Source organism: Monodelphis domestica, chromosome 3 (assembly GCF_027887165.1).
Source record: "Monodelphis domestica isolate mMonDom1 chromosome 3, mMonDom1.pri, whole genome shotgun sequence".
Classification (NCBI taxonomy): Eukaryota; Metazoa; Chordata; class Mammalia; order Didelphimorphia; family Didelphidae; genus Monodelphis; species Monodelphis domestica.
Genome location: NC_077229.1, coordinates 199,800,299 through 199,944,477, shown reverse-complemented (window position 1 = coordinate 199,944,477; position 144,179 = coordinate 199,800,299). Strand labels below are relative to the sequence as shown.

Genomic DNA, 144,179 nt, shown 5'->3' with positions numbered 1-144,179 from the left:
AAAGGTAATGATGAACCCAGAGCTTGAGTAACAGGAAGGGGCTAATGCTTTGCACTGGATGCAAAAAGATGTTTCCAGGAAGGGGATAGACTATAGGGGACAGTTCTCTTGATTACAATGGGAGAAACTCCTAAGATTTGATTGCTTACTAATCTTATCTAAATTGGGATCATTAACCTTAAAGTCTATTGCTCAGTTTAGAGATAAAATCAGTCTGGGACTTCTCCCAAGGCAAGTTCCTAAGGGACAGGGGCAAACTTGAGGGTTTCAAAAACACAGTTGACAAAAGAGTCAATGTTCCCCAGGTTAAGAACCCCTAATCTGAAGTATATTTAATTTTCTAAAAGGATATTTAAACCAGAAACTTTAAAGTCTTATTAGTATTATGGACATATAAAATATTGGTATCCAGTCTTTGACTTATGTTCCTTACCCAGTTGTGAGATAAAAAGGAATTCCTTTCCTAAATAGCTTCTGTTCCCCATACTTACCTTTTCACTCTTCCAATCAGCTATACTTCAAATAAGGAAGTGATGTTATCTTGGATAAGTCTCTCCTACTGCCAAGGCTAAAACCAGCTGACTTCAATTGTTTCATTCATCCCAAATTGTAATGCATTTTCCCTAGAAACATTGTTATAAACTGTTTAGATTTTATGCTACTCTTGATGAGATGTATATTTAGTCCACTGTTACAAACTGGCTATCTTTTCTCTCTATTTGTTCATTTCACTTCTGCAATTATATTTGCATTTATCCACTCTTTTCTGTCTTTAGTTCTAAGTCAGTGATGGCAAATCTATGGCATGGGTGCCAAAGATGCCATGGAGAGTGCTCTCCATGAGCACAGGGCCACCCTCCCCTCCCCCCAACAGTTCATTACTAGAAAAACAGGAACTCAGTGAAGCTGCTCCCCTCCCCCTCTCCACTGAGCCTGACAACATTTTTTATATCCCCCACCCTCTGCCCAGCAGCCCAATGGGAATGTTTCTTCTCCTGTGTCAGATAATGGGAAGCAGCATGCACCCGGCAATTGGGGGTGGGTGGGCACAGCACTCCATCTCTAAAAGGTTTGCCATCACTGATCTAAGTAAAAATCCTTATCACCAACGAGCATCTACCTAATTAGTCTCTTCCTTATCAGATTTCCTTCTCCAAATCATCCTTCACCATGATTACCAGCCCTAAGGTCTATCTTCAATACCTCCATGAAATCAACAAATTCTTTAATTCTCTAGACATCCCATAACACTTAGTATTTCTCTTATCTTTGTCATGGAGTTGTACAGATCTAGATGTCATCTCTCCCTCCACTTTTCTATTATCCCATAAGTTGTGGGCTCCCTAAGAACAAGGGGCCATGTTTGAATTTCTTTTTCTCCATTAGTTGAAACTTCTATATTTTATAATATTGGCACTCCCTCAATTTCATATTCTTCTAATCCTAAATTTTTAGGTTTGGTTTTTAAAAACTTTTATAAAGTAACGCTGTGAGAGAAATAGTATTTGAATTACTTTCAAATTTTTGTAACTTTGAAATAAACTTCTGATTTAGTTTTACTGTGGAGTTATATAACACCACTCTCTGTATCTAGTAGAACTTAATAAATGGATTTAAACATGCCTGTGGGCTTGTGGTACCTAACCACTATTTAACATTTCTTTGAGGAATGGTACGTCTAATTTTGAAACAGAGGACTCCCTGTATGGATTTTCAAAGGCTTAGGGGTCCAACAACAAACTACACTGGCTATAATTAAATCTAAAATGATTTAAAAGGATTTCCCCGTCCTGCTGTTCATCCTGGGCATCTATTTTACAAGTACCAGTAAAGTGTTTTATAGGTGATTCAACTTTTACTAGCCATGATAAAAAGTTTGGTTTTAGATAAAATAGGTATATCCTCTGTTAAACAAAATTATATATTTTAAGCCATGTTCTCGGAAAGTTGTCATTAGTATATAGAATCATCATAACCTATTGATATCTTCTGATTTAATGAATAGGATAAATGATTTGGAATTCCCTAATTTAATATTTAGGATGAAAATGTTACACTCAAATTATTTTCTTGATATATGAGACTTTAAGGAACTATCCCCTCTTTTCTCTTTAATTTCAGTCTTGATCCCATTACATTTAAATGAGATATTTATTGACTGCTGTCAGATTTTTGTCTTTCTCTGATGTTTTCCATGTTTCAAATAATTCATATTATCAAACTTGAAACTACCCACTCCTGAAGTTAATCAAGGGTAGAAGTTCTAAGACACCTGGGATCCACAAACTTGTTTTTTTTTTAATATTTTGATAACTATTTCAACAAAATTAGTTTCTTTGGTAATCCTGTGTGTTTCTTTTTATGAATCTTAAATCATTTTTTCTGAGAAAAGATCTGTTCACTTCATCAGATTGCCCAAAGTCCATGACACACACAAAAAAGGTTAAAAACTCAATATCCACAGTTATTTTTAAATAATGGTTTCTGGATAGAAAGCTGAAGAGTGTCTATTTTAGTAACATTACATACATGAAAAAATAATACATCTGGCCCTTAGAAAAGGACATTTTCAAAGCTGATAAAGATATATGAGCTTAAAAAGTACCAAAAGGCACGAGGAGGTTTGTGTCTCCCAGTTTGTCATTACTACCTTCTCTTAATGTAAATCAAATTAGCCTCATTTGGTTTAACTTAGATCTTGATACTGGTTCAGTGTTTATGCTCACTTATCAATGATTTAGTATGAAAATGAATCAAGTTTATATGGAAATATTCAGATTAATGACAATAAAAAGCTAGCAAAAGAAAGTTGAATAATATGCCTCGATGTCTCTTTCTACTTAGCTATATTCATCAATAATCAGCAAATACTAGATACCTGATATGTACAGAATATTATACTGGTTAGATAAATTGGGTAAAACAGCTCTTGCTTTCATGAAGCTTATAACCTGGTGGAGAAAGACTATATACAAGTCTAAAGTACTTGGTGACACATACCAACAAAGTAATACTTAAGATCTAAGGAGGGAAAAAATCTTTATATACTGAGGGTCATATGAGATCAGGGGAGTTAAATAAAAGGAGGTATTGAGCTAATCCATCATTTGATAGGTAAAATTTCAATAAGTGGAAAGCATACCATCACTAAAGAGAAGAATATTTAATCCAGTTCTCTAATTTTATGGAGCACAGAGATAGAAACTGCTTGGGGTACACATAGGAGTCCTTGAGTAGTCCATTTTGACTTAGTGAGTAATGTGAAAAATATTGCTAGAAAGAGAAATCACTAGTTTGAGGAACTTTAAATGCCACACTAAGATATTAGAACTCTTTGCACCAATATAGTAGAGGGAACCATTGAAAGACATGTTAGGCACTGAAGTTACAGGAGTTGATCTATGCTTAAGGAAGATTAACCTTTTTCCTATAAAAAAAAATTCTTACTGATAACTTGTTTTTCTATCACCTTCATTTCCCAATGTATTCTGCTCTCTTCCCCTACCCAAAGAGCCATCCCTTATAGCAAAGGGGAAGGGGAGGAATGTGGGACAAAATGGGACAAGCAACCAAGTGCAAGGTATACAAGTGGTACAAGGGCAGATTTTAAAGGACTTTAAATTTCAAAAAGAAAATTTTATATTTGATCTTGGAGGTAATAGGGAGCCACTGGTGTTTATTGAATAAGGAAAGGGAAACTGATATGATCAGAACCATACTTCAAGAAGACCACTTTGGCAATTGAGTGAAAAATGGACTGAAATAGGGAAAAAATAGCCAGCATGCTATTACAATAGTCAAAGACAGGTGATAAGAGCTGCATTAGGGTGGTAGCAATGTTGAAGGAGAAAAAGGAACATATTCAAGAAATGATGTAAAGGTTTATATCTCCCAGTTCATCACTTGCCTTCTCCTATGGTAAATCAAGTTAGCCTCATTTGATTTAACTTAGATCTTGACAATGGTTTCGTGTTTATGCTCACTTATCAATGATAGGAGCATATTCAAGAGATGGTAAAATTGGCAGGTCATGGCAGAGAGGGGAATCAAAATTGGCATCTGTATTTTGAGCATTGGTGAGTGAGGAAATGGTGGTATCCTTAGCAATAATAAGATAGAAAAAAGGGAAAGTTTGAGAGGAAAATTAATTGGTTTGGGCATGTTGAGTTTAAGATGTCTATTTGGCGTACAATTCAAACTAACAGGCAATTAGCAGAGAGGAAATAGAAGTCATCAGAAAAATCAAGACTAAATAAGTGGAGCTGAATTTCATCAGCTTAGAAATAACTGAATTTATGGCAGCTGATGAGATCATTAATTAAAATAGCATAGAATGAGAAGAGAAAAGGGTCCAGGATAGAATTGAAAGATCCCTGTGGCTAGTGAGCAGGACTTGGATAAAAATCCAGCAAAGGAGATGAGAAGACAGGAGAACTAGGAGAGAATAATGTCATAACACCTAGAAAGAAGAGTATCAAGGAAAAGAAACTGATTAATAGTGTCAAAAGCTGTAGAATCAGGGAAGGTTATGATTGAGAAAAGGCCTATTAGATCCTGTCCTCCAGGAGCTCTGATTCCCATTCTCCAAACCCCTATACATTAAATCTATTAAAAGTGACTGTTCCTTCATAGATTACTATTTCCCCATGGTTATGTTCATGAGTCATGCCCCTTGCCACCACTAAAACAACATTTCCCCCTTTCTTTCTCCTTCTATCAATCCCTCTCTTTGCTTTCTTACTTATTCTTTTAAAGGCTTTCTTCTTGAGAGAATACAGAAATTAACTTCCCACCATTTTCACCTCTTACCTTGGTTATGTGGTCACATATTCTTTTCTATCTTTTCTCCTCTTTCCCCTTTCATGCATCTTCCCATTCTCTTATTTGGGCCCATAAAAACATTAATTCATCTGTAGGCTGTGAAATTTAGATTACTCCACCCTACTTAGATCTTACTTAATGGAGAAGATGAAATTGTAATCTGATTGAACAATGAAGGTACTTACTCCTACTTTATAGTGAAGCTAGAACTTTAAACTAAGTCTATTTTTAGATCTTACTACAAAAAGGTGTTACGTAACTATAAAAGGTAAATTAATCACAAAAAGGTTAAGTAACTAACAAAAGGTGAACTTAACAAAGAAGTGTTAAATAATTCAAAAAGATATAACCTAATCAAAGAAGATGAGAACTAAAGAATGGGCAGTCCTAGAGAAAAGCCTCTGATGTGATTGGTAGATGTGAAAATTTAAAGGAGGGGACACAAGAGTAAAAGGTCTATATATTTCATGTCATTTCCTCTCTCCAGTAACTTTGGTGGCAGAGAGGTGTCTGGTGGCAGCATGCTAGGTCTTTCAGCATCTTGGCACAGCTACAGCTATTGTCCAGTTCAGTGGTGAGTTTCTGGTTGAAACTTTCCAAACTTTATCCTCTTAGAAGCCTCTAATCTCCTTCAGAGACCTAGCAGCAGAGATCTTGAACTCCCCTTGGCACAGGCCAGGCGGGGGAAATCCTATATCCTCTTCCCTCTTTCTCCTTAAATCCTTCCCTTTATATTAATTAAAATTAACATAAATTTCCAGACTGTCTTGGGTATTTTATCTGGGATTTTTCCCTGGTGACCAGTTAATTTAGATTTTAAGTCACAACCCTAAAATTATCTTTACAAGGCACTGTGATTTTCAAATCTGCTACTTTGTCATCACCTCTAATTACCTTCTACTTTCACCCTGTTCCCTGTTGTTATTTTGTTATTATCCTTAGTTGCTACATTTGTTTACTTTTCTTATATTTTTATAATCAAAGGTGTTTGCAAAACAGATAACGAGTTCAGGCTCATTTTTACAGTACTGCTTTAAATTCCTCTTTTTATTGAACTTTTATCTTTTTTTCATTGTTTGGCATTAATTTGTAGAACATATCACCTTGGTTTGCATGCTGAGATATTGCTCTTTGGAACACATTTTTTTCCCATTTCTTCCTGTATTTTCTTGTGGGTACAAAATGGTATTATGTTATACAAGTTTCCTTTTTTTTAGGATTCAAAGTCTCCTGATCACTTGAAGAATTTGTTGTATGTCATTGGAGTTGTTGGTGAATTTGTTGTATGTCATTGGAGTTGTTGGTGAAGAATTACATGTCTTAGAGTTTGCAGCATAGTTCTTGTTTAAAAGTTCTAGGCATTTTTCTTGTATTATTTTTTGATAGGGACAAAAAGGAATACACCTTCTTTTCAGCAGCACATGGTACATTCACAAAGATTGACCATGTACTAGAGCATAAAAACATAGCAAACAAGGGCAGAAAAGCAGAAACAATAAGTGCAGCCTTTTCATATCATAATGCAATGAAAATAATAATTAGTAAGGGTATGTGGAGAGCCAAATAAAAATTAATTGGAAATTAAATAATATGATTCTACAACATCTGTTAAAGAACAAATCATAGAAACAATTAATAATTTCATTGAAGAAAATGACAATGATGAGACATCCTTTCAAAATCTATGGAATACAGCCAAAGCAGTACTCAGGGGGGAATTTATATCCTTGAGTTCATATATTAACAAATTAGGGAGGGCAGAGGTTAATGAATTGGACATGCAAATCAAAAAACTTGAAAGTGAACAAATTAAAAAACCCCAGATGAAAACCAAATCAGAGATCCTAAAAATTAAGGGAGAAATTAATAAAAATCAAAAGTGAAAGAAGTATTGAATTAATAAATAAGACTAGAAGCTGGTATTTTGAAAAAAACAAACAAAATAGACAAAGTACTGGTCAATCTAATTTTAAAAAAGGAAAGAAGAAAACCAAATTAACAGTATCATAGATGAAAAGGGAGGCCTCATCTCTAATGAAGAGGAAATTAAGGTAATCATTAAAAACTATTCAAAAACTATTTTGCCCAATTATATGGCAACAAATATGGCAATCTAGGTGATATGGATGAATATTTACAAAAATATAAATTGCCTAGATTAACAGAAGAAGAAATAGAATTCTTAAATAATCCCATATCAGAAAAAGAAATTGAATAATCCATCAAAGAACTCCCTAAGAAAAAATCCACAGGGCCTGATGGATTCACAAGTGAATTCTATCAAACATTCAAAGAACAACTAATCCCAATACTATCCAAACTATTTGACATAATAAGCAAAGAAGGAGTTCTACCAAATGTGCTAGCAAATGACAAATCAGAAACAACTGACAGACCCCCTGGGCTGTCCTAAACCAAGATTAAGCTACCATTGAAACATGTGAGATGCAGGAAGTGATGTAAAGAACTGCCTATATATTTTGCGCCTCTCTCTCTCTCTCTCTCTCTCTCTCTCTCTCTCTCTCTCTCTCTCTCTCTCTCTCTCTCTCTCTCTCTCTCTCAGAAACATTGGGCTCTCTTGGCAAAGTGGAGCTCTCCCTGTGACATTGGGGGCTCTGGGTGGCATTTTAGCATGTTTGCGGGTTTTTGCTCTGTAGTGGGATTTAGATGAGGCATCTTCCCTGAACAAGTCTGTTGAGTGGTTAGGCTGATTCCTCCTTTCCTTTACCTCTTGAAAGTACTGTCCTCCGAGGAGAACCCTCATCTTGGAGGAGGCCTTGTGGCTGAGGTCTCTGAACTTCCCTTAGCTTAGGCTAGGCTGGAGAAATCTTATACCTTTTCCTCTCTCTCTTCTTCTTAATTTCTTCCTACTATTGTAATTAAACCACCATAAAAATCCCAAACTGACTTGAATATTTTACTGAGATTGAATTTAAATCCCTGGGTACCATTAAATATATTCAGTCAACAACCCTAAATTTTACCCTTAACAATATGTTGATACAATTTTTTAAAAATTTTATTTAGTCAATTTAGAACATTATTTCTTGGTTACAAGAATCATATTCTTTCCCTCCCTCCCCTCTCCTCACCCTTCCCATAACCAATGCACAATTCCATTGGGTATTACATGTGTCCTTGATCAGAACCTATTTCCATGTTATTGATGTTTGCACTAGAATGTTCATTTAGAGTCTACCTCCCCAATCATATCCCTTTGACCCACATAATCAAGCAGTTGTTTTTCCTCAGTGTTTCTACTCCCAAGTTTTTCCTCTGAATGTGGATATCATAAATCACTCGGAGTTGTTCAGGATCACTACATTGCCACTAATGGAGAAGTCCATTACATTCGATTGTACCACAGTGTATCAGTCTCTGTGTACAATGTTCTCCTGGTTCTGCTCCTTTTGCTCTGCATCAATTCCTGGAGGTCATTCCAGTTCCCATGGAATTCCTCCACTTTATTATTCCTTTGAGCACAATAGAATTCCATCAATAACAGATACTACAATTTGTTCAGCCATTCCCCAATTGAAGGGCATCCCCTCATTTTCCAATTTTTGGCCACCACAAAGAGAACAGCTATGAATATGATTCTACAAGTCTTTTTCCTTATAATCTCTTTGGGGTACAAACGCAGCAGTGCTATGGCTGGATCAAAGGACAGACAGTTTTTTAGCGCCCTTTGGGCATAATTCCAAATTGCCCTCCAGAATGGTTGGATCAGTTCACAACTCCACCAGCAGTGTATTAATGTCCCAACTTTGCCACACCCCCTCCAGCATTCATTACTTTCCTTTGCTGTCATGTTAGCCAATCTGCTAGGTATGAGGTGATACTGTTGATATAACTTTTAATAATTGTTTTCTGACATTTTGTGATCCATGTTCTCTCCCTCCATTTCAGCCCTCCCCTCTCCAAGATGGCAGGCAACATGTATTTTACATGTATTTTCATATAATACATATTTCCATGTTCATCATTATGAAAGAAGGCTCATACACTGAAGAAAAATTCATGGAGGAAATAAAGTAAACAATCATCTGCTTCAATTCACATTCATACTCTGTCAGTTCCTTCTATGATTGTGGATGAGTTCCTTGCAGCTTTCCTTGATCCTTACATTCCAAATAATAATTCATTCATTCACAGCAGATCATTGTACATTGTACAATATTGCACAAACTTACATGTCTTCTAGTCCAAGTCCCTCATTTTTATGGATAAGAATATTAAAGTCCAAAGAGCTGATGTAACTTGACCAAGGTAGCATAGGTAATGTCAGAAATGAAAATGAACAGAGGTCCTCTGATTCAAGAACTCATTAAATTTTGCTAGGGAATCATAGACTCATTTACCAAATAGCTGGGGGGGGGGGGGATTACAGTACATGAATGTGATAGAATATTATTGTCCATTAATAAATATGCTAAGACTATTTAAATATTATTGCCATTTTCTCTAGACAACTAGTTACATCTATAAAAGGGAATTCTTTGTTCTCTCTGAGTTTACACTTGTGAAAGGGAATCCTTTATTTCCTTTGCCTATTTTCAAACACTTTAGTTAACAATAACTTAAGTACCCTACTTAGTACCTCACCAGATTGTGAAGACAGGATTAATTCTCCTTTGTCTACTTTTAAATTGAATCAACAAAAGTTTGAACACCATACTTAGTATTAGGTGAGAAGCTAGCAAGGTACTTAGAGAATTCACACCCTTAGAAATTCAATCAATCAGGAAAATGTAAATCTTTTTGATTCAATGAGCCAGGAATCTGTGAAGGTGAGATGTGGTTCCCATAAACACTGCCTCCTGGGCAGTGCTGGGCAATTTGGAAGCTGTGATTGGCCCTTGTGAAAAGGAGAAGAGACAAGAAGCCAATATAAAAGACCCTGAATTTCTGAGGCTGGGGAAGTTGACTCCAAGAAGGAAGTTGGCTTCAAGAAGAAGGTTGACTCAATGAAGAAAGTTGGCCTCAGGAGTCACCTTCAACTCCAGTCATCATCTTGACTCTTGCCTCTTGGAAGGAACTTGGGTGAGTGGATAGCTGGCTTTCCCTTCATGTCTCCTAGAGAGAGTTAAATTCTGGTTGAAGATCAACAAGTCCTGGATGAGTCAAATCTTGGAGTAATATTTAGTTAGATAGGCTAAATATTTTCTCTATCTTTTGTATTTCTCTACTTTCACTCTTTCCACCTCTTTTGTAAATAAAAACTATTAAAATCATTTTGACTTTGAGCAATAATACTTTAGAACAGTAACCACCATCATTATTTATAATTTTATATATTTTAATTAAACCATTAATATTTAACCCTTACTCATCACACTCTAGAGCAGTGATGGGTAACCTATGGCATGGGTGCCAAAGATGGCAAGCAGAGCACTTTTTGTGGGCACATGGCCACCTTCCCCTGACCAGAGTTTGTTACTAGAAAGGCAGAGGACTCAGGTGGAGCTGCTCCCTTCCCCCTCTCCACTGTGCTTGATGACATTTTTTCATATCCCCTACCCCTCTGTCCAGCAGCCCAATGAGAGTGCTTTCTCCCTCCCCTGTGTGTGTGTGTGGGGAGGGGGGGCAGGGCACACCTGGCACTTGTGAGAGGTGGGCATGGCACATAATCTCTAGGGGTGGAGCATGGCACACAGTCTCCAAAAGGTTTGCTATCACTGCTTTAGAGCTTTCAGAATTTACCTGAAGCAGTTTTTACTTGACTCTAAATTCAGCAGCACATATTAGAACAGAATTCTACATGCATTGTAAGACAATATTTTTGTGTTTTTGTTGCTCACAATGTGAGGGCTTATCATGGTGTAGAGGGGGAAATAATTGTGCTGTAAAGGCAATATGCAATAATTGATGCATATAGGGCATACACACACACACACACACACACACACACACACACAAATATACACAGTGTTCCCAAAGTTTTAGTGTAGTTCTAAGCTATTAAAATTTTTTTAAATTATATTCAATTAAAATATTGAGTAAATGTGTTAGCTAATATACTATTTATTATATTACCAATAAATAATACTTATTAAATCTGTTCATATTTTTAATAGCCAAAAGCTATTAAAGCTTTTGGGGATACCCTATATTTATACATTTATGCACACATTAAAAAAAAAAATTAAGCCTGCCTTTCCTGCCAAGCACCCAAAACTTATAAAATCTAGTGTTCCTTTTGTTGAAATATATTGAAAATTTTTCTTGAAAATAAAATAAAGAACCTTCACATGATATGTAGCTAAATGTCCTATGGAATTGGCCATCAGCGTCATCATTTTAACAAAAAGTCTTTTTCTGGAAGAAAATCATTCCCTGCTCACTTTCCCCTCTACTATAAAGTGCACTTAAGTTCAATGAATACTTATTTACTCTGAATTTTATAACTAGATCTTTTTTATCTTCTTAAATTTATGTTTGCTTAAGGGCATAATAGATATGGATGATTTGCTGCTTTTCGTTTCTTCACGGAAACTGATGACAACTGTCTAGAGTTGCTGAACATAATTCACAACCTCATAAGTGTTGTTTCCAACAACCATCCCATTAGTTTGAGGATGAAAGAAATTTTTCCCATCAAGAAAAAGACCCAAAATGTAAATGTTTGCCAAATTTACTAAATTTACAAATTTATTAAAACTCAAAAATGCAAAAGTTGACTATTGGCTAACCAGTCAACAAGTGATTAAATTCTGAATGATAAAATTGTTTTCCTCAGTTGATGGGGGAAAGGTAACAGAATGGAAAGATTGGGCATCCTGAAGTAGAAAAATGATCACTCCTTAAGTGATTTAAAAGCCTTAGAATTAGATAAGATAATAAATAAATAAAAATCATAGCCTTACAAGTTTCTTGCTTTGCTGGGGTGAAAGGATTAGAAATCCAGGATCAGAGGCAGCTAGGTGGCTCAGTATAGTCAGCCCTGGAATTTGGAGTTGGGAAGACCTGGGTTCAAATGTGGCCCCAGATATTTCCTAGCTGTGTGACTCTGGGTAAGGCACTTAACCCCAGGAGTTTAGTCCTAACCACTCCTGTGCCTGAGAACAGATACATAGTATTGATTCTAAGACAGAAAGTAAGGGTTTAAAGAAATGAAATGAAGGGAGAATAGCGGATGTCTCCAATTTGAAATAAGAGGAATAAAATTACTGTTATGGATGAATAGTGTGAAGAAAGAGAAAACTTCAGTTTTGTTCATTTTACAATTTAGTTGAAACACAGAGATAATATACTCATGATGAAGAATGAGACAGATTTTTGGACTGCTGATATAAGAACTTCTTTAGCTTGACTGCATATTTGTTAAAAGTTTGTTTTTGTTTTTCCTAATTGGCATTTAATTTTTCTTTTTTTTTCCATAGTGGGGTAGGGAACAAAGTGAGCTGGAAGGAAAAAGAGGTAATGAGAGACTGGTTAAGAAGAAAAAGAAACAAAGGAGAGTCATCGAAGTGTTTTGTTTTAATGTACAGAAGAGAACAGATGGAAGACCAGAAGGAAATACAAATAAGCAGGATAACTTTGAAAGTTCCATATTAAGAATTTAAATATATTAAAAAGGAAGCAAGTTTTACATAAAAGAGATTTGCAGTTTCATATACAATCTTTTTTCTGACCTACTTTGTATACATACCTATTTGATTTGGTATTGTGATTTTGGTTCAGAATTTTAAAAAATTTATAATATTATTGAGAGAGCAGATCTCTTTTCTTAAAACCATGAATAGACATTTGCGCAAAGAGGTGTTTTCATCTATTGCATCTGTGCCTGTTTGGAAAAACTGATGCTTAACATATAAATATTGTTTTTAAGGGTTTAAGAAGTTTGGTGCTGAGAAGATTCATGCTTTCATGATTAAAGAGAAATATTTTATTGTAGACAGAATTATTAACAGATAAGCTGTTTCCTACAAACATTATTAAGAATGTACCTACTCAAGCATGCCATTTAATTTCAAAAGTACAAAATTGCCATCACTGAAGTAAGGTACAAAATGATAACTTAGTATTAAGAAGCAGTGAATACAGATAAAATTCCTTTTAAAAAGAATGATTCTGTATAGTGGAGCTATTTCTATATGCTAATAGATGGTCAAGAGAAATAGTACTGTGTTGATCAGGTTACAGTTAATTTGATATGGCAAAGAATTGTTTACATTGTTCTTATCCAGATGATAATATAATAATGATAATTTGATTGTATGCTATTTGTGTTGTAAGCAGGGAGAAGAAAAAAGAAAAATGGAGGAGCTACATCTAAATTTAAATTCTTTTTTATCTTGATATCAAATGGGACCTTTCAGCTTCTTTTCTTTTCACACCAAACATACTAGTTATCTCTTTTCCTACTCCTAAAAAATATTCTCAGAACTTCCAAACCAATAACTAGTCATAGCACACAAAATTATTAAAAATGTAGTAGGAGGAAAGTTTTTCATGGTGGTATGTACATGACACCTCTTTTTCCTACTGAGTTCAAAGGACTTTGAACTTTCTAATTCACTGTCAGAAAACTCGCTGTACTCAGTCTAGCTTCAATTTCTATAACCTGGAAATGGGCATTGTATTCATTATAATTAAATTGCTATTCTAATTAACAAAGGTGTACTACTTTTGCCAGTTAATATGTGAGCTTGAGCAAATCACTAACCTTTTCTGAGTCTAACTACAATTCAGATCTTGATTCATTGAGGTCTACTGCTCTTTCCATTAAATCACTCCTCTATCTTAGAAGTAAAATAAAGTCTCTAAGTCATTCATAGGTAGGATGTTTTTTATGTTCCCTTAGATGATCCCAATAAGCACATCTAACAAATTGTTAAAATGTTTCAGGATACTTTCCTGTCATCAAAGTTAAGTATGTTTTTGATTAAGTTAGGATCTTTGATTAGAGTTATTTCCTCTATGTATGAGGTTAGCCTGACTCACTGGTCTAAAATTCAAGATTCTGAAATGTAAAAAACACTTTGATTGACAAATGATTTTAATCATATTGTAATATTTTGCTTTAGCAACTTTCCATGGGATTATTAGCATTTGCAAAGACCAAATTTATTGAGTTGTCAATTGTTAGTCTCTTTGGGTATATGAAAATGGGATTAACTCTCTCCTGCCCATTTTTATTTTATTTATTTATTTTTTAAGTTTTTAAAACATTATTTTATTTGGCCATTTTCATACATTATTCATTGGAAACAGAGATCATTTTCTTTTCCTTCCCCCTCCCCCCCCTCACCACCATGTGGGTATCACATGTGTCTTTGCTCCAAACCCATTTCCTTGTTGTTGGTATTTGCATTAGGGTGCTCATATTTAGCATCTCTCCTTGATCATGTCCCCTCAACCTCTGTAGTCAAGCAGTTGCTTTTCCTCGGTGTTTTTACTCCCTCAGTTTGTCCTCTGCTTGAGGATAGTTTTTTTTCCTCATAGATCCCTGCAGATTGTTCACGGACAATGTAAAGCCATCATTTGATTGTACCACAGTGTATCAGTCTCAGTGTTCAATGTTCTCCTGGTTCTGCTCCTCTCACTCTCCATCACTTCCTGGAGGTTGTTCCAGTCTCCATGGAATTCCTCCACTTTATTATTCCTTTGAGCACAATAGTATTCCATCACCAACATATACCACAATTTGTTCAACCATTCCCCAATTGAAGGGCATCCCCTCATTTTCCAATTTTTGGCCACCACAAAGAGAACAGCTATGAATATGATTCTACAAGTCTTTTTCCTTATAATCTCTTTGGGGTACAAACGCAGCAGTGCTATGGCTGGATCAAAGGACAGACAGTTTTTTAGCGCCCTTTGGGCATAATTCCAAATTGCCCTCCAGAATGGTTGGATCAGTTCACAACTCCACCAGCAATGAATTGATGTTTGCCACATCCCCTCCAGCATTGATTACTTCCCTTTGCTGTCATGTTGACCAATCTGCTAGGTGTGAGGGGATACCTCAGAGTTGTTTTGATTAGCCCTCTGATTATAAGAGATTTAGAGCACTTTTTCATGTGCTTATTAATAGTTTTGATTTTGTTAACTGAAAATTGCCTATTCATGTCCCTTGCCCATTTTTCAATTGGAGAATGTCTTGATTTTTTTGTACAACTGGTTTAGCTCTTTATAAATTTGAGTAATTAGACCTTTGTCAGAGGTTTTTATTATGAAGATTGTTTCCCAATTTGTTGCTTCCCTTCTAATTTTAGTTACATTGGTTTTGTTTCTACAAAAACTTTTTAATTTGATGTAGTCAAAATTATTTATTTTACATTTTGTGACTCTTTCTAAGTCTTGCTTGGTTTTAAAAATCTTTCCCTTCCCAAAGGTCTGACATGTATACTATTTTGTGTTCAGCTAATTTACTTATAGTTTCCTTCTTTATATTCAAGTCATTCACCCATTCTGAGTTTATCTTGGTGTGGGGTGTGAGGTGTTGATCCAAACCTAATCTCTCCCACTGTGGCATTTAAAAGAGTGGGAGCCACAAACTGTAATAGTTAAAATAGTTGAGGTTGTAAACTATAGTGAGTAAAATAGTGGAAGATATAAATTGTGATAGATATAAGAGTGGGTGAGTAAATTTGACCGCAGAAAATATGTTTTCACTACAGTGTCTTGGTTTTAAATCAAATATAACGTGGTCACCAGGGAAATATTCCCAATTATGAATATACCCAAGTCAACTGGGTTTTATAGAGAATTTAATTAAAAATACAATGAGGAATCAAAGAAAGAGAGAGAGAGAGAGAGAGAGAGAGAGAGAGAGAGAGAGAGAGAGAGATAGAGAGAGAGAGAGAGAGAGAGAAAGGAAATAAATGAGAAAAGAATAGGCCAGCCCAGGTGGCCCTGGCCAACCCAGGCCTAAGTCCTAAAAGAAAAGATCAGTCAGTCCTTATATCTTAATCACTCACCACAAGATGTGTCCGAGCAAGAATATAGACACCAGTTCAGCCAGCCATCCTTCTCCAGAGAGAGATTCTTCTGACTTCCCTCAAGAGACTTTTTCTTTTCCTTATATAGGGAATTTTTTCCTCTGTCACCTCCCTTAAATTCTTACATCTACCAATCACAGTAGATGTTTTTCAAAGGACAGTCCATTCTGAATTTACAGCTGAGTAGATTAGAATCTCTGAGTAAGTTTCTCACATTTTTTGTCCTGGCAAGTTTACAAGTTGCCTGACCTTTATTAGGTACTTTGCACCCCATTGTATTAATTCTAAACATAGGCATGGCTTAAGTATGGGTGTAAGTATTTTTCATTGTTCAGCAAGGAGTTTTCTCCCCTAAAGCAGTCTTAAGTACGGGTGGAGTAGAGGTTTTCCCATTTCTGATCTAAGTAGAGTTCTCACATTTTAAATCTAAGTAGCTTCACTGTTTAAAATGGGGAATGGTCTTAACCAAATGTTCTAAGGTAGAGTCTGAGAATCTTTTAACATTCACAAGTCTGAGAAATTTCAAGATTCACATATCAAACATTCAAAGAACAGCTAATCCCAATATTATACATACTATTTGACAGAATAAGCCAAGAAGGGGTTCTACCAAATTCTTTTTACAACACAAACATGGTACTGATCCCAAAGCCAGGCAGGTTAAAAACAGAGAAAGAAAACTATAGGCCAATCTCCCTAATTAATATAGATGCAAAAATCTTAAATAGGATACTAGCAAAAAGACTCCAGCAAGTCATCACAAGGCTTATCCACTATGATCAGATAGGATTCATACCAGGAATGCAAGGATGGTTCAATATTAGGAAAACCATCCACATAATTGACCATATAAACAAGCAAACTGACAAAAATCACAGGATTATATCAATAGATGCAGAAAAAGCCTTTGACAAAATACAACACCAATTCCTATTGAAAACACTAGAAAGTATAGGAATAGAAGGGCCTTTCCTAAAAATAATAAACAGTATATATCTAAACCATCAGCAAACATCATCTGCAATGGGGATAAACTTGAAGCCTTCCCAATAAGATCAGGAGTCAAACAAGGATGCCCATTATCACCTTTATTATTTAATATTGTACTAGAAACACTAGTAGTACCAATTAGAGAAGAAAAAGAAATTGAAGGTATTAAAATTGGCAATGAGGAGACAAAGCTGTCACTCTTTGCAGATGATATGATGATATACTTAAAGAATCCTAGGGAATCAACCAAAAAGCTAATTGAAATAATCAACAACTTTAGCAAAGTTGCAGGATACAAAATAAACCCACATAAGTCATCAGCATTTCTATATATCTCCAACCCAATTCAGCAGCAAGAATTAGAAAGAGAAATTCCATTTAAAGTCAACCGAGACAATATAAAATACTTAGGAATCTATCTGCCGAGACAAACATAGGAACTATATGAACACAACTACAAAACACTCTCCACACAATTGAAACTAGATCTAAACAATTGGGAAAACATTGATTGCTCATTGGTGGGACGAGCTAACATAATAAAAATGACCATCCTACCCAAACTTATCTATATATTTAGTGCCATACCCATTGAACTACCAAAAAACTTTTTTACTGAATTAGAGAAAACCATAACAAAGTTCATTTGGAAGAACAAAGGATCAAGGATATCCAGGGAAATAATGAAAAAAATACAAAGGAAGGGGGCCTTTCAGTCCCAGATCTCAAACTATACTACAAAGCACTGGTCATCAAAACAATTTGGTACTGTCTAAGAGACAGAAAGGAAGATCAATGGAATAGAGTTGGGGTAAATTACCTCAGCAAGACAGTCTATGACAAACCCAAAGACTCCAGCTTTTGGGACAAAAATCCACTATTTGATAAAAACTGCTGGGAAAATTGGAAGACAGTGTGGTGTGAATCTTGAAATTTCTCAGACTTGTGAATGTTAAAAGATTCCCAGACTCTACTTTAGAACATTTGGTTAAGACCATTCCCCATTTTAAACAGTGAAGCTACTTAGATTTAAAATGTGAGAACTCTACTTAGATCAGAAATGGGAAGACCTCTACTCCACCTGTACTTAAGACTGCTTTAGGGGAGAAAACACCTTGCTGAACAATGAAAAATACTTACACCCATACTTAAGCCATGCCTATGTTTAGAATTAATACAATGGGGTGCTAAGTACCTATTAAAGGTCAGGCAACTTGTAGACTTGCCAGGACAAAAAGGTGAGAAACTTACTCAGAGATTCTAATCTACTCAGCTGTGAATTCAGAATGGGCTGTCCTTTAAAAAACATCTACTGTGATTGGTAGATGGAAGAATTTAGGGGAAGTAACATAGGAGAAAACCCGCTATATAAGGAAAAGGACAGACTGTTGAAAAAAGCTCTTGAGATATACAGGCTCTTGAGAGACAATCTCTAAGGAGGTCTCTCAAGGGAGGCTGACTCTGACTGGAACTCCCTCTGGGGAGACTCTGTTCCCCTGAATCCTCTCTTGAACAAATCTTATGGTGAGTGATAAAAGACTGACTGATCTCTTTCTCTCTTAAGACTCAGATGTTATACTTATTCCTTTCTTACTCTTTCTCTCTTTAATTCCTCAATGTATTATTAATTAAAATCTCTATAAAACTCAGTTGACTTGGGTATATTCATAATTGGGAATATTTCCCTGGCGACCACCTTAAATATTTGATTTAAAACAAGACACTGTGGTGAAAACATATTTCCTGCGGTCACAATTTACTCACCCACTCTTATATCAATCACAATTTATATCTTCCACTATCTTAATCACTACAGTTTACGACCCTCAATCATTTTAACTCTTACAGTTTATGGCATCCACTCTTTTAAATGCCACAGATAGAATTCATTTGTGAATCCATCTGGACCTGGGGATTTTTTCTTAGGGAGTCCTTAGATGGCTTGTTCAATTTCTTTTTCTAATATGGGGTTGTTTAGGTAATTTATTTCTTCTTTTAGTCTAAGCAATTTATATTTTTGTAAGTATTCACCCATATCACTTAGATTGCCATATTTGTTACCATATAATTTTAATGATTGCATTGATTTCCTCTTCATTAGAGGTGACATCTCCCTTTTCATCTTGGATACTATCAATTTGGTTTTTTTCTTTCCTTTTTTTAATTAGACTGACTAGTAGTTTGTCTATTTTATTTGTTTTTTTCAAAGTACCAGCTCTAGTCTTATTTATTAAATCAATAGTTCTTTGACTTTCAATTTTATTAATTTCTCCTTTGATTTTTAGGATTTCTAATTTAGTCTTCAGCTGAGGATTTTTAATTTGTTCACTTTCTGGTTTTTTAATTTGCATGCCCAATTCATTGACCTCTGCCCTTCTTAATTTGTTTATATATGAACTCAAAGATATAAATTTCCCCCTGACTACAGCTTTGGCTGCATTCCATAGGTTTTGAAAGGATGTCTCACCATTGTCATTTTCTTCAATGAAGTTATTAAGTGTTTCTACAATTTGTTCTTTAACTAGCCAGTTTTGAAGAATCATATTGTTCAATTTCCAATTAATTTTTTATTTATCTCTTCATGTACCCTTACTCATTATTATTTTTATTGCATTGTGGACTGAAAAGGTTGCATTTATTATTTCTGCCCTTTTGCACTTGTTTGCAATGATTTTGTGCCCTAATACATGGTCAATTTTTGTGAATGTACCATGTGCTACTGAAAAGATGTATTCCTTTTTGTCCCTATTTATTTTTCTCCATATGTCTACTAACTCTAATTTTTCTAAGATTTCATTTGCTTCTCTCACCTCTTTCTTATTTATTTTTTGGTTTGATTTATCTAGTTCGGATAGAGGAAGATTCAGATCTCCCACTAGAATAGCTTTTCTATCTATTTCATCATTGAGCTCCTCTAGTGTCTCCTTTAGAAATTTGGATGCTATGCCATTTGGTGCATATATATTGAGTACAGATATTTCCTCGTTGTCTATACTGCCTTTTATCAGGATGTAATTACCTTCCTTATCTCTTTTAACTAGATTTATTTTTACTTTGGCTTTGTCAGATATCATGATTGCTACTCCTGCCTTCTTTTTATCAGTTGATGCCCAATAGATTTGGCTCCATCCTCTTACTTTCACCCTATGTGTATCTACCTTCCTCATGTCTGTTTCTTGCAGACAGCATATGGTAGGGTTTTGGATTCTAATCCACTCTGCTATTCGCTTGTGTTTTATGGGTGAGTTCATTCCATTCACATTCAGAGTTATGCTTACTAGTTGTGTATTTCCCAGCATTTTGATTTCTACTCCTGGTCCTGACTTTTCTTCTTTCGCTATTTCCTTCTACACCAATGTTTGTTTATAGTCAGTCCCCCTTGTTCCCCCCTCATTTTACTTCCCTTTCTACCCCCCTCCATTCTTATTCCCTCCCTTATTTTCCCCTGTAGTCTTTTTAAAATTTCCCCCCAACCCTCTCCCTCCCTTGTACTGCTTCCCTCCCTACCAGTCCGTTTTATACCCTTCTACTCCCCTATAGGGCACAAATCTATTCTCTTCCCCAATGGATTGTATTGTTCTTCCCTCTTTGGGTCAGTTTCAAAGCAAGTAAGAGTTGAATATTTCCTATCTCCAACCACTTTACCCTTCCAGTGTATCAATGTTCTCCCCCCTCCCACCATGAGCTTCTTTGTGACATATAAATTTACCCCCATTTGTTTCTTTTCCCATTTCTTTTAGTATTAACCTCTTTTTTTTTTAGCTCTGGTTGTATATATATATATATGTGTGTGTGTATGTGTGTGTGTGTGTGTGTGTGTGTGTATGGGATGCTCAGGGAGGAGTAGTATCTCTGGTATGGAGTGCTTGTCATGCCCTCCTAGGGCAGCTCTCCAACCTCTGAACCTCACCTGACACCCAGCTCTCACTTGTGGCTCCTAGTAGCTGCTAGCATGTGGCAGCGGCCACACCCCAGGCAAAGGCTTCGACAGGCCTGTTAAACCTTGTGAGGGTAGCCATCAGGTCGTAGACCCCTGGTGAACTAAGGCTCTATTCATCCAGCATGTGAAGACTGCTTCGGCTGAACAGATGGAAGAAACCAATAAGAAGGTTCAATGGCTGAGAGGGAGACGCAGCAAAGCACTGTGGAGTGCTTAGGGCATGTTGGAGCACAAAAGAAAACACAGCCATCCAATGCAGCTGAGGACGTCTCCAGGTGTAACGATTTTTCGTGCCAATGGACCCAGGCTTCCAACGCCAAGAGAGTGGGACTGTCTCTATGCATCAACTTTTCCACTTAAATCTCCTTCACACACAAGTGTTTTTGTGCACACTCATCTACATCACAGATGAAAGCGCACAAAGACAATCATCATCCTGGGTTACCGAGAGACTACTACTACTATATCTATATACCTATTTATGTCTTGTCCTTTTATCCTATACAGTTTGTCACTGTTCCCTCTAAGTGTAATTCTTCTAGCTGTCCAGGTGATAGCAACAGTTTTTAAGAGTTATCAATGACCTCTTTTCTTATAGGGATACATATCATTTTAACTTATTGGGTCTCTTAAAAAATTTTTTTGTTGTTGTTTTGTTTTGTTTTTTCCCCTCTTTTTTTAATTACCTTTTGATTATTCTCTTGAGTTCTGTGCTTGGACATCAAATTTTCTGTTCAGGTCTGGTCTTTTCTTTACGAATGCTTGGAATTCTTCTATTGTGTTGAATGACCATACTTTCCCCTTTAAGAATATAGTAAGTTTTGATGGGTATTTTATTCTTGGTTGTAGACCTAGTTCCCTTGCTTTCTGGAATATCATATTCCATGCCTTTCGGTCCTTCAGTGTGGATGCAGCCAGATCCTGTGTTATCCTCACCGTGTTTCCGTGGTGTCTGAATGGCTTCTTCTTGGCAGCTTGTAATATCTTTTCTTTGGTCTGATAGTTTTTTAATTTGGCTATAACGTTTCTTGGTGTTGTCAGTTGAGGATTAAATACAGGGGGTGATCTGTGTATTCTTTCAATCTCCACTTTCCCCTCTTGTTCTAGGATATCGGGACAGTTTTCCTGAATAATTTCCTCTAGTATTATGTCCAGGCTTTTTCTTTTGCCGTGGTCTTCTGGTAGTCCAATTATTCTTAAATTGTTTCTTCTTGAACAATTTTCTAAATCGTCTGTTTTGTGAATGAGATGCTTCACATTTTCCTCAATTTTTTCATTCTTTTTGTTTTGTTTTATAGTGTCCTGCTGCCTTGTGAGGTCACTTAATTCCAGTTGTTGTATTCTGGTTCTTAAAGATTAGATTTCATCTCTGGCTTTTTGGTCATCCTTTTCCTTCTGGTCTGATTTTCTTTGAAGATCGTCTTTCATCCTCTTTACCTCGTCTTTCATCTCCTTTGCCTCATTTTCCAGCTGGTTGATTTTGGCTTTCAAGACACTATTTTCTCGTTTTAGTTCAAGTACCTCTGTTTCCAGATGACTTATCTTAATTTTTAAGTTCTTTTCCCAATTGTCTTCAGCCTCTCTTAGTTGTGTTTTGAGTTCTTCCACAGCCTGTATCCGATTCACTGAGATTTCTTTTTTCCCTTTTCCTTTTTTTAGTTTTTAAAACATTATTTTATTTGGTCATTTTCATACATTATTCATTGGAAACAGATCATTTACTTTTCCTCCCCCCCCCCCCCCCGCCACCCCTTCCCTAGCCAATGCGCGATACGTCTGGGTATCACATGTGTCCTTGCTCTGAACCCATTTCCTTGTTGTTGGTATTTGCATTAGGGTGCTCATTTAGCATCTCTCCTTGATCTTGTCCCCTCAACCTCTGTAGTCAAGCAGTTCCTTTTCCTTGGTGTTTTTACTCCCTCAGTTTGTCCTCTGCTTGAGGATAGTTTTTTTTTTTTCTTGTTGATCGCTGCAGATTGTTCAGGGACGTTGTAAAGCCATTACTGGAGAAGTCTATTACAGAGTTCTGAACTTCTGCTCCTTCTAGGCCTCCATCTTGACTCCGCCTCCTGCCCTACTGATCTCCTGCCCATTTTAAAATGTAATCACCAGAAGCATATACACCCCACTTACACTTGAGTGGGGGAGGTCTGTGACCCATGTGTGGGAAAGTGGGTGACAAATCAGAAGCCACTGACTGCCCTCTGGGCAGTCCTAAGCAAAACTATAGATTATAATTTGTCCACATAAAAAGTAGAGGAAGGCACAGGAAGTGATGCAAAGAAGAGTTTTTAAAAGGAGTTACAACTTCCTGTGGGGGAGTTCTTTGTTCTTTGGAGTTCTGAGTTTGAGTTGGAGGCTAGTGAAGAATGTGCTTACTGGACCTGAGCCCTTGGACTTGGTGAGACTGTTCTTAAATCTCTCCCTTTGAACTATCATATGGGTGAGTGAAAAAGACTGACTCATTTCCTGGATTTTCTGAAGGAACTAGCCTCAGGAGAGGCCTCCCCTCTTGAGAGAGGCTTCCTGACTGAAGTTCTTGCTTTATTCATCCTCGGTCCCTCAGCTCAAGACTGAGGCCCCTGTGACTGAGGACTAATTAGCCCTGCCTGGGTTGAGCCAGGGGCCAGAAAAAAATACTTAATGTGTTAGGTTAAATATCTTACCCTATCCTCTCTCTGATTTTCTTACTTTCACTCTTTCTTTATTTTATAAGTAAATTGCTAAAAAATAATTTGTAATTGATTAAATTCCTGGTGACCATGCTTTTAAATAATCTAGTCCAGCCCCTTATATTCTGCCCCTTACAGGTATATCTTCTGCTATGGACATCTATTCAGTCTTTATTTACACACACATGTTATCAATTGGAGCATGCTCAGATTTGACCTTCCTGAATGTACAGAGGATATGTCCCAATTCAATATGTAGATCTTTGGAAACCTGTTTCCTCAAATTGGTAGCTATTATCCATGCTATTAAATTATAACAAAGTACATAGTTGACCATAAACTGTCATCAGCTTTCCTGTAAGTAGGCATTCTAAGTAGGTAAGTAAATAAGAATTGAAAGAACATCAATAATTCTTGACTAACTCTCCACTAATCCTCTCCAGAATGGCCTCTAGATATCCCCTAAATCATCTGAGAACCTTGCCTCATTTTGCAGGGAGGGAAAAATGGAGGCAATTCATCATGAATTCCTTTCATTTCTTCCTCTCCTTCTGTCATTTTCCTCCTTCACTCATGTGGCCCTACTCCTTAAGAAAGCTAACCCCTCTACTTGTTTGACCAATCCCATTCCATCCCATTTCCTCTAACAGATTGTCTCCATTGTCATCTCCACTCTTTCACACATCTTCAATCTCTCCTTGTCTACTCTCATTCTCTACTGTATAATCATACCTATGTCTTTCATCCTAAAAAATTCATTACTTGATCCTTCCATCTCTGACAACTATCATCCTATATCTCTTCTGCCCTTTGTGACTAAATTCCTTGAGAAGGATATCTACAGTAGGTGCCTCCATTTTCTCTCCTCTCATTCCTTTAATTCTTTACACTTTGGTTTCTGACTCTTTTTCTAATGAAACCTCTCCAAAGTTACTAATGATCTCTTAGTTGATAAATCCAGAGGTCTTTACTCAGTCTTCATTCTACTTGACCTCTTTAGCCTCTGACACAATTGGTCACACCTTCTTCCTTGGTATTCTCTTCCTCCTAGGTTTTCAAGACACTATTCCTTCTTGGTTCATTTCCTACTTATCTAACTGCTCCTTGTTTGTCTCTTTTGCTGTATCTACCTCCAGATTATGCCCTCTAACCACAAATATATCTAAGGGTGTTGACTTAAACTCTTCTCTCTTACACTTTACTTGATGATCTCATCATCTCCCATGGATTTAATTACCATTTATATGCTAATTATTCTGAAATCTAACTCCATCTTTTCCACTGATCTCAAATCTCACATCTCCAACTATCTTTCAGAGATCTCAAATGGATATCTAGGATATATTTTAACTTCAATATGTCCCAAATAGAATATAGTCTTTCCTACTAGTGCCTCCCATCCTTCCTATCTTCCTTATTAATCATCATCTTCCTGGACCCTTAGATTCACAACCTAAGACTCATAGTCTAGATTCCGTACAATATCTCATCCTCTAATGTGTTGCCAAAGACTGTCAATCTTGCCTTTGCAATGTCTCTCCCTTCTCATTTCTGATACTATCACTAGGGCAGATCCTCATTACCACACACCTGGACTACTATAATAACCTCCTGGTGGGTCTGCCTGCCTCAGGTTTCTCCCCACTCCAATCCATTCTCCATTCAGTCACTAAAATGACTTCCTAAAGTGCAGGTCTAATCCTGTCACCCCCTCCCATCCCCTACTCTATTAATTCCAGTGGCTTCCTATTGGCTTCAGAATATTTGGCATTCAAAGCCCCTCCTACCTTTCTAGTCCTTTTATATTTTACTCCCCACCACATATTCTTTGATCCAATGACACTGGTTCTTGGCTATTCCACACTCTGTCTCTTGACTGAGCATTTTCTCTGGCTGTCTCACATACCTGAAATGTTCTTCCTCCTTACCTCTGCCTATTGACCTCTCTGGCTTCCTTTAAGTCCTAACTAAAATCCTACCTTCTACAGAAAACCTACCCCAACCTTTCTTAATTCCAGTGCCTTCCCTCTATTATTTCTCATTTACCCTCTTTATAGCTTGCTTTGTACATATTTGTTTACATGTTGTTCCTTCCTTTAGAATGTAAACTCCCTCAGGACAGGCACTGTCTTTTGTCTCTTTTATATGCCAACATTTAGTACGGTGCCTGGCACAGAGTAGGTATTTAATAAATGTTAATTGAGTGGTTGAATGATTACCATGACCCAGCTCTTCATCCTGAAGCTTCACTCCAGGCATCAAATTGACACATTAGAAGTACTCTCTACTTTAGCATTATCCTCTGATTGGATAGCTTCTCTTACAACCTCCCTTTAAGGAAGGCATCCAGGCCTTCTATGTCTCATTCTTCTTCAGGAGTATTTTGGACTTCCTCTATTACAGTGATGGTGAACCTTTTGGAGATGGAGTGCCAGCCCCACCCCCACCCCCAAACCAAGTGGTGTACCCTTCCCCCACTGAATACTGGGCAAGCCATTCACCCCTCTTATCCCACATAGGGAAGGGAGAAAGTGTTGGACTGCTGGGTAAAGGGGCGAGTAAAGTGAAGAATGTCTTCAGTGAGTGTAGAGAGGGGGAGAGGAGTGGCCTGAGTGCTCTGCTCCCCTCCAGCTCTGCTGCCTGTGAGCCACCCACCTTACCCCCTGTGTGCTCCCATTGGCTGCTGGGCAGAGGGGTGGGAGATGTGAAGAAATGCCTGCATGGTGGAGAGGGAAAGGGGAGCCGCTCTGCCTGAGTCCCTCTGCCTTTCTAGTAACAAATTTGGGTGGGGGGAGGCAGTCACATGCCCACAGAGAGTGCTCTGTATGCCATCTTTCACACCTGTGCCATAGGTTTGCCATCACTGTGCTACCATCTCCATACACCAACCTACTTGAAGGTAGCTCCCCTAGCTTTTTAGCTTCTTATTATATGTTATCTCCTTCCATTAAAATATAAACCTTGAGGATAGGAACTGTCTTTCTTCTTGTATTTGTATTCCCAGGCTTAGCAAGTTGCCACATAGTAAATGCTTCATAAATGTTAGTTGACTGACTACTAACAATACATGATCATCCAGTAAACATTACCATCTGTTAATATGTGATTTGAGTAGTGAAATAATATTCTGAAATAATAGTTTATTTTAAAATAAAGGAAGGAAGGGAAGGGAATTGGGATGATCAATCTAAATAAACCTCCTACCAAATTTTGTTGGTAATTGTAGAGAGATAGTATCTACACTATCAGTTATTTCTCTACCTAAAATTCCCAGTTCCTACAGTAAACTACACTTCTCTAACCCAAATTCCCCACTTCAGATGGTGATGGAGGTAGTAGATGGTTTGTGTCGTCAACAGCTCTGTAGAAATATCTCTCAGCATCAACAGGATCCACAGAAACAGGCAGGGGGTAAATGGATCACAAGGAAGTCACAGGGGAGAGACTATCTAGTTCACTAGGTCTACCCTAGAAGACTAGACAAAACCCAATCTTCTCCTTCCCTGACTGTTAGAAGAAGCAACAGCCCTGTCACCTCTCCAGAATTCTGAAACCTTCCTACTTCTGCCTTGCAGCCTCTCCTGCTTCTGCCTTTGCATTTTCTTATAACAATAGTGAGCAGTACTACTAGGATAGAAACTTCAAAGGGCAGCTAGGTGGCTCAGAAAATAGATCTGGAGATAGGTGATCCTGTGTTCAAATCTGACCCCAGAAACTTCCTCTCTATGTGACCCTGGGCAAGTCACTTGACCCCGATTGCCTAGCCTGTTCCTCTGCTCTGTAACTGATATTTGGTATCATTTCTAAGATAGAAGATGAGGATTTTAATTTTATAAAAGAAAAGAAAAAAGAAACATCTACTAAGTTAGATCACCACTATCTATAGTTTAGTACATAATTCCTAAGAAGTAGTCAGGAACATATAAACTGACTTTCCCACAGTCACATAACTAATAAGTATCAGAGGTAGGATTTCATTTCTTTAATTCAATCTCATTATTCTCTCCACCATTTACATTGCCTCCATGTATACTTTGAAATAATTAATATGAAATAATAAGGAGGAATACCTAATCTCTGACACTTAATACCAGTGTGACACCTCCTTGGCCCCAAGTTTTCTTATCTGGAAAATAAGGTATTTGGAGCAGATAGTCTCTCAGTTCCCTTCCAACTCTAAATCAATGATCCTAATCTGCTGAAAGATCATCTTGAATCCTTTCAAAATACATTGGGGAAAATGAAAGAGCTGGTCCACTGAAAGAGGTTGAAAAGATAAAACTATTTTATCAGAGAGACCCCTTCAACACTGAAAGATCAAATCTAAAATTACTTTATAAGTACAATGTTAAAAATATCATTAACTGAAATTTTCATTTACATATCCTTTCCAGTGTTCTACTTCATTCTCTCTTTTTTAAAAAATCTACTATGTGGGCCTTACTTCATGCTAATATAGCCATTGCAAAGATATGGAGGTTTAATGGATTCAAGCATTTAACTTCTTACCCCAGAAGTAATATTTCTTCTTTGCCTCTGTAATTAGATAATCTACTCTCTAAGTCTTGAAATTTCCCCATTGGACTGGGAACATTCCTCATTTTGATGTGAGAACTCACCAGGATCAGAAATGGGAGGACCTCTACTCCACCCGTACTTAAGACTGCTTTAGGGGAGAAAACTCCTTGCTAAACAATGAAAGTACTTGGACCCATGCTTATGATAAGGCAAGGAGTTCTTTGAGCCATGCCTGTTTTTAGAATTGATACAATGGGATGCTAGGTACCTAAAAAGGTCGGGCAAGTTTTCTCTTAATGAGATTAGTCGACTCAGCTGTGTTTTCTCTGGTTCAGATTTACTGAGGAGATTAGTCAACACAGCAGCATTTTCTCTGGTTCAGACTTACTGAGGAGATTAGTCGACTTAGCAGGAATTCAGATGGGCAGTCCTTTGGAAAACGTCTACAGTGATTGGTAGATGTAAGGACTTAGGGGAGATGACATGGGAGAAAAACCCCTATATAAGAAAAAGCAGAATCTCTTTAGGAGAAAATCCTTTTAGAGAAAGCTCTTATGAGGATCGCTTGGGAAGAATCTCTTGAGAGAGGCTCTAGAGAAGGGAAGCTTTTGGAGGACAATCTCTAAGAAGGTCTTGCTGGAGCTCCTCTGAGGGGACTCTGTCCCTCTGGAGGCTCTGGAGAGAGGCCCTTTAAAACAGTCTCTGGCTGGAAGGCTTTTTAAAGAGGACTCTGGCTGGAACTCTCTCTGGTGAAATCAGCTGAGATGCTGGCCTGGTGTCCCTAGAATCCTTGTTTAGACAGACCTTGTGGTGACTGATAAAAGACTAACTGACTGATCTCTCTCTTAAGACTCAGGTCTAGGCCATGTTGGCTTAAGGCCCTTCATACTTATTTCCTTTTTCTCTCTCTTTCTCTTTCTTTGATTACTCATTGTATTATTAATTAAATTCTCTATAAAACCCAGTTGACTTGGGTATATTGAATAATTGGGAATATTTCCCTGGCAACCACCTTATATTTGATTTAAAAACCAAAACACTGAGGTGAAACATATTTTCTGCAGTCACAATTTACTCACCCTCTCTTATATCTAGCATAATTTGTATCTTCCACCATTTTAACTCACTACAGTTTACAACATCAACTATTTTAAATATTACAACTCCTAATCATTACCAGAGCACTAAATTTCATATTCTCCATACACCTGAACATATTGCTACATATCTGGCCATCTTAATTTGAGTCTTGATTTATTGAAACTGCATGATACTCCTAATTCTTCTTGAAGCTCAGGATGAATTTTATTGCAAAAGCAATGGGGGGAAAGTTGCCATCATATATCTCTTGGTGTGTCAAGCCCTTAAATACAACCAGGACTCCATAGTCTACTGTCCCACGTCTTGTGCATAGAATTTATAGTATTGTGTGCACTGTCTCTAGGGTGACATATAGGTATAACAGAGATAGCATGGAGAATTTGATTTTGCAATAATGATTACTTGTTGCTGGGACTCATTCCTGCAGGCTTGCTGTTATTTCCCATACTGGTGGTGAGTAAAAATTATTCCAACTGCTATCTAGCCTGGCTAAACCCATTTTTCATTTGCTAGGGAGAGGCCAAAAGGGGGATGGGGAGAAAAGAAGGAGAAAATTGAGATGCTGGTCATTTTTGTTCTTAAGGGTTTCTGCTCTTGATCACAATATTGTCATGGCCCCTTTAGTAAAGTTCTAATATCATTCTCCTCTGTTGGAAGAATGAAATCTTTTCATTCTTTCCACCCTGGTGAACTAATTTGACAGCTCATTGGTGATGTCTCTCCAACTTTAAAGAAGCAATTTCCCTAGGGCTAGCCAATTGTATTGTGGATACTGCAGACTTGACTTGCCATTCCTGCTGGGTGTCATCTGTCTTCTCAGTCTTGTACTGGATAATTTTTGTCTTTCCTAGCATCATCTGCTTGAGCAGCCTATGCCTGGCAGGCCTGTCTGTACAGGTTGAACTCAAAATACAGTAGCCATGTAGTTAATTTGACAAGGCACATCTCCAGACAGTGAAGCCTCAGGCTGGCTCTGACCAAGATCAGCATCATGGTCCCCAAACTTCCAACTGTCTTGATTTCACTCTCAAACATCCTCCCTGTTGCAGCCCATGAACTATGTTGCTCATGCATTGTAAGTTCCCATATCTCCAACTTCTAATATCTTCTCCCACACAGAGAAGTAGCATCTTCTCTTAAGAGTTGTTTTTATTGCTTTATTCTCAGGAGGTATGCTTCAAGAGGTTTGAGTTTCCCTACACTTCCCCCCACCCCCAACATTTGACATGATCTTTGGCATTCCTTTAACAAATTATCATTGCAAGAAAAAAATAAAGATTTTGCATCAATACACATATATGTGTGTGTGTGTGCATATAGTGTATATATATATATATATATATACCTACGACATATATATATATATATATATATATAATAATTTGGTCCTGAAAATAACTCTATGAGGTAGGTACTATTATTATCCTCATTTTACAGATAGAAAACTGAGTTAGATAGCATTTAAGTGGATTATCCACATAGTAAGTACCTGAGGTCAGATTCGGTCTCTGATGCCAGATCAAGCATCTTATTCACTGCATCACCAGCTGCCTCTCCAAATCTTCTGGGACATGGTCTCTGGTTTACATGGCAAGGTAGATGGCCAGAAAAGTAAAGTGATAGGAAAGTTATCAGTGATAATGGAGGACTTGGGGACAACGAACGTATGCAACATTAGTTATATTGATTATGATCATTATATCCTACTTTTGTAGATAAACATTTTTCTTTTTCTAATACAAGTATCTTTACAATAATCAGTACACTAAGTGGTAATGAACAGTTTTGATACTGTTCAAAATGAGAAGATTAAATATAAAATTTAGTGATAAAATCTGAGTGTAAAATGGGTAAAACTTCCCTTTTAGATTTTTGGAAGGTTCAAATTAAGTAGAATTTGAGAACAGAGACTATTTTGTTTTTGTTATTGCATTCTCTATGCCTAGCATAAAATAAATACCTTACAAATGCTTATTGAATAAAAACACTCTATTATCTAGAAAAACACCATTCTTTCTCTCTTTAACTACTTTGTTCCATCCCCCAAAATTAAAAAGGTAGATGTGAAAACCATGGAAATGGGGATAAAGAGTATCAAGCCCAGATGCCATAAATATACAAATCTAAAACTAACAACCTTTTTAAAAAATAATTTATTTTTATATAAATCTTTTACCAGTGTCTAGTTTTAGCCCTATTTAACTCAAGATGATGTGTCATCATGAGCTAGAAGTTATTTGAGAGGCTGTCTTATCTAACCTCCTCATTTTAGAGATAAAGAACCTGAAACCCATACACAAGAATTATCTTTCCCAAACCTTTTAATACAAATCACCACATCCAGGTATAAGAGACTGTTTGATTCTAATGTCACAGGGCTTTCTGGTGAACAACTGTGCCCTTGCCTTGTATTTGGGGCAATTGAGTCATAGGGGAGAACTACAATTAAGAGCAACATGATGTGCCCCTATTACACATACACTTCCTATTTCTATTTTGTTTCATATTACTTCATCATTTAAAATGCATCTAAAATGATTGAATAAGTGTTCAGTGTTACTAAGAGTATATTATCTCAGCTGCACTGCTCTGGTTCATATTTCTATATAGGAAGCATGTCAACTATTAAAAATGTTCATGCTTATTTAAGTGAGCATTCACTTAGCATTCTAAAAATAATAATTTTGTTCCCCTAAAGCATTTTCTTTGAAATGAAGGCAGGGAGGGATAGGTAATTTGGATAATAAAGCATTCCCAACCTTTAACAGCACTATTAGTTCTGCATGTGTTTATGCTTTTTCTAGCAATGAAATATGAAGTCCCAAGAAGAATAGAATAATTGACTTGGAGGGACATGAAGTTTGAATGAAAAAATTTGCTCTCATCTTCAATAGTAGGCACTAGAAATTTTTTTTTTTTGTGGTGGGATGGTATCCCTTGATTATATTAATGATCTAAGATGCTTTGCCTAAAATCAATGTGGTTTATACTTCAGAATAGGTCTTCATTATATTTAAGACAGAAAGCCCAAGCTAAACTGGGAAAACAGAAATCTCCATTCCATGAGTCTAAATGACCAATAAACTGAAGCAATGGCCCTAGACTAACAGACCGCTGGTAATTCTCTATAACTGATAATACTACCGGGTTTTCCTCCTCTTCACATCATTTTCCAGAGCTCCTTCAGAGCACCATTTTACCTGTAATCCACATGCCATATCTTTTATTCTCCTTATAAGGAAGGTAAAGTATTGAATCATGCCATTGCTGCACCTGATTTCATTGCTCTACTGAATTCCCTCTAACAAAAATCACCACCTGTTCTACAACTTAAGGTTTTAGAGAGTTATGTGGAGGCAACAAGAATTTAAGTGACTTGCTTGAATTATACAACCAAGCCATGTGTCCAGCAACGGAATTTAAATCTAGTTTGTCTAGACTCTGGAGCTAGTCTTTTTCTACTCTTCACTGTCATCCCTTGTAATTGCACAATATAATTATATTAAGATGAACAAGTATCCTGAATATAAGGATTGAATTGTATAGAATCTAAAAAATCTTTATGAAATAAATGCAAAGCAAAAAAAAAAAAAAAGAACCAGAAAAATAGAATATACATTATGACTAAAGTGGTACACCTCATAAAGCAAGTCCGGACATCCAGAAGTTCAATTTAATGGAACTAATATTTATTTATTAATATACTAATTAACAGACATACCTACTGGCCAGGGCAAACCTTCCTAGTGAAAGTTGCGCTGAATTGAAATTATAATGCAGTTTTTATAGGGTGCAAGATACAAAGCAAACAATGCTCATTAATGAGACATAATCTTGATGGAGCAAGCAAACCTTATCATCTAGAAGCTATATCCGTCAGTACTGTGGGGTACAGGACATTCCATTATGTATCTTATCCTAGACTGGCTGCTAGTTAGTAGGGGAGTTACCTTCTCATGGATCCTGACTATAAGCTGTTTTGATTCTTAGCTGACTGATCTTCACAGGAAAGCTCAATTCTGATTTCTACCTTTCCCAGGAAAAAACAGCTTTTCTGGTCAATGACTTAGTTTACCTTACTTCAATCCTTCATTTTCTTGTGTGTATGAGTCAAACACTTGACTCAACTTTGGGTTGTAAGACTACAAGATCAAAATTTTGACTGCCTTTAGGTGCCATTGGACATAGGACATAAGGCAATTAAGCAGGGGCCGATACCAGGCTTCTGGGTGATCAGTGGTAGATCAAGAACACAGAGTGAAGGGGAGACACTTGGAGGAAGAGTAGTAGCTATGCTGGCAATGCAGCCCTCTTCAAGGCCAAGCAGTTTTGTCCTACAAAACAAGCTTTATCAGGGTGTCCTGGTTTCCCGTATATTATTCCCCAGTCCTCATGAGCCACTGAGAGGCCTATGATGGAAGCCCCGGACCCCCACACCCATCTTTGCAGCATGACCTCAGGATCTATCTGGCTCCACAGGGCAGGGGTCTCCTGTCCCCAGGCTATACAGTGAAATTTGCCAGGCAGGTTGCAGGGAGTCAGCCCTGCCGAAAGGCAAGCAGAAACACGAACTTCAACCAACATCAATTCCCCATTTATGCCACCGACCAGGCCCCATAAGAGCCTGCAGGATCCCTCCAGCCCATTCCCAAGAGGCTTTATTGTCCCATTTCAATTCCCCTCTACTAGTAACAGAGTCAAACCTTTGACTCTATGTCAGGTAAGAATATACAGTTGGAGCAAAAGAATTTTCCTGCCTATAGTCGGCTTGAAAAACTTCTAAACTATGGGGGTACAATGTCCCATGCTGCCCCCTGCCTCCTCTAAATATCTAAGGGAACAGGGGTAATGGTTTAAGTCTTCTGTAGCTTCTTCATAGCTGTTAAGAGGCGCAGAATCCTTGGGAGGAGAAGGAAGGGGCTGTGGGCGTTGGGTCTTCAGGGGTGTGTCTGCAGCCACTGCTTAGGTCTTGAAGACTTGGAGACCTGAAGGATTTGTCCAGTGATAAATACCCTTGACCAGCAGACAGCTCATGAGGGGGGGAGTCAATCCTTAAGGCAGACATATACAAACCAGGCCTGGGGCAAAAACTAGAACGACAGCTATAAACAGAGAGAATTAGCACAATAGAAATTGATATGAAACATTAACATTCAGGTATCTTAGCCAGCAGACTTCATCTCCTGAAATCCTCCTCTGACAGGAATGGAACCCTTTAGGAAATTTGATTCTTAAGTTGTTTGCAGAGTTGACGTGTGATGTTTCTGTTAAAGATTATTCTTTTTCCACATTTACAAAGCAGCTATAACCACTTGAGTAACAATATTTTAAAGATGAATTTCTTTACCCTAGATCCTGAAGGAAATCCTGAAAGCTTTGGGTTATTTTTTTTCCAAGCTCAAGATCCAACTTTAATCATAGTAAATCAAGGCTGTACATACAAGCCATTTATTAATAACTCTACCTAGTACTTAAAGTATGTTCCCTAACAATTTGATAATTTTCAATTATTAACTTAATAGGTTGTTTGGGGAAATGGAAACTTTTATTTTTACAAATTGCATTATATGCTGATCATGGGAATTTGTCACAAAAGAGAAGGCAGACAGAGAAAACATTTCCTCACATCCCAAGGAACACATAGTGAGGGGCTTCACATACAGACCAAAGTTGTCACTGGCTTATGCCATCGTTATGTCACTCAAGGATTAGCAGCCTAGATAGCTAGAAAAGTTCCAGTCCAAGTTGAGCCCCAGATTGACTCTCTAACCATTACAGGATGTTCTCTGTCTTTTGTGTACTTTGTCACCATTGGATTCCAGAAGCCTTCTTTTTTCCTTAAAAGACAAGTCTTACCCATTATAGCTCAGAGAAATTCTGCTTGTCAGCAGTACAGAAACAAATTTCCATACCCTCAAACAAAGGCTGATCACTCAGTTATTCTTACTTTTTTTTTTTGGCAATAAGGAACAGGAGTGCTGAATGGAGTTGTGCCATAGTAAATATAAATCAGGGCTGGATCATCTCCTGGACCTAGGCCATCTGAAGGACTAAGACAAGGCCAAACAGGAATCTCTTCAGGGTAACTTTCTAGAGAAACTCCAGAATCATTTGTGATTTGTCAACACCACATACATTAATTTTAGAGATTATTACTCTGTCAAGGGAGCAGGCATAGCTTCTCCCATGTAGCCTGATGTGCTAGAATTTGGAAGGTTTGGAATGTAGGTAGAGGGAGTGGGGAACAGCCACTATGAAAGAAATTCCCCTTTGTGAAATTGCATCTTAAACTCTTTTTGCCCCTTCATTTTAATCTTACAGTTAGCCACACAAAAACACAAGGGATTCTGATATTTTCAGTTGTAAAGGTCTATAGAAGACAAAGGGGCATAGACCAAGAATGGCTAAAAATTCTCACCCATCCAGGTCCTGTCTGATATAAGGGCAGTTGGGAGGTCATAGCTGTTTTTCCTTCAGCCTCACTTAAATCCTGAGTATAATGATGAGGGGTGCCCTGTTGGGTGTGAGATGGTCTAGTTGTGGGAGGGGGCCCCTGTTGGGAGAGGGAGTACAGAGGGCTTGATGGGGGCACTGATGGTGAAGATGAAGGGTCTAGAGAAGGGGATGAGGAGGGTGGGGAGTGTATGGGGAAAGGTGGAGAGGGTGTGTGTGGGGGGGTTTGGGTTTCCTATTGACATAGGGAATGGTTCCTCAGGGACTTCTTGGAGCCCAGAAGGAGGAGGATTACCCTTTTCTCCTTGGGGAGGCTTGCTCTTATCTGCTCAAGAGAGTAAATTGGTTAGCAAAGCAGCCTCTGATTTTGCAGAGTAATTTTGTTCTGAAAGGCAAGCCTTCAATTTCTTAGGGGTTTGAGTAAGTAAATCAATCCAAATATCAATGCAGGGGATCTGATCAGCATAGCTGGTGTCCCGTACACCTTTCTCTGGACCACATAGGCCATGGAGAGATCTGTAGTCCCCTCTGGGGACTATTCAACCCTGAATGTGGGCCACTCCAACTCACATAAAGTGAGGAGTGTACCAGGGGAAACTTGAATTCCATAATCAGCTGCTCTATTTTTAGTCAGCTAAAAATTCTTTTTTTTAAAAACCCTTACTTTCCATATTGGAATCAATACTATGTATTGGTTCCAAGACAGAGGAGTGGTAAAGGCTAGGCAATGGGGGTTAATTGACTTTCACAGGGTCACACAGCTAGGAAGTGTCTGAGGTCAGATTTGAACCCAGGACCTCCCATCTCTGGGCCTGACTCTCAATCCACTGAGCTAACCAGCTGCCCCCTCAGCCAAAAATTCTTAAGAATACATGTTAGCAGGGTCTGAGAGTCCATTGAAGAGGACTGACCCATTATAGAAAATCACATAAAGATAAAGACCCAACATAAATCCACAAGACACACATTTAATTATACACTCATAAACCTGAGCCTAACAGCCACCTGAAGTTCCAAGAGACCTCTCAACTTAGAACAGGGCTATGGGCTTAATGCCATGTCTGGCTGCCCACCAGCCTCTACTGGATCCAGATTTCTGGAAGAGAACAGGACTCTGGAGAGAAATAGATCTCTTAGAGCAATACCAGCACTTCAGGGTATAGAACCTTTGGAGCTCTGAGAGTGAAACCAGAATTTCCAGGTAATAGAACCTATAAAGGGAAACAGACCTCTCAGAATACTCTGGGGTACAGGACCTTTAGAGCTAAATTCTGAGAGCAAAAGCAGAACTCCCAGGTAACAAAACCTGCAGAGCAAAACAGAACTCTCAGAATACTCTTAGAGCAAAACCAGAACTCCGGGGAAACAGAACCTTAAGGCAAAAACAGACCATAACTCTAGAGCAGAACAGATTACCAGAACAGATGATTCCTATACTTATCAAAATTTGTCTGGGATCTCAAGTATCAGAACTAGGGGTGGGCTCTGGAGATGGCACCACTTGTTTTCTCAGATTTCTGATCAAATCCCTCACAGGAGATGGGGATTGCATACTTTCGAGACTCCTTCACAGGCTCTGGCCTAGCTGTATACTGTGAGCCCAGAGATCTCTCCCCTACTCAAGCACAGACACACATATGCTCTTTCACAGCAGCCGTCTCCAAAGTCCTTACTTCATGGTCCTCAGCCTTGAGATCTCACCAGGGCCTCCAACTGAAGTGGTGCATTTCATAAAGCAAATCTGTTCACCCAGAAGTTCAATTTAATGAAACCAATATTTATTTATTAATATACTGATTAACAACCTACTAGCCAGGGCAAACTTTCCTAGTGAAAGTTGTGCTGAACTGAAATTACAATAGTAATTTTATTTTATTTTTTTATATGTTTTTATATGCTGCAAGATACAAAGCAAACAATGTTCATTAATGAGACATAACCTTGATGGAGCAAGAAAACCTTATTGTCTAGAAGCTATATTTGTCAGTAGCATGGGTTACAGGACATTCCATTGTATATCTTATCCTAGCCTGGCTGCTTGGTAGTAAGGGAGTTTCCTTCTCATGGATCCTGACTGTAAGCTGTTTTGATTCTTAGCTGACTGACCTTCACAGGAAAGCTCAATTCTGATTTCTACTTTCCCCAGGGAAAAATGGGTTTTATTGTCAATGACTTAGTTTATCTCACTTCAATGACCATAATTGGACTTGATCTCTAAAGTTATTTACAGCTCTAAATCTATGATTCTAGTATCCATTTAAGAAGAAAAGTAAATGAGAATAAATAACCTATCCTACATGAGACTTGGAGTGACTAAAAAATTATGACATTTGGTTTGCTGAAATTCAATAAAATGTAAATATATAAATTAATCTATATAATGGATTAATATTTATTTTAACCAAAGCTTTTCTAAAAAAGAGCCCACTGTTTTACTACCATGTGGATAACCTTTGATTGGCTGCCTATATCTTTGAAACAGGTGAGATTCACCTGTTACCATCCTTTCTGCTACCAGTGTCGATGCCAGGAATCAAACCACTGAAATGGGAAGGAAAATTCATGCTCCTTTGCTGTAACTCTGGCTGCAAGGAATGGGTCTGGGGGTGTTTCTGTATTGTTTGTCCTCAGTTTCAAGTACTGAAGGTCAGGATTGTAGATGTGGTATAGCCCACCAGCTTGGCATGGAAACCCTGAGAAGTCAGAGTGTCCAGGACTGGAGTCTGGAGAATGGTTTTGGGCATTATGGCTCCCATGCATTAGAGGAGGAAGTCTATATATTACATATTTTGAAGCAAATATGTCCTTTTTAAATGGTCCTATGTTGCATATTATTATATTTGTTACAAATGTTATTACATAAACACATTTAAAATTACTTTAATGAATTTAAATATACAAATTGTAGTACTGTAGATTATAAAATAAATATATATATCCAATGAAATATATATACATATATATAGTGAAATTTACTAATTGCAAAGTAAGTCCAGTTGGTTTTATTGATTTTTAATATTATTTGATATTAAGTTAATAGTAAATCATTTCAAGGGAGGGCATTAGGAGGGCTAAAGCAGTTAGGAGAGACAATTTTTGGAGTAGAATTTGAATTGGGCCATGAAGTTTGGTTGTGTAGAATTTAGACAGGCAGAGAGAAAGAAGGGCATTTAAATTAAGGGCAAGGTCAGCAGCCAACGCAAGGAAGCAGAAATGAGCATGGCACATTCCTGAGAATAAGGAGATTGTTTTGGCTAGAGCAGAGGGTACATATTGAAAGTACTGGGAGTTTAGATTGGAAAAGTAAAGTGGAAGCAGATAATATTAGGCTCTGAATACCAGAAAGAATAATTTCTGCTTCTATGGTCAGACTAAGAGAAGGAAGAAGTCTATGATTAGTTAATAGAAGTTTGTCTTTGAGTTTACTTTTGATTAACTAGAAAGGAGCCTCTAAATAAATTTTGGCTTTTAAGAAAATTTTATTTATTACATTAAAATTCCCAACTTAGCTCTCTTCCTTTTCTCTCCTTTCCACACTAGAAAAGGCAGCATTTGAAAAAATTTATATATGTATATATATATATATATATATATATATATATATATATATATATATAAGACTATGTCTTACTTGTTTCAATTATCAGTTCTTTCTCTGGTAGGGGCACATACACAAATAATTCTTCAAACAATATTTTTATTGATTTATTTATATGTATATATAATGTTTTCTTAGTTCTGTTCATTTAACTCTTCATAATTTCACATGTCATTCCATGTATTTTTCGTTAACCTTTTCATTTCTTACATCATAGTAGTATTTTATCACAATCCTATGCCATAACTTGTTTAGCCATTCTCCAGTTGTTATATAAAATTTTCCAAATGATTTTTATCAGAAATGTCCAGAGTTGGGAGATAAATTCTTCTGTAAGAAACAAGGAGGCCAGGGTCCCTGGATATTATAATAGAGGGAAGTAATATGTAAGAAGGGGCAGTAAAGTGAATAGAGTACCAGTCATGGAGTCAGGAAGACTCATCTTCCTGAGATCAAATCTAGTCTCAGACACTTATGACCCTGGGCAAGTCAACTATGTTTGTCTCCATTTCTTCATCTGAAAATGAGCTGGAGAAGGAAATGGCACACTACTACTCCAGTATCTCAAATAAAGGTCAAATGAAAAATGAATGACCAAAAATATATAAGAATACTGAAAAAGGTGGGAGGGGGCCAAGTTATGAAGGGCTTTAAATGCCAATACAGGGTTTTATTTTTATTTCTGGATTAGGGAGTTACTAGAGCAAGGCAACATAGTCATGTGAAGATTGGAGCAAGTCAAGCATATCACCCTTGAATAGTCCTCTGAAAATGAAAGATTAACAGCAAGGAGGAAGAATTGAGGCAGGCAGATCAACTAGTGGGCTCTTACAATAGCCCAGGTATGAAGTGATGAGGGACTGCAGCAGGGTGGTGGCAGTATCAGAAGGAGAGAAGGGGGTATATGTGAAAGATATTGAGGACAGGGCTTTGGAATCTCTGGGGGAGTTAATCCACTCAGTTTTGGAATGCTGGTTCTGGAGCTGTTCTGACTTCATTTGTGAATACAAACTAACTTAGCCCTCTACAGCTAGCAGGTCATGTTTCACATCTCATCCACGACCTCACTGTGGGTTAGCTTGTAATATCAGGGAAGTACCATTCCTTTCCTCCTCCCCTCTCCTCAACTTCCTGAAATCATTATTACAATTACAGAAAAAATTTCATTTTTTGAATGCTCTATTTTTTGACTCACCAACCCATTACTCTTCAGTTGAGGACTCTCTTTCCTAGATAACATTCCTTCTGTATGTGTTGCCTGTCCTGATTAAAGGGGACTATTAAAATATAAGTTCCCTGATATCAAAGGCTGTTTCCTTATTGTATTAAGTATAAGTACTCAGCACTTAGCAAAGTGACAGATCTGTCCTGAGCACTTATGCTTGTTATTGCTTGTTCATTTATTCACAATATATGTAAAGTATGTTACAAACCTAAAAATGCTAGAAATGTAGGCCAAAATAATAGCTAAATGGAAGTTGGAGCCAGCTAAGAGGAAGCCAGGTGGCATAATGGATAGTGCTGGTTCAGGAGTCAGGAAGACTCATTTTCCCAAGTTCAACTCTAGCCTTAGACACTTACTAACTATATGACCGTGGGCAAGTCACTTAACCCTGTTTGCTGCAGTAAAGAACATAGCAAACCACCATAGCTTCCCTGAGAAAACTTTGAATTGGATCACAAAGAGTTGTAAGAGCCTGTAATGACAAGAACAATAGATTGGAGCCAGGTGTAGAAGGCTTTAAATTCCAGGCAGAAAAGTTTCTATTTAATCCAAAATGTAATAGGAAGCCATTGAAGATTTTAGAACAAAGCAGAGTGAAGGAAAATAAGAATATAGCTTTTATTACAAAGCCTTTTCTCATTCTAACTTACAAGCCATGATCTCATAATAAATCAAAACCACAAAGCATTAGTTTCTTTGTGTCCAAGAACTATAACAGCTGTCCCAACTACCTTATAGGTGATCTAAACTAAATGGATTAACAAGTGTGAAAATGCTTTATAAACTGTAAAGTGATTTTATAAAGGTTGTTTTCTTGTTGTCGACATGGAATTTAGGAATCCCAAACTTGTGGACTAGTGGGATCTGATGAACCCCAATTTTAGATTTAGCTTGTAGATTGGAGACCCCCAAAACTTGTACTTGTTCCTTGTTCCCTAGAGAATCTACCCTGAAGGAAAATGATGACCCTGGTTGGGTGAGATATGCATATGCTAAGGACTTCTTTGTTTTAGGTAGCATCCCCTATTGTATTAAAGCCTCTCTCAGGAAGGTCAGAGTGGGCATGAACCATCCTTTAGTAACTTTGTAAGCAGCCCCTTCTCTTGCACCCTAGCTTCTAGCTTGATTGTATTTTGTCAGTGTAGTTTGAACACTCCCATTTTCCTTGTAGCCATAGTGACGTCAATCATCTTCCCCTGACCCTGGATTCCCAAAGGGTATATAGGTTCCCCAAGTTCTTTTGTTCCCAGGAGTCCATCCTGAGTCAGTGGCACTCCCAGGGGCTAGTGACCAGGGCTGTCTTGACTCTGTGCAGTCATGGGAAGCAGCTCTGTTGTCGTATTAGTAGCGCTAACCCTTTCCCCCTTGATTAAAGCGTGATTTTGACTATTTAATAGTTCTGCTGTTTTTCTAGTTGACATTGTTCAGGTTCAAGACCCCATTTGCAGATGAGGAAACTGAGGTAAACTGTGTTAAGTGGCTTGCCCAAGGTACCGAAGAGTAAATGTCTAAGGCCAGATTTGAACTTGGGAAGAGAAGTCTTCAAGCCTGGCACTCCATCTACTGTGTCAATGAGTAACAATAACAAAAACTAAGTATGACTTACTCTGTGCCAGGTGCTATGCTAATATCTAACATTCATAAAGCTTACTCTGTGCCAATTACTGTGTGAAGCACTACAATATATCATTTGAGCCTCACAACGTTTGGAGGTATAGATAAGGAAAGTGAGGCAGAGGTTAAGTGACTTGCCAAGGGTCACACAGCTAGTGTTTGGAGCCACATTTGAAATTGGGTTTTCTTTGTGTCTGTCTCTGCCTCTATCTGCCTTTCCTCTCGGTGTGAATGGCCTAGCTCTGTCTCTCTTTCGCTTTCTGTACCAAATTCTACCGGGTTCCCGGCCCAAATTCATCTCTCGCCCTACCCTTGACCTAACTCATCATGGCAGCTCCAGCTTCACTGCTTCCCGCTCCCTCGAGGACCCGTTAGATCCCAGGTGCGACCGCCTCCACGTCGGCTTCAACCAGCCACAGGCGCCCAGAAATGACGCCACAAAATAAATAAATAAATAAAAGTGCGGGAGGTGCGAAAGAGCACCGGGCAAGCGCAGTTCCCCTGTTCGACTGTAAAGGCGGTTCTTCTTTTGAAGGTATGAGCGGCGGAGGGATCGAGACCCCTCTGGGAGGCGAGGCCGCCCCGACCCCCGCCGTAGTCCCGGTGGGAGGCAGGAAACGGGACCCGCAGGGACCTGCTAGCTCTCCAGTTCACCTCATTATCAAGGGTAAGGAGTCGTCAGGGCCCCCCTTCCCCATCATTCTCCACTGCGGCCCCCGAGGACCAGGCCCGGTTTGGAACTCTGTGGCCTCCTGCCGGTAGTGGGTGGAAAACAACTCCTGCCGCCACCTCCTTCTCAGGCTTGGATTCGGCCCCTTTTCTGAACTGCACCCCAGAAGCCTCGCCCTGCCTTGCACCTTTTGCTTTTGGTGGGTTTCGTTTTGTCTGGCCGGTGAAGGAAAAGATACTTGGACCTGAGTGGTCCAGGAAGAGGCTGTTTGTCTTTCTCTTCTCTCTCCTCTCCCCGCAGTATCCACATAACACTCCTCACCGTACTACAGTCAACAATGACATTGTTAATGATGATCTATCAAGAGCCTTCTACGGGCCACACACTGGGCTGAGAGCGGAGGGTAACAAGAAAGTCAAAAGAAGCCCTGGCTCTCAGATGTTAGCTTTGCAAAGTGCTTTACTTTGATTATCTCACTTGATCAGCAATCAAGTGCTATTTCTTTCAGCCAGCCTCCCTTCTGGTCTCACAGCTCCTGAATTCCCTGCATCCACACTTCCTTGATGTCTTAGATGCAGAGTATGAAGGGGCCTCCCAATTTGCCCAAAGTGACACAAGTAGTAAATATAAGTCTGTCAGCCAACAACAAGAAATCAAGTGCTTACTATTGTGTGCCAGACTTGGGCCAAGGGATAAAAAGAAATGGGGAGAAAAAGGAGTCCCTATTCTCAGAGAGTTTAAATTCAATAAATGACTACATTTAAAAATACTAACATCTTTTAATTTAATACCCCCATCTTGTGCTTATATTATCATCCTAGTTGATTTTTGAATTTTTAAAAACTTTCATCAACTCCTATTGAGTGACGAAAGGATTACATTTGAACCACTAGGTAATTAAAAATCATTCAGAGAAAGAAATTTTGATACCTACAGAAACATTTTGACATTCCACAAAAAATGTCTAATGGAGATAGCAAAGCAATAGGACCTCCGTCAAACTGCCAGTCTAAGAAGTATCATCTGGTAAATTAAATTAAAATTAAAAATGTTATTCAAATTCAAATAAAAGCATGTGTAAAAGGCATTTAAATAAACCTTAATGTTTTTAAAAGTTGTAGCATTTATACTTCTGAAATTATTAAAGCTTAAAACTGCACTAAGACTTTCAAAGGACACTATTCAGCATAAATGGATGGCAATTTCAGAGAACCCCCTTTTCTGAGCAGGTGGAAAAAGCTTCTTGTAGAAAGTGGGATTTGTACTTAGTCTTGAAAGAAGTCAGGAAAAATAGGAGATGTAAGTGAGGAGATAGAGCATTCCAGGAATGGGAGATAGCTAGTGAAAAGACAGTGGGATGAAGTCCTATATATGTAGATTTTAAGACTATATGGTGGAGAATAAAGTGTAAGAAGACTAGAATGGTAGGAAAGGTCCAAGTTGTGAAGGCTTAAAATGCCACACATATTTGATCCCTTGGTGGTTGTTGAATTGGAGGGTGTTATGGTTCAGAATTTTGCTTTAGGGAATCATTTTGACAACTAATTGTCCAGACCTAAAACCTAGAGGTCTTGGATTCAAATTTGGTTGCATACACTTCCTACCTGTATGATTCTGGGCAAGTCCCTCAATCCCCATAGCCTAGTCCTTACCCCTGCTTTTCTGCCTTGGGGCCAATCTTCAGCATTGAGTCTAAGATGGAAGGTAAGGGTTAAAAAAAAAAAAAGGTTATCGCAATAGACCTGGGAGGTAAGAGGTGATTAAAGCCCATATAAAGAGTGGTAACTTGTGAATAGAGAGAAAGGGACATGAGAGAGATGCCATAAAGGTGGGAATGATAAGATTTGTATAGATTAAGTGTGAGTGAAAAGTTGATTATGACAATGAAATTTTGAGCCTAGATGGTGGGAAGGTGGTAATGCCTCTGACACAGTAATAGGGAAGTTGGGGGGAGGGGGGAGAGAGAATGTTGGAGCAGGGGGAGGAGAGGAAGCTAATAGGTTTTTTTGGACATGATGAATTTTATTTGAATCTCAGTCTTCTGACTCCATACCCAGTGCCCTTTCTATTCTACTGCCCTTCCTTAATTGATGTTCTCTATGGCTGCCAAATACTCCTAAATCTGTTGTCACATTTGTACAGGTCGGTCCTGAAGTCTGGACTGCTCTCCTTCACCTCTGCTTCTTGGAATTCCATGCTTCCTTTAAGGCTAAGCACAAGTGTCACCTCCTTCAAGAGTTCTTAACAGACTATTATAATTGTTCATTCATCCTCATTTTGTGCCCTCTCCACTCCAAATAAAATGAGACAAAAGAACTTCTGGGGCATAGAAGAGAACTGATCTGAGGTTAATAGCATTGTTCAAGTCACATCCCAACTCTTTTTGACTCCATTTGAGGTTTTCTTGGCAAAGATGATGCTGTGCCATGTCCTTCTCTAAATCATTTTACGAACAATAATAATTTGCCCAGGCTCACTAATCTAGTAAGTGTCTGAGGCCAGATTTGAATACAGTCTTCCTAACTCCAGGCCTAACCCTGTGTATATCTATTCTGCCACTTGTCCCTCTAAGTAATACAATACAGCTATGAAAATCTGCATTGCAAGGCTAGAGAATCAGACCATAAACTTAAAATGAAATTTTAGGAAACTGAGGAAACTAAATTTTGGGATTCAGAAAAATATGCACATTTTTATTTTTTAATAAGTTGTGGAAGGAAATTGGAATGGCTCACATTGATAACTGGGCCATTCCAATTTGTATTTCTTGGACAAATAAAATTTTTATTTCTAGGCTTAATTTTATTTGCAAACTACACATTTGTAAGACATTTCATAGAAGAGACCTAGATAGGTTAGGAAATATTGAGACCTGGATTTTGTCACTGACTGCCATTTTGGGCAAAGCAGTCACTTCTTTGAACTTCTGTTTCGCCATTTATAAAATGAAGATGCAATCAGTTTCTAAGGCCACTTCCAAGTCTAGCATCCTATAACTGTTAGAGGCTTAGGAAAATTTTAGAGAATTAACATGGAGAGATTTATGATGATCCTTTGTGTTGCTCAGTTTCTTGGGATAGTAAAGTGGTGCAGTGGATAAGAATGCCAGGCCTGGAATCATGAAGATCTGAGTTTATCAGCAGGTTCTAGCACCTTACAAAGAATGTATAAGTAGAAAATAGGAGGGCTATTCACTTAGAACAAGGGATGAATGGTAGGTAATCTGCTTGCTTCTTATTGGTATCCTTGAAATTTCAGAAGCATTAAGGAAGGCTTCTAGCATGTTATGTGGACTTCCAGTAGTAAATTTATGAGAGAACATGGACGATTTGAACAAGATAGGGAGGGATTGATGGCAATCTGCATAATCAGAGAGAGTATCCATATCAATGAATTCATAGCATCATAGGAATGTGGGAAAATATATTTATGGGGGACTAAAAGTATATGCCAATGATCAGTTATTTCTGTGTTTTTGTGTCCATTGGATAGGTAGTATGGTATGATAAAGAAGATCTTAGACTTGAAGTCATTAGAGACTAGGGTTTTGATCTGCTTCTATTAGTTACGAGATATTGGACAATTCACAGTTCTATGAGCCTCAGTTTCCTCACCTCTAAAATGAGAATAATGTACTTACAGGGATGCAAGGATCTATTCAATTCATGAGCTTTTTGTTGGTTGCCTAATATGTGCAGGAAAATTTGCTAGGTATTGAGCATATGAAAGAAACAAAATGGTCTCTTCCCTAAAGATTTTTACCTTCTGCTGTAGTAGGACCTTGGGGTTGAATACAAGCTTTTGCCCTTTATTGCATCCCCACTGCTTAGTATGGTACCTGGCACATAGTAGGCAATAAATGCTTTTTGACTGGCAGACTGGTGAGGGAGTTGTGCCAAGAATAGATTAATCTTTCTGAGTACATATCTGTGAAGGGAAAAGCACTTCCAAACACTTACCTGTATTTAAGAATTTTGTTTGTTTGTTTGTTTAAATAAACCCTTACCTTCCATCTTGGAATCAATACTATGTATTGGGCCCAAGACAGAAGAGTGGTAAGGACTAGGCAATGGGGGTTAAGTGACTTGCTCAGGGTCACACAGCTAGGAAGTGTCTGATCCCAGATTTGAACCTAGAACCTCCCATCTCTAGGCCTGGCTCTCAATCCACTGAGCTACCCAGCTGCCCCTTGTATTTAAGAATTTAATTAGGAATTTCAGGTATAATATTGTGTAATTGTTAAAAGTATTACATGAATAGGTTGATCTATAGCCTTCAGGCAAATTTCTAAACTTTAACTTTCCTGTAACTATAACTTTTCCTAAATCATAGGGATTTAAGAAAAAATCAACAAAAAGCTTATGTATTATTACTTTAGTAAGGAATAGGATTATAGATTTAGAGAAAGAAAGGATTTAGGAATCATGTAGTACACAAAGGTGTAAAACACATGGCCCTTGAATTACTGCTCCATCATTCTTAAATACAACCAAATCAGATTAAAATATAATTGTAAAATAGTGAACAAAATAAATAAGATACAATAGAAGACAGATAATATTAATATGTGATTTTTAAAAAGTCAGTATGTGGCAGTATGGTTGTTTATGATACCAGTGATCTAGGCTAACTTCCTTATTTTTATCGGTGAGAAGACTGAGGCTCACAAGGATTAAGTGACTTGTCCAAAGTCACATTAGTAATTAGGGGACAAAATTCAGGATAGAATTCAAATTTCCTGACTTCTAATCCAGTGGGTTTTTTCCCCATTGCCCAGAGTAGCATTACCAATAACCTAACTTTTATTTTGTCTTTATAGATCTGGGAGAGATTCATTCTAGACTGTTAGATCATCGACCAATTATTCAAGGAGAAACACGTTTCTTTGTGAAAGAATTTGAAGTAAGTTTTTTATTTTTGAAATATTAAAAATGCCAACTACTGGTTAAAATTCTAATTGGAGAGAGATTCTGTAAGTTTTAATTTTTCTGTGCTCAGTTCTTATGTACACAGCATGCTAGAAAATAAAACCTTTTAAGAATATAGAATAAATAAGTAAATAATATTTTAATACTTTAAAATGATTATTTTTTAAAAATAATTTTGTAGTAGAAAAAATATTGCTGGCATTTTCCAATATAGTGCTCTGCCTTTCTTCTCCCCACCTTTCAGAAACCTTGTGGTAAAAAGAAAAACAAACAGGTACATTTCTATAGATTACACCATATGTTTCATTCTTTTCTGGTAGTCTTTTCTGTGGAAAGGAGAAAAGTAAATTTCATCATCATCTGGAGGGCAGGGTGGCGCTCTGGAAAGAATGCTATAGGGTCAGTCTTGCGGCTATCTCAACTCTCCCACTTTTAATTGGTTGATCTTGGGCAAGCCACGTAGCCTCTCTATGCTTCAGATTTCTTAGATGTAGAATGCAAATATTGAACTAGATGACCTCTCTGTTCTCTTCCATAGATGTTTGATCCTGAGAGTCTCTTAATTCATCTGAAGTTCTGGTGGATTTTCGTGTTTTTGTTTTTTTTCCTTTACACTATTGTGGTCCTTTTGTATATTCTTTCAGTTTTGCTAATTTTGATCTGTACCACATAAAGTCTTTCCAAGCTCTTCTGAATTCATCTCGTTTCTTCCTTTCAAGTGCATATTTACCTCAGGCACTTTGACATTAAAAAAATTACCCATACCATCACCCATGCAGTGTCAAAGGCAAATTAAATTGTCTTCATGACTAATGCTAACTCTCTGTTTACAACATACTTACCATACTTACCTTTCCATAGCAAAAGACTAAAAACAAAGTAGGTGCTCATGTACTAGGAAATGACTAAACAGATTTTAGTCTATGAATGTAATAGAACATTGTTACATCCTTTCTTATATATTCTACACCCCTTCTACCCCAATTTTTTGCTGCAGAGAACATTAATATGAATATTTTATTATATATGGAACCACTCTTTCTGTCATGAATCTCCTTGGGATATATACCCACTTGTAAGATCATTAGATCCAAACAGATGAGCAGTTTAATGACCATTGATGGATTTCACATAGTTCCAAATTGTTTTTCTAAAATGAATGTTTGGACCAATTCACAACTCCACCAACAGAGATTAATGTGCTGTCTTCCTTCAGTCTCTCTCTCTCTTTTTAATCTTTGCCAATTTGTTGCGTGTGAGTTTAATTCTCAAAATTGTTTTAATTTCTATTTCTTATTAGTGATGTGGAACTTTTTTCTTATTGATGGTTGATCATTTGCATTTCTTCTGATGTGCCTTTTTAAATATCCTTTCATCTTAGACATTTTCACTTTAAAATGATAATTATTTAAAGGATTATTTTCCTTCTACATTCTTCACTTTAGAGGATTTATAACATACAACTATAGTTTCCAACTTGTGGGCTACCATTATTTCAGGAGGTTCATTAATTACTATGTGCATTTATCATTGTTATTTGAACATTATTTTCTTAGCCAATGGATACTAAGAGTAAGCTTAGTATCATATAAAGAACCATGCATTTTTTTACATTAAAAAGATCTTCATGCATCAAAATAATAATGACATTTACATAATACTTTAAAGTTTATAAAGTGCTTTACATATTTAATTTTATTTGAACGTAACAGTAATTCTATGAGAATGGTACTTCTGGTACAGATTGCATTTCTTATTTTATAAATAAAAACTGAGGCCCAGAGAAGTCAAATGACTTGTCCATAGACTCATAGGGAATGCATGACATAGAATTTGAATCTAAACTACATTGTGACTGGAAAAGTCTAGGAACTATTGACTTAAATTTTAGATTATTGTATGTGGTTAGGTGGTGAAGTAGAGAGAGAATTGGACTTGGAGTCAGAAAGACCCAAGTTCAAATATGACCTCAAACACTTAATAGTTATAGTAAGTCATTTAACCTTGTTTGCCTCAGTTGCCTCATCTGTAAAATGATCTGAAGAAGGAAATGGCAGACCACTCAAGTATATTTTTCATGAAAATTCCATATGGGGTCTCAAAGAACTGGACACAATTGAAACAACTGACTGTGTTTCTCAGAGCATTTATGGACATTAAAAAAATCTTAATTGGTTTTCATAACAACTTTGTAAGATTAGCAGAGCAGATATTAATTCGCTTAGGAACAATTTATTTGTTTTCTACTATTGATAAAACATGAGCAAAACATTATTCAAGGCTTTGGGAGGAGTGGAGATATAAAATAATTTCTGATCTCTTCATGGAGCTTATATATGACTTCATTTTGTAGCATGTGACCCTGTCCTTGGATCATTTGGGAAGTCAGTAATAGAGCTCAGACTAAAATCCAAGTCTCCTATCCAGTGATTTTTCTTTTGTTTTCTTGTATTTCCACTAATCTTTAAAATTTGAAGTGGCATTGAGTAAATTGCAGAGAATAAAATACTTAAAAATACATCTATATGCCTAAGCAAAGAATCCGCTGAGACCAGGAAAGATAAAATGATTTATCTGAGATAATATAGCTAATTGATGTTAGGACCAAGAATAGAACCTGAGTCTCCTGTTATGCAAACCAGTTCTCTTTCTGGTGTGGCAGTGGAGAAGGGAATGTGCAGGTGAAATGTGACCTGGAATTTAGGGCAAGAGAACTGACTTTTGTACAAGTTTGTATACAGTACTCAACTCAATCCAACTAATATTTATTAAGCAACTACTGTGTGAACTAGGGCAGGTACATGGTACAGTGGATAGAATTCTAGCCCTAGAATCAGGAAGACCTGAGTTCAGATCCAGCCTCAGAAACTAGTCATGTGACTGTGAACAAGTTACTTGACCCTGTTTGCCTTAGTTCATTTATAAAATGAGCTGGAGAAGAAAATAGCAAACCTCTCCAATATCTTTGCCAAGAAAAATACAATGGGGTCACAAAGAGTCAGACACAACAAGAACAACTGAATAACAACATATAAACCTGTAAAACAGGCACCTTCTCTCAGCAGAAACAAAAAATGATCTGTTATAGTAAGTTGAGATATCTAGAAAGATTGGAGAAAATAAGATATTACAGTATTGTCATACCTTCAAGATTTCCTAATGGAAAGACTAGTAGCAACTACAGTATAGGGGAACCTCATTATACATTATGCATTGATATATTAAATTACTTAGATGGTTCTTGGTTTAAGTTTCACATTATACTATATACAGAGAGAAGGGTTTGTAAAAAAAAAAAATTAATCTTAGTCTGTCTCCTGACTTCTAATCTAGCATCTCCATCTACCTTTTGGACATCTCTAACTGTACATTCTATAGAGACCTTAAGCTCAACATGTCCAGAATAGAACTCATCTTTCCTTCAAACTCTTCCCCTTTCCCTAATTTCCTTGTTACTATCAAGGGTAACCGCACCCCCCCCCCCAATATTCCCAGTCACCTAGGCTCACACAACCTAGGTGTCATCTACATCTTTCATTTACCACCACTCCCTCTCCTCTCACTGCCCCTTCCAAATCCATTCAGTTGTCAAGTCCTGTTGACCTACCTTCATAATATCTCCTGTATATGCCTCCTCTCTGATTTTGCTACCAAACTAATGCAATCCCCCATCCCACACTAATGTGGGCCCTTATTGACCAAGCCTAGACTATTGTAATAGTTTCTTGGCTGGTTTCCTTAACTCAAATTACTTCTCACTTCAGTCCATCTTATATTCACCTGTCAAATTCAAATGTGTGTGCGTGTGTGTATCTCTATCTCCCTATCTTTTCAATAAACTCTTGTGACTCCATGTTACTTTCAAGATCAAAAATAAAATCCTTTGTTTGGTTTTTAAAGCCCTTCATAATATAACCCCCTTCTGTCTTCCCAGTCTTCATACACTTTGTTCCCCTTCATGAACTCTGCTATCTAGTAACACTGACTTTCTTAATGTTCCTGAAATAGACACTACCTCCCACCTCTGTGCATTTTCATTGGATGACTCCAATGCCTAGAGCTCTCTCCTTATTCCCTAGTCTCCTTCATGTGTCATCTAAAATTTCAACTCCTCCAGAAGCTGTTCCTATTCTTCCTTATTCCTAGTACCTTCCCTTTGAGATTTTTCAATTTAACCTTGTATGTATCTTGTTTATTCATAATTGTTTGAATGTTGTGGCCCCCTCTTTATATTGTGAGCTTCTTGAGACCATGAATGTTTTTTTTTATCTTTCTTTTTAAAAAAACCCCACTGCTTAGTACAAGAATTAATACACAGTAAGTGCCTAATAAATACTGCTGAAAATGGTACTTAATAAATACTTAGTGACTAGTGAAAATAAGTTTGTAAGGGCAATGCTTGCTAAAGAAAATACACTTTAAAAATATATATTCTTTATCTTCCATCTTAGAATCAATACTATTCTATTGGTTCTATGGCAGAAGAATGCTAAAGACTAGGCAGCAGGGATTAAATGACTTACTCACAGTCACATAGCCAGGAAATGCCTGAAGCCAAATTTGAACCCAGGACTTCTTATCTCTAGGTCTGACTCTTTCTCCTCTGAGCCACCTAGCTGCCCCATAAAGAGGATATTCTTGTAAAACTTTGGAAAATGTAGTCATAATCAACAATTATATCAATTATAAATAATTATCATTTTGTTTAAGGAGCTACTAAAATGCTACAATTTAAAAAGACTTTAATTCCATTTATTGTCAGTCAACAAGCATTTATTTAATACTTAACATTTTCCAGGCACTGTGCTAAAGATTAAGAATACAGAGGAAAAGTAAAAACATGGTTCTTGAATCTTATATTCTAATGTAGTAGTAGTATGGTAGTAGATGAAAAAAAGGCCTCTTGCAGAAAAGTAGAACTTGAGCTTAGTCCTGAAGGAGGCCAGGGAAGCCAGGAGGTAGAGGTAAAGGAGTAGGATAGTCTACAAATGGAGGACAACTAGTGAAGAGGTATAAAGTCTGCAGATGGGATGACCTATTTGGGGACTAGCAAGTAGGTCATTGTTGGTAGATTTTTATAGTAAGAGAAAATAAGTAAAGGGTATAAAGACTGGAAAAATAGGAAGGACCTAAATTATGAAGGGCTTTAATTAACCAAGATTTTATGTTTGATCCTTGATGGGGGGAATGCTTAGACCTGTACTTAGGATTTTGGATGGTGTTATTGGAAGGATGGTTTTTATTTTGAAGAGACTTGTGGCAAGGAGACAAACTAGAAGGCAATTATTTAATTCTCTAGGCAAGAAATAATGAGAGCCTATGTCAAGCTGGTGGCTGTGTAAATGGAGTAGAGACATTTGTGAGAAATGTTGTGAAGGCAGAATCTTGGCAACAGATTCAATATATGGGGTGAGTGTGAAGAGTTGAAGATGACATTAAGATATTGAGAGTTAAGTATAAGAGTAATAGTAAGCCTTCATTAATATTAAGGAAATTGGGAAAGGAAGAGGGTGTGAGGGGAGAGGTGAATTCTATTTTGGACATGCTGGGTTTTAGATGTTTATGGGATATTCATTTCTAGATGTACTAGATGTTCAAGAAGCAGTTAAAGATGTGAGGTATCTGACTCTGGAGAAAGACTTGAGCTTTATGTAAAGATCAGAGAATCATCCAGAAATAGATGATAACTGAAGACATGGGTGCTGCTGAAATCACAAAAAGAGATAATATAGAGAATAGAAGAGGGCCCAGGACAAAGTCTTGGGGGACATCTAATGATAGGAGATGTGCCCTTGTTGGAGATATATCAAAGATAAGAAAAGAGCGAGGAGAGAACATTCCAAAAATCTAGAGAGAAAATTTTTCAAGAGAAAAAGATAATCAACTGTCAAAGCCTGTAGAGAGATCAAGAACTATGGATTTTTTAAAACCCTTACCTTCTGTCTTAGTAACAATTCTAAAATAGAAGAGTGACAAGGGCTAGGCAAACTGGTTCAAGTGGCTTGTCCAGGGTCACATAGCTAAGAAGTATCTGTGAGATTTAAAATGGTTGAGGTCTTAAACTGTAGTGATTAAAATAGTGGAAGATATAAATTGTGATAGATATAAGAGAGGGTGAGTAAATTTGACCGCAGAAATATGTTTCACTACAGTGTCTTGGGTTTTAAAATCAAATATAAGGTGGTTGCCAGGGAAATATTCCCAATTATTCAAATACCCAAGTCAATTGGGTTTTATAGAGATTTTAATTAACAATAAAATGAGTAATCAAAGAAAGAGAGAGAGAGTAAGAAAGGAATAAGTATGAAGGGCCTCAAAGCCAATATGGCCTAGACCTGAGTCTTAAAAGAGTAATCAGTCAGTTTTTTATAACTCGCCATAAGATCTGTCTAAGTAAGGATTTCTAATGACACCAGGCCAGCAGCATCTCAGCTGCTTTCACCAGCTCCCTCCTCCATCTGAATGTTTCAGAATCAGTCTCCTCAGAATGAGTCTCTCCATATCTGAGGCCATATTTGAACCCAGATGCTCCTGACTCCAGGCCTGGCGTTCTATCCACTACCTAGCTGCTACCTAGCTGCCCCAAGAAATATGGACCAAGTAAAGTCCATGAAGTTTGGCAATGTAAAGATCCTTGGAACCTTGAGAGAAGGCAGTTTCTTCTGAATGTTAAAAATGTAAACAAGATTGCAGAGGACTTTAGAAGGGATTGAGAGGAAAGGAAATGGAGGCATCAGTTTCAGACTGAGAAACATTAATTTCTCAAGGTGTTTAGCCATTAGGAGAAGGTGAAATATAGGATTGTGTCTCTAGCTGGAATGGCGAGTTCATGGGATGAGGGAGATGTGGATATGGTTTTAGGCATCAGGAAAACAGGTAATAGTGGGACCTAGAAAATTAATGAGAGTAGGAATGAGAAACACATTCTGCTAGAGAAGATGGGATGGAATTGAATCACATGCAAAGGTAGAGGAGTTTGCCTTGGCAAGGAGAGGCCACTTCACATGAGATAAGAGTGAAAGATGATACAATGGAGGAAGGTATCTGAGTTTATGAACTGAGGAGTAGTTGAGAAGTCAGTGTTCTTGGCAAATGTCCTCAATTTTTTTTTTTTTAGTAAAACATGAGACAAGGTTTTGAGCTGAGAGGCTGTACAAGATGCCATGGGAGCCTTGAAAAGGCTTGTAAAAATTGCCTTAGTAGAGTGAATTTATTATTGCATGTGCATAAATGTAATCAAACTCCATTTTAAAAATAAATATTAAGAATTTCAAAATTTTAGATCAGCCTTACCTGTATATTATTACAGATTTCTTCTCCCATCTGAATCAACTTTTGTTTTCTATCTGCTGTACACATTAGAATAAAAGAAAAAAAAATAAAAGCTCTCACAGAACCTTAAGATTTATATGTAACTTTAGAAAAATTGATCTAATTTTTAGTCTAGTCTTTAACATACTTTGTTAAAATTTGTTCAGATGCTTGAGACTAAAGAAAGAAAAACATTATTCCTCATAATTGTAATCATTGTGGTGCCATTTTAATTAATTTAAAAAAACATAGTATAACCACCAAGTAGTCCATGTGATCCATGGTTTATGGACAGGTCAAACTGATATAAATATATTTCTCACTCTTTTCTATTTATGTTTATTAGATTTTCTAATAAATTGAAATTAATGGAAGGAAGTATATGCCACAAGGTGGCAGCATTTACTAAAGAATTAGAAGGATTCTCTTATACATTACTACTATAATTTTGTGTACCCTACTTTTAAGAACAATCAACCTTTCTCTTGGCTTAATGTTTATTTATGTATGTTGGTTCCCTTAGAAATTATCAGAATTTTAGAACTACTTAGCTTTCTGTGATAAATGTTCTACTGATTAACTTTTAACTAGTATCATTGGGTAAAAGAGAAACAATAATGCCTTCTTTTTCCCTAGCTTCATCTTCCAATATTTGAGGAGATTTCATTTTCTTATTTCTTTTATGTAACTAAGGAGGGGTCAATTCATTAATCAGTCTTTCAATCAAAAACATAGCTCCTACTCTGGATGCTATGATAAGATTTAATAAGTTTCCATTGGATTCATATCACTGTTCTAATTGTTCTAGTCTGTCTTCCAAGTCAAAATACTACAAATGAGGAAGTAGGACAGAATTATCATTCTAATAGTTAGATAAATATGCTAATTTCAGGTTTACAAAGGATTATTGATGAGTTATATAGTATAGATTTGCTCAGTCAGGGAACCATTCCTGGAAAAGACCCTTAACATTGGAATTTAAAAGATAGGAAAAATAAATCAAGGGCTTCATTAATGTCTGTGGGCTTGTATTGTGTTCACTATTGTAGCCTTCTGTCTCTAGTGCCCAATGGGGAAAAATGGTCTGCTAGGATAAGATATTATGTTATCTACATGACTGCTTCTTACTAAATATAGTATGTAGTTATAAATGTCAGGTGTATGAGTCCATATTAAATTTAGTTTTATCTTGTTTAATTCTTGATATAAGGAAAATTCTAAGTCATTTAGATTTTCACACCCTCTTTGTGGTGTCTTCGTAACATAAAGAACTAAATTGCTTTGATAATTTTATAGAAGTTAATTGTTACTGTAATTAAGATAATGTGAAATCAATTTAATCTTCCTCTTTAAATTCTTAGAGTATATTCTATATACAAATGACAAGGCAATATGATATAATATCTAGAGAGCTGATTTGTGTGAAGGGTTAAATTTTGGGGGGCAGGAGTTTTATCAAAAGGCAGTGCGCAGTTTATTAAATGCAAAACACTTAGTTTATTAGGAAATATGGATAGGAAATTGGAAGGAGGAAATTGAGAATAATTTTATAATAGCTTGTAACTATACCCAAGATCCCAATCCTAACTAAAATTTTCTAGAAACCCTACATCTATTGCCTTAGAGGGTAATATCTTCTGTTAGCCTGAAGCCCTTGCCTGTTCTTCTATACTTCATCTAATAATATATCCACTATCTAACGAGCTATCTACCCAAGTTATCAATGATCAATAAGGCTGATAAGGCCTTACATTCCATTTCTTTGTCTCCAACTAGAGAGAGTGACACACACTCCTCTCCCCAGGAGACCTAGAGACAAAAGCCCCTTTCAACTGTCTCCAACTCACTAACTCTCCTCAATCACCATTCTGTCACTAACTGACAAGTTAGGGCACAGTAGGGGGTCTCTTACTGAAAAAAATCTTATTATTCCTTTTCCTCTTAAATTTAAAAAGGAGAAATTAATAAAAATTCTCTTAACATATCACCCTTGAGATCTGTTGGGAGATCTGTCTCCCCAGTGGATATTTCAAATAAAACTGTCCTATACTCTATATTATATACAGGGAGAAGTAAAGAGAGAAAGTAAAAAGCAAAAGAATTCTCGCAACATGCAAGTCTCAAATAATATACAATTCCAAATATTTATAGTTACAGAAATTGCAATCACAAAATTCATAGTAGACTCTACATAAATAAAACCTATTCTTATTATACTTTACAGAAATAAGAACCTAAAGATAGTAATTCAAATACACCTTATGATACACACAAAAAAATTAAACAAGAAAAATAAACAAGAACCTTCTATACACATTATATACCTCTAAAAATAAACAAGAGCCTTATATTTCCAATTAACATACCTAATATATATACATCTAACATTATACATCTAACATATATACATCAAATATATCCCCCTGAGGTGGATCTAATCTCGATATATACAATTACACATCTAATATATATTCTAATATATCATACCTCTGATATAACCCCCCGAGGAGGATCTTGATCAAGTAATAATACTTTTCCATTTACTTATCATTTAGTTACTTTTAACTTTTTCTATGAAAGTATATACCTATAATCCTATAAAAGTATTATTATTTTTACATAGAAATAATAAATCCTATAACATAATATATATAATAAATAACATAACATAATAAAATAATATAATATAAATTATACACTTATTAAATTCCATTTCATACCTTTATGTACAAAAATCAAACCTTTCATTTAAATTCAAAGTTCAATGTCCTTGAAATAATCCATTGTTCTTGTAAGTATTGTCCAATTGTCCATTTGTAGTCTTCTTCTTGAATTTCAATGTCCTCAGTGTCCATTTGTATCTTTAGTCTTATCCTTAATGTATGCAGCTTATCATTTTCAATGGCAGGTATCTGGAATGGAATTGCTTATGTTCACTGAAAGTTCTTTATATAAACTGTATCATCTGTAAGAGTCTTAACCTTTCACCTATAATGCCTAGACCATCAAATAAAATTCTGGAAAGTAGTGTTAAATACAAACATTAATAATGTTAACTTTTTTAAAACATCATTTGGAAGCAAAGGATTATGTTATAATGTAGTTCAGAGCTATCTAGAGAAGAATGGACTGGGATAACTGGTAAAATTATATCTCAGTCTGGAAAATCAAATATTTCACTATTTGATTCCAGAGTCCTTTCTTACCTGGCAAACCTTCATAAAGGACCATGTGCATCTCTCTGAGATTCCTCTCGTTGAGGAGGGTTTACATTTTGGTTAGTATGTGGATGTTCTCCGTTAGGTATATAGAGTAACAAGTCATTTGCTTCAGTTTGGTTACTGTTTCTATTATTTCCATAATTTCCAATTGGAAATTGTTTTTATTGTTATTATGATTTTTAGAATAGTTATTGTTTCTAGAATTCATAAAGTCTCCACCTTTATTTCTAAAATTGCTGAATATTTGATTCCAGCATCTGCAATTTATCATCAGGTGTCCACTTTTTCTACACAAGTAGCACATTGGCCTCTGGTTTGTATATTTGTATATTTCAGTTGTATATTCTCATACAGAAACAATAGCTAACCCAAAATTGGTATCACATTTTTCAAGCTTTTCAATTTTTCCCTTTAATGGTTTTATCTACTTTCTTAATGCATCCACTAAATCACTATCATCAGCATTTTTCATTTCATGTCCATTATAAACATAAACTGCCACTCTCCTTAATTCATCGAAGTCCATATTCATCCAGTTAGGGCAGCTGGTTTTAAAATAGTCCTTGACTACTTTGCAACAATTTGTTACAAATTGCCTTCTCAATTGTCTAATGTCTCTTTCTCTTGTTAAGTCATTGTCTGTGTATCTTCCTTCCAGTTCTATTAGTTTGTCCATGAACTGTGAAGAATTTTCTCCTTTTTCTTGCTTAAGCTTTTCAAACATTGTCCAGTACCAGGCCTATCCGAACATTGTCCCATTGCATTAAGTATTGCCTCCCTAGGTCAACATAATATCACATAGTCATGGGGATTGTTAAAGTCCCTATGAGTGTCAACCGTTGGCCAGAGAATTTCACCCTCCTCCTCACTGGTAAGCTTGAGAATTTTATCCTTTTCCCTTTTAGTTAGTAACTCATCAAGAAGATATTCCAAATCAATCCAAGTTGGATCAAATTGCTTGCATATTATTTCAAGTTTGTTTTTTTTATAACCACTATGGGCTCCCCCTCAAAAGAAGGAATGCTGTGCTTAAATACCTCCATATCCTGAGGGGCATATGGTTTGTGGTGCCTAATAGTTATTAACTTGTTCTTCTTAGTGTTAAGAATTGGTACTTCTCTTAAAGGGAATAGAGTAGGCTTCATATTTTCTTTCTTTTGGCTTTTAATTTTAGGTGCTTTGGTTGGAGAATTAGAAACAGTAGGAGATGCAGGTTTAGTAGACAATTAGTGAGCAATATAGTGAGCAATAATTTCTTTTTGTTCAGAGATAGTTTATTTTGTTGCTTTATAGGTTTAGTAATTTGAGAGACACTATCTTCAACTTTGGAGATAGTTTCAATTTGGTGGACAATAATGTTAGTCAGTTTAGAGATGCAATCCTCAAGATATGCAATTTTAGTCTCCATTAGTCTCTCTTTCAGTTGTTTCCTTTTCTTAGTAAGGATTAAACTAAATACTTGATATAGAGAGTAGCTTAGAAACAATTCTGACAGAACAAATACTCCCATAAGCAGTCTTAACCGAAGAACATCTGAAACTGAGAGATGTAAAATCTCAGTGAAAGTCCTAGGTATTGGGAGTTCTCTGAAGTAATGAGTCACTACCTCCTTCAGTATCCAAGCCATGATATTGAACACCATGATTACACTCCTATCCTTTTCCAATATTGGAAAGAACAGAAGATCTATAGATTAATCACAGTCCTGGCTCACCAGGCTCTGAAGGATTAAATTTTGGGGGGCAGGAGTTTGATCAAAAGCCAGTGCATAGTTTATTAAACGCAAAACACTTAGTTTATTATTAGGAAATATGGATAGGAAATAGGAAAGAGGAAATTGAGAGTAATCTTATAATAGCTTGTAACTATACCCAAGATTCCAAACCTAACTATAATTTTCTAGAAAACCCTATATCTGTCTGCCTCAAAGGACAGTATCTTCTCTTAGGCCAAAACCCTCACCTATTCTTCTCTACTCTGACTATCTAATAATATATCTCTAGGAATATAAGTAAGGGATAGAGTAAATTTCATAGATTGTCTTCAAGAGGAAAGGAGGATAATTTGGATACAGGCCTTGAGGGGAAAGATTCTGGAAGGAGAGGAGGATCTTGGAATTTGACTTTTGCTCTGGCATTCCCCTGGAAATCCTGATTTTGTAGAAAGATTTGGATATTCCTGGGTGAGAGATCTGCCTCAGAGGAGACCTGCTTTTCCCTGGAGTACAGAGACCAACCTGTCTTGAGAGTTCCAGTCAAAGACCAATCCCAAGGGTTTGTCACCTGGGACTTTGGGTTTTTGTGAAATAGAAAACCACAGACTCCATATAGACAATTTAGGTAAATAAAGTCAAAAAGCCAAATTTCTCCAAGTCAAGGTAGAAAGTTAGATTTTATTGGAAGAGGGCCAAGTCCTCCAATAAAAATGTTCTCTTATATGTATTACATTGTTGGACCTCGGCAAGAGACAATGGCCAGAAGCTGAGACCTGGTTTATATAACAAAATGAATATTTCAGTACAAGGTTGATGACATATCACAAGACATAACATCATATAGACCTTATTTAGAAACAGTTACCCAATATCAAAGCTGATTGGTTAGTTCATTTCAGAAAGCCCATATTAATCTAAAGGTTAAATTAAATGACCATTATCTCTCTCTCATCTGATCTGGGGTGAAGGATGGCTATTTTCATACTGGGAAGGGTGCATGATATTTGTGCCATATTGGGACATGAGATTCAGATAGTCAGCATCTTATGATAAAGGGAAGTACAAACTTAGGGAGGGGTTAGACATCCCTTTGGAAGCAGTTTTTATGCTTTAGTTAGAAATCCTAGTAAAAATCATGAATTCTACTGATTGTATTAAGATTATAATGGAATTTATGTTAATCACTTTAGAATCACAATACTGATTATCTTAAACCTATCACTATCACTAAAATCCAATCAAGTATAAGGTGGTAGGGGTCTTTTTTCCCTTGACAGGGTTACCTAGGAAGCCAACCCCAGGCTTGAGAGGGGATTCAGGCTATTAGTGAGTCATATCTCCTTAGCTTTTTTTTCTTAATTTTAGTTTTATTTTGTCAATTTGGAACATTATTCTTTGGTTACAAGAATCATATTCTTTCCCTCCCTCTCTTCCACCCAACCTTCCTGTAGCCGATGCGCAATTCCACTGGGTATTACATGTGTCCTTGATCAGAACCTATTTCCATGTTGTTGATTGCACTAGGATGATCATTTAGCGTCTACATCCCCATTCATATCCCCTTCGACCCATGTAATCAAGCAGTTGGTTTTCTTTGGTGTTTCTACTCCTATAGTTTTTCCTCTGAATGTGGATAGTGTTCTTTCTCATAAATCCCTCAGAGTTGTTCAGGATCACTGCATTGCCACTAACGGAGAAGTCCATTATATTTGATTGTACCACAGTGTATCAGTCTCCTTGTATAATGTTCTCCTGGTTCTTTTCCTTTCACTCTGCATCAATTCCTGTAGGTCATTCCAGTTCACATGGAATTCCTCCAGTTTATTATTCCTTTGAGCACAATAGTATCCCATCACCAACATATACCACAATTTGTTCAGCCATTCCCCAATTGAAGGGCATCCCCTCATTTTCCAATTTTTTGCCACCACAAAGAGCGCAGCTATGAAGATTCTTGTATATGTCCTTTTCCTTATTATCTCTTTGGGGCAGAGTGCTAGGTGTGAGGTGATACCTTAGAGTTGTTTTGTTTTGTATCTCTCTGATTATAAGAGATTTAGAACACTTTTTCATGTGCTTATTGTTTTGATTTCTTTAACTGAAAATTGCCTATTCCTGTCCCTTGCCCATTTATCAATTGGAGAATGGCTTGATTTTTTTGTACAATTGATTTAGCTCTTTATAAATTTGAGTAATTAGACCTTTGTCAGAGGTTTTTGTTATGAAGATTGTTCCCTGCTTCCCTTCTAATTTTGGTTGATTGGTTTTGTCTGTACAAAAACTTTTTAATTTGATGGAATCAAAATTATTTATTTTACATTTTGTGATTTTTTTTAAGTCTTGCTTGATCTTAAAATCTTTCCTTTCTCAAAGATCTGACATGTATAGTATTCTGTGTTCACCTAATTTACTTATAGTTTCCTTCTTTATATTCAGGTCATTCACGCATTCTGAGTTTATGTTGTTGTAGGGTGTGAAATGTTGATCCAACCCTAATCTCTCCCATACTATCTTCCAATTTTCTGAGCAGTTTTTATCAAATGGTGGATTTTTGTCCCCAAAGCTGGGATCTTTGGGTTTATCATATACTGTCTTGCTGAGGTCACTTACCCCAAGTCTATTCCACTAATCCTCCTTCTGTCTCTTAGCCAGTACCATATTGCTTTGATTTTCCACTGCTTTATAGTATAGTTTGAGATTTGGGACAGCAAGGCCCCCTTCCTTTGCATTTTTTTCATGATTTCTCTGGATATCCTTGATATTTTGTTCTTCCAAATGAACTTTTTTATGTTTTTTTTTTCTAATTCAGTAAAAAGGTTTTTTGGTAGTTTGATGGGTATGGCATTAAATAAGTAAATAAGTTTGGGTAGGATGGTCATTTTTATTATGTTAGCTCTCCTTAGCCTTCTTAAAGACAATTTGAGTAGTTAGGTTAGTAGAGAGTCAGATAGCATTTTGGGGTTTTAGGTAAGAGCAGGGAGTTGCAGGGCCTAAAGAAGCAATGAACTGTACCTCTCACGAGTTGTGTAGAAGGTGAGTCTAAGTTTAGATCTGTAATCTAGGATCCTTCTTACCCTTTCCCTTTATCCCAGTTATCCAAATAAACTTGGTTTCAAAAACCCAAGGGATTTTTTTTTGCTTTCCTGGCCTTGGGGAGGTCCCTAGGTTGGTGTTTTTCATCTCCTATTCATCTAGTCCTTTCCCAACAATCCAGCTCCTTTTGGAGGAAGGATTTTATTTCAGTTATCTGAGCCAGAAGGACTAGAGCCAGGAAAAATTTGAATTTTGAGGGGAACTGTCATCTTGAGACCCTTAGAATTCTAAGAGCAACTTTTGTTGTGCTCAAGCTGCTCATGGAATCTTTGTATTTCTAGCAGGGGGAGTGGACTCTAACTGACAGGTAGCCATTTTGGATAGAAACCTGTGTTCCAGGTATGCAGGGAACATTCTACTGGAATCTACCACTCTGCAATTGGGTTGAGTGGAGTACTAGAAGATTCCGTTTGCTTATTTTTAACTTGGCTTAATTCTAACAGCTACTTCTTGGTCTGAATACATTTTTCAGTGGTAGTAAACAGTAGTTTTGCTTTTCGTTGCTCTACAATATTACAACAGCTGGTTGTTATCTCAGATACATCTTATAATAATTGTAAATATGGGTTTGGGATATTTCTCTCTCATTCCTTATGCTTTTCTGGTGCTAATACCTGATTGGTTTTAAAATTGATCTAGGGTTGAGATACTACTTCCTTTTACTGAAGCAACTATAAGACGGGGTATGTCTTTTATTCCATCTGTAATATTAATGTTAACTATCTAACTACCTATTTACCCAAGTTATCAATGATCAATAAAGCTGATAAGGTCTTAAATTCTGTTTCTCTGTCTCCAAATAGAGAGAGCAAGTCACACACTCCTCTCCCCAGGAGACCCAGAAACAAAAGCCCTTTTCAAGTGTGTCTAACTCACTAACTCCCCTCAGCCATGCTCTTCTAATTGTCACTAACTAAAGTGGAACAGCAGGGGGTCTCCTACTGAAAAAAAAAAAACTTATTATTCCTTTTCCTCTTAAATAGAAAAATGGAGAAATTAGTAAAAACTCTCTCAACATTTATAATCAACTCTTTTCCCTGATACATACTAGTTTCTCAGTGACTCCAAACAACTCTGTAAAACCATAAGTTTGTCTAAAAGGTAAATGTCAACCTGCATTGGTAGAGAAAGCTTTCTATACATGCAGTGAAGAAATTATAAGTATAGACCAAAAGAAATCTGTATTTAAATAAAGTTTATTCTTTTTTAAGAGCTCTTTAAATTGAACTACTATTTTAGTTCAGCTTTAGTTCTTTTCTACAACATACCAACATTAACACATATTCAATAATAAAGATATGTAAGCTTATATGTGTACATAATTCTGCCAGATTTTAAATTTCTTGAGTAATCAGCATGCATTTATTAAAAAACCTACTATATGCTAGACATTGTGCCAGGCATAGGTAATAAAAGACAAAACTAAAAGAGGCCTTATCCTTATAATAACCTATTCTCTAAGGAGGGTGACATTTATAAGTGTATTCAAAATAATGTATAAACAAGGTAATTTTCAGGTAGAAACTAGCAGCTAAGAGGGAATCAAGAAAGATCTCATTTGGAAATTGGTGGTTGATCTAAGCTCTCAATGAAACTAGGGATTCTAAGAGGCATAGCTAAGGAAGGAACACATTCCAGATATGGTGAAGAGCCTATGGGAAGTCCTAGACATGGGGGAGAGAGAGGTGAATTGAGGGGACAGCAAGATGGCCAGATTGGCTAGACTCTAAAATGTGTAGAGGGACGTAGTGAATGAGATTGGAAAGATAGGTTGAAGCCAAGTTGAAAAAGGCTTTACATGCCAAATAGAGGTGTTATTTTTGAGGTCATAGGAAATGAATAAATGAAAAACATTTAGTGAGCATTTAGTATGTATCAGGCACTGAGAAAACAAATAAAGATATTAAATGGACTTTGCTTTCAAGTAGTTTACATTTTAATCAGGGAAAACAGCACATATAGGGAAGCAATGGCCAGGGAAGGGTATTTTGCTCTGGGCATTCACCAGAATGGTGAGTAGAGCCATAAGACAGGCAATTAATTAACACACCCCTGACAGAAAAAAGTAATACTCTTGATTTGAATACTGTATCCATAATGAAAAATTGAAAGCAGAGGAATAAATTGAGGATGCCCACATCTGGCAAGATAACCTGGGTAGATGATTGGATGGGATGTGAAGATGAAGCATGATCAAGGGCCCAAGGCTACCTAGGTATAAGGAGCTAAATAGACTTGTTCACAGTTCACTTGGAGCCACTTGAGTGACATGAATAGGTTCTTGTATCTTCTTTTATCATTGTATTATACACATCGCTTAACACAGTTCTTTAAATATAATAAATAATAAATACTGAAAGGAAGAAAGAATGAATGAATATATATTAAGGGACGGCTGGAAAGAGTTCTGAGTTCTATAATGAATATTCTTTGATGAGAGCTGACTTAGTCCTCAGAGCTTCCTTGTTGTCTCATACTTGAGAAGACATTATTAGTTCTTTCCTACCTGAGTATTTACCAGAATAAGAATGGAGGTCTTCCTTCCCTTCTGCTTATTCCAAATTATAGATAAGAATTGAAACTTTTAGTAGTATATTATTAAAAAATCAGTAAAATAGTGTTCTAGTAGCTACTTATTTCCAACAAACTGCTTTTGCCATCAGCTTTTGCATTTAGGAAAAAGGGAGGCTTATTTTAGACAAAAAAGTAAAATAGTCTCTGCTCAAACTCAGAAGGTACTTTCAAGGATATCATATGTGCACATGCAAATATAAAAAAATAACATAAATCTAAGAAATGTTTAAAAGGAGGAGTATATGAACCCTTAGAAAACAGAGTTTAAGGGTCAATCTTTTTTTGTGTCACAGACCCTTTCACCGTCTGAAGGTTATAAACTCTTTAGAATAATGTTTTTAAATGCATGAAAATAGGATTTTAAAGTGTATTAAGGGTGATTTTGGGAATGGGATAAAGTGGATTGAATTGGGCCAGTAACAAGATGTTACACTGTGTGTTTAAGACCAGCAGGTAACTGACCAGGGCAGAACCTGGTCTGAGATCAACACACAGACCACTCAGTAAGTGGGAAAGTATTTAATTTAATAGTGTATAATTGAAAATCTGTTACCCTAAAAAAAACACTGTTTCCTGGGTACCCACTGACTTCCTGTCATTACCTACTTCCTGTAGACAGATAAATATCGAGTGGGTGGTCCTACTCTCCCTCTTTGGCATGGTGACATCGAGCTTGGTGGCGGTGGTAAGCTAAGCACGGGCATTTTAAATGGATTGATCAGCCATGGGCACGTGGTCTTTATTTTGTATCCTCTTTATTCCTTGATTTCTAATGATCATTAATAAACCTCTTAAAATATAATATTTTATTATTTGAGATTTAATTTAAATTTTTACATTGATGGCAACCACAAAGGGATGAGAAAAAACTCTCAATTTTTTAAAGATAGCTTAGATAAATTTTTAAGCAACATTTCTCCTGCCAGGACTTTTTGCCCATCCCACTCACCCACCCACCCTTGAAAGCTCTGAGAGAACTCCAAACTCTCTTTGGAGCTGCTACCTTTTTCTTTCCCTACTTTTTTGCCTGGTTGCCCTCCCTATGGGTCTGTCTGTTTTCAGTTTGAGGACTTTTGCCCATCTGCTTGAGACTGTGTTCGTGTTCCTCTTTCCTTGATCCTGCCTGCTCCTACTCCTCATCTTCTTGGTCTTGATTGCTTATCCTCCTGCTCTGACCCCAGCCCCAGATTTCTGGCCCCCACTTCTGACTGCTATTGTTGGTCCTGCTGGGCTGCTGGTAGCTGCCACTGTATCTTCAAAACTCACAAACTTGGAGCAGATCTCTGGGCAACTGGTAAAAACTGGGGTGTGTTTTCTTTAGGCAACGATTGGCCTCTTGACTCCCTCTCCACATGGTTGGAGAAACTAGCATTTTACCTCAGGGGGAAGGGGAAGGAAGTTAGGCTTCCAAATAGGAAGTAAATTACAAGCATGGCATACTCTATGAAAGAGCAGTACCTTGCCAATTTCAAACAGCTTCTACCACTCATGAGGTACTTATCTTTTCACTTATCTTGCCTGAGATTCAGGGGAGAAATTCATCTCCCTACAACCCTTTGCCATTTGGGCCTGCCCAGTCTCTAAGATTCATACAGTTTGAGATTACTCAACCCTATGTTCTCCCTTGCTATGGGAAATACCACAGTTCCAACATAAAGAATTTGAATAGATAGAGAAAGGAATTTTAAAGAGACTGATGGTGAAAATTTTAAACCTTTTCAGACTCAATTGTTTCATGAAAATCTCTGTATTTTATTGTATTTTGCTGATTGTTTTCTTTAAGATTTAATTTTGTTGTTTTCAGTTTAAATATGAATGTATTCAATACAATTTTGTTACACTGAATCAGTTTAATCTACTGTGTTTTAACTATTAGATATTTTCTGTTACTTTTCCCCTATAACTACTGAAAATATTGTAAAATATTGTAAAAGCCCATGAAACAGCTTTTTTTTTTCCATTTTGCATTTGTTAATTGTCACATAGATGATGGATGGACTCAACCTGGCTAACAACCTTTGAAAAATTTAATGAGCTAAATATCTCAAATTGATTTTAAGGGGTCTTTAGACATGAGTTTTAGATATTTTTCAACATCTTTGACTGATGATTTTGCCTACCTTTAAGTTATTTGTAACAAGAGGTAAAGGGTCCATTTTAGTAACTGAAGAGAATTATACTCCCCACCTCCTGCATTTGTAGAAATGTGAATGGATGGGTCATAATAGACTCATACCAAAGGAGCTGGGAAATTAATCCCAGGGCATGGTACCCCTGGATGACTCCCAAGAGGGAGGGTGTATGGGGTGCTCAGGGATGTATGGGGTGCTCAGGGAGGTATAGAGGGCTTGTTGTGCCCTCCTAGGGCAGCTCTCCAGCCTCTGACCCCCACCTGACACCCAGCTCTCACTTGTGGCTCCCAGTAGCTGCTAGCATGTGGCAGCGGCCACACCCTGGGCAACGGCTTCGACAGGCTGGCTAAACCTTGTGAGGGTAGCCAGTGGGTCATCGACCCCTGGTAAACCAGGGCTTTGCTCACCCAGCATGTGAAGACTGCTTCGGCAGAACAGGTGGAAGAAACCAATAAGAAGGTTCAGCGGCTGAGATGGTGACACAGCAAAGCACTGTGGAGTGCTTAGGGCGTGTTGGAGCACAAAAGACAACACGGCCACCCAATGCAACTGAGGAAGTCTCCAGGTGTAACGACTTTTCGTACCACTGGACCCAGGCTTCCAACGCCAAGAGAGTGGGACTGTCTCTGTGGATCGACTTTTCCACTTAAATCTCTTTCACGCACAAGTATCTTTGTGCACACTCATCTATCCTAACCCCGTCCACCCTCAAGATCTGTAGTGACGGGGGAGTGGCGATGCAACAGGTGGAGATGACCATTGGCAGTTGTAGTCATGATCCTGCATGTAGGCGGCCCATGGACCAGTGGTCGCTCAGCCCTGTAGGGCATCAGGGAAGTTCGGCAGCATCCTGGGCGACTGAGCAGCCCTCTCTAGGATAGCACTGCTCACCCTAATCAAGGGAGGGGACTAGAAAAGGTGTCCCAAACATTGCCTGCCCTACAAACACCCGGTCAGCACACCATGGCTGGTGGGTCATCCCTTTAAGTGGTCGAAATCAAAGAAACAAAATACAAAGAAACTCCTACTAGGAGCATGGAACATCAGAACATTACTTGACAGAGAGAATACCCCAAGACCTGAGAGAAGAACAGCTCTAATTGGTAAAGAACTGGTGCGATATAACATCGACATCGCAGCATTAAATGAAACACGCTTACCAGAAGAGGGATCACAGTCATCAGTGCATATGTCCCAACACTGACCAGCACAGAGGAGACCATCGAGCAGTTCTACTCTGACCTGAATGCTGTCCTGCACTCAGTGCCCACAAATGACAAGCTGATACTACTGGGAAACTTCAACGCCCGCGTTGGCCAGGACCATGAAAGATGGAAAGGAGTGCTCTGCAAACATGGTGTGGGCAAAATGAACAACAACGGCCTACTGCTACTCAGCAAATGCTCAGAGTTCGAACTCACCATCACGAACACTGTGTTCAGAATGGTGAACAAATATAAAACAACGTGGATGCACCCACGATCAAAACAGTGGCATCTCATTGACTACATCATTCTATGCTGGCGAGACATACAGGATGTAAAGATCACCAGAACCATGAGAGGAGCTGAATGCTGGACAGACCACCGATTGGTTAGAGTGACTCTTCAAATGCGCATTGCGCCTCGCCATCCAAAAAGCGCCCAGACAGTTCGCGCATTTTACAAGGTGAGTCATCTTAAGAGATCCATTGTATTTGCAAACATTCCAGTCCTGCCTGGACGACAAGCTGTCTGCCAAGGGGCCACTCACTGGAAGCTCAACTGAGAAATGGAACCAGTTCAGAGATGCAATGAAGGAAACATCAAAGGCAGTCCTACACCCCAAACAACGCAACCACCAGGACTGGTTCGACGAGAACAACACTGATATTGAAGACCTATTTAGCAAAAAGAATAAAGCCTTTATGGAGTGGCAAAATAACCCAAACTCTGCTCCTAAAAAGGACAGATTCAAGTCTCTCCAAGCCACGGCGCAGCATGAGATCAGGAAGATGAAAGACCGATGGTGGGGAAAAAAAGGCAGAAGAAATCCAGCCTTTTGCTGATACGAAAAACTACAAAGAATTTTTCAGTGCCCTCAAGACTGTCTATGGGCCATTAAAACCCACGACCACTCCCTTGCTATCCTCTGATGGTGACACTCTCATAAAAGATAAAAAAGGCATCAGCAACAGGTGGAAAGAACACTTCAGTCAGCTTCTCAACTGACACTCTTTAGTCGATCAAAGCGCCCTTGACCAGATCCCCCAACACCGCACCATTGAACAACTTGATGTCCCTCCTTCAATAGAGGAAGTCCAAAAAACCATTAAACAAATGAGTGCAGGCAAGGCACCCGGTAAAGATGGGATCCCAACCGAGGTGTACAAGGCCTTAAATGGAAAGGCACTCCAGGCATTCCACATAGTGCTGACCAGCATATGGGAAGAGGAAGACATGCCCCCAGAACTCAGAGATGCCTCCATCATAGCTCTACATAAGAACAAAGGCTCACGAGCAGCCTGTGACAACTACAGAGGCATCTCACTACTCTCCACTGCTGGAAAGATCCTCGCCTGTTTTATACTCAACAGACTCCTGTCATCTGTTTCAGAGCAGAACCTGCCTGAATCACAATGTGGCTTCTGGCCAGATCGCAGCACCATCGACATGGTCTTCACGGTGAGGCAAATGCAGGAAAAATGTCTTGAGCAGATCCTGAGTCTCTACATTGTCTTCATAGACCTGACAAAGGTGTTCGACACAGTGAACAGGGACGCATTGTGGGTGATCCTCAGCAAGCTCGGTTGCCCAGCAAAATTCATCAAACTGATCCAGCTTTTTCATGTCGACATGACAGGGGAAGTCCTATCTGGTGGAGAGACTTCTGATCGCTTCAATATCTCCAATGGCGTGAAACAAGGCTGTGTCCTCGCTCCGGTACTATTCAACCTATACTTCACCCAAGTATTACGACATGCTGTGATGGATCTAGACCTGGGCATCTATATCAAATACTGGCTGGATGGCTCACTATTTGACCTTCGTTGCCTGACTGCAAAAACAAAGACAACAGAGAGACTCATCCTAGAAGCTCTCTTTGCAGACGACTGTGCTCTCATGGCCCATCAAGAAAATCATCTTCAAACCATTGTGGATAGGTTCTCCACCGCAACAAAACTGTTTGGCCTGACTATCAGCCTCAGCAAAACAGAGGTGCTGTTCCAATCTGCACCAGGGAGGCCAACTAATCAGCCGTGTGTTACAATCGACAGCACCCAGCTTTCTAACGTCAACACTTTCAAGTACCTGGGCAGCACCATCGCCAATGACGGGTCCCTAGACCATGAGATCAATGCCAGGATCCAAAAGGCCAGCCAGGCACTCGGGTGGCTGCGCTGCAAAGTCCTCCAACACAGTGGTTTAAGTACTGCAGTGAAGCTCAAAGTGTATAACGCAGTGGTCCTCAGCTCGCTCCTGTAAGGTTGCGAGACATGGACACTGTACCGGAAGCATATGAAGCAGTTGGAGCAATTCCACCAATGCTCCCTCCGGTCAATCATGAGGATCTGATGGCAGGACCAAATCACCAATCAGGAAGTCCTTGACAGAGCCAACTCCACCAGCATCGAAGTAATGGTCCTCAAAACCCAGCTACGATGGTCTGGACATGTCATCCGTATGGACCTACAGCGAATACCAAGACAGGTATTCTATGGTGAACTGTCAGCTGGACTCAGGAAACAAGGTCGACCAAAGAAAAGATTAAAGGATCAGCTAACGTCAAACTTGAAGTGGGCTGGCATTATACCAAAGCAACTAGAACTCGTTGCCTCTGTCAGAAGCAGCTGGCGAACCCACATTAACCATGCCACCGCCACCTTTGAAGATGAGCGACGTCAACGTCTTGCTGCTTCATGTGAACGCCGACATCAGGCCACAACCGCACCTCCTGTAACAACTGGCGTCCAATTCCCCATGTGCCACAAACTTTGAGCCTCAGTCTTTGGACTTCAAAGCCACATGAGGTTACATCAATAGATTATAATGCACAAAGACAATAGTCATTCTCGGTCATCAAGAGACTACCACTACTTTAGATTTTTTTCAACATCTCTGACTGATGATTTTGCCGACCTCTAAGTTATTTGTAACAAGAGGTAAAGGGTCCATTTTAGTAGCTGAAGAGAATTGTACTCCCCACCTCCTGCATTTATAAAAATGTGAATGGATGGGTCATAATATAGACTCATACCAAAGGAGCTGGGAAATTAATCCCAGGGCATGGTACCCCTGGATGACTCCCAAGAGGGAGCATCTCTCATTTGTAACTCTTCTGCTTATTCTACCCTTCCACCAGAATGATCTAGATTCTTAGTGACATTTCTTTTAGACTCAACATCAACAGTACAGAGGTTTGTTTTTTTCTAGACTCCTCTGCCACATTTCTGTAATGGCAGTAGTAGATTTTTAAATATATCTCAGCCAAGGTTGAAACATTATTACACCTGAAAAACTTGTGATAAGTACCCATTAGTTTTAAATGTCACACGGAAGACTCATGTGAATCCTAATGGTAGTGGGTTTGTTTACTATTGTCATTAAATTGGCTATTTGGGGGGGGGATTTTGATACTATTTGGATGTGCATTATTTGTTGTACTACTTACTATTCTTTATAAATACTGTTAGTGGATTATGGCCAATTTGAAAAGGAAATGGATTTCATTTTTGGGTGAGAAACCTTTCCCTAGCTGACACAGTGTGTCAATGATTGTAAGATATATATTTTTATTTTATTTTTAAAAATTAATTAATTTTTAAATTTTATTTAGTCAATTTAGAATATTTTTCCTTGGTTACCAGAATTATATTCTTTCCCTCCCCCCCAACACTTCCCCCCCTCCCAATAGCCGACGTACAATTCCACTGGGTTTTTACATGTGTGTGTCCTTGATCAAAATCTATTTCCATATTGTTATGTTTGCACTATGGTGATCATTTAGAGTCTGTATCCCCAATCATATTCCCATCAACCCATGTGATCAAGCAGTTGTTTTTCTTCTATGTTTCTGTTCCCACAGTTTTTCTTCTGAATGTGGATAGTGTTCTTTCTCATAAATACCTCCTAATTGTTCTGGATCATTGCATTACTACTAGTAGAGAAGTCCTTTACATTCAATTGTACCATAGTGTATCAGTCTCTGTGTACAATGTTCTCCTGGTTCTGCTCCTTTCACTCTGCATCACTTCCTGGAGGTCATTTCAGTTCACATGGAATTCCTCCAGTTCATTATTCCTTTGAACACAATAGTATTCCATCACCAACATATACCACAATTTGTTCAGCCATTCCCCAATTGGAGAGCATCCCCTTATTTTCCAATTATTTGCCACCACAAACAGCAGTGGCAAAAATTGTTTTTGCTTGCGTGTGCAATATGTTATTTCAGTTTTTTTTTATTTTTCTCTCCTTTTTGTATTTGAAGCACATGCCACCAATATTGAGAAGATTTTCTTTAACTTTTTGATTTTGCAGTAATATAAGTTTAAATACATTTGCCCTAATTTCAATACATACCCAAAAAGCTTTAGACTATAAAAATGATGTCACTGATTGTTTAAAAATATTATGGGATTTTGCTTAATGATTCTGTCTGAATCATTACCAGGAGAAGAGAATACAAAAGAGCCATTATACAGTGACAAGATGCACAAGGTCAATGAGACCAATCAATCCCAATGGGGTTGATGAAAATCTGTGCCATGGAGCACAAGGTTAAAAAGGACCAAACCAATCCAGGTAGGATTGATGAACTTCTAAGCCAATACGAAAGGATTTGAACCTGGTGTGAGACTCAAGATTGCGGCTCTTGACATACGTTAATACGTGGGACACCTTGTACTACCCTCTTTGTGAAATACTTAGACAAGTACTGAATGGCTATGATCCTGACTCCCCCTATCCCTGAGAGTAAAGGTAAAATCAGACCAGGGAATGACACTTCCCTATCACAAAAATCTAATCCTTTTTTCTCTGGCAGCTTCCTGTAGTCTTGACTGCAAATGGGTAAGTGAAATATTACTGCATTTTGTCCTACAGACTTATGGGACAGATATCATTTTAATTGGGCCCTGATTCAAGGGCCTGTTATAGATTTATTTTCCTTTACTTAGAATTTTTGCACATAAGATTTTGATAGTCTATATTTCATTCAGAAATTATCTTTTCTGGAGGGCAATTTGGAACTATGCCCAAAGGGCGACAAAAGAATATCTACCCTTTGACCCAGCCATAGCACTGCTGGGTCTGTACCCCAAAGAGATAATGGACAAAAAGACTTGTACAAAAATATTCATAGCTGCGCTCTTTGTGGTGACCAAAAACTGGAAAACGAGGGGATGCCCATCAATTGGGGAATGGCTGAACAAACTGTGGTATATGTTGGTGATGGAATACTATTGTGCTAAAAGGAATAATAAAGTGGAGAAGTTCCATGGAGACTGGAACAACCTCCAGGAAGTGATGCAGAGCGAGAGGAGCAGAACCAGGAGAACATTGTACACAGAGACTAATACACTGTGGTATAATCGAACATAATGGACTTCTCCATAAATGGTGGTGTAATGTCCCTGAACAATTTGCAGGGATCCAGGAGAAAAAAAACACCATTCATAAGCAAAGGATAAACTATGGGAGTGGAAACACCGAGGAAAAGCAACTGCCTGAATACAGCGGTTGAGGGGACATGACAGAGGAGAGACTCTAAATGAACACTCTAATGCAAATACTATCAACAAAGCAATGGGTTCAAATCAAGAAAACATCTAATGCCCAGTGGACTTATGCGTCGGCTATGGGGGGTGGGGGGGAGGAAAAGAAAATGATCTATGTCTTTAACGAATAATGCTTGGAAATGATCAAATAAAATATATTAAAAAAAAAAGAAATTATCTTTTCTCTTTTATTTGGATTTTTAAAATATATTTTTATTTCCCTTGCCAATTGATTCATATGCCTCATAACTCAGCCATGCATTCCTAAGTGATGTCTGAGTTTTTTAACACTCTCCTCAGGGGGAATGTATAATTATTCTAAAGTGCAAAGTTTAAATTTTTTTTGAGAATAGTTTTAGGATAAGAAACATGCTACCTCTCCAAATCCAGAAAGTGAACTGTTTGGAGAAAGCACCATGAAAATGCCTCTACAGACCGACCACACACTACACCAAAAGATTCAGAGTGAACTTTGGGATGTGGTGATTTGAACTGTGTGGGGTTGAATGCATTTGTTTTGTATGTATACTCTTATGCCAAAGGGGACTGCCCCCTAACTGGCTTTTTGTCCATGCGCCTAGAAATTATTGGTTTTGTTCTTTTCCCTTTTATCCCCAAATTACTGTAATTTAAAAGTTGATTATATTTAATGATCAAATTGGGGAGACTGACCTCCCCAAAAAAATTGATCATCAGGGGGGAATGTATATTTGAAAACCTGTTACCCTAAAAAAGAACCACATTTCCCAGGAGCCCATGGACTGTCATTAAGTACTTCCTGTAGACAAGGAATAGTCCTGATCTCTCTCTTTGGCATGATGACATCGAGCTTGGTGGTGGCGGCAAGCTAAGCACAAGAATTTTAAATGGGTTGATCAGCCATGGGCTTGTGGTCTTTATTTTGTATCCTCTTTATTCCTTGATTTCTAATGATCATTAATAAATTAAAATATATTTTTATTATTTGAAATTAATTTTAATTTTTATAATAGGAAAAGGTTAAAGGGAATCAATATTAGATTAAAATTAATAGCTTTCAGTTCTTATTTTCTATAAAGTTTATTAATAATCACTTGAAATAGAAAATTTTGGTAGATAAGCTTAGATTTAAAGTCTCTTTCATGGATAGCTCATCCTATAGGATCCTCCATCCTTCTCTCCTCTGCCTGATCTGGGAATTAGAGTGGCAAAAAACCCCAGGTGGGCTCCACCCATACCCTGTTATTTATGTTCGTGGATGCAAAGCTGGCATGTAAAAAATGGAATGAGCTGGGTCAGCATTCCAGGAGGGGGAGGGGATGAAATTCCCTCTGCACATCAGGACCCTAATGCTAATCCCACTAACTAAAATCCCCCCAGATCTAAATGTCTCCTCACAGGGTGTCTTCAAAATGTTGTTGGACTACTCTAATCTTTCTTCACTCACTAAATTTCCCAGTCCCTGCACTAGCTAATTCTGCATTAAATGTCCCTTAGTATTTAAGGTAATGGTCTGTGGTAAGCTTAGCAGGGCCCAGGAAAGGTCTCAGATCCAAAAAGACCTAGAACTAGTCTTATAATCACTGCCGACAGTTGGTTCAGGATCACCAAGTTCTTCTCCAAGGAAATAGAGCAGGCAGGATAGGAATCAGGATTGAGCTCTCAGGATAAGCAGCCACACTCCCCAGATATATCCAGAGAGATAGACCACCAGACCCAATAGTCCCTGAGTAACAGCTTAACCCTTCCTTCAGAATTCCAGAATCTTTTCCTTGTTAACCTCATGCCTCTGCCCTCTGCAAACCCTACCAAAATTATCTCTTCCTTATAACAAAAGGAAACCAATTATATTGAAACAGAATTCTCTTTTTTTTTTCATGGACCCAAGTTAATAACTTTTATTCTAAGACTTTAAACAACTTACATGGTGGTAACTTTACTTTTTATTTATGAATAGGAGAAACGGGGCCTTCGAGAAGTGAGAGTTCTTGAGAATTTGAAGAATGTGATCCAGGAGACAAATGAACAGATCCTTCCTAAATGTAGAGATACAATGCATGACCACTTGAGTCAGGCTCTCCAGAAATGTAAGGCTACAATTATTGTCTTTTAAAGTAATATTTGAGGAATGTAATACTAACATTTACAGCCTGGTGTTTTCTCTTTTGGGTCTATGTGCTTTCCTTCCAGTTCTGTTTCAAAAGAGGAAAGACTTTTATTAAGGGTAAAGTATAGGGAAATTATGTTACAAAGAGGTAGGCACTAGGTGGTGAATATTATGATGTTGTTATCAGTATGAATGGAATTGCATTATTAAATAGTATCAGGTTGCAGAGAAGATGTTTGTTGGACTACTAGATTTTGTGCATTTTTCAAAAAACATTTTTCTTAGGTCTCAGTTTTTTCCAATACACAAAAATGTTAAGAAGTTTGTTTGTTTGTTTTGTTTTGCTTTTTTGATCAAGGAGAGAATAAAGCGAGTTAAGTCATTTATTTTGTTTCCTTTTTTGAATGAAAAGATTAATTAATAATAATGGAGAAAACCCCTAAGTTCATATTACAGAAGCAAATTAGAATTATAATGTCTCTATTCATAAGTCAGAACATTGACTGTTGAAGATGAATCAAAATAAATATTATCAATGTACAAGGAAGGATTATTAAAGGATTCTCTTCATTTGTCTATTTTTTTAACCTGTCCTAAAACAGGGTAGCAAAAGAATAAAGTCTCACTAGAAACTTTAGAATTTTTTCTTGGTTGAGATTAGAGTCTCTTTTTTAGTTGATGAGATATTTCATTCCTAGTTTGATAACTCATTTGCTCTGTGTATTTTCTGGTATATGCTATCTGTATAACTTCTTTGATTTCTATTTACTCTGTGTTTGTAAAAATGAATTTATTCTCTCTTCACTGATTGTGATGGTCATTTGGGTAACTAGTTGTTTGTTGGAAGAAGTTGGGTTGCCCATAACCTTTAAGAGATAGCAATTAGAGAAATTAGCATTTTTGTTGCTTTTCAATTTAAAAATTTCATTGTTATCAACAATATTTAGGAAGTGAGTTTGGGGCAGAAAATACCCAGAGTGAATGAGCTTTCCACTGGAAGTGAGATACCTCAATTTAAACAATAAATAGACTCTAGTCTTACACAAAGAACTTGTCCCCATATTTCTACCTTCCAAAATTTATGTGCCTCTCTCCACATGTCTGGAATTGGTCAATCAACCAGTCAGTGAGCATTAAATATCTACTATGTGTCTGGCACTGCGCTAAGCACCAGGAATACAAAAAGAGGCAAAAAACAGTCCTTGCCCTCAAGGAACTTACAGTCTAATGGGGGGGGGGGACAATATGCAAATGAATATACATATAAAGCAAGCTATGTACAATATAAGTAGAAAATAATAACAGAGGGAAGGCACTGAAATTGAGTGAGTGGATGATGAAAGCTTCCTGTAGAAGGTGAGATTTTAGTTGAGACTTTAAGGAAATGAAGGAGGTCAGTAGGCAAAGTATTTCAGGCATGGGAGTTAAAGAAAATGACCAAAGTCAAGCAATGAAGTGTCTGTGGAACAGCCAAGTAGCCCAGCATGATTGGGTAGAAGAGTATGCAGCAGGGAGTAAGATGTAAGAAAAGTGGAAAAGTAGGAGTTTAGATGCCAATAAAGTATTTTTTATTTGATCTTAGAGGCAATAAGAAGCCATTGGATTATATTGAGTGGTGTAATAGATGATATTTGGAGGTATATTTGATGGATACTAGATAACTAATGAATCAGGTAGTGTTAGGATTATGGATAAGGGAAACACAAGAGGAAAAAACCCAAAAAATCTACTTTATTGTTTTGGAAGGGAAAGGAATAAGAGGCTTAGGGATTTATTATGCTTATTCTTATGTAAAAAACTAATTATGCTAACTAGGTTATTAAACTAATACTTAACCAAGTTCCCAAATCTTACTCAGCAGGGGTTCAAAAAAATAGTTAGAGCCAGGATCTGTTGTTAGATGTCCAAACAAGTCCTGATGTCCAAGTGAGACTGAATGCTGCCAGCAGCTAGATATGGGAACCCTTCCTTAGTTGAACATCGGGAAAATCCTCTTCAGATCCCTCTTCAGACCTTCCTCTTGACTTCCTCAGGAGACCAGAAGAAAAATACCTTGGGGCAAGATGGAGTCTTCTCAGATTCTCCAGCTCAGGCTCCCATGTGACCCTTGGTCACATGCCACTGTCAATCATACCTAAGTTTGCACTTTCCAGTTCTTGCACAGTTTTGCAAATTACAAACCTTTCCATCCTTTATCGCAGTAGGTATCTTCTTTTTGCCTAACCTCCTCCCTTTTGTACCTCCCTCTTCAGAAGCCTTTCAGCCTCCCCCTTGCCCCTTCAGTCTCCTTCAAGTCACTCAGTGTGAGCTATGAGGTTTCAATGAAATAGTTCTTAATCTTCTCTGTCACACAAGGGGTTTATTTGGGGAAGACAGGACAAGGGTGGAGGATGGAGGTAAAAGGGGTGGAATATCCCTATTCTCTACAGTGAGTGTTAGGTTGGAGGATATTGAGAGAAATGGCAATTCAGTCACTAGCATAAAACAGAGCCAGTCAGACAGATATATGATGACTATTGTCCTTTTCTATCTTCAAAATCAGCCAGACCACCTCCAGCTTGATTATCCCAAGTCCCAGAGATAAAACGAGCTTCTTCCTTCACATCAGCCAGAAAGCCCATAGCCCAAATCCAGTCAAACAGTTGGCTCTTGCCTCCAACTGTTTCCCAGTCACATTCCAAATGGAATCTTCATTTGACTGACAGATGATAAATCTCCTGCTTCTTGTCTTGCTGCATTTTCTTGTAATTTCTCTTCTCCACATTCCTCCCTTTTTGTCTTTTTTTTAAATGCACCCTGCATTTTTTATTGATACTTACCTTTTAGATATATTTTGTTATATATCTACCTAATTCTTAACCCTGCACTATATCAAATATTCCTTTACCCTCCCAAAATAACAAATCCTAATCTTATTTTAGCTATTCTGTCTGTCTAGTTCTATGCTAAGTTTGGGTAAGAAAAATGGTTTAGGTAATAGGGATTTACATGAACATGGTTTTCATACAATAACAAATCATGTAACAATTTTAAACAATTTCAACAGTATTTTTGAATATATAACTGTCTTGTCTCCTATTGTCTATAATTCAAGTAAGCAAAATTTTTCCATTACTAACAATTGCTAACCTACAATCATAATGCAATCTAACTTCTATACTTAAGTAGTTTTATGTCTGTCCCTTCTTCCCTGAGACAAATTCTCTAAGCTGTCCCTATAGTTTAGTTATTAGAACATTAATACATTATTCTAATATAGTTAGTTTGTTAGTACATTAGTATTTACATGTGTACATAAGTTGTACCTATGCAGATTTACATATGTACATCCATATACATTGTTCTTGATTTCTGTGCAAACTCAGAGAAATATCTTTATCTGTTTGAATTTTCCACAGAAATTTATATATCATTGTGACTTTTGTGTTTTGCAACTATGCATATGATATATACTTACCATTCCATGAGAGATCTTCCTACATTGTATTTCTATGTAGCATATATATGCATATATGTGATGTTAACATGTATGTCACATTCTTACATAACCTCATGATCATAAGTCCAAACTTTCAAAGTCCTTCCATGTCCTTTGATGTTGATTGTAGAAACTCTGTATCCTTCGTCATCTGGTCAGCATACCACTCTTTTCCACTGTCACTCTTGACTGTAGTTCTGTGTTCTTCAATTCAGGAACAAACTGGAACAATCAGGAACATACTGGAACAATCAGGAACATGCATACATGTAAGGTTTTTGCGTGTGCATGTATGTAAGATTGAAATTTTCATTGTGCATGGAAGTAAGCTATGAGTTCTTCATGAATGTTTGTCAGAATTCATTAGTTATTCTTTATGTGTGGAAGTAAGCATTACATGTGTTCATCTTCATGGGTGGAAGTAAGCATAATAGTATTGTGCATAAGTTCTTAGAATTTTGTTACAAATATGAATTTGAAGTTTGCTTATCTTTTTGATGTTTAAATTTTTCACAAGGAGATTTATTGTATGTATTTTTTAGCTATGTCTTGGAGATAGAATTTGGATATAATGTAATTTGTTTGGTCATGGAGTTATGTATTCATTTGAAATAACATTGTTTCTTTTCTGTTATTATAGGCAGATAGTTTGTATAGAATATGTAGAGACTTTCTTTGGCTGCTAATCTTTTAATGCATATTTTCTTTTACTATGGTTTAATGGCTTTTGCAGTGCTTTCCTTTCATAGTTTCCATTCACAGGCTATCATTTTAACATGTGCAACGCTCTCTTGTCTGTACTATCTGTTGATAAGTAGTCTTGGGTGCTTTCTTTTGTTTTCCACTCATAGGCTTTCATTTACAAGGACTGTTATTGATTTTTTTAAAGGGCTATACGAGTTGCTGTTCATGACTAAGGCTTTTTTTTATATCAGATGTCATTTGTATGTATCTTCATTGATGGCATGACCATATTGTTGTTTCTTGTGAGGTTTCTGAAACTATAAGATAATATCTTCATGGTATACCCTCCCTCTCTTCCTTCCCCTGGTAGAGATTGTTTTAGGATGAAGGTTGAGAGATATGGATAACCTGTTTCAGTTCTCAGCTATAACTTAATGTTAAAGTCTTTGATAGCAAATTCATCCAATGTGAATCTATGCTTCCATAGCATTTTAGGTGTTTGTGTCTGTCATAGTTATGAAGTTGAAGTTTTCTGCTACCAGCTTAGGATTGTTCTTGTTGTTGAATTACTTAGTTGTTCTTTTGCTGGAATATTTTCTTTTCTACCTAAGATTAGTCTTCATTCTCATAAGGCCTTATGTTGTATGTTACCCTATGGAATTCCAACTAATCTTGGTTTCACTCTTACTGCATGAATGGTATTTGTCATATTTTTGAAGTTAGAGAATAGATGTGAAATTGTATATCTATCCTCCTCCAGATCTTAATATGTTCCTTGATATCCTCCTTCCCATTCAAAATCCGAATCTGTACAAGCCATGTAATTCAACTTCTCTATAAAGTCATCTTTATTATCAACCCCTAATCTTGCATAAAGTTCTTCTAATGGTATACAACTTGTTCTGTGCCCAAAGAACTTCTCATCATCATAATCTTGGTAAGATTTTGATTGTACTGGTTTCAGGTATTCAATTTTCTCACCTGTGTCCCACACATCCTCTTCTTCATCTACCTCTTCATAAAGCTTATAAAATTGGTAAGGCATCTGTTCTAAATCATCTTGGTCCATTATTGTTACACCCTCTGGTATTTCTTCTGACTCTGTATCTGAAATTAGCAATCCTTATGTTATTCATTGGATTTTGTTCAGTGCCGTGTAAACGTGTGTCAGATGTTGTTAACTCTGGCTTTGTGTGTTGATCTAAGCCCATGTCACCAGCTTTTATATTTCCCAAATCAGTTTCTGGTTGTTTCTCATTGCTAAGCTTTAAATTTTTGTTTTGAGTTGGTAAACTTGATGGTATGGAGTTAGTTTCTTCTTGCAGATATTCATAGGTATTCATAGGTACTATTCATAGGTACTTATTGTATCACCAGTCTGAGGTTCATGGTTCATCTTCACTCTCTTTTGACTGTGTAGAGATAGGAATCTGTCCCTCTATGTTATTTTCTTCTGGGAATAAGTTTAGTACATCTGCATTTTTCCCTGCATACTACATACATATGTTATTGGATCTGTAGCTAAGGTGTTTATTACTACTGAATCACTGTTCATTTCTTTGCTACCCTCTGCCAGCTGTATATTTGGATCAGTTAACTCTTTTTGATTTAAATTATTTCCTATGAAGTCTTCATATGAAGCTGATTGTACTCTATAGTTATTGGTTATCTCACATAAGTTTATTTGGGCAGATTCCTCTCTGTCACTTAGAATGTTGGCTTCAAAGATGCCATTTGAATCCTTGGTTGGTCTTTCAGTTACTAAGACTTCCATTCCATTCCTTTTTTCAAATTCAATTGTCATGTCACTTCCATTACTTTGAATGTGATTATCATTTTCAAATGTAATGTCAGCTTCATTTTCAATAAATTTTATGTTCTCTAAATCAGGCATTATAGGTTGGAAAGTTTCAGCTTCAGGAGTCAAATTAAATGTTTTTTCCTAAGGGTATCTGTGCCATATAGCTATTTGAAGAATTAACTGAGTTTGGTGGGATGTCATGCAATTCTGTGAATGACTTCAAAGTATTAACATCTTTAGTAACTGTAACCTGTAGGTAATTGAAATTTTGTTTCTCTGTATATTTAACTCTTGCTTGAGTTTTTGTGACTTTGTCTCTCTTTTTCTTTTGCACAATTCAATCCCAGTGCCCAATCTACATTGAAAAAAATTCTCCATGAATGTTTTGACTTGATTTGCACTTTTTCCTTGTGTGGTTACTATACAGCCTTTCTCTAAGTCTCTTATCTCCGTTGCTATTTGAGATATGATATCTTTAACTTCTGCATCTAGTTGTTTTGCTAGCCTCTGCCTGTCTCTTGATTTATTGAATTTACTTTCACTCACAGATTCACTTTCATGTGTTGAATTTTCACCATTTCTTCTATGTTTCCTATTAATTCAAGCAGTCTCTTTTTCTCTATTTCTTCTATCTCCATGTACCAAACTACATACATTATAGGCCTGGCTTCATAATTCTCTCCTAACCATGTCTGAATATTTAGGTGTAGCTCTTGATTTAATAGCCTGTTGCATGTCCTGTAAATCAGTTGTTGTGTTGATTTCAGCTTACAATGAGAACAGCAAGTGGAATTTTGCTTTCTGTATCTAGCTTGTGTTGTTTTGTTGTTTACTTCATATTTCTTTTTCAGAAAACAGTCTTTATTCAGGTGTCCTTTCTTATGGCAGAAAAAGCATTATCTAGTTTCTCTCTGCACTGTTTTTGATTTATAAGTAGGTCTTGTGTAAGTCCTAACAGTGTTCAGTTTCTTGATTTCCTCAATCTCCTTGTCTCTCAAATTTTTCACTGTCACTTCTAATTTTTCTTTTAAATCTTGCATTTGTTTATGTTGTTCTGAATGATTTTCATGAAGGCAACTGGTGGTTTCACGTAATTCAATCAGACTTACAGTATCATACTTTGAGAAGTAATGTTTAAAAAAATTATTTAAGTGAAGTGTGCATCCCTTCAAAAACTGTCTTCTCACTTGACTAGTAGATTCCTCACTATTTGCCTCTAAACCCATAATTGATTCAGCCATTTCAGAGAGGTGATCTATAAATGAAGCTGGATGTTCCCCTGCATTTTGCATGAGTTTATCAAATCTTGCCCATGCATTAGGCTTCGAGCAACAGAACTTAATAGCTTGGAACAAGTCTTCCCTACATTTCCTCAAGTATGTCATGCTTGTAGGATTTGCAAAATCAAGGTTTTCCCTTTGCTCCTCTGTGGGCCAACTAGTCAGGTTGTTTTCTGACCTGGTCTTCTCAATGAATTGGCTATGCTTATGGGGACTAAACAGTTCAGCCAGGAGAAATTCTACATCTTGGAAATCAGGGTCAAAGAACCTGAAAGCACATTTGAGTTCTTTCTACATCTTAAAGGTTGATCAATAAAATTTGGAAATCTTTTCTTCAGGGAATCAAGCTCCTGGGTTGTAAACTGTCTATGCACTTTTGGTTGTAACACACCAGCTATACTTGATAATTTAGTGACCTCCTTCAGTGGAAAAAAGGTGCACCTTTGTGATCCCCAAAAAGGCAGCACAGATAATGGTGTTGGATACTAACTTGGAAAATGGTGCCCAGGCAAACTTGGACCAAGAGTCTATCTCCACGTAGTCAAGTTCACATAGACAAGAAAAGAAAGAAAGATCTTCTTGCTTCTTTCTGCCAGCCTTCTTACTTCTACCACTGTCAAATAGTTGACTAACTCTTCCCAAACTGTAGATTTAGTATTCCCACAGGTTAAATAGGGAAATCTACCAGATCTTGGGATTAGCAACCTCAAAGGAACCAGGTTAGCTCCAGAGAGTAAGAGAGCCAACCCCCACAAGTGGCAGTTGGTCCCCTCCAACATCCCACAGAATTTTGCATCATCTCTGCTCTAAGTTCCTAGTTTAGTATGAGGCAGCTTTGCAGAATTCTCTCATGTCATGCACTTATTAAAACTTACTTAACCTACCCAAAATCTAATTTTATACTCATACAATTTACTGCATGTCTAGGTGAAGATTTCCAACAGTCTTTCAGACATCTCAAACTGACTGTTGAGTAGACATCTTAAACTCAGAATGCCCCAAACTAAACATATCATCTTTCTCCTTAAAACCTTCCCCTCTCCTACCTTCCTTATTACAGGAGAGGGTAACACAACTCTTCTAGTCCCTGAGGCTCACAATCTAGTCTTCCACTCCTCTTAATCTCTCACCTTCATATCCAATCCACTGTGAAGGCCTTTTAAATAAGTCCCCTTTTCTCCTTTGACACTGATATCACTCCACTGTAGGTCCTCTCACCACCTCACTTAAGTCTGTTGCTATAGCCTGTAGGTGAGCCTTGCAGACTCAAACTCCCCTCCCCCACTTCCAACTATCCTCCATCCAGCCACTAAAGTGATTTTTAAAAAACTTTTATCTTCAACCTTAGAATCAATACTACGTATTGATTCCAAGGCAAAAGAATGGTAAGGGCTAGGCAGCAGGGAATTAAGTGACTTGCCCAGGGTTACACAGAGAGGAAGTGTCTGAGGCCACATTTTAACCCAGGACCTTCCATCTCTAGGTGTGGCTCTCAATCCACTGAGCCACCTTGCTCTCCCAAGTGATTTTCTTAAGCACAAGTTTCACAATGTCACCTTCCCACTGTGGAGAAGAGAGAAATTACAAGAAAATGCAGCAAGACAAGAAGCAGGAGATGTTGAAAAACTCAGACATCACTTAGGAATGCATGACTGAGTTATGAGGTATATGAATTAATTGTCAAAAGAAAACAAAAACATCAAAAAATCCAAATAAAAGAGAAAATAATTTGTGAATGAAATATAGACTATCAAAGTCTTATGTGTAAAAATTCTAAGTAAAGGAAAATAAACCAGTAACAGGTCTTTGAATCAGGACCCAATTAAAGTAATTTCTATCCCACAAGTCTGTAGGACAAATGCAGTAATATTTCACTACCCATTTATAGCCAAGACTATAGGAAGTTGCCATACTATAAGAGAAAAAAAGGACAAGATTTTTTGTGTGATAAGGAAGTGTCATTCCTTGGTCGATTTTACCTTCACTCTCAGGGATAGGGGGAGCCGGAATGATAGTCTGTGTGTGTGTGTGTGTGTGTGTGTGTGTGTGTGTGTGTGTGTGTGTGTGTGTGCGTGTGTGTGCACACGCGCGCGCCAGATGCCAGAGCCAGAGAGAGTAACTGACACAGAAAAATGGTTATAACTGTCAATAATTGAAATTAACAGACTCTTTCAGCTCTACTTCAAACTCTAATTCTTTCTCAAGCCATCCACTCTACTTCTTATCCCTAAACTAATAAAACAATACTTATTTTCTATTATTATCCTTATACCATCCCAGTCTCCACAAAAGCTCTTCTAAACCTTTTCATTCGTACTTAAAAATCCCATTCTTCTTCTTTCCACCACCTTCTCAACCTGAGAACCTTGCTTTATATTTTGCAGAAATCAACATGTACTGATACTTGGTGACTTCAATGATAAAATGCAGAATAGGTGGAGATGAAGTCAATCTTTTAACTCTCTCCTTAAATCATTTTCCATCTGAGTTGCTTCTTTTCATCAGGTATCTTACTTCCCCCCACTTTTCAGCTTCTTTTTATATGTTGTCTTTCACCAGGATATTATGAGTTCCTTAGGGGAAGAGACTATCTAATGTCTGTCTTTGTATCCCTAGCATTTAGCACAATGCTTCATACATAGTAGATGTTTAATAAATGTTTATTAACTGACTCTTAAGTCTATATGTAAGGAGACACATAAGAAGACATAAAGAATTCACCAAGTATCTGGAGAGGAAAAAAAAAAACTAAATGTTTGGGGAAAACTGAGGTTTTCTGATCCTGAAAATCAAGAAATAGTAATGATTATCAACTAATATACCAACTTTACCATGCATATAAAATATTTGTGAGAATCTACACTCACATCAAGAATGTCTTTAATGACCTATTATGAAACAGGCAGGCTTTTTCAAGCAATGTCTTTACTTTTACACAATTAACTGAATTATGAATAATTTTTCACGATTCCACCATACTATTGTTGATAATTTTTTAAAAGTGTTTGATTCAGTAGAGCAAAAACACTGTCTTAAAAGTTCCCTTTCCACACACTATATATTATTCTTTTGGGATAATTATTCAAGATTCCTTACAGTTTATAATAACATAACCATGTTTGATAACCTTATGATTTTTATTAAGTGAATCATAATGCAGGACGATATACTCATCAAATGTGTCCATTTCTGTAATGTAAAGATGTAGCAGAGTCCAAGTTAAGGAGAGTTTCTATGTAAATGGTGATGACCTCCAAATATTTCTGTTTGCTGATGACATTGTATGGGTTGTGACAAGTCTCAGGATTTTGGAGATATTCTTGAAAGAGAGAAATGGTAGAACAGTGGATTAAAGGCTAGATTTGAAATCAGGAAGGCCTCAGGTCAACTATGACTGTAAACACCAGCTCTGTGACCCTAGACAAGTCAATTAACCTCTGTCAGTTTTCTTCATCTGTAAAATGGGAATAATAAATACTTCAGGGTTGTTGTGCTTTGCAAGCCATTAAACCAGGAGTCCCCAAATTACAGCCTGTGGGCCACATGTGGCCCCCCAAGACCATTTATCCAGCTCCCACTGCACTTCTGGAAGGGGCACCTCCTTCATTGGTTATCAGTGAGAGGAGCACTGTATGTGACAGTGCTGCAAAGCACATCGTCACTCATGTACAGTACTACCTCCGGTGACATAATCCTTTGTGTGGTGCCTTGTTCTGGGAGTAACTGAACGAGAACGAGGTGCCACGCAAAGAGATTATGTGGCTGCACAATGGAAGACATCAGCATGGTGAGCAGTGATCTGGGGGAGGGGATTCTGAACTGTGTGTATTGCTGCCCAGTATAGTGGTGTCAGTGATGGGCCTGTGCAAGGTGTGACAGGCCCATCACAACCAGTGCTGCAGCTTCTGCTATCCCAGGCAGCAGTATACAGATTTGTTCATAGGTTGTTGTTGTTTTTTTTAATAGTCCAACCTTCCAATGGTCTGAGGGACAGTGAACTGGCCCCCTGTGTAAAAAGTTTGGGGACCCCTGTTTTAAACACTAAATAAATTCCAGCTGTTACTAATAAGAGATTCTTAACAACTCAAAAAAATTCTTCATAACCATTTATACTGGAAAAATCATATAGATCTGTGTTAGTGAACCTGTGGCATATATGCTGGAGGGGGCTGCTTCCCTTTCCCATCTCCATGTGCACCTGCTCACCTGCCCCTCTGCCCAGCAGCCCAATGGGAACGCTTTCTCCCTCCCATCTCTGGGATAAGGGGGCAGCTCCCATGTGGTATGAGGGTTGCAGTTTGAACACTTGGTCTCTAAAAGGTTTGCCATCACTGGCATAGAGTATCATTCAGTCAATTAGCAAATGCTTATTTAGTGCCTACTAAGTGCTAGGCACATAACTAGATAATGACAAACAATTGGTCCCTCACAGTGCGTGTTATAGTATTTATTATTTCATATACCTGTATTGCAGGTAGGTGGCATAGTGGGTAGAGTGCCAGGTCTGGAGTCAGGAAGATTAATCTTCCTGTTTTCAAATCTGGCCTCAGACACTTACTATCTGTGACACAGCTAAGAAGTGTCAGCTTTGGGAACTTTTGAAGAAGTGATTTAATCCTGTTTCTTTTAGTTTCCTCATCCTTAAAATGAATTAGAGAAGGAAATGGTAAATCACATCAGTGTCTTTGCCAACAAAAACCTCAAATAGGGTCGGGTCGTGAAGAAGCAGACATGACTGTAAACCCCAAATAACAACATATACATGTACACGTGTCTAAGATATGTGTGTAAAATATGTATACATATTATATACAATCATACCAAATATAACATTATGCATTGTATGTTATTACTATATGATTACATATATCAGTGATTATAATTAATTTATAATTCAATATCATTTTCATATAAGTGTATAATGATATAGCATCTATTATATATACATTATACATGCAATATATGATATAATTATTCATTATATGATGATTCATTAAATTAAATATCATAATTACATTGTATAGTTACATATTAATAATTTATTATGACATAATGCATAATTATGTATTATATAATTCTATACATAATACATGTACATATTACACATATATCTTAGACAAAGTACCATAAAGGGTATCCCCAAAGTTTTATTTTTGGCAACCCTGTATATGCATGTACATGGAAATGGACAATCAGTGTAAATGAATGAATGGTCTCAAAACTTAAAACAAGGAGAGCAAACTTTGCCTTTGGACAGTTTCAAAATTAAGCATCAGGGTATTTTGGAGATGCTTTGTGAATGTGAGTGAAATACATAAAAATGAAAAAACTACAAAGAATTGGTATAAAAGATGTTGTCCATGAAATGGATGCTTGAAAAATATAGGCTGATTCTTTTTAAGGTCAAGAGACACTTCTTAGCCTGTTTCTTCCACTGTTGTCTTCTGTGATATCAGGAAAAAGTGAAGATTATCCTCACTTAGGGTGAATGCAAATCAAGTTTATCAGAAGGAGTAGATACGATTTACTTAAGACGAGTAAGAATGTATGGGTTACAATCCCCATCAGTGGATGGAAAACTGAAATCTATGAGAGATCCCAAATCCATTTTAGTATATGAAAACATTAGAGATACTAACTTTTAAAAATCTTCACTAGAATTGATTTGTGAATCTGTCTGGACCAATAGATTTTTACTTTGGCATTTCTTTTAAGGCTTGTTGCATTTCGTTTTCTGAGATTAGATTGTTCAAATTTCTTATTAGGCTGTTAATTTTTTGTTTTATATTTCTGTTGATACTCATCCACTGTCAATTTTGCATGCACAAAAAATATTATGTGTTGTCTTTCATTGCTATCCAATTTTTTTTGAGCTTACATGTTCAATACTAGACTCAACTCTGGGGACTTTTTTTAAAAACCCTTACCTTCTATTGGAGTTCCAAGACAGAAGAGCAATAAGAGCTGGGCAACTGAAATTATGTGACTTACCCAAGACCACACAGCTAGGAAGTGTCAGCTCTGGGAATTTTTGAAGAAGTGATTTGAGTTCTTTCTTTTTGCTAAATTTCTGTTCAACCCTCCCTTCCCCCCCAAAGACTAGGCTCACCTTTGCAGAATATGAAATTTGGGGGTACAAACTAATCTTCACTTTTCATATTGTTTTCCAGTTGTTTCTTTTATGTCTTGTAAATGAAGAATATCCTTGGGCTATTCTGATTGATTTTCTTTGATATATGTAAGGTTTCTTCCTGGCACTGGCCAATATTTCCCTTTTATCTCTTTTTGTTATTGTTTTTTGGAGATTTATTTTTTTTAATTATAAAAAAAGAAAAGAGAAAAAAATCCTTGTGGCAAATATGACTAGTCAAGCAAAAGAGTTTCCATATTGGCTGTATCCCAAAATACATGTCACATTTTGCATATCTAGTCCATCATCTGTCTTTCTAGAGGTAGATAGCATTCCTCATCATCAGTCCCCTGGAAGAATGATTGGTCATTGCATTAATTAAGAGTTTTTTAGGTCTTTCAAAGTTGTTCAAATTTATAGTATTATTATAATGTAAATTGCTCTCCTAGTATTGTGCTTTACTCTTCATTGATTCATAAAGATTTGCCCAGATTTCTAGAAATTACCCACCTCATCATTTGTAATAGCAATATTTCTAGTTCTGTGCCAACATAAAAAGAGCTACTATAAATAGTTTTTATATAGAAGTCTTTTTTTTTCTCTTCCTCTGATTTCTTTGGTGTATTGACTTGGTTGTAGTATTGTTGATTCAAAGGGTATACATAATCTAGTAACATCTCCCCCATTAGCTTGTCAGCTCTGAGGACAGGGACTGGTTTTTTTCCTTCTTCTTATATTCCCACTGATTTAAAACAATGCTCAGCAAATAGGAGGCTCCTAATAAATGTTTATTGACTATATTGGGTGTAGTCCCAAATTGTTTTCCAGAATAGATGCACCAAGTCACAGTTCTATGAATGTATTGATATACCTCTTTTACCAAAGCCTAACCAGCATTTGTTACCTTCCCTTTTTGTTAACCTTTCCAATCTTATAGGTCTGAGATAAAACCTCAGGGTTGCCATAATTTTCATTTTTCTAATTAGTGATTTTTGTAGTATTTTTTCCTGTAGTTATTTGATTGTTTAGACTTCTTCCATTGAAAACAATATGATACAATACAATATATATTTATTAAGCCCTTACTGTGCTAAGTGCTAGTAAGAAAAATTAACTCAGTCTCTGCCCTCAAGGAACTTTTAGTGTAATGGGGAAGACAACACACAAAAGAAAACTGAAGAGCAGGGAGGAAGAAGATACTGGGAAATGCATTTATGATGATAGAGTCCAGTATAGTAAGTGGATCTAGTTGGGAAATGAAAACACTAGTCTTCTGATACTTCTTTAAATGGAGGCTTTGGTTCTTTTTTGCTCTTTGCTCCAGCCCTCTAATCAGAAGGATAGAGGCAACTGAGGGCACTGACATGATGTATCAAAGCTGATGCAATCTCTGTAGTGATGAGTTTCTTGATAAGCTTCTCTTGGCAAGGAATGATGATAGTGGAATCAGATCCAAAGAATGCAGCTGATGGAAAATAAAAAGTAAAAATTGCTCTTCATGTCATGGCTCTTAATCTTAAAAATTTGAATCAGTTCCTAATGTCTTGGACTTTTATCAGAAAAAATTTCTGCAAAGATTTTTTTTCCCATTCTAGTCTTAGCTGTATATATGCCAAACCTTTTTTTTTTTAATTTTACAAACTTATAATTGTCCATTTTTCTTGGGTGATCCTTTCTTATCTTTTGATTTGTTATGAACTTCTCACATTTTCATATATTTGAAGAGTAATTTTTCCTTCTAACTTATGTGACCGTTTCTATTTAGGCTACATATCAGTTTGGAACATGTGGTGCAAAAATGATGTTCTAAACTCAATTTCTTTTATTTATTTATTTTTTGGGGGGGTTACAATACTCACTTTATTTCCCTCCCTCCCCTCCACCCACCCTTCCCTCAGCTGACGCACAATTTCATTTGGTATTTTACTTGTGTCCTTGATCAGAACCTATTTCAATGATGTTGTTTGCACTAGGATGTTCATTTAGAGTCTACATCCCCAACCATATCCCTTCAACCCATATATTCAAGTTGTTTTTCTTTGGTGTTTTTCCTCTCACATTGTTTCCTCTGAATGTGAATAGTAGTTTTTCTTCCTCCCAAGTTTTTCAGGGTCATTACATTGCCACTAGTGGAGAAGTCCATTACAGTCAGTTGTACCTCAGTATATCAGTCTCTGTGTACAATGTTTTCCTGGTTCTGCTTGTCTCGCTTTGCATCAATTCCTGGAGATTGTTCCAATCCCCATGGAATTCCTCCATTTATTATTCCTTTGAGCACAATAGCATTCCATCACCAATATATACCACAATTTGTTTAGCCATTCCCCAATTGAAGGGCATCCCCTCATTTTACAACTTTTTGCCACCACAAAGAGCGTAGCTATGAATATTTTTGTACATGTCTTTTTCCTTATTATCTCTTTGGGGTACAAACCCAGCAGTGCTATGGCTGAATCAAAGGGCAGACAGTCTTTTAGCGCCCTTTGGGCATAGTTCCAAATTGCCTTCCAGAATGGTTGGATCAATTCACTACTCCACCAGCAGTGTATTAGTATCCCAACTTTGCCACACCCCCTCCAGCATTCACTACTTTCCTTTGTTGTCATGTTAGCCAATCTGCTAGGTGTGAGGTGATACATCAGAGTTGTTTTGATTTGCATCTGATTATTAGATTTAGAGCACTTTTTCATGTGCTTATTAATAGTTTTGATTTCTTTGGTTGAAAATTGCCTGTTCATGTCCCTTGCCCATTTATCAATTGGAGAATGGCTTGATTTTTTTGTACAATTGGTTTAGTTCTTTATAAATTTGAGTAATTAGACCTTTGTCAGAGGTTTTTGTAATGAAGATTGTTTCCCAATTTTTTGCTTTCTTTCTAATTTTGGATGCCTTAGTTTTGTTTGTACAAACCCTTTTTAATTTGATGTAATCAAAATTATTCATTTTATATTTTGTGATTTTTTTTCTGTTGCTTAAAGATCTGACAAGTATACTATTTTGTGTTTGCCTAATTTGCTTATAGTTTCCTTCTTTATATTCAGGTCATTCACTCATTCTCAGTTTATCTTGGTGTAGGGTGTGAGATATTGATCCAAACCTAATTTCTCCCATACTGTCTTCCAATTTCCCAGAAGTTTTTATCAAATAGTGGGTTTTGGTCCACAAAACTGGGATCCCTAGTCTATTCCACTGATCCTCCTTTCTGTCACTTAGCCAGTACCAAATTGCTTTTATGACCACTGCTTTATAGTATAGTTTGAGATCTGGGACTGCAAGTCCTCCTTCCTTTGCATTTTTTTTTTCATGATTTCTCTGGATATCCTGAATCTTTTGTTCTTCCAAATGAACTTTGTTATGTTTTTTTCTATTTTTTTTAAGTAAAAAAGTTTTTTGGTAGTTCAAAGGGTATGGCACTAATAAATAAGTAAATTAATTTGGGCAGGATTGTCATTTTTATTATGTTAGCTTGTCCTACCCATGAGCAATCAATGCTTCTTCAATTGTTTAGATCTACTTTTAATTGTGTGGAGAGTGTTTTATATTGTGTTCATATAGTTTCTGTGTTTGTCTCGGCAGATAGATTCCTAAGTATTTTATATTGTGTAGGGTGATTTTTAAATGGAATTTTTCTTTCTAATTCTTGCTGTTGAGATGGGTTGGAGATATATAGAAATGCTGATGACTTATGTGGGTTTATTTTATATCCTGTAACTTTGCTAAAGTTGTTGATTATTTCCACTAGCTTTTTGGTTGATTCTCTAGGATTCTTTAAGGAGACCTTCATATCTTCTGCAAAGAGTGATAGCTTGGTCTCCTCATTGCCAATTTTAATACCTTCAATTTCTTTTTCTTCTCTAATTGCTACTGCTAGTGTTTCTAATACAGCAGTTCTCAACCTCTCAATTTGTAGCAATGAAAATACATAATGCATATCAGGTATTTACATTCTGAATCATAACTGTAGCAAAATTACAGTTTTGAAGTAGCCACCAAAATAATTTTTTTGGTTTGGGGTCACTGCAACATGAGGAACTGTATTGCAGGGTTATTAGAAAGGTTGAGAACCACTGTTAGTACAGTGTTAAATAATAGAGGTAATAATGGGCATCCTTGTTTTACTCCTGATCTTATTGGGAAGGCTTCTAGTTTATACCTATTGTAGATGATGTTTGCTGATGGTTTTAGATATATACTGTTTATTATTTTTAGGAAAGGCCCTTCTATTCCTATACTTTCTTTTTTTAAAACATTATTTTATTTGGTCATTTTTACACATTATTCATTGGAAACAAAGATAATTTTCTTTTCCTCCCCACCTCCTACCACCTCTCCCATAGCTGACGCACGATTCCACTGGGTATGACATGTGTCCTTGATTCGAACTCATTTTCATTTTGTGGGTGTTCATTTAGAGTCTCTCCTCAGTCATGTCCCCTCCACCCCTGTAGTCAAGCAGTTGCTTTTCCTCAGTGTTTTCTTTACTCCAACAATTTGTCCTCTGCTTGTGGCTAGTGTTTTTTCTTCTAGATCCCTGCAGAATGTTCAGGGACGTTGTATTGACACTAATGGAGAAGTCCATTACAGTCAGTTGTACCTCAGTATATCAGTCTCTGTGTACAATGTTTTCCTGGTTCTGCTCGTCTCGCTTTGCATCAATTCCTGGAGATTGTTCCAATCCCCATGGAATTCCTCCATTTATTATTCCTTTGAGCACAATAGCATTCCATCACCAATATATACCACAATTTGTTTAGCCATTCCCCAATTGAAGGGCATCCCCTCATTTTCCAATTTTTGGCCACCACAAAGAGCACAACTATAAATATTCTTCTACAAGTCTTTTTCCTTATTATCTCTTTGGGGTACAAACCCAGCAGTGCTATGGCTGGATCAAAGGACAGATAGTCTTCTATCGCCTTTGGGTATAGTCCCAAATTGCCCTCCAGAATGGTTGGATCAGTTCACAACTCCACCAGCAATGAATTAATGTCCCTACTTTGCCACATCCCCTCCAGCATTCATTACTTTCCTTTGCTGTCATGTTATCCAGTCTGCTAGGTGTGAGGTGATACCTCAGGGTTGTTTTGATTTGCATCTCTCTGATTATAAGAGATTTAGAGCACTTTTTCATGTGCTTATTAATAGTTTTGACTTCTTTGGCTGAAAACTGCCTGTTCATGTCCCTTGCCCATTTATCAATTGGAGAATGGCTTGATTTTTTTTTTTGTACAATTGATTTAGCTCTTTATAAATTGGAGTAATTAGACCTTTGTCAGAAGTTTTTGTTATGAAGATTGTTTCCCAATTTGTTGCTTTCCTTCTCATTTTGGTTACATTGGTTTTGTTTGTACAAAAACTTTTTAATTTGATGTAATCAAAATTGTTTATTTTACATTTTGTGACTCTTTCTATGTCTTCTTGGTTTTAAAATCTTTCCCTTCCCACAGGTCTGACATGTATACATGTTTACCTAATTTGCTTATAGTTTCCTTCTTTATGTTCAAGTCATTCACCCATTCTGAGTTTATCTTGGTGTAGGGTGTGAGGTGTTGATCCAAACCTAATCTCTCCCACACTGTCTGCCAGTTTCCCAGCAGTTTTTGTCAAATAGTGGGGGTTTGTCCCAGAAGCTGGGGTCTTTGGGTTTGTCATATACTGACTGTCTTGCTGAGGTCATTTACCCCAAGTCTATTCCACTGATCCTCCTTTCTGACTCTTAGCCAGTACCAAATTGTTTTGATGACCACTGCTTTATAATAGAGTTTGAGATCTGGGACTACAAGGCCACCTTCCTTTGTATTTTTTTCATTTTTTCCCTGGATATCTTTGATTCTTTATTCTTCCAAATGAGCTTTGTTATGTTTTTTTCTAAATCAGTAAAAATTTTTTTTTCGAAGTTCAATGGGTATGGCACTAAATAGATAAATAAGTTTGGGTAGGATGGTCATTTTTATTATATTGGCTCATCCTACCCATGAGCAGTTGATGTTTTTCCAATTGCTCAGGTCTAGTTTAGTTGTGTGGAGAGTGTTTTGTAGTTGTGTTCAGATAGTTCCTATGTTTGTCTCAGGAAATAGATTCCTAAGTGTTTTATTTTGTCTAAGATGATTTTGAATGGGATTTCTCTTTCTAATTCTTGCTGCTGAGCTGTGTTGGAAATATATAGAAATGCTGATGACTTATGTGGGTTTATTTTGTATTCTGCAACGTTGATAAAGTTGTTGATTATTTCCATTAGCTTTTTGGTTGATTCTCTAGGATTCTTTAAGTAGACCATCATATCATCCGCAAAGAACAATAACTTGGTCTCCTCCTTGCCTATTTTAATGCCTTTGATTTCTTTTTCTTCAATTGCTACTGCTAGTGTTTCTAGTTCAATGTTAAATAATAGAGGTGATAATGGGTATCCTTGTTTCACTCCTTATCTTATTGGGAATGCATCTAGTTTATCCCCATTGCAGATGATATTAGCTGATGGTTTTAGATATATACTGTTTATTATTTTTAGGAACGACCCTTCTATTCCTATGCTTTCTAGTGTTTTTAATAGGAATGGGTGTTGTATTTTATCAAAGGCTTTTTCTGCATCTGTTGAGATAATCATGTGGTTCTTGTTGGTTTGCTTCATATTTTCCTCATTTTTTTCATTCTTTTGGTTTTGTTTTATAGTGTCCTGCAGCCTTGTGAGGTCACTTAATTCTAGTTGTTGCATTCTGGTTCTTAAAGACTGGATTTCATCCCTGGATTTTTGGTCCTCCTCCTTCTGGTCTGATTTTCTTTGGAGGTCATCTTTCATCCTCTTTGACTCATCTCTCATCTCCTTTTCCTTATCTTTCATCTTCTTTACCTCATCTTTCATCTCCTTTGTCTCATTTTCAAGCTGGTTGATTTTGGCTTTGAAGACACTATTTTCTGTTTCCAGATGACTTATCTTACTTTTTAAGTTCTTTTCTCAGTTGTCTTCAGCCTCTCTTAATTGTGTTTTGAATTGCATTTTGCTTTCTTCCAAAGCCTGTATCCAGGTCTCTTGGATTTCTGATTTATCAGTTGCCGATCCCTCCCCCTGTTTGCTCTTTGCTCGTTGCCTGTACAGAAGCTGTCTATTGTAATTTCTTTCTTCTTTTTATGTTGTTTGCTCACATTTACTCCTTCCTCACTCCTCATATTTGTCTGTGCTCTTGATCCTCTCTTTTTTTTGGTTTTGGAGGTTTCTATCAGTCTCCCTTCTTGGAGGTTTGACAGAAGATCTCTCCCTGCAGTCTGTGGGGGAGGGGTGTTGGAGTTTGAGCTTCTCTGTCCTCTGGAGGCTTTTGATGGGATTAAGTTCAGCTAGTTTGGGCTGGATATGCTCTGAGGCCAAAACCTGGAAGGCTGGATCACAATGGAGGGTCTCAGCCTCTGTGATCAGGCTGCCCTCTCTGTGCTCCCTCTCCAGCTCCTTTCTCGCCCCTTTTGTTCGACACTCTGAGCCTGGCACAGCTCTGCCCACAAGGTACTCCCTCTAGACAGTGCCTTTGCCTGCCTAGAGCTTCCAGCTGCAGCTGGAGGCTTAGCTCTCGGGGAGGGGGGTGCGGCGGGGGAGAGATCCTGGTACCTTCCTTATGCCTTCCCCTTAAACCTGAGTATTCTCTGATTCCTGCTTTTGTAGGGGGGATGGGCATGCCTTTTGGATTGAGTTCAGTATGAGGGTTCCTTGGCTCTGTCTTATTGTTAGGTTTGATTTTCAGCCCCCTAGGATCATTCAGTTTATGATCGGTAAGGAAGGGTTTTCAGAGGTCTGAACTTCTGCTGCTTTTAAGCCACCATCTTGACTCCACCTCTAACCTCAGTTTCTGCCAGATTGCTTTCTAGTTTTCTTAGCACTTCATGTCAGTTAGAGTTCTTACCCTGAAGCTCTGGTCTTCACATCTACAAAACACTAGGCTATTATGTTCTTTTCCTTCTATATGTTGAACCAGTATTAAATTATTTTGATGATTATTTCCTTATAATGTAGTAGGGTGAACAGTTTGGAAACCTGCAATAGTCTAGGTGTGAAGAGATGCTTAGATTAGAATTGTGATAATGGGAATAGAAAAGGAAATATCAATTAGAGATTGAAAAATAATTGCTTCCAATATTAAATTAACAGGAATTGTCCATTTTTTCAGGGCCTGAGAAATGTTTTGGGTAAATATGTTGAAGTATGTAATCAGAGGAATATATATCTACTTGGTTTCTAGAATGGTTAAGAGATGAAGTTTTTGCTTTGGGTTTGTTTGGTTATTATTGTAGTGATTTTCTTATATATATTGGCAAACATTTTCTTGGCAAATTTACACACTTGCAAAATATATAATGATGTTGCAATTGTTTAAAGCCCTTAACATTTTTGGAGTCAATTCCCAGTCTGGCTGTATTCCCTCTGGGTTTCAGTTTCTCTCCCCGAAACAAGAAGGTTGGACTAATTGAGCCCTAATATTTTTTTCAATTTTAAAATTGTAATAGTCTATTTTTCTCTTGTACTCAGACTGATTATCACTCTGTTATTCTGTTGCAGTGCAAGCAGCTACCCATTTAGTCCATAAACTTCAACAGAAGGAGCAGGAACAAAGAAAGGTAAAATTGAATAGAGAATATATATCTTAGATTTAAAATGATATCTCATTATAAACTAAAAATATTAACAAAAATTATGCTTTGCCTTATTTAGTCATTTAAAGAATTTTAAGTTGATGAAATAATTCTCTAGCAGAGGGGTGAAAACTGCCAGGGAACTAAAATGGCTTTTCCATTTTAAAATAAAGTCTTGTTATTTTTAAAAAGATAAAAATTAACAGCTTATAGTCTGAACAAAATTGGCGTGGCTGGGATTTTCTGACTCTTGCTATAGATGAAGTGTCCTGGATTGTAAGAGTGCTTAAGTTATCCATATTTCAAGGGGCAAAGCCTTTTTCTCCCTTTAAATATTTTATCTTTGCTCTTAAATATAGTGTTTCTGAAAAGTGAAAGAGACCCAAAATAAGGTCATTTTAAATAAAAACTCAAGAATGGAAATGCAGATCTTTCCTGACAAGCAAAATTTCTTGTTATAAATCTTGTAGAAAAGGAAGCATTTCATGCTTGCAGATGGGTTGTTTAATGAATCATCATATTATATAGGATGGTGTGAATCATTTACTAGGTAGTTCTTTACTTATATTAATTAGATATTAACTAAATTCAGATTTAGAAAAAAAATCAGTATAGCTTATATTTTCATTAATTAGGCCTTATATCTTTAATTGTCTATTTACCAAAATACAATTTAATACTATATAAACATTTTGAAAGAATTAAAGGCACTCTGGAAATAGCATCTATACAAAAGGACATATTTTTAGTTTGCAGTGGAGAGTGGAAGAGACTAATTTTGAACGAATCCAATACTGTCTCCATCTAAAAAAGAATAGTTATAGACTCCAGCAGGCTAAAAACTTTACTTATTGTTGAGAATCAGGACTCAGGTTTACTTACTGTTGATTTCTGTGTATGCTGAGATAATTCCATGTTGAGATAATGCCAAGATAAAAAAAAACTCAATAAATCTTTTATCATGTTTGGTATATCTAAAATTTTTGAGTTCTGAGTGAAAGTTTGAAGAAAAACTATAAATTAAAAAAAGATTATTATTGATCATTCTGACTCAGGCAAGGTTGGAGGGTTCCTAAGTACTCTGACTTGAGAACACAGGCTCTTACAGGTAACCAGAAAGAGGGCATAGCTGTTATATGCCATATAACTGATTCTTACATTATTGTGAACATAGGACGTATAAGATAAAATGACAGAATTTCCTGATTGAGGACTTCACTAGAAAACTGTAGCATACTATTATCTATTGCCTTTTAGATGTCTGGTTGAGAAATGACTAAATGAAGTACACTATTTACATATTCAAAAATTTTATGAAATATTAAGGAAGATATAAGATGTATTTTCATGCATTTGGGGTATATTTTGCCTCCTTTATATATTTCTACCTCATTCTCTCTCTCTCTCTCTCTCTCTCTTTCTCTCTCTCTCTCTCAATCTCTCTCTCTCTCTCTCTCTCTCTCTCTCTCTCTCTCTCTCTCTCTCTCTCTCTCTCTCTCTCTCTCTCTCTCCCTCTCTCCCCCTCCCTCCCTCCCATCCATTGTAAAATAAACTACCATAAATTAAATTTTACATTAGTAATTCATTTCGGGATTTAGAAATTAAATCCCTGGCGACCACCAATTAATATATTTCAGTCTCAACCACAAATAAATTTAACAATCTATACTTTCTTGAGGAAAAAGGAAGATGGTATATTTATATATGACTGAGAAAAGACAGAACTTTTTGACTTTCACTTCCATTTTTGTCATCAAAGTTAATAATGTTCTGACTGAAAAAGATAAGAAAACATGAGGAAGAATTGAAGAAGTATCAATTAAAAGCCAATTTAAATTAGGTTTCCAGACTCAAACAAATTATGTCTTAGAAATGGAAAGAAATTACATATGGGCCTATAATCTTTAAGAATCATGTCATGAAGCATATTGTATACATTGTTAGATATGGTCTTTATTGGATATTGTTGTTTTATTGTTTTTCTTTGTCACAAGAGAAGGTTTAGTTAGGGAGATGGAAAATGTCTTTAATGTAAAGAAAAAGTGATCAATAAGCCAGTACATACACATATGTGTGTGTGTTTATGAAAGGTCCCAATTTTTCAAAAAGGTGGTTTCATAAACAAACTTGACTTCTGTGTGATTAGAATCTGTTACCCTAAAAACTACAATTTCTAGCACTCTCCTCTCCTCACCTTAGGTGTTGACGTTGGGAGGATATAAATTTGGTGTAACCTCGCTTCTCACTCTCTTGTCTTCCTGTTGGGGCTTTGGTAGAGCGGACTTCTTAAACAGGCAAGGGGAATTTAGTCATGCGATCTTAGGTTTTTCCTTCTATTTCCTTTTTATTCCTTATACTTCAAAGGATTATTAATAAACTTCATACAAATATAATTTTTGGAGTGTTGCATATTAATTTAAATCTTATATTTCTAATTGCTTGAGAGAATTCTGTAATGGATTGTTATATGGATGATTTGAGTAAACTTAAAATAATATGTTGACTATTAAGATCTTGTAAAAATTCATTAAGAACAAATTATGGGGTGCAGCTGGGTAGCTCAGTGGATTGAGAGCCAGGTCTAGAGATGGAAGGTCTTACATTCAAATCTGGCCTCAGGCACTTCCCAGCTGTGTGACCCTGGACAAGTGACTTTACCCCCATTGTCTAGCCCTTACCACTCTTCTGTCTTGGAACCAATACACAATATTGATTCCAAGATAGAAGGTAAGGGTTAAAAAAAAAAAGAACAAATTATGCTTAACTAACTTTATTTCTTTTGTTTTGGTAAGATCATTATATTAATTGTTTGTGGTATTGCCACAGTATACCTTAATGTGTATTTCACAATCTTGTATATACTTGTGAGTAAGATGGACTAATGGTGCTGAATGATAGTATCATTGTGTTGCATTTGCCCTTGTTTAAAACAATGTTAGATTAGGTCTGAATGTTGGTTAATTACCTCAGACTAATTTCAGTATCATCTTGCAAAACGTATTTAATGACATCATTTAGCTTTGTCCTTGTCCCAGTTATGTTGAACATTTTTATCAGTGGCATGATGGTAGACATCATAAGGATATTAGAAAATAAGTATTGTTTTATTAGTTGAGAGATAAGAAGTGAAGAAGCTGCTTGAGAAAGAATTGGAGTTTAAAACAGCTGAGCCAGAGTGTCAGTTTCAAGTCTAATAGTTTTTCTGTGATAGTTACTCTCTCTGGGTGGGACAATGTCTCTGGCAGTTGGCAGAGTCAGACTCTCTGAGGGCTTGAATGAGGTAACATCTTTGCCTCTTTCTCTCTCACTGTCTGAGGTAAAGACTTGAAGGAATTAAGTGTATTCCTTTTCCAACTTGGGAAACACTAGTGATTTTCTATTGCTTTCTTTATAAATTGGTTTATATCTGAGAAGACGAAAGAAACATCTGGTCTTTGTTTTGGGACTCTGAGTCTGCAAAGGCTCAGAGTCCTAACTTGATTCTTGTTTAGAGATGATCCAAAGCCAAGAGGAATAGGAAATGCAGTTGGTAATGGAATTAAAGTTTAAAATGGCCTTGATCTGTTATAATAATATGTTGAATTAGGTTAAGATTAAATTTAGTAGGAATAAACAAAATCTTCCTTTGCATTTTAAAAAATATTACAAGTACACTATGGAGTTGACTTATAGTGAAAGAAGTATCCATGAAAAAAAAATGGTAGATTAATTAAACAAATTCAGTGAGCCTGTCGTATGGTGAAACAGATATATAGTCATAGGCTACATCATTACAATGATGGTATTCACAGAATGTTAGAACTTTGGGAACCTTAGAGATCATTTTACAGGAGAACAAACAGAAGCCCAGAGAACAATGACTTGCTTTATGTCATATATATAGTGTGGCAGTACCACAGCTCCTATCTAGTTTACTCATTCCAAGTCTTCTTTCATCAAACTTAGAACCCCATTGAATAGCTATTTTCCTACATTTCTTCTTTCCTTTACTTTAAACTTTCTTGAAAAATATAAAACTGTACCTGATACTTTCACATCTTTGCCACTTGTTCATTATTTCTAGTATTGTAGTTTTTGCATTAACTGCTCTACTGAAACTGCGATCTTAAGGGTCACTAGTGATATAATTTGTAACTAATGATCTTTCTTTAGTCATCATTCTCCTTCACTTCTCTGCAATTTTTGAGGTTGTTGCTGAATCCTTCCTACTAGGTACCTTCTCCCTCCACTTTAAACAGCACATTTGCTTTATTCTTTTTCTATCTCTCTAATTTTTCCCTTAGTGAATTCCACAAGGGTGGCATCTTTATTTTGTCTAAATTTAATATTCTTCTTTAAAGGGAATCTTTTAATATAGATACTGAAAAAGGATATACAAAATATCTCAATGGGTAGTACAATTCACACACATGCTCTGGTCCCATACAGCTATATATAATAGTTTCCAAAAAGGCACATAAACTTTATACGCTCTCCATTGTCTAGCACAGTAGACATGTCTACATAATAGACATTAAATGAATATTTGTCAAGTGAATTATAATATGTTCTGGAGGCCACATTTAAAACATGATCAGTTCTTGGTTGTACATTTTTTTATTTTTTTTAAATTATATTTTATTTGATCATTTCCAAGCATTATTCGTTAAAGACATAGATCATTTTCTTTTCCTCTCCCCCCCAAACCCCCATAGCCGACGCGTAAGTCCATTGGGCATTAGATGTTTTCTTGATTTGAACCCATTGCTTTGTTGATAGTATTTGCATTAGAGTGTTCATTTAGAGTCTCTCCTCTGTCATGTCCCCTCAACCTCTGTATTCAGGCAGTTGCTTTTCCTCGGTGTTTCCACTCCCATAGTTTATCCTTTGCTTATGAATGGTGTTTTTTTTCTCCTGGATCCCTGCAAGTTGTTCAGGGACATTACACCGCCACTAATGGAGAAGTCCATTACGTTCGATTATACCACAGTGTATTAGTCTCTGTGTACAATGTTCTTCTGGTTCTGCTCCTCTCGCTCTGCATCACTTCCTGGAGGTTGTTCCAGTCTCCATGGAACTCCTCCACTTTATTATTCCTTTTAGCACAATAGTATTCCATCATTTGGTTGTACATTTTAAGGGGAATAATTATAAATTTGAATTCTTTCAGAAAAATGTGGCCAGGATGGTAAGAAATTAGAAATCCTTATCAAATGAGTTTTTGAAGGAGTTGGAGATTTTTGAACCTAGAGAAAATACTAAGGAACATAATAGCTATCTTTGAATATTTTAAAAATTATTATATATAAAATGGTAATAGTCTTATTCTTATAGAGAATAAAAACATGCACTGATTGGAAGTTAAAAGAAGGCAGATTTCAGTTCAATATATAGGAAAAAAAATTATTTTCTTTAGTTGCCCAGTAAAGAAAGGGGTTGCCTGGAGAAGTAGTGAGATTCAAGTGAAAGCAGGACAACTATATGTCCAAAATGTTGTTGAAAGGTTTGGGTGGAAGGTTGTACTAGATAACTTCTAAGGTCCTGTCCAACTATTAGATTATGTGATGAGAGGATTTTGAAAGAGCCATTTGTTCTCTCTTATTTCAAAATACAAGTGGTATAAAGAAAATAAAATATAATGTTGATTGATGGTGGTAAGACTATAGTGAGGTAGAGCTGTATGATGAAATAAATGTGGATAAGACAAACTGATTTTGTAAGTTGATAAAAATGTGGTTCAAATAAAATTTCTAACTTATCTGTAAGTCTACTTTAGAGATCCTTTTAGTAATCCATCCAAATCTTACTAAAGAAGTAAGGGAGAAAATCATGCTGCAAACAGTTTTTTTTATACTACATCAAGTTCACTGCCTTTTGCTTGTTTTATAAAATAGTGAAAGGATTAAGAATAGAGTATGTTGCCCAATTTAAAGTTAGGTCTCATTGTTAACACTTGTTCCCAATTAAAGAGTGAAACCCAGAATATTTTCTTGGGGTGGGGGGGAGAACTCTAGTTTATAATGCTACCTCTGGAAAATATAGGTCAGCTATCTGGGACCAAGAGCAGGGCATTAAAATCATTAAGTTAAATTTTTTGCTCATCCGTTTGAATTAGTTTCCACAGGAATGAAATCCCTCTGACAACATTACAATTTTAAAGTAGAATTTACCGGTAAAAGGAGCATTATTTTTACTCACACTAAAATATTTAAAATGTTAATAAAAGGGAACAGTGAATTAATCTTGAGCCCGCCACATTCTTATCATAAATTTCTCAATTTGAAATGTATTTTTTTGAAACTTCATGTTTAAATGCCATATAATACTTTATAGTATTTAAAATACAAAACCTTATTTTTTAGGAAGCAAATTCTAAAGATGATTTTTCTGGATTTGAGCCAGTATGATTTAGTTATGTTTAAATTGATAGCTCATAATGAAATACAAAAGTTATGAGTTATTACAAAAGTTTATTTTTTTAGAGAAAATGTGTACTAGTGGACATTGTCTAGGACGTTTTTATTTATAACAGCCTAGTTTGAATTCTTAATTAATTTATTATCTCTATTGTAAGAATGCCACATAGAATATTTGTTAATTATTTAAAATTAATTTTTATTTAGAATTTCATTTATTTATTGAGATCATTAGAGTATTATAAAATTGTGGATATCACGTATGTGGTATCACGTATATTTGCCAAAGAGTAATTCTTATTAGCATCAGATATTTACTAGCTGTGTGACTGGATGTCATTTAATCCTTGTTTGTTTCAGTTTCCTCATCTGTAAAATGGAGATAATAACATCACCTATCTCCCAGGATTGTTGTGAGAAGAAAATGAAATAATATTAATAAAGTGTCTTGTAAACCTTTAAAATACTATATCTATTGTATAGTTAAATTGTTTGTGTCCAACTCTTCATGACATATTTGGAATTTTCTTGGCAAACATACAGGAACAATTTGCCATTTCCTTCTCTACCTTGTTTTACAGATGAAGAAACTGAGGCAAACACGATTAAATTACTTGCCCAAAGTCACACAGCTGGATTTAACCTTTCTGATCTTTCTGACTCCAGACCCAATGCTCAATCCACTGTGTCACTTAGTGCTCATAATAATGCTAGCTATTATTATTATTACTGTACATAAATAACAATAACAGCTGACATCTGTATAGGATGTAAAAGCTTGCCAAATCAAGAGAATTTAGCCATAAACCCTGGGAAAAGATTCTAGAAGGGGAAGCTCTGTAGATAGGGGTTTGGGGAGTTAACTGAGAAAAACTGTCACTCCTGAAGTGTCTTTTCTCTGAGCTGGAAGGGATAACACCTGCTCCATCAAATTCCTGTAACCTGACTAGTTTCTTGGAGAAACTAGGAGGGTTTGGGCTTGGAAGATACCTAGGAGGTTTCCCTGCAGTGCTGTGGACAATTTGGCTAAGGTAAACCAAAGGGTTTTACATCTGGGACTTTGGGTTTTATCTAAGAAGCCAACCCCAGCCTTGGGGAAGGACTCAGTCCACCTGTGAGCCCAGTCTCCTCAGCCTTTTAGAGACAATCTGGGATATTTAGTTTAGCAAGGTAGTCAGATGGTTTGGGGGTTTAGAAAGAGCAGGAAGTGGCTTAGAAGGGTTTAAAGAAGATCCAAAGAGCTTTCTTGTGAGAGGAGTGTAGAAAATGAGAGGAGATAGAGCCATATAGAGTTAGGACCAGTTTTTAACATTCACAGACTTTACCTACCATTTCCCTAACCTCAATAAGTAAAACTTGGTTTCCTTTAGTCTCAAGGGGTTTGTGTTTCACTGGCCCTTGGATTGTCCCTAGGTGGGGTTTTTCATCACAAATCCATCTAGGTCCTTCCCAATCAATATATCTCCTTTGGGAAGTTTATTTCTTTTTCATTTTGAAGTCCTAAATTTCTGTATTATATAAGTGCTATTAATGTGTGTCAAGTTTAATGTCTAAATTTCAGTATTGTAGCAGTTAAATTAGTTTTTCTGCTAAAAGTATTATATTTTTAGAGGTTTAAGATTAAGAAATAAAGAAAATACAAAATAAGAAAGCATGTGTCTAGGCCCAGAGAGCCCATTCACAACCACTTACATCTTGCCTGCTAGGTAGAGAGCTGCGTGCGCTTGGAAGTGGAAGTAGGAAGAGAGAGACAGTAGGCTTTACAGCCAGTTAAAATAGAAATTTTGATCTCTCCCAGGTGAGGATCTCAGTGAGATTAGAGGGCATCCTGGGAACTAGAACAAGGACTTCTGGGGATTGAAGTTCGGGGTTCAAATCTCCATTTTTACAGTTCAGATAACTCAATGATTACTTATGCTAAACATATATAATGAAGAATCTGTTTCTGTGGCATAAGGTTTTTAAAAAAATTCTAGGCAAGGGGGAAGCTAGGTTGCTTAGTGGATTGAGATCCAGGCCTAGAGACAGGAGGTCAAATTGATTTCAGGTACTTCCTAGCTTTGTGACCCTAGGCTGTTATTTGTTACTTAATCTTAATTGCCTCATCATTACCACTCTTCTGTCCTGGAACCAATGCACAATATTTATTCTACGATGGAAGGCAGGGGTTTAAAAAGAAAATTTTAGACTATGCTTCAGGCTCAGTATTGAATGGGTGATAGATTCTGTATAATGTATTTTGCAAAGTATTTTAGTTCCTGGATCCACAGTTATTTTATTTTCCAAAATACACTCCCTGAAAAGTATCCCTTTTCCCCTCTTCACTCTTAACATTACTGATTGTAACATTCCAAGGGAATGAAGAATTCATTTTGGACCCAGATATATTATTAATATATATACAGAGCCTCATTTATACTGAGAATATTCTCAGTATAATGAATATAGAGCCTCAATTATTTCTAATGCAGGAGAGTCTACCTGGGTTAAATGAAACATGCTGTCTTTTCTATTTTACACTGAAATTATGCCTGTCATTTCAGTCAGCATCATATTCAAATTCTATGATAGTGTAAAAACATTTATCTCATAATCCAACTGGAATAGTTTTATGCTTGGCATATTAAGTTGTCTCCTATAAAAATCCTTGGCTACATAATGAGTAATTAGGATTTAGATGTTCTAGTTGCAGTATACAAAACACATTTACAAAGCATTTTCTCAGAGTTTAAATTGAATTGTTTTCTCTTATACCTTACTTACAGTTCCAGAGTCTCTAGAGATAGTCTTTAACTTTTTTTGTGTGTGCATGACTGACCCTTTTGTGAAAGTAGGATATTGTTTCTCCAGAAGTCAAATTGTAATAAGTAGATGAAAATATTTTAATGACTGTAGGATATCTTTTCAGAGCAGCAATACTATTTACAGTGTCTGTTCTATCTAACCAGTTTTCCAGCTGGATTGACTTATGCACAGGGAAGTGGTGACACATCCCAAATTACACAGTTAGTAAACATTTCCTGAATAGCCAGACTTTGTGGTCACTGTGAGGAATAAAGAAATCATCAAGTAAAAAATATAAAAAACATAAAAGCCAGTTTTTAATAAGAAATTTAAATGAAAAACTTTTTTTATAATCTGTGAAATATTTTTAGGCAAAAAAGTTTCTTATTTATTGTGACTGATATATTGATACTTTGCTATGTAGTTAGTTCTTTTTTTGTTATTAATTTCTAGGGCCTCTAGTGCCTGAATATTTTTACATCTTCTGTTTTGAAAGTGCATAGATAGCAGAATTCAACATTGTTGGTCATCTTTTTTATAGATATTCATATATGTGTAAAGCATATATATGTAAATTAAGTATAATGTTATATAGATGTCCTAAATATATAGTTCTCAGTTAATGTGTACATCAGTATGGAAAGGGATTTGTGTTTCAAAATCTAAATTCAGTTTAGCCTACCAATCAGGTATTTAAGTGCCTACTTTGTGCAGGTAGTGGGTGCTGGAGATACAGGTACAAAGAATGAAAAAATCCTTACTTGCAATGAATTTATATTCTAATGGAAGACAAAACAAGCACAGTTAAAATATATATAAGACATAAATAAAAAGTGAATGAATACAAAGGAACAAAAAGTGGTAAAATACAAGGCAGTTTGGAAGGGTAGCAAGTGGGGGAATCAAGAAAGGCTTTATATAGAAGATGGGACTTGTGCTACATCTTAAAAGAAGGGAAACTGAACTGAAGGCAAGCAGGAAGTATATTCTAGGTATGGAGGTCAGCTAGTGCAAGGACATAGAAATGGAAGATAGAATGGCATGTATGAATAACAGAGAAAAGGCCAATTTAACCAGATTTCAGAGTGTTAGAAGGAAAGTAATGTCCAATAAGACTGGAAAGATAGATTAGGGCTAGATTATATAGAGTTTTAAAAGTTTTTAATTTTATCCTAGGGGAAAATTCAGTTGAACAGACATTTAAGAAATACTGTGTTCAGGACAGTGTATTTAATTTTTGAAGAAAAACAAAATTTGGATTAGTCATAGTCCCTACTTTTATGGAGTCTACAGTTTATTGGAGATAATGGCACTGTAACAATTAAAAAGGCACATATAGCTATTCTATAAGATAATATCATACATGAAGATTTCCACTAGAAAGTTGTGAAACAGAATATTGTATGAGGACTTAAGAAGGAAAGGCTTATTAATAATTAAGTGGAGAGATTAGGGAAGGTTTTCTAGAGGGAAGCATGATATTTGGTTTGGGCTTTAAAGAATAAATTCCATGAATGAAGTGGGAGAATTCTATTTCTGGGAGAGGGTATAATAAAAGCAAAGACCCTGAGGCAGGAAAGCACAGAGTATTCTGTAGTCCACTTTGGGTACATCAGAACTTATAGAGGACCTATAGGGAAGAATATGAGATAAATCCAGAAAGGAAAGATTGCCCAAGAATATAGAAGACCTGTAATGCCAGCCAGAGGAATCTGAACTATTTTTTGGTTAGCTAAAATAAGAAGTCAGTTTTTGAGCAAAGGAGAAAAAGAGAGGCAAAAGAAAATGTGAATATCAATTCTAGAAGTATCATGATATAATATACCTTAGCAAAGGAAAGTATTTCATTGGTACCAGACATATTTTTCTTTCCATTTGCCCAACTGTTAAGGCTGTTTATTTTCAGTTTTTGCTAAACATGCTTCAAATTCCAGTTGAACAACTTTTAGAAGCATATTTCTTATTGGTCATTTAGCTTAAATGTAGAAGGCAATTGTAATAGATTAGTAGCAGCTGTTTTTAGCAGGTTAATTTTTTAACACTACAAAACAATAAGTTCAGGGGTGGAGCCAAGATGGTGACATATTAGCAGTGAAAACTGAAACTGCTCTGACAATCCTTCCACCAATCTTTAAAAAGTGCCTCAAAATGGCAGGAGTCAAAGATCAATAGTAAGACTGAGTAAAGGAGCTCTCCGGCTGAACACAACCTGAAAGGTAGGCAGAGAGAGTTGATTTTCATGGGACAAGGGGGAAGTGGAAGCAAAACTATACACAGAGGAGTGCTGACTGATCCATTCTCTCACTGTACCAGGTTCCAAGCCTGGGGGTAGGCCAATTGGAATCATGGACCCAGCCTACACCACCAATAGCAGAGCACTCCACACCCCAGACTTACCGCCCTTGAAGTCCTAGGCCCTGGTACCAGCCCTCGATGAGATCCAGAAGTCCATAGTACTTGATCCTTTCAAGCCTGCACTGTGGTGATGCCCGTAGCCCCAGGGTAAAATAGCTCAGAGTGCTGAGTGCTGCAAGCCATCAGCAGAAGAGACAGAATCAGCAGCTTTCAGAACTCCCAGTCCACAAGCAAAAAATGGCTGGGAAAATGAGCAAATAGCAAAAGAAACAACTCAGAGGCCCGTCATAGGTATGGAAGCTAAGAGACCTGAGCGTGCCTCCCACCTGGATTTAAGAACCCTTCTTGCCCACTGGCTTTCAAACATCATACCACCAGCCCTTTCATGGAGACATTCTGCTGGCTCTTCCCTGTCTCCTAGGGATGCCCATGCTGGCAATGACTGGCACATTGTCACTCACTCTGATACTCTTGCTGACACCAAAGGCTAGACTCTGTACTCATGATCAACATCCCCCAAATAATTTCCTTCTGCTTCCCAGGAGCCATCACTGCTGCTCATAAAATATGGCTAAACCAGGAATGCTCCTTCTTGGTAGTTTGGCCTTACTTTTTTGTAGTTGATGCATTCCAGGAAATTAGGTACTGAAAAAGATATTTGTATATTTGAATTGTCATATAGAACCTATTAGTTGATAACAATGGTTTTTACCTCCATATTATTTCTTGTGTATGTCCCCTTCTCTCTACTTGTAAAGCCTCTACCCTATTTGAAGCCCTCATTATCTTTTGCCCAAACTATTATAATACCTTTTAAATTGGTCTTCTTATCTCATCTGTCTCCATTACATCCTTTGTCCACATAATTGTCAAAGTAGTTCTAAAGCACAGATTCGACTATGTCCCTTACTTAGGCTCTAGTGGTCTCTACTTATTACCTCTGGGATAAGATTGGAGATCCTATTTTGGTCATTTAAAGCACTTCACAACCTTCTCCTTTCCTGTCCTTCGTATTCTTCCCTCACATTGTGCAGTTCAGCTATATTGACTTACTTGCTCTTCTTTACATGTGAGGCTTTGTCTCCCATCTTTGTTTTTGTAGTTGTACTCCATTTCTGGAATGTTCTCCTGCCTCACCTCTGCCTCTAACTTCCTCAGGTCAAGTACCACTGTGAGCTACAAGAGGCATTTCTTATCTCCTTGACTGGTAGTACCTTCCCCTTTTAGGTTACCTTGTTTTTTATTTTGTATGTATTTTCTTTATACCATATCTATATATGTACATGTTATCTTTCCCATTAGAATGTAAACTCTTGAGGGCAGAGATTATTTCGCTTTTTTTTGGTGCCCCCAGTGGTTAGCTCACTTAATGCTAGGCACTTAGTAAGTGCTTAATAAATGCTTGTTAATTTATTAATACTTTTTCACTAGTGGGATTCACACATATTTTATTGTTCCTTCTTTATAAAGGTATCTTCATATTCATAGAATGTTCATTTATGCCTTAGCTGATCTGGCAAATGGAAATTTTAACCAAATGGAATACTTCAGAAGAGTTGCTTATCAGGAGGAAACATTATAAAAATATCAATCAATGAATATTGATGCATCTTTATTTTTTAATTATTCAAATTTTTAAATTAGGCAAAAGTTTATTAATTTAATATATTAATGGATCCACTATGGCTGATACGAGTTAATATTTCTGAACTAAAGAGTTCTCTCCAAAAATAACTCTTTGATGTTGGTAATATAATATTTTAAGTCCCATTTTGTAGATATGAGGGAACAGAAACTTAATTTTACAACTTATAATACCTAAATCCTTTTTACTTCCTATTATATGATGTTGCCTCAAAATTTGAATTTTTTTGGTCTTTGATGAATTATATGATAATTTAATTTTAACTATGAAAAATCTTCATATACTATTTGTAAGTAATTGTTTATTCATAAGTTGGTGGAACTTGCATTTTGGAACCTGGAGTATCTAAAATAATTGCTAAATAGCTAGGGCCTATTCATAAATTCTCTTCTTTTGCTGTATTGAACCCTCTAAATCTGGAAACTGTAGCCATTATAGTAAATAAAGGGTTGAAAAGAATAGTCTCTTTGACATTGGTGTCTAAAAAACAAATGAATAAATTACAAATTTACTTACCCTTCTATTATTTTAGTATATCAAAAGATAAGTGATTTTTTTTTATCATTGTGTTTCACAACCCAGTTTGCAACTGACTGCTTTATGCTTTATCACAGTCCATGCCAAAAAAACATTTATCACCTCATGGTCAAACTTATAGTACCTCTTTAGACTAAGCTACATTACCCCTCAGATCAGATACAGTTTGTTATTCAGACTTTACATTTAGCAGGAACCCTTAGAGTTTGTATTTTCCTCATTTAGCATTTCAGAACTACTTGTTATTGCCACACTAGATGAGAAATTGATGAGAACAGGTCTTTTGTGGAAATTTTATATAATATTAAGACAAATTCTTTCAAGTAAGCATTTATGAAATTATTAGTCATTAGTGCTCAAGTAGAAATAATGTATTTGAACAGGTAGGAATTGTACACATCTTGAATTCCAGAGCAGAGATTTAGTCTCAGAAAACACTTTTTTCCCTATAACCACAGCATTGTGTCTTACTAATATATAATTGCCATAGGATTTAGATCTGAAAAGAAATCTTAGAAATCATCTTAGTCCATCCTATTCAATTTACCAGAATTGAGGCCCAGGGAAGTTAGTGATTTGCTGAGGTTAAATGACTGCATTACTCTTTCACAATATCCTTTGCTGGATCAGCATTTTGCCATGCATTCTTATTATAGATGTACTCTTAAGATTCTACTGGGTCCTTTCTCTTGTCTCTCTGCACTTCTCTCACTTGGTGAATTTATCACTTTCCATGGATTTTATCATCATTTCTGCAAATCACTCCCAACTATTTACATAGGCCTAATCTCTTTACTAAATCCTAGACCTACACACTGAAAAGGGGGGAAAAAACAGGTAAGGTATTTAGCAGAAGTCAGAAGCATGGTTTTGCAAACCAAGGTTGGCTCATGCATGGAACTAAGCAGGAAAGATTCTATTGAGTGTCAGGAATGGATATAAGGGAACTCTTAGAGTGAGTGAGGGGAGTGTTCCTGCCTCTTTGAGAGGTGGGAGAAATCACTTCCTACTGTGGTTTACCAGACTTTCTGTGGAAAACCATTTGCTCTGATCCTGTGATTCTTCTATCAACCATCCTGTCTTCGAGATAAAGATACAATCCAAACAGGAGTTCTCCTGTTCCCATCAACCTTGTTCCTGTGTTCCGGTAACCTAATAAATTTCATCTATACTGTGAAGAAGCCAACCACAGCCCAGAGATCTGTCTGTCTGGGAGTGAAGCTGTAGCTATATTGTGTAAGGGAGTTTAAGCTTGACTTGGGACAGCCCAGGGGTCTGTCAGTTGTTTCTGATTTGTCATTTGCTAGCACATGTCTGTTGAAGGCCATTCTCTTAAATACTTAATCCTTAAGTATGGGTTTAGACATTCCTGATTTTGTTAGATTAAGTAGTGGAGATTAATTAAGTGGAGAAATCTAAAGTTCACAATTGACTGGACCTGCTGGGGTGACTTCATTATCACTTTTACCTTATCTATTCCAATTGAACTATAAACTCATCCACCAACATTAATTAGAGGGCCAGTAGGTCCGAAAGATAGTAAGGCAGACAGTGTAGGAAAGGTAGAATAAAGACCAGAAGAGGATTTCATGAGAAATCTGTAGTTTGGAGGGAGGAGAATTAGAGAAACTAGAATTAGGAAATTCTATTCCCTGGCCCTCCTTCCTTTCCCTGTGTTAAAATACTCAATAAACCCCTATACCTTTTTATAAAAAGCAACAGCAGTCAGATTGTGTTTTATCAGTCAAGCAGGTGGTAAAGGCCTACCAAACAGCTGTTACAGACAGAGCAGAGTACTTCATCAGACTACCATCAGTCTATGTCATGTAAGGAACTTATTTCAACACCTAGAGCTAAACACGGTTGTTCACTGAACATTTTGAACAGAATATTTTGTAGGTATCTCAATAGGAAGTGATATGGAACAATGGAAAGGCTGGAATTAGATCATCTCAGGAGTCCTAGGACCTGAGTTTCAGTTCCAGGTGTGCTACTTATTACTCATGAGATCTAGGGCATGTCATTTAATTTCCATGGACCTTAATTTCCTCATCTATAGAATAAGGATTTGTACTAAAGGATCTTTGTAGCCTTTTCCAGTTCTAGATTCATGATCTTATCGTTATAGGTTCAAAATAGAACCTATTATCTTTTCCTGAAAACTCATTCCCTCTTCTGAATCTCTCTTTTTCTGCCCAGGCTACCACCATCCAGTAATCTTCTTGCTGTTTTACACTTGTTTCTGTGACTTTGAATTGATTGTCTCCCAAGCCTTGTGAAATATGTATGAAGCTCCCTCCCACCTCCTCTTGTCCTCTTACAATCCCTGACTTCCTCTAAGACTTAAATCAAGTACCTTTTGTACTGTTCTTCCTCCCCCATTATCTTGTATGTTTTGTTTATAAAATTCAGTATATATCAAATGCCAATATACTTGCTATGATTTATACCTGTTGACATGCAAATAAGCTTCTTAAAGAAAGAACCCTTGTGATTTTTGTCTTTGTATCCATCCCTAATACTCAGCATACTTGGTACTTAAATGATCCCTAATAGATAGATTCCAACTCATGTCCAAAGGATAAATATAACCCTAATTAATATCATGGTTTCTTCACTATTATATGTAACCAGTGTTATTATATATATATTATTATATATTATATAAAACCCATGCCTTCAATTACACTACACTTTCCAGTACTAGATGGAAAATTCTTTCCCTTTATGACATGTTGATAGCAAGAATAGAATGTTTTGTGGTTGAAGAGAAGATATATATGAGTGAAACACAATCCTCTTTCTCTAAGCCATTGCTAAAGCAATTACAAATAATTTGCTTAAAATGTTCAAAATAGTGTTTCTTAAAGCAACCAAACTCATAAAATGGCATCTCTGATAGATAAAATTTTTATATCCCAGGTCAGTTTTTAAGACAAAAGAAGTCATTACATGAATAGCAACATGTTTTGTAAATTAGTTATAATAAAATTTATTTAGGTCTCCAGATGAGTGACTTCTATCACAATTTCAAAGATAAACTACCATAATGAAACAATAATCCTGAGAAATAATAAAAGTCATACTTAATCTTCACCCTAGAAGTCTGCTTTTGAAGTTCATAGTCTTTTCATTCCTTACAGAAATTATTGTGGAAGAATTGTTAACCAAGGATTTACAATCATGCTTCATTAAAAAGACAATTTAATCAAAACAGAACTGGTTATGCCTCTTTGTTTGGGAATGTCAGCTAATCTCTGAGACATAGATTTTCAAGCAGCTACTCTAATTGTCATTGTTCCAAATATACAGCAAAATAATTTGGTAAGAGAGCTATATACTATGTGATTTTTTTTTCCCCATGTAAAGACCAGTAGTCAAAAGAAGTGGTGGTGATTTACACTATTAAAATATCACATGAGGACATAACAGTTTAAAAAAGTCTCAGAGTCACTGAATTAAATTGAGATTGTTTCAAAATCAGTTTATCCTCCTCTCTTAAAGGGTGAAAGAATAAATATGACACATTGAAAATGATTTTTGAGGGGGCAGATGGGTGGCTCAGTGTAAAGATTAAAATTTAGGGAATATGGAGAGACTGAGGCAGGTAGAAATTAGTTTCTCTCTGCAAGGAGTATTATATTTTTTTTAGAGGTTTATTGAAGATTAAGGATTAACGAAAATACAGGATAAGAGACATGTGTCCAGGCCATAGAGTGGCCTAGACACAACCTCACCTACATTATGAAAAAAAGCCACGCCTGCCCCAAAATGGAAGTCCAAGAGCCAAGAGAGAGCCCTCAAAAGCCTTTGAATCAGCTTAAATACCTTCTCCATCTCGGTCCAGGTGAGATTACAAGGCATTCTGGCTGGGGAAGTGGAGCAAAGGCTCTTGGGGATTGTAGTCCTGTATTCGAGTCTATTTTTTACATTCCTCCGTTTGATCTTTTGAAAAAAATTAATTTTTTTCCCAAAGGATCATGAAAACATAATCAATTTAAAGATTACAATAATCTGAGGATAAGAGAAACAAAAGAATAAAACCAATAATTGCTGAACGCATTGACAAAAAGCCAGTTAGGGGGCAGTCCCCTTTGGCATGAAAGTACAGATACAAATAAATGGTCAGTCAACCACACCCAAAGTTCAATTTTGTGCAACTTGTGGTCTGGAGGCTTCTTCATGGTGGCTTCTCCAACAGTTCAGTTCTGGATTCAGAGAGGTAGCATCTTCTTTACCTAAAATTCTTCTCAAAAGGAATTTAAACTTTGCAATTTAAATAATGATATTTTTTTACATCAGTGGATTGAGAGCCACGTCTAGAGACAGGAGATCCTGGGTTTAAATATGGCCTCAGATACTAACTAGCTGGGTGACCCTGGGCAAATCACTTAACCCCCATTGTCTAGCCCTTATCACTCTTGTGCTTTAGAACCAATACACAATATTGATTCTAAGATGGAAGGTAAGGTTTTTGGGGGTGGGGTGGGGAGAAAATGATTATGTAGTTTGTAGTTAATAGCAGTCGCATATAGCATCTCATCTACCATCCATTCTCAATATCTGAACTTGTTGTTTCTCTCCAGGTCAGTAAAACATTTCTCTTAAGTTCTTGCCCTTTTCCCCCTCAATACTGACTTATTTATAAAAGCTACTTTTGTCTGCTGCCAGCTTTAGAGAACAATTGTAGATAATGATTGATCTGTACTTGAAGGACTTTTTAAGTATTATTGGTAGTCATGGTTCTTACATTTATGTAAAACATTCTGTTCCAAATTAATATATGCAAAGCAAAATTGACCTCAGACTGACAACTTATGTTTTTCACTGCCTTGAATAATTTTATTCATTTTGTTACATAGAAAGATAGTAGTGATGAAGTAAAATAAAATATTAGCATTATTCAAGAATCCTTTTATGTCAAGACAATTTGTGGAATTCTGTAGGAAGTGAATTGTGATAAACGTCATTCTTACAAAATCATGTTTCCCACAATTGATGTTTAGGAAAACAATCATGCACATTCCCTAGTTACTTGACTTATGACTAGAAAATTGCCACTAACACAACATTGTATTTTTGTGTGCTGGCAACAAGAGTCCTGAGCAAATGGGAATTACAGGCATCTTTTAAAATCATTGACTCTTATGAATATATTACCATTCTCCAGGGGGATGTAGGTGGTGCACAAATTTCCCCTTCCCTAGTGCATTTGTGTGGGAATATTCTTACTTAGTGTAATCCAAGTTTTAATTGTCCCAGAGATTTAATAATTTTTTTCTTGGTGATTGTAACAGAAACTTTGATATGAATAAAACTTAACTCTTTGTAAACCTGAAACCATTATATAGATGTGAGTTACTGTTATTGTTACATTAAACTACTTTGGATAATCACTTAGCTGACTGTTGTTTTCACTCTTTTTCTGTGTTTGTATACTGATTTTTAAAATTTACAAAAAAAATTTTATGGGCAACATAATTTAGTGGAAAGCCTAGTGGAGTTAGAGTTAGATGACCTGGTTCAAGCTGTAGACTACTGTACTTACAGTTATATAACCTTGAGCAAATCTCTTAATTTTTCAGAATCTCAGTTTCTTCATTTGTAGAATGGAAATAATATTTATATTATCTCTTAAGTTTGTAGTAATGATGAAATCATATGTAGAAAAGTATTTGATAACTATAAAACAATATATACATATTATATTTTAAAGGAAGAAGTATAGAAGAAAAATGTTCTATTTTTAGACTAGTTTTTTTAACATTCTTAGTTGTGTTTTTCAACTGTAGATTACTTTTAATTCTTAATTGACTGAAAATAATTGTTCCCAAACTCTTCTATTAAGCAATTCAAAACCATTCAGTTAATTTATTGCTCCTGAAGTAAACTTTCCTCTTATTTCCTTTCAAATTAAGATTGTTTTTATTTAAAAACTAAAATATTGTATTTGGTTTGGAGCACCACATTCGTGGTAGGATATTTTATACTGGAGAAGAAATAATAAGGATGGAAAAGGGCCTTGAGATCATGCCACAAAATGATCAATTGAAAGAACTAGGAATATTTATTTAACTAGGAGCAGAAATGGCTTGGGCCAAGCATATAAAAGGTGGAAATATATAAGTATATAAAACATGGAAGAGGGATTTGACTTGAGTAGGATCCCAGATTTAGAGATGGAAGGGACCATAGAGATTATCTACTTCATTTTAGAATTAAAGAAGCTAAAGATCAAAAAGGTCAAGTAATTTGCTCATAGTCATAGATATGTTAAGAACCAGGATTTATATTAAGGCCCTGTGACTCCCAAAGTCCTCAGACCAAGTTAAGTATTCCTTTCATTGCACCATGTTGCTTTACTCCACAAGTCAAAACTAGAAGCAATGAATGGAAGTTTCAAAGAGTCAAATTTAGTCTTGATGTTTAGAAAATCTTCTTAATAATTAGAACTATTTGTAATAGTGGGTTCCCCCTTACCATAGGAGTGGAGACCTTCAAGCAAATGCAAGAGAACTGTTATGTTACAGAAGGAATAATTTTCTATGTATGAGTTGGACTAAAGAGCTTTGCTATCTGTCCTTTCCAACTCTGAGGCTCTGTGATTCTATATAAAAGGAAATGAACAGTATAACGGTTGTTTTTTCAAATTTTAGTTATTTTAAAACATTTGATTTATAGAAAGGATCCCCAAACCTTTCTTTTAACTATCACACCTTTTTAGAGTTAACTCCTCTTTAACAGAATAAAATATATGGAAAAATTAATAAGAAGACAACCACAGTTTTCTTCATAAACAGCGTACTTTAATTTGATGTTCTTAAATTTTTATGAACCTTTGCTTCATGTTTATTTCATAATCAACTCAGAAATGTTGGTGGTAATTTAAAAAGAATTTAACATCTTTGAATATAGAGCATGAGAAGCAACTATTTGTTCTTGTTATTTGTATGAAATCAATTTCTAGTATTCAGTAGATAAGAATTTATTACATATCATTTGGTCTAGTCTGTTTTATAGTTAACTTTACTTGTGTTATATCTTTCAGTAACTATAAATATTTAACATTTTGAAGCTAGCTTTTCAGTATGTATTTGTGTACATAAAATAATTTCTGGGATTTTTCTTCTCTGCTTAATTGTTTTTAGGAACTTTAAATACCCAACCGTATTTTAATAATTCATTTTTATCTGTCATATCCCTTCTCCTAGAAACATCTAAATCCAAGTATTCTTCCATGTAATTCCTACAAACATTTTACATAAGATTGTGTGCTTCAATACCAGGGATACTTCTTAATATGAATGTGAAAATTATTAAGTTTGATTTTTATTCCATCTTTAGCCTACTTCTCTTAATACTGAAAATAATTGAATTTAGGATTTAGAAAAGTGTTCTCAACTTGAAATATATGCGAGAACTCCTCCATTAGAATGGGGAAAAACTTTAATGAATATATTTCTCCCTTTTGTCTGCCTTACTTGATAGTAATGATTAGAGTTATCAGACATGATTATTTGTTATATATTTTATGTAGTTTTGTATAATTTTGAACATAAGTATAGAAATTACATTGTTACCTTTATAACAGCATTTTATTTTACTAAATCATTTTTTCTGATTAAACAAATAACTAGCATTGTGAGGTTTTATTTTCTATATATATTTGAATCAAGTGTGTGATATTAAAATTGTTTAATATCATTTCCCTTCTAATATAGCCTTATCTGTAATATCTTCTTTCTTTGTAGATTGTTCTCAAAAAATTTTATTTCTGTGGAAATTCAGGCATCTGAGTCATCAATACTCTCCTGATTGCATTTTTTGGTAATAATGAAGTTCAAGATTTTTTCCATTTCTTTGATACATTCCCCATCTTTCAGATATATTGAGAACTCATACCTAAATACTCTCAAAATTATGTTGCTTAAATCATGGACCTTCTCTGTGTTATCTTGGTTTGGTCTAGCTGCTTTTCCCATCTTTGTTTTGTTCAGAACTATTTCCATTTCCACTAATACGTATATCCAGGATTGAATGTTAGAATCTAAATGTGATGATTACTTTGACTTTAATGATAAAAAGAGTACATCTTAAAAAGCTTTGTAGATTTCTTCCATCTTTTATCTGTCATGCTTCTAATTTCATCTCTTGCCAAGCTTTCTGACTTCAACTGTTGTTTTACATTATACTGTGTCTCTCTATGTAAAAAGATGAATCTTTCACCATCCTTCTCCATAAGATTTTACAAATGAGTTTATATTCTAAAATATAGTTGCCCTTACCTGCCATATAGCTCTTTGTTTGTCAAATTAAGTCTTGAAAAAAATGTAGTTATTAAGCTCCTTTAATCTCTTTGGAATTATGATTTATTTTCACCGATAAATTATATTAAGCCCACATAAAATAATGAATACCCGTACCTTTCCTCCATGTCCATGTGTTTGTGTGACATATTTAAATGGATCAGGTTAAAGTTACCTGAATACCATCTATTTTTCTCATTTTTTATTTTTCTAGCTTTTTATTAATTTAAATCTTTACAAGGTTGGGGATTCTCCTTTACATAAACAATTGTTTAAGGAATGAGCCTCACATCAGTAATAAATCATTCTCTCTGTGTTAAAGTATCATCATTTTTAAGGTTTTTCTTTTCCTTTCTAAAAATATTGTTAGGTACATGCTATGTCCAGGATCCTCTGATTCTTTTCTTGAAAAGAATACTTTTTGATTTATAGAGTAGAGGCTTCTCTGTAGTATATAAGTCTTTTACTTCTCTTGCTCCTTGCTCCTGAATCCTATTTTTCAATATATTTCTCACCATTCTTATCTATTTCTACCTTTTCTTAGAAATCACCAAGTATCAATATATATGGTGATTTATTTTGGAGAACCTGTAGAATTCTTTGTGGAATTTCTTTGGTACCTCATCCTCTGCAATATATGAGTTAGCTGCAATGATTTTTATAGTCATGTTTTTGTAAACTCTAAGCACTGCAATATGAGATAACTAGATGTCCCATGAAGTGGTATTTTTTGTTGTTTTTAGATGAGTGATCAAACCAATTCTTGATTTCCTTTCCAAGAAGAACCCACGAACCAGTCTTTAATCTATGACATTTTTCTGTCAGAATATCAAAATTAATAAAATTTAGTTCTTCAATTAATCTTGCTTACTGGACAAGATCTCACACTTAGTACCAGTTGCTAAATTAATGTTTATAGATGGTCTAAAACCAGTTTGATTTTCAGCACCCCTTTCCTCCTTTTTTTGTGTTCTATGACTATTACTGCAAAAGCTGCTTTCTTTTTTTGTGTGGATTATTATAGCCAAATAAATTAATTATTAAATGGCCAACCAATTGATAATGAGCCTCTCATATTTATCTAGGCTTGTTCTTAAGAAATTGAGCCCATTGTTGGGGCCATATTTTTGAAAGCTATAATAATAGCTTTTGAACAAAACCATGTTCACCTCCATACTAAGATGACATACTAGAATAAGGATTTGTGGAGGGATTACTTATAGATGATTAGTTCTTCTTGTGTTCCTGTTTGCAAATGACATTGTATTGAGTGCATTGAGCCTAGAACACTGCAGAGACTCTTACGAGATTCATAATCACCTTAATTGTTTTGACTCAACTAGCCCCACAAAGAAAATCACATAGATGAAGAATGCTTACTGTTCAGAATATGCTGTATAGTTTGTTCAATAGACAACTCATAGAGCACATCTACTAATAAGTTTATCTTTGAATGAGCAATAAATTGTATCTAGAATTAAATAAGAGGAAGAAAAGAGTGGGCTGGGTTTTCTTTAAGAATATGTCAAAATTCTTTTAATCACTCCATGTTTCTGTTTCTTCCTCAAATAAAGACCCATCTTTTTTTAAGTATCTCATTTATGATATTGTGCAACTTATGAAACCCTTCAGTCATCACAGAATTTAAGGATCACCTAAAAAACAATATAAAAATGAATAATAGATGTGAATAGACTGTGACATGTTACAAATGAGGAATTGTACAAGGCAGAAAGATGAAAGGAATGATATTAAAAAAATACAAAAGTTAAAAAAATATAAAGCGAGCAAATCTCCAGTAGAAAGAGATAAGCAATAGATAATATACATACTTCATTGGTATCTTCTCAATGAGAAGAAAAATTGAGAAAACTTCCCAGTTTTGACTAGAGTACTTCCTTCTCGTTCCCTCCCCATCTTTACCCCCATAAACTTTTTGGAGGATATGAACACAAGTCATACAAAATGGGCAATGATAGTTGTGTCATGATCTGTATTATTGGAAGGAATGCCTACATAAATGAGATCAAAGATCTTTTTGAGTAGAAATGTTACTGAAATAGAATTCTTAATATTAGGCTATAGTGGCTACAATTGTTTTCTGATCTGGTGAGTTTCTCTTTTGGTTATATGTAGTGACATGCATTTTATGTCCACCTGTGCTTGTGATACTCTTAAACTTGATGTTCCTTAGCTTCAACACATTTTGTACAATGAAGATGTAAGAACACATCTTATTGAAAGTTATAGAAATTCAATGTTTACTGTTGTTATACTAAGTAAAAAGTAGCTTCATTTTTTCCTTCCTATAACATAAGGCATAATATAATATCCTTGTGAATAAAACTGCCATGATGAGAAAAAGTGAAAGGAACTGGATCTGTTGATATATTTTGTTTTCACATTACTAAACGTTCCTAAAAATTACTTCAAATCTCCCTTCAGAGTATATCATCTCCAAAAACTGTGTCTAAGTTTAGAAACCTACTTCTTCTGCTTATCACTGTTCCATTCTTGCCTCAAGGAAATTTGCTGTTCTTGGGAAATGTGGATGGACATCAGGGAGTCTGGTCTAGTATCTTTATACCACCAAGCAGTTCTTCAAGGATGTCTGGTTTGCTCTCCAAAAAAAGTCTGGGCCACTATCTTTGGCCTTGCAGGTGGACTCAAACAATGAGAATATTTCTTAGTCATAGGAAGAAGGACGGGGTTGCAACTACAACCAATCATATTGTTCCTCAGCCTCAGCTATGTAACCATTCTTAATATCTTTCAACCCATGCTGTCACTAACCCTATAAGTTATTTCCCCACCTACCCCTTTCTGTTCTTTGCTCTAATATTAAAAAAAAAAAGAACTGAGCCCTCATCTTTAGTTAAACAGAGGCAAGTCATTGACCCATTCTATTGGCAGGTAGTTCCACTGTTGATAAAATATTATCTTGCTCATATTGTGTCATTCTATTTTTTGTTGAATTTCACTAGTGACGCTGCCATGAATTTTTTTGTCCATCTGAGCCTCTTGTTGCTGTCTGTAACATCCTTGAGACCATCTACTATCATTTACTAGACTTAATTTTCTTTAGTTAGGGGACTCTGATTGTACTGTTTTCTTCTTTTATTGTCAGCTATTATTTCCAGCAGTTCTGTATTTTTTCTCCCCCCCCCCTTTGACATCCTTCATTGCCGTAGAAAAGAGTTTCTATTTGCTCTTGCCTAAAACATTAAGGACATTTTTACATTTTCCATTCATAGAACACTTCAAGCAGAGAATGGACCTAGATATTTAAACATTTACCTGCCTGACAACAGGGAACTAGAATAATCTCTCAAGGCCTCTTTTAATTTTCATAATTTATGATTTTGAGAAATTCATCATGGTGTAGTCAAAAACATTTTCTTAAATGTGTTATTTATAAAGTTGCTTATGTAGTGTGTGATGAAAAAGAATGAGGGGGAAAAATGCTAGACATGGGACAAAAAAACCTGAGCCCAAGTTTCAGCTCTGACATGTGCTCAAATTGTGACCAGTCACTTATGTGATCATATAATCTGAGAATAAGATGGGATCTCAGAAGTCATCTCTTCCAACTTGTACTTAAACAAGAATCTGATCTTTAACTTCTACAGTTACAATAAATCATTTTCATATGTACAGGGTAGAAATCATTCACAGGAAGCATGGGGAGTCATTCAGTAATAAATCAGTACACATTTATTGAAAGTACATGAGAGCAGATGGGTGGCTCAGTAGATTGAGAGCCTAGAGATGGAAAGTCTCGGGTTCAAATCTGGCCTCTGACACTTCCTAACTGTGTAACCCTGTGTAACACTTAACCCCCATTGCCCAACCTTTAGTGCTCTTCTGGATTAGAACCAATACAGTGTATTGTTAGACCGGTTTAAAAAAAAAAGTACCTACCTATTATATACCACAACACTGCATTCTTCCTAGGTTCACCATTCTAGGAGGCAAGGAAGCAAAGTACCCTAGGACTTAGAAAGTTTTCTTTATTTCACCTGCCCAAGTCCACATGATTTTCATCCAACAAGTAGTCAGTCTTAGCCCCATAGATAACTGGAAGCTATCAGTGTTGGGTTCAACATTTATCATTGTTGTTGTTGAAGATGTCAAAACCAGGAGGAAGTTTCTCTCAGCAAATTTCTCCATATGGATACCATTGCTATTAGTGTCATTATGGCATGCTTCAAGCTTCACATCCAATCCATTCATCAGTCCACCCATCTCAGCATCTAGGTATACCTCCACCCCCTTTACCTTCTCAGAACAAAACATTCCTCCCTTGTATGATCATTAATAAGTTGTTTTCCTCTATTAGATTATAAGTTCCTTAAGTAATGTATTTTTTCTCTTTTTCTCTCTCCCTCTTTCTCCCCCAGTCTCCTTTCTTCCCTCCTCTTGTTCTCTCTGATTAGTATAGTTGGCATGTAGTAAGCTTTTAAGTACTTTTTCCTTCATTCATTTAGGTAAAGTCAGCACACTGATATGTGAAACCAAGAATGATTCCATAACATTAGCAGCTTTTGCCACCAGTTTCATTGTCTTTAGTGCTCAGAGGTGAACTTTTCTTTTTTCTTTAGATCCTTGATAGCAAAAACACAAAGTTGGTATGTTCCTGCAACTAACTCTCAACAGTAATGCCTAAAGAGCATAATAGAGTTGGCTATGGATTAATGGTGGGTCAGGCAAAGTTGTGGGGTCAATTTGGCAATATCTGCAAGCTCTCCTCTCATACTCATTTCATTTTATTAGATGCAGCCTATTGTTTTATATTTCTATCCCAACTATTTTCCAAAATGTTTGCTATGCCTTCCAAATTTATGTTATCTACAGATTTGATAAGCAGGCCAACCATGCCATTGGGGAGAAAAAGTTGTTACACAGAACCACTGCTAAGAACAGATCCCTGAAACCTTTCCTTAGAGAACTTAGGATCAAAGAGACCATAGATTTAGAGTTGAAAGGAACCTTAGGGGACATCTTAGTCTAACTCCATCATTTTCCAAGGGAAGAAACTGAGGCTCAGAAAGGTTAAGTAACTTGTTCATAGTTATACAGGTAGTAAATGACAATTTGAAGCTAGTATCTCTGACTGTATAGGTAGTTCTATTTCCACAGTACTATACTGTCTCCAAGTTCTTTCAGTTCCTTTTTCTACTCTCTGGTTCAGTTATTCAACCAATTCTAAATTTACACAATTGTACTTTCATCTAGTCCATGTTGGTCTACCTTGTCCACAAGAACACAGTGAGATACTTTTTTCAAATGCTTTATTAAAATTCAGGTACATCAACATTTCTTCCCTTTAAAAATGATCACAGACTGTCATTTCCTAATACATTTAGTCATCTTATTGGAAATCAAAGTCAACTCCCCTTTCTTGAAAATCAGAACATTAAATTAAAATCCCATATCAGACAATAGCTGTGTGACCATGGGTAAAGGCACTTCACCTACTTCAGTTTTCTGTTCTGCAGAATAGGGATAATAATAGCATCTACCTCCCAGAATAACTTTGAAGATTAACTTATATATGTCCTCCTCAAGAGGAAGAACTGATAAATAGAAATGACATAGTTTTATGTATACATCTGTCTTTTGGTCAAATGATGCATTCTCTAATGGGGGTGGGAGTAGTTAACTGGCTATTTTCCATTGTAAAAAATATTTTTTTAAAAATAAAGCAGTACATGTAAAATAAATTTTAAAATATTAGAACATTATTCTATCTCCACAACTATGACAACATTCCTTACCTCTACATATTAAAAAAAAAAAGAGATTGTGAGGGATTTTTTAGGAATCATAGCCACCAGTTCTTTCAGTTCTTTTGACCTAAATTCTTGAGGATATTGTCTCTTATCTTACCATCTCTTTGGTTATCTTGAGTTGTAATCCTTTTTGTAATTTTATAATCCTCTTTGCCTTCTGGAATATTGTATTCCAAACTTTCTGATCCTTAGAAGAATCCACTAAATCTTGTGTCATCCTGACTGTGGCTCCATAATATATGAATTGTTTCTTTGTGAGTCTTTGCTGTATGTTTTCCTTGGCCTGCAAGCTCTGGAATTTTGTTATAATATTTCTGGGAATTTTCATTTTGGGATCTCTTTCCAGAAATGATCAGAAGATTATTTCTATTTCTTTTTTACCCTCTTGTTCAAGATTGGGAAGGCAGTTTTTTTTTAGATAATTTTTACTTACATGATATCTGGGCTCTTTTTTTGATTATGGCTTTCAAGTAGTCCAATAATTCCTAAATTATTTCTCCTAGATTTATTTTCCAGATCAGCCATTTTTTCCCCAATGAAATCTTTCACATTTTCCTCTATTTTTTCATTTTTTTAATTTTGGTTTATTGTTTCTTGATGTCTCTTGTAGTTAACAATTTCCACTTGACCAATTCTGATTTTTAAGGATTTTCTTCAGGTGAGCTTTTAGCCCTCCTTTCTTATTTGTCTAATTCTTTCTTTTTTTACTGTTCTGTTTTTCAAGGGTTTTTTTCTTCTCTTCCTCCTCCTCTACCTCCTCCTTCTCTCTTGCATCACTTTTATTTCATTTTTCCTTTTTTTTCATCAGCCTCTCTTACTTGATTTTTTAAATCTTTCTTTTGAGCTCTTCCAGGGTCTGAGACCAATTCCCATTTTTTTTTTTGAAGTTTTTCATGTAGCTGCTTTGATTTCATCATCTTCTGAGTCTGTGGCTTGTTCTTCCTTATCTACATAATAATTTTCTATTGTTAGTTCTTTTGTTTGTTTGGTGGTTGTTTTGATGTTTGCTCATTTTCTTAGCTTTTTCCTGAATTCCATTTTTATTTTAAAGTTGGGCCCTGTTCCCGAGGCAAAAGAAACACACTCTTAAATTTCATATTTTTCTTGCTGCTGCCCTCAAACCTAGTTCTGTGTGTCTGCAAATTTCAGTTCTAAGGTGATATGATCTAAAGACAGGTGTGGTCAGTACTCTTCTGGCCTGAGCTCTGGTAATCAAACACAACTCTTTCCCACCCTGGAACTGTAATGCGGGTCCTTGCTTCTATTAGTCCTTCCCTTTTCCTCAAGTCAGTGACACAAAAAATCTGTTGTTACCTATGCAATAGAGTCCTGAACTCAGGAACCTTGAAAGATCAGTGTGACAGTGATTTGCTGTTGACCTGGACAGAATCTGAAGGCCTAGCAGCTGGCTTGGACCTGGTTTTAGAACCTGAAGAGGAGGAAGTTACCTTGCAGCTGGCTTGGCCCAAGGCTCTCCCCAGTGATCTTGCTGGAGGCAGTGCTCCCCAAAAGATCTTTTAAATCATCTTGATCATAGAAGATGCCTTACCCCATCTCTATTGGTTCTTCTACACCAATATTCATGTTTTGTTTGTTTTTTTAACCCTTACCTTTGGTCTTAGAATCAATATTAAGTATTGGTTGCAAGGCAGAGGAGTGATAAAGGCTAGGCAATTGAGGTAAAAATGACTTGCCCACGGCCATACAGCTAAGAAGTATCTGATGTTAAATTTGAATCCAGAACTCTCATCTCTAAATCTGGCTCTCAATCTATCGAGCCATGTGGCTGCCCCCAAATATTTATTCTGAAACATTTTTTTTAGATTTTTTTGGAGAAAATTTTTAGAAGGTTAGGACTTTAGAAGGTGCCTCTGCACCATCATCTTGGTTCCACTTCTCCCTCCTTTTCCTTCTCAGAATTATCTACATCTATCAGACGTTCATTCTTGAGTCTCTCACTCTCCCTAGGTCAGTGTATTTGGAATTTTAGACCATAGGTTGCTACTTATCCTTTCCTTGAACTGTTTGAAATCTCTTCTCTTCAAACCTAGAGTATATTTCAGAATATACTTATTTTTCCTCATTTTCTGTGAACCCTAAGATTGAATGGACAGTCCCTTGTGAGGTTCCCATTATTAATACTTTAGCAGCTAATTTGGGCAGATTTAAGTCAAAATAGCATTTCCCTTTGTTTTTTCCTCTGATTTTTGATGAATGAAACCATTAAAGTTGTGATCCTTGGTTTTCTCAGCTGTAGAATGGCAATAATAATAATACGTGTGTTACCAGGTCCCTAGGTGGTTGTAGGTCACAGACCTTAATGTACTACATAAATATGACTTGTTATTATTGGTCAGGTCCTTTCAACCTGGTATTTTTATAAATGCTTGATAGAATAACAAAAATATGTAATTGCAATGGATACAGAAAGGAAGAAGTAGACATTTTGGAAAACATGTTTTTGAAGATAAATTTAACTCAAAAGAAATTTTAAGTGTGCACATTCATGTTCATTCCTAATCTGTCATCTTTCTCTCCATTTGCTTTTTTAATCAGAATGTACCTATGCATTGTTATTATGGTAGTAATTTGGTATAATATAGAAAATGTTCACATATTTTATGCACATAAAACAAGTCATATCTATAAAATGTTGCATGACTTCCATGTTTTCTTTCCTCAGCTTCATAATCACCACTTGTTGATTAGTGAAAAACAACGCATAACCCAATGGGAAGATTTCATGAAAGAGCAACACAGCAAACAGTCTGCAGTGGATGAAGAGCACAAAAAAGCCACAGAACGCCTTAAAGAACAATATGCTGAGATGGAGAAAGATCTAGCAAAATTTTCATCTTTTTAAGAGCTTGAATAACAAAAAGAATACAAAAACTTTTCTTTCCACTGTGCCAAAAACAACAACAACAACAAACCAAATCACCATACTTATTTGTCCTCTGTTACAAACTTAGCAATATGTTTTGGTGGTAATGTTATTTCGAAAACTGATAATAAAGATAAAAACCTTTGCTAGAGATCAGATTTAATGTTCATAATAAAAGGAAAATAGTCCCATATGCCTCTAACTTTAAGTGCCTCTGTACAACTATTTAGGTGGGGAAGTAGTAGGAAGAATGGTATAAATTGATTCTTAGACCCTCAGAAATTACAGTCTATCCATGGTCACTGAAAAGATAAGAAAATGACAAATGTAGCAGAATTCTCAGGCTGTGAAAGATAATCTAATTCATTCTCATATATGAGTTAGTATTAGATTATTATACTTGTTTAGACAATGTATTCAACTAATTGCCAGTCAGCCGCAGACTATAAGAGGGGAATACATATTGTTCTTATGTAAATAATGTTCGCAAACTACTATATTTGAAAAAGAGCTTGTATTAAAGAATTGAAAATCAAAATAATTTCAGCAACAGTGATGTCTCAGTAGGACAATAAACTGCCTATTTTAGGGTATTAGTGTAAACTGCAGTCATAGCATGACCACATATTCTAGGGGACTAAGACAGCAAGATTATCTCTTACAAAGACCAGTGGCCTTTTACAATGTAAAATTTTGAACTTTCAAAATTTAAGGAAGAGCTTACCAAAAAATCTGGTTATGCTTTTTACCCTTTTCAAGAATCATGGTCTTACCCATAGCATTTACCTCATTATATGTCTGTTTTGCAGGGAAATCAGCTTTTTAGGTTAAATACTATCTGCACATTTTACAGCTCTTTAAGTAATTAGTGCATCTGGGACTGTATGTATATTCTGGCTTTTGAAGAACCAGAAGTGTTGGGCTTCATGGCTAAAAAGGCCATCTTAGATATCAAGATGTTTTTAGCAATAATGTGTATTCCCATTAGCAAATATATTATGATATAAAATGTACAAATGCTGTCATCACTGTGATCCTTAAAATATGCATTTAACAATTTTTCCTGGAGAATGTAAGTTATATTTCTTTATTTAATCCAAGTAAATTAAGAAGAAATCAAATGCAATAATAATAACAGAAGGATATATGTTGCTAGTGAATGCTAAAGCATGGATAAATATCTCAAATAATATTTATAACTGCTATTCAGTGAAGAAGGGAACCAGAAAAAAAAAATTCCAACTCTCTTGTTATCTCAGTGTTGTGACTACATAAAATCGACAATGGTTGCCTGTGTAAATTTATGGCTTGGTGTCAAAGCTCCATTCTTGGCAGCATGTTGAAAATGTGATTAAAGTTAGTAGAGGAGACAGAATAAGTATTTGAGATTTCTTTCAATAACACTGAACTTCAGCCAACTTTCTCTGTCCGCTACCGTAAGCCTGACAGGTTCATCAATCATCCTGTGGTACATAGAGTAAAAAGAGTCCTTGCCGACAGTAAGGCATGTTGGAATTTTGTTAATTCTCTTTAGTGGATGGGGGGAAAAAAAACATAGCTCTAAAATATCCCACACATGAGAAGTAAGGAAAACCTTAAATAAAAATCCCTTTTTGAATGGAAGGTGGTTTCTGGAATGTCTTTACATGTTAGTACATCCAATGGTGAATGGATGCTGTAACTAAGAAATTGGGTCTGTGTGCTTCATCAAGAATATACTAAAAAATATAATCGGCTGACTAGAGTCCAATATTTCTGTTAGCTTATGTTCAAGCTCAGTTGAAATGAACTTACTTTACCTTACACAAATTCCAGAAGAACTTCTAATCTAAAATCATATGACAAGAATTTTTAACATTCAGGATTAAAAACACAAAATATATTCTTTGTAACAACACCTGGTCACATCTCATTTTCATTAGTGTTCATTGATGAATGATGACTTCCTAGTAGTAGACGCTATCCCTTCTATTGTCCAGAATGACCAAATCTTTTTTGGACCATACTATAGACAACAAGACAATAAAAACAAAAAGTTCCAGTAATTTATCTCAGATTTGGCAAAAAGGGAGAAAAAAGGCAAGTTATATGCAAAAGCAAAATTTTTGATGTATTTTTTTGTGGTAAACAAAGTGATTTAATAAAAACTACTAAAGGACTACCTTTGCAATCTAAAAACATAACTATGCTATACTACTATATCCACACATATCTCATAGACTTCAGCTAATAGTAATTCCTTCATGTCATTGATAATGCCTTATATATTATATAAGACTGTTTTTGGTTTTATTACTATTTGTAAGCAGGTGGTAAGGAAGTGGAACATGGGCAGCATTGTATCCTTCTGCTCATATCCTTTACAATTTTTGACCCTTTCTAGGTTCTTTGGGTTATCATTGTGTTTGTGGTATTATCACTTCCAAGTAATATGAATCATAGTATCATAGATTTAAAACTAGAACAGACCTTAAAGATGATTATCAAGTACAACTGCTTCATTTTGTAGAGGAGGAAACTGAGGCCAGAAAGACTAAGTGACTTACATGTCACTTAGCACTTAGTACTTAATTGGCAGAGGTGGGGTTTCATATAATTTTCATCATATCAGTATACAGACTGAAGTGCTGTAGAACCCTTAGGTACCTAAATACCAAAAAGAATTTTTCTCTTTGCTTTCAAAAGGACACTAATTTTGCATGTAAGAAAGCCTCCATCTACTCATTGAAGCATTTTAAATGTTGGAGCTTGTGCCATTAATATAGCTGTAGACATTTAGGGCTAGGGCTATATATTTTTGTCTCAAGAAGGAAGGTAGCAAGTAAAATATTTTTAAATATTTTCCATCAAAAACTTGGAGGCCATTTATCTAATGCTTTGCTGAGTTTCTCAGAAAAACAAGCATCTCATAATTTTCAATAGCATTATATGAATTGAAGCATGTAGCAAGTATTATGCCCACTATAAAAATGTTATTTAATTACTGAATAGTTGTAACCCGATGTTATATATGTGTCATTGGTGAATTGGGAAATAGAACCTAGATTTGTTAATATACTGTGCTTTATATGTAATCCTCTTCTTCCTCCACAATTACTAGACCATGCTATTTTTGAATGGCATAACTAACAACATCAAAACTATATAGGTTTTTGCATAGATTAAAATGTTTACTTCTCTTCATAAAAGAAGATCCTGTAAAACTATTCCAAAGACATCAAATATTAAATGTGTTCCATAAACAAAGGGAAAATGCATGTAGATTTTTGTAAGAGGATGCATTTCTATTAAAAAAAAATAAGTCTTGTTCTCAGCTTATATGCAAAACTGTTTTATCATCCCACCCCAGTCCTGCCAAAACTGGATTTTAGGTTTTGAAAGAATAGGAAAGGCCTCTTCCTTATTGTGCTGTTCATGTTTTACTGTCCAAAAGAAGATTCAGAAAAAATAAGCCGGACCATAGAAAAAGGCCTGTTCATCTTGAAAACACATTTAGCTAATGTGCATTTATCTTGATTTTAAACTGGTATTTTCCACTCAGCTTTTGGAAAAAGATTTTACAGAAAGACTCATGCATTGGATGTTCAATAAATGTTTTGGATGATGATGAAAGAAAAATAATCATTAGTAAGTCGCAGACCTATTGATAAAAGCAAATTATTTCCAACTTGGTTTATCTCTAAAGATAGGGTAAAAGCACAATGGTTTAGGTCATAAACTTTAGCATATTAAGGTGAGTATATAAAAAATGAAACCTCGCATTTGGTTCTTTTTTTGCAGAAAAAGGAAAATGCTTAGGAAAGAGGGAGATATTGTCCACTGACTTAGTAAGTCATGAAGAAACCACCAGTATTGTGTAGTTCTCAAATAATACTTCACATTTCTCAAATTCTGAGTGAAAATTAGAGAAAATTTTATCAAAGCAGAAGATTCTTTTTTAGTTACCTAATTTTTTTCATTTACAGAAGCTTTCTCAGACTACACACATAGAGAAAGGTGGTGTCTGAAATTCAGCCATTCAGTTATTAAAAATAATAAAATAATACATTTTAAATGTGGAAAATAGTATGGGGTACATGTTTTTTGCCATCTCTCCTCAAAATAAGTGAGCATGTTTGCTGTTAAGTTTTCCAGGAAAATTTCACCTTTAAATTGAGACCAAGCTTGGAAAATTTCGGCCCTCAAGGCAGATGTTTCCAACAGTTGTGATAGGTGTGACTTCTGAGAGAGTTTCATATGAGGCATTAACTATATGGTATATTGTGTTGAAAATGCCAAGATGACAAAATTTTCAGTCATGGTAATCTATTCTTGTTTATTTTTATGGCATTAGCTGTACTTGTTAAGATTGCAGTAGTGCAAAGAAAAACATAAATCCTCTCTTCTTAGATTCAATACAGTTATTTTCCTTTAAAATAACAGATAAAGAGTTAAAATATTCAAATTATCATTTCAGTTCCTAACATTAAATATAAAGTTAGCTATTTTTCAGGGTTGTGTTGTTAAAATACTTTTTTCAAGAAGTACCTCCATAAGAATTCTGCCACAAAAGAGAGAAAAAGTTTCCTCTGTTATCTACTGTATGTTCTATCAAGAAATTATTTGCAAATGTTTTTAAGGGTTAAAGTTTTGTTTTTAACTTGAAATTTGAAATTTGCAGCTAAAACCCAGCAGGTGTCACTGTGTTGACAAAAATTTTCCCTATCTAGTATGTCTGTGACTACACAGTGGAAATGTTAGGAAATATATGATTTTGCCAGATTTCAAAATGAGTTAAAATACCATTCTCTGGACAAGAAAAAGATAAAAACCTGGAATGTACTATATATATTTTTTGAAGTTGTTTAGTAATTTCATTTAAAGTTGTCCTTTTTCCCCCAGGAACTTAAATATGTACAAACATTTTCTACCAGGATATACAGCATGAAAAAAGTTTATAAACTTATGTTATTGTACTTTCTGTAATAGTTCTAGATATAGTTTTAAATCTATTTAATGTCACATGCCCATATATAACCATGTTAAACTCTTTACTAATTTCATATTTTAATTCAACTTACATTAATAACTATATTGACAGCATAGCATAGTAGATAGAATATTGAGTTTGAATCAGGAAGCCCTGAATGAAATCCTACCTTGGGTAAATGACTTTAGACAAATCATGTAACCCCTGTGTGTCTCATGAACTTTCCAAATACTTCTTAGACACATTAAAAAAGGGAAAAAAACCTTGTAAGACAATTAAAGAAGTTTATTCTATTCAGGAATTGTGTTTTTTATTTCATTCTGATATAGTCCTTGACTTCAATAAGTCTAGTCTTATAATGCAGAGTACTATCCAGGTGTGTTAAGAGATACAAAGATTATATAAAAATGATCCTCAAAGAACTTATGGTCCAGTATCTAACACAGGCAGTGTATGATTGAGTGACAAATGTTACTGAGAATGAGTTTTGGACAAAGAGGAAGAAGGGTATAAGCCATGTCATAACTGTGCTTTGTGAGAAGTGTCTAGAAACACTGAAAGAATGGGGGGACAGTAGATATCAGGTAAATCTCATTGTTATTTGAACGAGCCAACAGAAAGTTGGAACAAAAGCATGTACACGTACCCACAGAGGTATGTTGTAGAAACATGAAACAACATGGGAATGAGTGAGGCTAGAAAGTAGAGTTAAGAAGGAGGTGAATACTGAGGATAGAATAGTTACAAGCTAAACAAACTTCCTGATTTTTAAATGGGAGCTTTTAAAGGGAAATAAAGTAACTAGAATCCAAGGAAAAAGGAGAATTTGGAGAATGACTGAACAAATAGACATGTAATTGTAATGGAATATTATTGTGCTGCAAGAAATTATTAAAGAGAACAATGTAAACAAACAGCAATACTGTAAAGAAAACAGTTTTGAAAGACCTTAAGTCTGATCAAAGCAACGACCAATCTTGTCTTCTGAGACCTGTGAGAAAATATCCTTACCTCCTGAAAAAGGGGTGATGGAGTCAAGGTTTAGAAAAAGACATTAATTTTTTGGTCCTGGTCACTCTGTGAGTTCATTTTCCTCATTATGCTTATTTGCTTAAAAAAAATTTATTTTGCTCAATTTTTAATTGGGAGGTGAAAGGATATGTTAATGGAATAAAGAGGAGTTAGCAATAATGATATAAAAAGAGCCAGTGAAACATTTGAAAAAATGTATGGAAGAGAACAGAAGAAAGTTCAGATTTGCAGAGGACAGTCTTGAAAGTACTATGTAGAATTTATTATATGCTATTTTTAAAAAGCCAGTATGAAATGGAGTCCTACTGCTTGATTCCTCTCTTTTGTTTTCTGTTGCATATGTGGAAATGCTCATTTTGGGATGTTTAAGTAAAGAATAAAAATAATATTAAAAATAAAGTTATTAAATTTCTACTTTATTTTTTAATGCCTCTTATAATTATGGGAAGAAAAATATATATTATACATAGATAAATAGATAGTTAAATTTCTGGTTGGACTGAATATTTAATTGGTCACCAGGAATTTAATTTCTAAACACCCAAAATGAATTACTAAAGTTATAAAACTACCATATATATGGTAGTTTATTTTTACAATAGAGGGAAGATATTAAGGAAGAGAGAAATGGGGGGGCAGGGAGGAAGAGAGAGAGAGAGAGAGCTCTGGCTTCCTCTGAGTCAGGTAGAAATTCTAAGGCCCCAGCCAGGAGAAAGGAGTCTCAAGATGATGGGCCTTTCTGGGAGGCTCACGCCTCCAGAAAGGTCAAGTAAGGAAGTCAGCCTTTATACTCACCACATTGTCAGTTCAATCAGCAGATTCTTTTATCAGCCTCAACTCCAACAGACTCCACTCCAAGTGTGTCTTCTTCAAACTCCTAGAAGACCAACCTCAACAACCAACCTTGTTTAGGCTATTGTCTCTTTCTTTTAAAGACCTCTTTTCTTGTGTCACTTCCCCTAATTCCATGTCTACCAATCACAGCTGCCGCTCTGCTCTAGAACTGCCCAGAAGGCAGTTAGTTTATTCTAATTCATTACCCACAATGACACACGTGGGTCACAGACCTCCTACTTCATGATTAAGTGGAATATTTACACCCTTAGTGATCAGATCTAACATGGACAGATCTTCCCACTCAACTTCAAGTACTATGCTTACATTTCTGGGGATTAAATCAACAAATAGACAGGGGATTACAATTCAGTCTTCACAATCAAGGAAGAGCTAAGTGCCTTCTTTGTTATAATCAGGGGAGAGCCAAATCCAATCTTCACAATCTCTAAAAAATCTCTTCAGCACTGAACTGACTTAATTAACAAAGATAATACAGATTTTGACCAAGAAGGCAGCCCAGTGTGTAGAAAGTGCTCTGGACTTGGAGTCACAAAATTTGGATTGATCCCAGACTCTGGAACTTAAAAGTTTTATGACCAATACCCATCTTATCCTGTGCCCCTTTTGTAGGATAGAGTTAATATATTGTTTACTGACAGGTTTATTGTGGAGAATACACTTTATACACTTTAAACTATCTTGTATTTAACTGCATGGTTTTCAAAAATTAATTTGTTTATATACATAAACATCAGCCCTAATAAAATGTTATCTTTTTGAAAGCCAAGATCTTAGCATAGTTCTTGGCATATAGCACAGAATAAATTTTTAATTGACTGATTGCTATTGGAGGTTGGACTATATGCCTTTGAAGGTCTCATTTTGAGATTCTGTGATTCTGTTTGAAACTTGCAACTTTCATTTACTGTTTCTATTTCCCATTATATGAAAAATGGGCAATGCTTTGTAAATCACTAATGTATTAACAATTGACACAATTAATTTTGTCCTATTGTATACTCAGTCTCTGACTTTCTTTTTACCTAGGAAATAATAGGCCAAAGCAATTGTTTGTGTCTTTGTAGCCTAAATATATTTATTAATAAATTCTCCTTAATGCTCATTAATGCTAAATGCTCCAAAGCATTCTCAAAATATTATATCCTTAATTTTTTATGGTTGTCTAGCAAAGCAATGTTAGTAAAATATACTTCTAGAATCATCATTTTTTAAAAATTATATGAAGTTAGATATTTTTTAAAATTCTGGTTGAATTTTAGTGAGTGATCTATTAGTATTCTCAAGATTTCATTTTCAGTACCCTTAACTAGAATCTTTGTTCATATCATTTGAAAAATATGTTCACATTATGCCCATCAATTAATACTAGATTATATATAATTAATATAAGTGATTATTGTCACTGGTTATGTCTAACATTATGTGTGTATATCACTAAACTTGCAAAACATATATACATATTTCATGCACTAATGACTGCTCAGCTAATTGACTGCAACTCAAAAAACTAATGTGATTTTAGTTTTCTTTAATCCATGACTAGGGAGGCAATAATACTGCCATTGTTAAATTGTCTTAGTCTTCGTGACCTCATTTGGGATTTTCTTAAGCAAAGATACTGGAGCAGTGTGACATCTCCTTCTCCAGATCATTTTGCAGATCAGAATCTGAAACACAAAGGGTTAATTGACTTGCTCAGGGTCATAAAGCTGAGATCAGTCTTGAAGTCAGAGAGCTCCCAGAACTCCTCAACTCTATACCCTGCATCGGCTAGCTATCCCATACTAGACCTATGTGTTCAGATTATTGCATTCAATTCTAAGTACCACATTTTAGGAAGAATATTGATCATCAAAAAGTACCTAGGCATGTGCCAGGCACTATGTTAAGCTCTGGGGATACAAAGGCAAAAGAGGAATAATAGTTTCTGTCCTTAAAGAACTTATTTTCTATCAGGGGAGACATGTATAAGTATATATAGAATATATATATATATATATATTATTATTATTAGTGCACGAGTTGACCAATTCCATTTGTAGTGCCTTCCTCCTTTCTCCTAGATGTTTAAACAACTACTTATTTGCTGGGTTGGTTCATTGTTTATCCTGCTTTCAAAATGGGAGGTCTAGGTTCCTGGAAAAGGGTAACCATTGCCATTGCACTCAAATTCTCTCAGGCCTAGGGCTTAGCAGGAAATACATTCCCCTACTAACCTCTAGCTCTTGAATCCTTGTGTATTCATATCTATTCACATAACCAGCCATTCACAAATATGACACAGTTAGATCTTAAACCTTTACTTCTTACGAAGACAAAAGAAATAATATCAGATACTAGTAAAGGAATAATCAATACATCACAATCTATTCTTAAACCTGCTGAGTTTTGAATGTGACAACTTTTAGAACAACACTAAATCCTAGAATTCCAAACAGAACTTAACTCAGCAACAGACCTTTAAAAAAATCAACGCATGTCCTACTTTCCTCTTCCCTCAAAACTTTCAATCTTCTTTAAATGAAAATTTCAAGGTAACACATCTTCTTAAAGTAACTATATTACCCTTCCTGTCCCTATTCAGTAAACTCCCGTGGATCACTATTATTTCTGGATTGAATATAAATTGCCCTTTTGGTATTTAAAGCTTTTTATAATCTAGGTCCCATCTATATTTTCAAATTTCTTATTCTTTACTGCCCTATGTGCACTCTTATAAACAGTAACACTGGCCTTTCTATTCCTCACCCAAGGCAGTCTATCTCCTGACTGGGAATTTTCACTGATAGTTCATCTCTGGGACTCCTTCCTCTTCTCAGCCTTGTGGCTTTCTTAGCCTGTATCAGGATTCATATAAAGTCCCACATTCCATAAGAAGCCTTTCCCAATAGTCCTTAATCTTAGTGTCACTTCTCTGAGATGATCTTTAACTTATCCTATGAGTGTCATTTTTGTTCATTGTTTGTATGTTATCTCTCCCAGTAGACAGGGTGAGCCCATTGAGAACAGGTACTCCTGCTTTTCTTTACAACCTAAGCACATAGCATATTACCTCTCACATGGTAGATACTTAATAAATCCTGATTGCTACTACTTTATGGATATGGAAACATCATAGAACAAAAATTCCCAAGATTTTACATAATTAACATTTCATATTTGATAAATACAATATACATTTTCCAAATTATTATAAGCATAAGCCTTGTCACAACAATATTTTATATAGATTATATTAACAAATAACTAAATGTATAACTTAAATGGTCTATATATGCAAATATAAAAGTAATACACATGTACATATGTACATTTTATAACTATCTAGAAAGAAAAGTATAGTAAATTTTATAGGGAGACAAGGTTAAGATGACGGAGTGGTAGCAACCAGGAATGCATAGTGCAAAAACTTAAGAAAAAAATGAAATCCATAGGAGAGAGTTATATAAGAGAATTAACAGCCTGTCATAAGTGGTATAAAATATTGCCCAAGTAACAGACTCCCTGAAAATTAGAATATAACCAAATAGAAGACAATGACTCCCCAGTGGCTTGGACTTTTCCCCTGCCAGCTCGGAAGGTTCTCTGCCTGTCAATCATTCTTATGCTGTAAGCATTACATTGCAACAATGAGGAAACAGGAAATATTAAAGCCAAAAGAAAAAAAAAGAGAAGAAAATGTAAGATCTCATAACAAAAAAGAAACTACCTGGACAACAGATCAAGGAGGGAAAAAACCCAACAACTAAGAATCATTGTATTATCTAAACTCCAACGACCTACAGCCTAGACATTGTGTTTCAAAAATTCTTAAGCGAAAACTGGCCAGATCTCTTAGATTCAGTGGGCAAAGAAGAAATATATTCTGTTGGTAATCTCCTGAAAGAAACCCCTAAATGAAAAATTTCCAGAAACATCATAATCAAAATCCAGAGTTTCTAAAATGGCAAAGAAAAAATACTACAAGTGTCCAGAAATAAGAATTCAAGTATTGAGGAGCCACAGTCAGGATGACACATAATTTAGCAGCTACCATATTAAAGGAGCAGAGATTTTGGAACACAGTATTCCAGGAGGCAAAATATGTGGGCCTACAGCTAAAGTAAGTTGCCTAGCAAAACTATAGTTGGAGTTAGAGGAGGGTGAATGGATCTTTCATGAAATAGAGAACTCCTAAGCATTCCTGATGAAAACAACAAAAACAAATAAGAATGTAGAAACTTTGAAATTAAAACACAGGAATGAAGAGAAACAAAGAGGTAAATATGAATAAATAATGATAAAGGATTAAACAAGGATAAAGGGCTTCCATTCAAATATAGGGAGATGACACATATATCCTTTCAGAGCCCTATCAGCTTAGAGTTTTATTTTTCCTGTTTTCTCAATTGGTGAAGAAGAGGTAGAGTAGAAAGGCAAAAACCAGATTTTGACTGATAAAAGCAAAATATTTTTAAAACACTAAATGATATGAATCTGAAAAAATAATTGCATATAAACATCACACATTCACTATTATTTGACTCTAATTATTTCTAAAAACTTAACTGGTACATCATAAGTAAGTCTAGCAACTGACTATCTATATTTTTCATTCTTAACCTTAGTTTCTAAATACTTAGCTTATTGATTAACAACACCATATAATAATAACTCTAAACTCTTAAATAATTTATGTTGTTTCTTGCAGTCTCCTGTTGATACAATCTGTTCTTTCTTTACGTCTGATGTAAATGGTATTGTTTAGGGGTTCAATTCTCCATCATTGAATTTTTAATTCTACTTGAAATATACATCATATACATAACTTCAGTTGGGTATCAAAATGCAATTAAATCATCAGCATCAACATGAATATTAGAATCTTCCTTAGTTTTAGGAAGAGTTTTTCATTTTTTCACAGTAATACCTTTTCTTATTAGTTCCTTTTATTGATTCCAGAACAAACTGATTTTCTAGTCATTGGTTTCAGTGGAACAACTTCTGATATATTACATAGATTCATAGTAACAGTACAAATTTTGAGCATATAACTTTATAATTTTTTCTTAAATTCTGATATTTCACAGTTAAGAACATCTAACTGATTATTAAACTATTCCAATATTTCATGGACAACAGTTTTATCCCAAAACTATGTAGTCTTCTTTCATTCCTTGAAAACTAAACTGGAATTGTGCAGTTTTAATTTTTGATACTGGTTCAATGGACAATAGCTTTCTTCATAACACGTGACATTTCTTCTTTGCATGCAAGTAACATTTATAACTAGGTCATCCATAGCTAAGATAAACAATCATTCTTTTATTCTGTTTAGATCTCAATGATAATATTCCTGCTTTAGTTAATGGTGAGTTAACTGAAGACGATTTCAGGATATTCAAGGTGCAGGATTTCCTCTATCTATAGTCTCATTTGCTTTTTTTTTTAATTAATTAATTTTTTTTTTATTTGAGCATTTCCAAATATTATTCACTGAAGACAAAGGTCATTTTCTTCCCCCCTTCCCCCCACCTCTCCCATAGCTGACGCGCGATTCCACTGGGTATCACATGTGTTCTTGATTCGAACCCATTTCCATGTTATTGGTATTTGCATTAGAGTGTTCATTTAGAGTCTCTCCTCAGACACGTCCCCTCAACCCCTGTAGTCAAGCAGTTGCTTTTCCTCGGTGTTTTTACTCACACAGTTTGTCCTCTTCTAGATCCCTGCAGATTGTTCAGGGACATTACACCGCCACTAATGGAGAAGTCCATTACGTTCGATTGTACCACAGTGTATCAGTCTCTGTGTACAATGTTTTCCTGGTTCTGCTCCTCTTGCTCTGCATCACTTCCTGAAGGTTGTTCCAGTCTCCATGGAATTCCTCTACTTTATTATTCCTTTTAGAACAATAGTATTCCATCAAAAACATATACCACAATTTGTTCAGCCATTCCCCAATTGACGGGCATCCCCTCATTTTCCAATTTTTGGCCACCACAAAGAGTGCAGCTATGAATATTCTTGTACAAGTCTTTTCCCTTATTATCTCTTTGTGGTACAGACCCAGCAGTGCTATGGCTGGATCAAAGGGCAGACAGTCTTTTATCGCCCTTTGGGCATAGTTCCAAATTGCCCTCCAGAATGGTTGGATCAGTTCACAACTCCACCAGCAATGAATTAATGTGCCTACTTTGTCACATTCCCTCCAGCATTCACTACTTTCCTCTGCTGTCATGTTAGCCAATCTTCATTTGCTTTTTAAAGACGAATTGTTGAAATTCAGCTTCTCATATAATAAAACCACTTTTTTATTACACACATCATTCCTATGACTATTTGAGCCATAATTATAATAAAAGATATCCCTGTTATTCCATTTTTTTTATTGGGCTGGTGGCAATCTTCCATCAAAGGGTCTGGATCTTTGGTACCTTAGTTCCAGTTGTTTTGTTCTCTTATTCTGCCAGTCATTGAGATGTCAAATGGATTCCTATTCTTAAGTATTTGCCATATGAAATGATCATTTTGATTTCTATGTATTGATATTCTGGAACCCTTGGATCCCACAACCCTTGTGACATGACTAATAACAAAGTAAACATAAAATAGTTGTGGTAGGGAAAGACATTAGTTTCAAGGAGGAGCACAAAAAGCTTCTTTTGTATTGTAGCATTTGCACTAAGTCTTGTAGAATCTAGGAATTTCAAGAGATTGAGCTTAAGAAAAGAATGCATCCCAGGTATGTGGGACAGCCATTACAGAGAGGTACAGGATGATAAAAGGCCTTAATATGGAGCAGAGAATTGTCTGAGAGAACTGGGTCTGGTTAACCTTAAAAAGAGAAGACAACTGCTAACTAGTTATTTGAAGGGCTATCATATAGAAGAGGGATTAAATTTATCCTATTTAGCCTGAAGGAGCAAAACTGGGAGCAATTGGTAGAAGTTGAAGAGAAACATTTAGATTTTATAGAAAGAAAAACTGTAATAATCAGAACTATCTAAAAATGATATAGGCTACCAAAGAAAATAATTGATTGCCCTTTGTAGGATGTTTATAGGCAAAGACTTAAATGATATATTATAGAAGGGATCTTTGATAAATGTTAGTTTGGAGTAGTTGGTCTCTGAGGCTTCTTCCAACCGAGATTCTGTGATTCTTTGATTCTGATCAGATCAATAGTGAATATCTCATGATCCTCAGAAAACACTGTAAAAACAGGTACTGTAGATATTATACTCTCCATTTTATAGATGAGGAAACCAAGACTGAAAGAGGTTAAATAATTTGTCCATGGTCTCATAGCTAATAAAAGTCAAGAGATAAGTTTCCAATTTAGGTTTCTCCTGACTCTTAGATACAGTACTTTTTCCACTGTACCTTACTCATGGCTTGCTTCATAACATATTCAATGAAATTTCTAAACAACTAACTGCCGCCTCTGTACTATACTTTTCTATATTTAATTCTTTCTTAATTTGACAGTTTAAAACTAGTCCTTCACAATCTTCTGGTTCTCTAAAAAAAATGGTCCAAAGTTGTTTGAACTACTGAAATTTTGCAGACAATTCCCTTTTCAGCATTTGGCTAGCTGGATTATGTTATGTTCTATTGCTTTTAAATTTGTATTAAGGCAGAATGGAGTCAAGTTTTGTAAATCGTTACATGACACACCCATGCAGCTGGTACCACAAATTATGTCATACTTCAGGAAAATGGCCTAACATGTTCCATGTGATCAAAGGTACTTCTAAGAATAAATATGTTTTATTTCTAGTTCATAGAATGTTATATCTGGAAAGGATCCATAGAGATCATTTAGAGAAAAGTTTTCATTTTACAAATGAAGAAACCAAGACCTAGAGAGATTATACAACTTTCGCAAGGTCATACAAGTGATTAGTGGTAGATCTTGTACTAGAATCCAGGTGGACTGACTCCCAAGTCTAGTATTCTTTCCATTTTATGACACACCTTAGGCTCCTATGTTGGTCTTCAATTCAGAACAAACTAGAAAAGTCTTATTTATTCAATGAATCTTCTGGACCATTTTTATCATAATAGATTTTGTACTAAAATTTTCATTCCTGAAAACTAGTTTTGCTTACGATCCCCCTAAAGAATGCTATTGGTATGTGGACAGGTTGTCTGGGGCCAGCTTCTTATCTAGACCAAATTCAAAAAGTCTGGGTACAGAGTAGTGATTTGGACTGCGTGTTTTTGTTTTTTTAACTAACACATATATGGACCTTGCTTAAAAGCACATTGCTGCCCCATCTAGGAACAA

At 36.2% G+C, this 144,179-nt stretch overlaps 1 protein-coding gene across 1 annotated transcript; it reads left to right on the top strand.

The window, feature by feature from the left end:
- Positions 1 to 42,298: 42,298 nt before the first annotated feature.
- On the top strand, positions 42,299 to 134,318 carry BLOC1S5 (biogenesis of lysosomal organelles complex 1 subunit 5). The gene is made up of 5 exons (XM_001367745.4): positions 42,299 to 42,545; positions 47,368 to 47,450; positions 76,215 to 76,344; positions 98,277 to 98,335; positions 128,848 to 134,318. Exons 1-5 carry the CDS (start codon positions 42,416 to 42,418, stop codon positions 129,025 to 129,027), a joined length of 582 nt encoding a protein of 193 aa, XP_001367782.1. The 5' UTR covers positions 42,299 to 42,415; the 3' UTR covers positions 129,028 to 134,318.
- The last annotated feature ends 9,861 nt before the right edge of the window (positions 134,319 to 144,179 follow it).

What these genes read in the sequence shown, in the direction of transcription:
- BLOC1S5 (XM_001367745.4), top strand. Translation starts at nt 42,416, where the DNA reads ATGAGCGGCGGAGGGATCGAGACCCCTCTGGGAGGCGAGGCCGCCCCG. An exon ending in AGTTCACCTCATTATCAAGG is followed by an intron (nt 42,546 to 47,367) that starts GTAAGGAGTCGT and finishes TTGTCTTTATAG; the next exon opens with ATCTGGGAGAGATTCATTCT. An exon ending in GAGTCAGGCTCTCCAGAAAT is followed by an intron (nt 76,345 to 98,276) that starts GTAAGGCTACAA and finishes ATTCTGTTGCAG; the next exon opens with TGCAAGCAGCTACCCATTTA.